Below are 121,830 nucleotides of genomic sequence, written 5' to 3'. Positions count from 1 at the left end.
GAGTTGACGATGAAGCTTACATTGATAGCAACTATGCTTTCAGTCACCACCGCTACGTCTGTATACCCTCTTACCCTCTCTAGCTCTCCATTAACATACAGGTGAACATTCCCCTAGTCTTTTCACGGTCAGAGTGCATATCTCTATTTTCCCAGTGTTGCATCCGTTCATTCAACTCAAGTCCAGGACAATTCTTTCGCGATTCTCGACATCCGCAGAACGCTAAGCGGAGTCTCTGCTGCAGGCTATACCTTTGGTCTTCCTGGGATATTTAATTTCAATGGCATCAAATATAATGTATCTACTCGTGGACGCTGACCTTGTTGGGCTCTTGATAGGCATAAGAAGAGGAGCGACGTCTTCATAAAATTGTGGATCCACAGAAGATGAACGCTGGGAGTCGCCTGTGGACGTCGCAAGCATGGGAACGCTACGGCGAGCCGAACTCTGCTCCCTCTTGACGTTTTAGAATACCTTCTTGTTCCCACCTGCGTCTTCGTCTACCTTCATTGTTCGTCTCTTCTGCGGTCTTCATGCTTCCTGAACTCGTCATGCTCTCTCCGTTTTTCCACAGAGCTCACGGGCCTCACGGGCTCAGAAGGGGTGCCTTCGCGATTGTAGTACGTCGAATCGGACAGCCGTGCGTTTGCAGCGCGCCTAGCGGCTGCCAATGTGTCTTCCTTTTTCTTGCTCCCGGTATCAATCTGTAGACGCGGTGGCTGTGTCTCGACTGATCGCATAGAATAACGTGCCTAATCTCCCCTTCGCTTTTCCTCACGCTTTCGTTCAGCATCTCTATGAACTGCGTCTTGTGCTAGCCGTCCGGAATCGTCAAGGGGGGTTGACCGGTTGATGACGACGGTCTGCCATATTCAATGTTTTACATCCTCCATCTTTCATAGCGGTCGACGATGATTGGTTTGATTTCACCAAGATCAAGAAGAATTTGTTGACCTTTCTGAAAGGAGAATTAGACAGTGGTACTGCGATGAAGAGCGTATCGTACTTTGATAAAGTACACATTTAGAAACGAGAAACGCAGCAGGCACGAGTTACTCACAAGACCAATGGCGTTGCGTGGGTGACTATAAAGTGTAGTAGTACTCCTTGTGCATCGGAAGCTTCTCAAGAATTATCATCGCAGACTTTGCATCGTTTATAGTATCTCGGCAGTATTTGATTTTCGCAAGCAACCTGACTTCGCGAGGAACCGAACTAAAAGTAGTGATCGCAAAGACATTGACGCGTATTCCGGGGAATATATCACAGCCATTGTTTCTGAATACGGGCTATGGCATGAATGTTGAAGCTCTAATACAACATGCATTTGCTGATCAGTGGTACCTAAAATCATACGAGCTTCAATTGACTGTCACAAACTTCTTCCCCACACCATCGTCCTGCAGCTGCACCTTCACGCGCTCGTTAGCGGTGATCCCAATATCATCAAAACCTTGGAGTCTCAGACTCCCGTCAGCGGGTGCCACGTTGGACGCCTTCCCCGCCTCGGCGGATGCCATAATGAGGTGAAGGGGGTTTGACGGATCGAAGGTGGTCCTAAAGCCACTATTCCTTTTCCGAGCCTGCAAGAAACTATACAAAGCGGAGGCAAACATGAGGATGGTGATGACGGTGAAGGGAAGGATAGAGATAAAATATGTCCCCGACCGCCGAGTCCAGCCTATCGTCGATATGTACATGGTCCCATTGACTAGGGAGGAAAGGTTGTTTGGGACAATATCGTCGGGGAAGCTACCCACAACCATAAACCCGGAGCGAAGGAACTGCCAAGCGATGCTAAGCTAATGAAGATTGAACCCAAGGGATCAGAATCCTCACCGTGGCAGAAAATTCGACAATGCCACGCCAATACTCCTCCTAAGAAACACATAAACTTAACGCGGGCAAAAACCTTGCGACATGAAACTCACCAGCTCTGTATAAACCTGCGTCTGATTTCCAATATTGTCATTGATAGATGTGTTAGTTGTTGAGGAATAGATGGAGTACAGAGTATCTCCGATCGTACTGCTCAGGAGCCCCTGCGAGTAGGTACACTTAAACGCGATAGCTCCGGCTAAGAATGACAGTAGCTGTTCATTCTCTGCTCGGAAAGGGGTGGATGAAATGACCTCGGAAGAAATTAGGCCATTAGAATAATCGGCGCGGACCGTGGTCAGCATTGGGACCACTTCGCATACGCTTGCCTCAAGGAACCTATACTTGTAAAATCCTTGTGTAAGAATCGCTATAGGAAAAGAATCGGTTAATGATTACAAACGTATATTTCAATGGCTCACTGAGGCTTGTATAACTTTGATTCAGATCCGAAGGCCCCGGGCACACGAGGCAAGGAAGAAACCCACTGTCTGACTGGTCTGCATATCCGCTTGCATTCACCACGGTCACATATTCCTGCATCGTGGGCATACCTAGAAGCTGACAGTAAATCAGAGGCAAGATATACACGCTCGGAACTCACTGGCACCGCAGTTTGCAGTTATATTCCACAGGCGAAGACCGGTGATGGAGTTGTACAAATTATCTGGGTTGGAATAGATGACGGAGGAGTTACTCGTGTCCCAAACATACTGCGTTTGACTCGAGCTCATGGGCTGACAGCTGACATTGGCTGTCAACCCCTGCTGCCACATAGAATAGTTCCTACTGAATCCTTGAGGAATAGACACGCTGTTATGTTTTCCCGGCAGCGATACTGTGTCAACTGTGACCTTTCCACCAGTAAACCCAAGACGAGTGCCATCGGGACCCGGAACTCCATGCGAGCCGGAATAGCTCTCGATGGTGGGGACAATCCCCTCTAGGTACACAACACGCCATCACAAAACAGCTTCAGGTGAGCTGAGAATATGAACCTACGAGTGGATACGTCATATTTCGCGCCATTGAAATTAAATATCCCCGGAAGACCAAAGGTATAGCCTGCAGCAGAGACTCCGCTTAGCGTTCCGCCGACGTCGAGAATCGCGAAAGAATTGTCCTGGACTTGGGTTGTTCGTTTTAGAAGAAACAGACGAAACACTGGGAATGTGGAGATACATACTGGCATTGACACCCTCCTTTTGAAATTCTTGATAGAGCAAGTTGGAAAACGCGGTACCAGTAATGTCAAGTTCGGATCCTTGCATCTGAATTGGCCATAGGAAGTAGGTTGGTGTCAGGAGAGTTATCCACCTAATACGCACTTAAATTAGACAATACAGCAATACTGGTACGATGGCGAGTTACCCAGCTGTCAAAAGTCTCAGCACACCAAAGATGAACAACGTCATAGTGGTGAGTCGCAAGTGTTCATGTCTCAATATGATGGAGCCCTTGGCCAAAGCGACACCGGCGCCTAGCTGAACGAGAGAGATGGGCTGCGTTATCCGATATCTCAATGCCTCCTTGATTGAGATCGTGAAAAGACTGAGGAAATATCCATTTTTATTAGTGGTAAGCTGAAGAGAGCAAAAAGGTATACACACGTAGTTGTAGTGACCGAAAGGACAGTTGCCATTAGTGTGATCACTGTCGTCAACTCCTGGGGATGATGCTCCCATAAGCTGGCCACTTGATCAAGCGGAGAGAGGTAATCGTAATAGAGAACTGCGCCAGCAAAACCGTATCCACATGCCAGGATAAGAACCTGGCTGCTGATGATAGCGGTATGTAACAGAAAGTTTGCGGACACAGACATCAGCGCGGGTGGTGCAGGATCGACCCTGGTCGAACCGCAGCTTAAGTTCAAAAAGAAGGGAAGGATTTGTTGAAACCATTATTATATGATCCAGCCTAGACCTGGGGATGCAAGTACGTACGGAACGGCATCGCAGCATGCATGTGCATTAACTCTGTGCTGGATAACCTGATTTGTGCGGATCAGATTTTGCTTCTATTTCAAGTTGTGGCGCAGTTGGCGCTGATACCTGAACAAACAAAAGGGTCTCGCTTCTTGAATATTTGGCGCTCGCAGTGCCTCTCCTGTAGCTGCCATCATTGTGTCTTTGTATTCCACAGGGAATTCCAGTCGTTGTGATTATGATCTGCCTGTGCAAAGCCAACATTTTAACCTACCTTTCTCAATGTAGCCGTCACCTGCGGTCGTGTTTATTACAAAAACAAGCGCCTGTACATGATATCCGGCGCTATCTATTTCTTCATTAATTCACCTCATTTCTCATGCCGTGTGGCAACGCAGGATATACTTGACCGTGCGCAGTTCTGAGATCCAGCTGAACCGTCTTTGACAGAGTCAATCGTTGAACGTACTTAATAGTCGTGTAAGCCTTAAAGCGAGGTGATGCGGGGTCGCGAGCGCATTGGGGACGGACAATGAATTAAGAATAATATATGGATCCTATATGTACTAAATAAAAAAATTTCAAGTCACGCCTTTTGTTCCCAACACTACTTTGGGTAATGATGCATTCAATGAAAAAGTACAACATCCAGTTGACCGCGTCAGTGCACGTTCATTAAAGTTAGCGTACGTTCAGCTGCGAACTTTCCCATGGATGCAAGTGAACTGAACGCTTTCGGTTCCAGAACTTAAAATCTGTCCGCTTAAGGCCCCTATTTCGCTTCAGGTGTAGAGCAATGTTGATCGGAACGTGCAAACCAACAGGTAAGGCAGTTGGCAGATTTTGTAACAATATCCGCAAGTACTCAGCAGCGGTGAGAGATTCAGAATTTCAGGTCCATGGAATGACATAGTTAGTGTCAAAAATAAGGTTGACGTTAGAGGCCTCGTTACCACACCCTGGATATTTTCAACATGCCTCTGTGTGATCAACAGAACGTTGGTCCAGGAACTGGTTTTTACGATATTTTCCAACCTGTTTGATTTATTGATAACACTAGTACTAAAGAAGCTTAGTAACAACTTGAAAGTGTGCACTAGCCAAATCAGTTGAGGCGTTTCTGGACGTTTGACTTTCTGATCGGTGACCGGTGATGCATATGGGCCAGCCAGTGACATGGTACCTTGTTACCATTCTGAGTTCTCGAACTTTCTCCGTTCCTTCAAACGAGTTTAAACCCTAATAATTTACAGCCTGACAGCAACACCACAACCCTCAGCAAGCGCTGGTAATCTGAATCCCTAGTTCTTGTCATCTGTCCGGACCATGTCGACTTGATCATGATACGGAATACCGATAGCCCAGTCGAGAAGGAATAATTGGCGGGGCCTTACTCAATCCGACTTTCATCAAATCGGGAGCCAGATATGGACTGCGCACCTCGACTCCCCGTCGTTCTCTATCAGCTCATATACTAGACACTTTTCATCCAGCATTCTCAAGATGCGCACTGTAACGCAAGTCGAATCTAACATGATTATAGGCAATGCGCTTGTTTGGGTTGATACATGAAAACCTGGCATACCTTGACAACTTACGCATGAAGGCTGGGTGACGAGCGATGAGTACTGAGTTGTTGAACAGGCCGGTTGTGGCAGAGATAACGGGGATCACTAAAGACGGGCATGAAGCATTTGCTTCTGAATGAGAGACTTTCAACGTCCATGTTTTGTTGAGCAGTGTGGTTGGTGAAGAAGTTGACGATGGTGTCGAGCAGAATATCGAACAGACGTGTCATGAGATCGTGCTGAGAAAGGATGTGCAGAGGCAATGGATGATGCAATGAGAAGTTAAAGGGCAAAATACCTTATGGATGTTTCTGCTTCGTGGTAGGTGCTGGTAAAATAGGATGCTGCAATAGGCAATAGTATGTCAAAATGTACTTTTGACAACGAGCAACGTTGTGGCATACCGATGGCAATCTTATGGGAAGGCGAAAGTATCAATATCGACGCATAAATGTATCCGGGCCTTCTTCCATAGTCGAGCTACGAGTATGATAGACGAATAACCAATCAATACGGCATGGATGCGCCAGATCTGCAGCGAGGTTTGGGATTTGCGGACCAAAATTGATGTACATTCGTGAACTTGGCATATGATTGTTTCGAGGGTATAGCGGAGTTGTGAAAGAGCATCTGATGGTCTGTCATCAGTGAACCGCTGACGGTATTGAAATACAAATCTGGAGGGGGGTCTACATAAAAATATTTGACCATAAACTCGAGGCGGTTGCGCCGACGGATTGGAACGAAGCAAGGACAAGCCACAGAACGAGTCGACGGGGATCTTCGGCCTCTACCGGTGGTAGGTGATTAGGAGGCCAAGGGAGGCGAACACACCAATGAGGATGATGGCTCCATCCACGTGCAGGCATCCCGAAGGGCTCGCAGACGAGTTGGACTCATTCGAGGCAAATCCATGTGTGATCTTGCTGTCTCTCGCTGTCCACAACGAGGGATTGAGATCTGGGAAGCAGGATCAGTAATCTTCCTTTCGCAGCGAAAAACATACGGCAGGAAACAGCCACAGCTGAGGGGATTGAAATTTGAGACGCAACGTTGATCTTGCTGCGGCGGTTCTGGCCCGAGCAGTAGCCTAGCCTAGTCAATTCCAAGAAAATACGTTTATTATGTAACGTTTATACACTGCGTGTTATCAAAAATTTCGGCTGTATGAAACGAGGGTAGAACCTGACCCTAGGTTAGGTTTCAGCCACGTCAGCGCCTTCGTTGGACACCGGCGTCAACATGGCGGTTTTGTCGCATTTCCTCTACGTAGCAGTCAAGGTTTCGCGCTCTCGTCGACACCGGCTGAAACCATGGCCTATCCTCGATAGGGCGACCTCGCGAGCTTTATATATTATATATACACATATATATAATATTAATATATAGGAGTGCTGTAATTATATATATATAGCACTCCTGCTGCACGCGTACGGCCGCGGTCAAATTCAGCTGGTGGCCACCCAATATATCATACAATTGCGGTAGCAGACTGCTCCTCCGTGCTAGATACAAGTATAATTAAGGATCTATACGGGTAAACCCTAAGGTGTCGGAGACCTCACTTGCACCCGCACCCTTACCCGCACCCATGTGAGCCTGTGACCTGTGGGTAATGACACACTCACTTCCTGCAAACAGTGGGCAATGACTTGACTCAGCATGGTTCGAGCTCGTAGGAGGACATACACTCACTTCCTGAGAACGGTGGGCAACGACTTGGAGAGTCAGCATGGCTGTTGCTCGAATGAGGGTCGACACACTGACTTCCTGCGAACAGTGGGCAATGACTTGACTCAGCATGGTTCAAGCTTGGAGGACAGATACACTCACTCTCTGCGAAGAGTGGGCAACGACTTAATCAGCATGGCTGTTGCTCGAACGAGGGTCAATACACTCACTCTCTGCAAAGAGTGGGCAACGACTTGATCAGCGTGGGTGTTGAGGATCGACACACTCACAAACAAACTGCGAACGGTGAGCAATGACTTGTATCAGCATGGCTGTTGTTCGAAGGAGGATCAATACACTCACTCTCTGCGAACAGTGGGTGACTTGGATCAGCATGGCTGTTGAAGATCAGTGGGCAATGTGGCTGTTGCTCGAATGAGGGTCGATACACTCACATCATCCTGCGAACAATGGGCAACGACTTGATCAGCATGGCTGTTGAGGATCGACACACTCACCAACTGTGAATGATGGGTAACGACTTGGACGACGTCAAGAGCAAAGGTAGTTTCAAACTCCGCGTATGTGGGGTCTCGATTAAGCAAGTAATACTACTAAGTCTGACTATACTTATACTGGCGCACTGCAGTCTGCAAGCGCATACATTCGACTCACAGAGCGGATCAAAGTGCAGACGTCCTTGTTGAGTTCATTATTGTATGAGTAAGGGTAAGTGTTGCCTCCAAGTCTGCATGTGTTGCATGTCGGTATGCAGCATTGACAAACACAGTCAAGTAACCATTGAGAAGAGCCGGATGTTCTGATAATGCATGTGGGAGGATATCCTCCAGCTCGCTCTGGTCTTCTTGTGCAAGGCCATCCTCGAGGACAGCATCGTTTGATAAGTATTCAGGATCCACCTCTGGGTCCCAAACGTGCTCGTCACCTCCCTCGATATCTTCACCTGTACTAACCCATTCGTGATGCTCGTCGTGTGTGATAGCAGAAGTGCCGAGATCGAGAGAAAGTATACTTTGATTGTCGAGAGACTCATCATCAGATGCTGGAAAGTGTAGAGGAGGGGAATCAGGTCGGGAAGGGTATTCTCCGTCGCTTTGATGCATGCCAAAATTCTGTCGAAGGATGGGGTCTCCGTCAACACAAACATCCTCGTCAACATAAAAGTCTCTGTCAACAGGATCCTCATCCATGCCCATGATGATATCAGCGTCTGCCTCGCGATCAAAATACTCATTGTCGCCCAGAGTAGGTGAGGCCCGTGAGGGTGGACAATCATACTTGGCAGCAGGTTGTGAGGTTTCGAATTCCTGATCGATATCTAAGTCATCTTCGAACATGAGCTTGTTCGCGATTGGACCTGGCTGACGACAAGCATATCCGTTTCTCGTGACATGGAGTCTGATTATTCAACTGGTCTGGTAGAGACCCGCTGGTGTACACACAGTGCAAGGACACAAGCGGCGCTATGAATCAGATCCAACAGGTGATCAAAGGACAGTCTTTGGAAGACAATGTATATTACAAGCCATACATGAGTCTTCATACTTGTAATTATCCTCGAGTCGACGGCCACGATAGATGTTCAAATGGCAGGCAGGCAAGGCTCGTACAATTTGAGTGATGTGGTGTCGGTTGTGTTGGTTGGAGACAAGCAGCGCTAGCAGAACCAACGACGCTAGAGTTGCCTTTGTCGTCGAATAAACCCTAGCTATGGGTTAACGTTATATGTACTAATGTGGTAGGTCTGCAGCTGGGTATGCGTTGAGGCGTGTTGAAGGGTTAAGTCGACGCCGTATATACGAAGAGGAAATCAAGGCAAGGAGGCCCGGCCGATAGCTATAGTATCTGCCATCGTTGCGCGGAGCGTCGACTTAGAGTATCAAGTTTACGACTTAGTATCGGCTGGCTGATATTTGGTGGCGGTGACGTGGCTGAAACCTTGGGGACCCCCCAGAATCTCCGCCAACTCTCAGCCGTCGGAATTTTTGGACAACACGCAGTGATAGTAACTCGGCAGTATTCGATGATTATATAAACATCACTTCAAGCAAATTTGCGAGTTCGTCGTTGACAATGATAATGCAGTGGGAGTCGCGCGCTGCACGCCAGCGGGCTAGCCGCATGAAACACGTCTTTTCCAATGCCCCGATCTATGACTCCATATTCCGCAATCTGAGTCCTCGCACCCTAGTGCGGTTGTCGCGCACATGCCACATGATACGTGAAGCAGTAACTCGTTTTTGCCAGCGCGCATACAACATCAACCGACATCTGTCGCGTTATTTCCCAGATCCCCTTTCATTCCGCTCTCTCCAAGCGCGAACTGGTCTCATCATTTCAGGATCAAGTGCACTTCAATTTTTAGACCGTTCCTTCTACCCTGAGTCAGACCTCGACATCTACTGTCACCCTGGTCACGTTTACGAGGTGCTAGAGTGGATGGAGAGCTTTGGGTATCGATTTGGACCACACAAATATCAAGATGCAGACTGGCGTAGCCAGGTTTCAGCTGATTGGGATGGCACGGTGTCAAGAATACGAGTCCTGGACCCATTGCATCATTTGCTGGACGAAGATCCTATACGCTCGACGCGGTATTCTAATATCGCTGAAGTCTACAACTTCAAGCGGTTTATAATTATAGATGAAGAGCTTGTAGAGCTCCAGGTCCAAGTGATTGAAACGATCAACAACCCTATCGATACTGTCATGAAATATCACTCAAGTGTGTTTAAACTTCCTTTCTTTTACATGAACTTTAATGCTCTCGGTCACAGCTTGCGTCATGAACATCATTACTTTCGATGCAGCATATTCATTTTACCCAATCGCAACATTTGAGGACCGAAGCGCACTCAAAATCCCTGGATCGAGGCACCGCCCGGATGTTCTTGCAAAGTATATCAAAAGAGGTTGGAGAGCTTATTCACTATTCAGGCCCGGGGATCTCGCGCGGCCCTATGAATCTCCATTCCTCCCGAACATCACGCGATGGGTCGGTGATCGTCACTGTTGGACCGTTCCACTAGATACATCAGGAGTCGAGCTCCGTAGAGCGTTGTCTGCGTCCTCGGAACAATTTTCGTGGGACCCCTCCACCCAGAGCGGTTGGACACTGTTGACCAAACCATCCTCACTCGCCAATTTCAAAGTACCAGAAATGGATGCCAACCTCGTTGCAACCACTATCTTCCGCTACAGCTATATGATTCCCAGTCAATCGCTTTCTTTGGCAATTCGTGGGTGGGCGTGCTCCCAGGCTAAACTCTACCATGGATTAGTAACGAGACGTGACTGGACTTGGTGCGTCTATCAATACACCATCCATTTCAATTGCATTTACGCGTGCACTAAGGTTCGACGCTGAAATTCCAAGGCTCCGTGAGTTGACTGACTTAGAGCAGGTGACATAGAATTCGAGGTCTGCTAGAGTCAATTGTTTGGTGGATGAAGTAGGCCGGCACCGTCGTTTCATCTGGTCCTCCGTTTGTCAAAACTCGTTGTCCCATATGCATCGCGCATAGGCTAGTATTACTGACTGCGAGAGCACAGCATATCCGGGTCCACCAGGTAATTGCAGTACTGTTGGTGTATGCATATTGTAACTACGAGAATTATAGATATACTCTTGTCTTCGTAGCCTTCAGAATGTATCCTAATCGAGCAGTCAGTGCTTTCCAGCGCTCCAATCTGACTGTCTATCCTGCATGAATATCGTTGTTTTTGGTGTCTAGCAGCTACTCCAGCTCATACGTCACTCCTTTGAACGTATGCGTATAGCTTACTGCAATATCACTTCTTCATCCTATAGACTCCCAGTATTCCCGTGTGCACAATATGCAACCAAATCTTGTGGTACAGGCTCGCAATCTCCTCACCAATGATCACGCCGCCAATGCCCGCACCTCACTTCGATGCCTCTTGATTTTCTTCAACACAATACTGTCCAAGGCCCATAACCGAAGGGTCTTGTCATATGAGCTTGTCAAGTTGTCATCATACGTCGGGAAAACCTGCGACTGCGGTCATGCCACTCTCATAATCTCCAGCAGCTCAGCAGAGTGTGGTCCTCCTGGATGCCGATGATGTGTAGCACGGTCGAGGTAGACTTTGGAGGGAGTGTGTCTGTCTTTCTTTATACTGCAGAGGTGCGTTTATTGTGCTGCTGCTTCACTTCATTGACTTGCCTGGTGTTATCGGCGAAGGTTCGCCATCTTCCCGCACTCTGTTTCGACGACTTGTATATTCTCCATGAAAGACACATCTTCAGCTGGGCTTATGGGCTTTTTATGAGATGGTCTTAGAGTGACCACTACCAAAGGATGCTTTGCCGGAGGGTACTCCACAGGTACCGCCATTGAAGGTACTTTCCTGTATGTACTTTCCCGCTGACTTGCGACCCCTCTGTCATCTCATCTCATCTCACGAAAGGACGCTTTGCAGAAGCGTGCTCGAGGTGGAAATCAATGTTAGTTAGCATTGATTTCCCCCTTCGCCTCCCTCCAGTGGACATCAACAGCTATGTCCAGGGCTCAGGTTTCTAATTCAAAGGCACGTCTTAACTGTCGATTCGTATCACACAATTTGAGTATGTTTCGCGCAGATCCTCGCTACAGAGATTAGCAAAACTCTTTTGGTTACATCTGGAAAGCTGTGGCGACGTGAGTTAGACACATGTCCAGGCTCAGGCTTATGATAACAGCCTCATGCCATCAAGCCCACCTCCGCTCCTAGCAAAATGGCGCTTTTTGTCTCAAGCTCCACGCTCGAACATTCGAAGATCAAGAGGCGGCGTACACTCGGTCGCAGTTTTCCTTATGGGAAACGCATGTTCTATGCCTCGTATCACGAGACGCTTGGCCTGTACGAATTGAAGACAGGTGTCGTATTGAAGAAGATGGAAGAGCCTCATACATCGTACATATCCATCCCACTTCTCTCTCACGTGGACACTCGATAGCACACGCCTTCCTCAGGGGCCTCTGAGTCAGATCCCAGCATATGGGAGTGGGACACATCAACTTCGAAGCTCAGCGATCCATTCTTCCTACTGGGGTCCTCGTCGCTTCCGTATCTGGTGACAACAATGAACATTCACCTCCTCCTCCTGGGGATTAATACGAATCATCGCATGTATAGTTCAAGTACCGTTACTTTACATAAGAAAAAAAATATAATGACCTAAGCTGAAAGAATTCGCATGTTCAAGGGGGACTTCTGAATTGAAGGTGGCAAGAGCGTGCAAGGAGGGAAAGCATTAGACATAGGTTGAATGGCAATGGATTAAAACCACCTTCGTTGGTTAGAAGGAATTGGCTGGTATAGTATTCAAGGGTATCGATCTCGAACACGCAGTGGACGATTACGATAAGCTGGAGAGCGAATCTTCATCAGCCCTCCTGTCGTGCTGGAAACTACGTACTAGATGTATGATGGCCTCCACATCAACGCGTTGGGTGTCGCATACACTGCGGGATGTTCTTGAAAGAACGTATACCCAAGTCGTCGCTCTCCTGGCTAGCTTGCGCTTTGGGAAAGTGAACTTGCACTGAGGGGCACATCACTTGGTAATCGCATGCGCTACTGTACATTGTCATGAACTCCCCACTAGAGCCTAGGTCTGCAGATATTCATTCCTATAAATCAAACAACTCAGATTTTTCGCAGTACATATCATAAGGTATATCTTAGTACAAATAGGAATATAATCAATCGAGTAACTGGATAGTAGAGAATGATACCCATTCAAGGTACGTACCACGATACAGATCATAGCTCTCCCACTTGCGGCAGGAGTCAGGAAATAAACTCATCACGAACTCACCGACTCCTCCGCAATTCTCACGAAGTCCCAAAAATCACGTCCTATGAGCAAATTCGCAGCCCTTCCATCAACATAATCCAGAGTTTTGTTCATCAACGCATCCAATAAATCCTGTTGCGTACCCAAATGATGCCTCAGGTACGCAACAACAACTGCAGTTGCCCATACAGTCGCATCGAGCTGTAGTTCTGTTGCTTTGGCCAATGTATCAATGCCCACAAGCGCCCCCAATTGAGCCGATGGCGTGAAAGAGCCATCGAAGTTCTGCAGCGAGATGATGGCGTACGCTTCCTTTGGCACGGGTGCTGCAATACGTGGAGGTGCTGCATGATGTACCTGTGGCGTGACATTGAGGACTGGCGATGGTACACGCTGGATTGGGTCTTCTGGGGGAGGTACAGGACTGGACGGCCGAGAGTAAGACCATCGAGAACTCGTGTAAGAGCCTTCTAAGGAGCTTAATGTAGAGAACGTGTCCGTGCTTGAGTTGTCGTGTCGATATGAATATTCACTCCGAATGGATGGCGAGCCCGAGCGGGATTGTGCAGCGGAATAATACGCGCCGGGAAGCTGCGTCTGACGTCTTCGAGGTGCGGGGGGAGGATCAGAAAAGAAGAAGTTGAACACCGAATAAACCGCCTGAGACAAGCTGTCCAAAACGGTCTGCACAGTGGACACATCTGTTCTTGGGATATCCTATCAGCAAGATCAGCAGGGGCACCAGCGTGGCTATGCTGCCGCCGAGACTTTTGCCATGACATTGACCCGCGTGACCCCCTTGTCGTCTCTTTTCCGGACTCTTCAGCAAAAAAGGATGTGTGCTTGCTAACAAGCTGGTAATCAAGCCCTAAGCGAACGATCGCTGCTTTTCGAATGTCCTCATCCGAAGCAGGTGCGATGGGTTTGGGAAGAGGAGCCCTAAGCTCCACCAAGTCCTTCACGAGTTGTCGTGCAGCTAAGGTATGCAGGAGTGGAATGAACGACCACTCGTCCTTGAATGGTTTCACCTCCATGACAGGCACGAGATCATCGAGAACCTCTCCCAAGTCTTTGATTTTCGCAATCAACCTGACTTTGCGAGGAACCGAACTAAAGGTAGTGATTGCAAAAACATTGAGTCGCATTCCAGGGAATATACTTGTGATTGTTGGCGGCCCTTGTTGCATCGAAGGAGAAGGTTCTAGCTGCACAACGCTGGGCGGAAGCGGGTGGTGGTGATTCAAGGGTGAAAAATTGACAGCTGGCGGGCTCCCCGAACCATGCCAATCAACTGTGACACTCTCGATCTCACGTGTCCGACCAGCGTTGAGAAGCATTGCACATTTCCCTGTGATATCCTCGGCTTGGACAGCTAACAGACATTTGCCTTCGCCCTCACGAGCAAGGCGCTCGCACAAATCAGATGAGACTTGTTCACCGATCCCAAGAGTGAATACCCTCAGTTGTGCATTGACCTTGCAGCCTTTCACAGCTCTAGAGACAACCGTGAATGGGTCAAGTCTTGCGGAAGCCTAGTTTATCGTCAGATTGAAAAGTTATAGCCAAGTCATCACACGCACATGTATATCGCCGTCAGTGAGAACAAACATAGCAGTCGGGCGGTCACAGTTACGTGACGCGATAGCAAAATTAAGGGCCTCCGCAATTTCTGTCCCTCCGTAATTTGCTTCCATGCCCTTCACACTCGAAATCTGTGCATGTCACTCATTAGCTAGTTGCTCTGGACAGTGACAAAAATTACTTACCGCACGACGCATTTCCGCCTCATTAAACGACGCGCTTTTCCTCCACAGACCGTCCACTTTGCTTCCAAAGCTGAAAATATTGAAAGTCGTCTGTGAATCTGGCAAAAGGTGAAGGAGCATTTCCAGCGTGCGCTTAGCTGTTTCCATCGGGGCTCCACTCATGCTTCCGCTTCGATCGATCACGAAAATGTACTCTTGCGAATTCAGCGGAGGAATTTTGAACTTTGGTACAAAGGAGAGCTGCATAGCAATGGTATTACGACCCTGTGGATCAACTTCAGCGAAACACCGGGCTTATCGAGTCCAAGAGCATGGACTGTCAATACGAAGTCTTTGTCGAGGAACGTCGTGGACGACCAAGTTACAAACATCCGTCGTTCAGACTTTTTTCCGGTGCGTGACTTGTAGTGTTTGCGAGCAATCGTCGGGTGAGTAGGACTGCGTATCTCCTGTATCTTTTCACTTGTTATGATGTCCACAGCGATTTTGATGAACGTATTTTCATTAGTTGTAGACGCATCGAGCATAGCTGCTGGGGTCTCGCCGTATCGTTCGGCAATAGTCATCGGAAGCTGTAGACGGACCTGGTCCCGTCTGCCCTCATCTAAAAGATCCATTACAAACTGTTTGCTCTTAAGAAAAAGTATTCAATAACGAGAGTGCACTCACTGTCAATCTTGCTGTGACCTTCTGTCGAGCGGGAATTGAGCCAATTGAGATTGTGAATACTAGAGTAAAGTCAAAGTCAGTGCTCATCCAGTATCATCGAAATGTGTGCCAGTCATACTGTCGTCTGTCACCCATTCTACAAGTCCTGCAGTCCTTCCAGCATCCATTGCACTCTGGAAAGCTTGTGCGGCTTCTGACTTTTCCTTGGCGACACCGACAATAACACGGCCATCGGCATGCTCGAGTTCAAAAGCACAAGCGGCAGCGCTCGCTGGAAGAGGGAATACATATTTGGCCCGGCTGGTAGGGCTATCTGATGCGTTCTCAAACACTTGCGAGAGCACAACCCTCGCAGAGACTAGTATGAGGAAAGTGGCGTGCTGATTAGTGACTTTCGCCTACACAGCGATGGAAATGCGCACTATCGACCATCCATACTCTCACATCGACCTCTTGAAGCGGCAAATGCAAAAGGCCTTGGTCTGGAGAGTGATGAATAATTCCTGCGTATCTGCTCATACTGAAGCGTCGAGATAAGGTGGAGATAAGGCCCATAGTAGATTCCTTGGTCGTTTTATATGAATTGGAGTTTGACGCCCGGGCTTCCTGTGTTGCAACCCATGGTCCTTTGGAAGCGTAAACAGGAATATCTCAGGCTGTGATATGCTGCAGCTTTGTTGTATTCATTTCCTGTACATGACGAACTGCCACTGGTTCCAATTGCAAGAACTTCTTCCAGGGAAAGTCGAGGACTGAATGAAGTATTGAATGAAATCCGATTTGATACTGCCGAATTAGATATTGCAGCGTGGCATCCGAATCCCAAATAGATCCGTCAGCAGCGGATCCGATGAGGACCGAGAGCGCTTTGGAACTTGGAACTTCGGACCACAGGCGACATGATCGCTTCCTCTTAAACCATTACCACATTCCAGGTCACGATGATGCTGGTGCGGAACAATCACAAGGGATAAAAGCTCATCGCTCTGTGCACCAGTAACTTCCTGTATCCACTTCCCCTTCACAGTTTTGGTGGCGTATCACCTCTAGCAGCACCATATTTCACAATCTTCTCTCTTCATGGTCAAGTGATAGTTCATCATTCTCGTACATGCGAAGAACCAGTCACTCTAATGTGAGACAACGACAACATATACGCAATCAGTGAGGCCGCCTTTTGGTGTCACAAGTCTACAACATTTCATTAAAATTCCTTGGCACTGTCGAACAAGTTCGAACTCCAAAACGCACGTCAAGAGAATACAGAAACACTGCAGCTTTGTACGATGATTTCGGGGCCATCTCATGGAATGTTAGTTACAATGTCGGAGTTCCCAACTCGGCGAGTTTGAAAATTGTCTGCAATAGATGATTTAGATCAGTCAAAGTGCATAGACGCTCACAACGTTCTCCCGCTGTTGTTCATCCCGTGGCAGGCCATTTGGCACGCTGCAGCCTAGTCCTCTGGATGATCGATACGTCGCGGCTTTTGTGGGTCACCACTGATCAGTCGAGTGAAAGTGCCGTTCTGAATGTCCTGCGTTTTCCAAAGTCATTTACAAACATGATTTTTGTGGCACAAAGACTTACGTCCCAATGTACATCCCGTTTCCAGTGAAGCACCGAGGAAATAAGCAACATCAGTCCCACCCGCAGTACTGCTTCTCACATGGCTACAGGGTGAATTGATTCTCGGCTAGCAGTGGTGTCTTTGAGGCTCCAGCAGCACGTCATGTTGCTCAGCATAAGACATTAGTTCAACATCCGGAACTGTAATAAAGGTTCTGTATGAGCAGCCACAGCATAACCAAAGGAAAGACACACATGGCAAGATGTGCCTCCGAAACAACTTTTCGGCACGAGGCTGGTCCCCGCAATGTTATGACCATGTTGTTCCAAGGTATCAGGGCCGTCGATCTGAATAGTCGTGAACTGTGGCCGAGTTACATCAACTCCACCCAGAGCTTAACAGTTTTGTAACTGCCAGCAAAACGGCTTGACTTCCAACCGTCACGAACCTTCGGGGGCACAATTTGTCCTAAGACAATAGGTTTGAACGTCATCTGATCAGCTGCTCCCAGAAGTGGCAATAGATCATCGCATTGCCGTAGCAGGTTGATCAGACATAATTTTCCTTGCGACCGACGAAATTCACATTGTGATACACGCCATACGGATTGCGCCTTGAAACCGGCGAGAAGAATAGTCTTGTGATCCGATTCCAGGAGGGATGCAAAAGACTGATGATAAACGCGCAAGTCCACACCACTCGAGACAACTTTAAACCACTACCAGCGCGACGCATCTGCCGCGGTGAAGTACAGGCTATACACCAGTGTATGATAACCTGTCGCTTGCCTGCCGAGCAAAGCTCTCAGCAAAGGTTCATGACTCCGAGGCACAATAGGTAGAATTCTGAAAGTAAGAGAAGGTCAATAATTCTATGGGACACTCAATGGCACTAAGGACGGGCCACATCACCGAAGATACCGCGTCAATCACAGATCAACTACTGTCCATTAGTGACACTCAATAACCTGAGGAGAACTTTCGAACCAACATCACCTGAAACGTCTTAGACCACGAGCTGTTTCTATCATAAAGATGGTGGGTTCTAAAACACTTTGGTGCTAGCCGCGGTAAACACAATGTGGATAGCTGATGTGAAAACGCACGATTTCCAGAACAGAAGAAACTGAACGAACTTCACACTGCAGTATCCTGACTCTGAGCAAAACTGCTTTAGCACAGGTGCAAATTGCGCTGGATAACTATCTCGATGAATAGCCATAACACCTTTTTGAGACTGCCAGAGTGATTGTGGGTCATAGTCGGGCATAAGCTGAATGGCTCCAGCCCGTTCCATTGAGAGCATGGACTGCGTGCACAAAAAGAAGTTGTTCTGATCCCAGAATCATGATGCACTGTGGGTAAGCCCTCAGTCAGCCGGTAGTAGTCACCACTAAAACAGTTTCGGAATAGATCGACTTAAGCCCGAAAGTATTAGATCTGTTTCAGCCTGCATATTTATTTTGCGGCGAGCAGCCTTGGCGAGAAAGACGATAATATTGGCTAGGAGGTATGATGAGACTGGCCGAGACTTGTGAAGTTTGAACAGCTTGACCCGGTTGTGGCTTGATGTGTGACTGTTATTACCCACGTGGCTGAGTGCAAGTGATGAGCAGGCGAAACCGCTTGTTTAGCTCATTCACCATTCCCTTCCGCTATTTCTCATCGTCATGCATGCTGCCCCTCCATCTCTCCCGTCACAAACTACCTTAACATTAACATGTTCACCGGAGGCTGTCTAAATTGTAATTTTTGGCAACAGTGTCTGGAGTATCGAGTGGGGATCAGGGTAACGTCTCCTTGGCTTGGGAATCATGCAATGACGAACCTGACAAGTGTCTGTAGCTATGATTGACCCACGATGTTCTGAAAGGCTCCCAAGTTAACAGAGTGCTCTGTTGAGTATATTGGTTCACTGCAATCGGCATCCGATGAGTGCGATGGGAGCAGAGTCAGCAGCGAGTATGGTGACGACCTCAATGTCAATCCCACATTGCGATAGTGGCTGCAGTGTCTCGTATTTGCTGTCGTTGCCTATATCGACCGTTTTTTTTACATTTTGCGTACGTGCAGCGTTGCCCTTGTTTGTAAGTCAGCTCCGCGCGTCCTCGTGCTCATCCGAAATGTACAGCATTCTCATATTTTGTTGGTGATCCTTGTAGGAAACATGCGTACACATCGTTCAATCGGTCTTTGCTTTTGTTCGCTGTCATCTGACGGGCGACTTCAAGCTGGGCTCTCACTATTCGCAGAACTTGCATGTTGCCGGTCGTTGGCATGTCGGTAGTCGGTCAAGGTTGTAGATGGGAGCGTTTTGGAACGCATACATCCTCGTTTTACCTGACTGTTGCATGTGCACCTTTGTTGAGACTTGGAAATAGGTGCGACCCGTATATCCTGGTTGCACATGCCATTTCAGCTGATTTTCTGATGCAGGATACTCTTTCTATGTTCGTTGCCAACGATAACTCATTGGATGAATGTCGTTTCTCATTCATCACAATTTAGAGAATCATCAATGTATTCTTTCTTGGCTGCATAATAAAGGTGCGCATCTCCAGTACTTCTCACAAAGAGTTTCGTCTGATAAGACTCTTGTTCCCCCGCCATTTCTTGTGCCCTAACTACGAATTCCAGCATATATATAATAGCTAGATGATATTCTGGCAGCTTCATACTGACGTAGCTAGTGTATTGGTCCTGACAAAGTCCTGAGGCGCTGCAGTGAGATTATTTGGTTAGGACAAACACCGGGGAAACCCTTGGTATTTGTCAGATTTTTATTGTTTTATCTCGGGCCGAGGACTTTTTCGGCAAATTTCCGACCACGCCGCCGCTGCCACCGACGACGACGAGGAGCTTAACTAGTAGAAGCCAGTCTCCCTTGAACTCATCTTCATCCTGCCACGTCTCCATGTCATGCCCCGCAACCCGAATCTGGGTACCTCGACCCTTCGAAATCGCAATCGAGTTACCAACAAGACACGCCTTAAGGTCATCCAAGGTAGCATCGATGCAGACCCTCTCGTGCTGGACGAGGACGAGGAAAAGGCCAGGATCATTAGCACTGCTGGCGTGGACGCTGAGGACGCCAATGTGAGTCATTTTCCCTCTCGTCGTCGCTTTCAATGCCCTTGTTGAACAGGCTGACGTGTCTGTTTCTCATTGGCTGGTGGTCGTGGGAAATCTCTTATCGATGGCTGACTCATATTTCCGCTTAGGAGCATCACTTGCAGGCGGTGCTGTCTGCCGCGTCCCACAGACACCAATCGGTGGGTCGCTCAACACGTGGGGAGAAGGCCGTCGCACCCGCCGCATATATTCCCACACCAGACTCCACCGGTATCGTCGACAACTATGACGAGTTATATCCTTCTCAGCGTTGGGAAGACCCAGGCGCGTACATCAGATCCTCAGAGACTGTCGATGAGGCAGTCACAAACGCGCTCATCGATTTGTTCACGTACTATATGGATGAACGCGATAAGGAGTGGCTCGACAGAAACAACGAGGAGGCGCGTGGTGAAGGCACGAGTGCCCAGGGTGCTCTTTCAGCCTCTGGCGCAACCACTCGCTCTGGTCTGTCCCAACGAAGTGCCAAGGCGAAAGGCAAGGAGCCCGAGCCGACACAACCTCTTGCTATCACGGAAGACGAGTTCGAACTTGTAATGGGCATCTTTGAGAAGGTCACCCATGACACGACGGAGTTCTTGCACCATGTAAGTTTATTTACCTAACAATCACAATGCAGCGCTGATTTATGTCACAGGGCCTCGAGTCCGGCATGGCATTTCCTCCGTTTACGGACTATCAAGAAGCATTTTCCTCTCCATTACCACCCTCTATGTTTGCCACATTTACAGTGCCGACATGGATACCCCAACCTGCTCTACTACTACGCTTGGCAAAAGTCATTTATCCTTATTGGCGTGATCGCCGCATCGAGAGAAAAGGCCACCGAATTATACCCAGTTTGAATGTGAGTATATCTATGTGTGTATGATTCGAATAAGGTTGTTTAAACTACTTATTAGTTCGATGAGTCGGACGTGCTCAATGAGTCTTACATTTGCTTCCGCCGTCGCGAGATCAAGGCTGTTCGGAAAACCCGTGCTTCGCAGGCGACGTCATCTGATAAGCTTTTGCGGTTGCAGAACGAGTTGACGCAGGGTCTAGAGCTCGCTAAAACGCTCCTTTCTCGAGAAAATCTCAAGCGTGACTACACGCAGCAAACACTACAGGTTTGGGACAAGCGCTTTGAGTTCGCCGAGCTCAAGCGCAAGTTTCCCTCGTTGGGTACTAAAGAGGACGAGGAGCTTCTACTCGACAAAGAGAGAGTAGCAAAGAAACCCAAGATCGAATCCAATCGTATCACTGGACTCAAGATACGTACGAGAGAGAGCGGGGACCCGGGATCTCCGGCTGTCGCTGTCGAGGCATCTATCCGGCCTAAGGAACGTCTCAGCCTCATTAATGCAGCCATGGAGCGTGACCTTGCGAGCCAAAAGGAACGTGACCACGGGTATGAAGATGTGGTGGAGGTAGGACTACTTGCAGTACATATTTCAAACGCTTACCCTTTCTTTCAGAATCCTTATCAACGCCCAACATTTTCCTTTCCGCGACGTCACTGGAAGGCAATTTTTTCCTCCTCGCGCCCGTCGACACCATCACCAAATGTAGCAGACGAGGAAGCTGAGCGTGTGCGTTATGTCCGCCACCGTGTGACTCGTCTAGGCAACTCTACGATCGATCGTCACGACGCTTTTATTCAACGCTACGGAATTCGTGGCGATGATTCCACATTCATACGACGACGGCAAGCGTTTGCACGGCGCATGGATGCCATCATTCCCGAGGATGATGAAGAGATGTCGTCTCGTCTACGTGAGCGCTGGAAGTTCGATCAAGATGATGAGCCCACCGTTGGACCTGAGGGTACGGACGAGCAAGATCGGATCCTCATCGATGACTATGATCCAAAGTATCTCCGTCAAATGATGACATTGTTGTCAGATCAAGACCATCAGGCGCTTACGACAGACAACACCATTGTCGTGACCGTGGACGGCCGCCAACACACTGTCTCCCCATACCGCCTTGGAGTGCAACCCCAGTACAGTATCCGCCGCGATCAACATGGCGTTCAGCGGGTATATCCTGGGGGTATGCCGCTGTCGGCCACTCGTGCGGCTCCTGCGGGCATTCCAATGCCGAATGGTGTGCCGATATCCATGCAAGCACATGTCAAAGCGATGCAACCGCCATCTGCCATTCCGCAGATGCGCATCTCATCAAATGGTCCCATGCGTCCTCCGGTTGTTGGGAATCTCGCATCCCCAAGTTCGCCTACTGTAGTGCAGCAGTCCTCTCCCCCTCGCACTACTCCCACGAACGGGGTCAATGGAAACCATGTTGGCACTCCTACGTCAGATGGCGACTCAGTCAGGCTGATCGCTGCACCCAATGGCATCGCTACTAATACCACCACGACCATCAATGGCACAGCACATCAGTCTACAGACGTGCAGATGTCTCCCCCTGCTGATCCTTCCCACTCCAATCAGGCCGGCTCACCAGCGCGTCCCAAGACCGAGTCCCAGCACGTCCCGCCTCCACTCAGTAGTTACAGCATCCCTATGAACGGTTATGCCCTGCCCAACGGGGCCGTCATGCGTCAGCCAAATGGCATCACTTTGCAGCAAATGCAATCTTTTAAGATGGCGCTTGCACAGAACCCGGAGGGACGCCCGCAAGTTCCGTACCAAGGGCATCTCGTGCCGAATGGCACCCACTTCAATGTGCAGCTGCCGGGTGGCGCCAATCTCCACAAATTTCCTCAGGGACGGCAGTGGCCAGGCTTAGCGTCACCTCATCAGCAGCCCGCGCAGCTTAACGAAGGGACGCCGAGCCCTCATATTACGCCGGGCAATCTACCAATGCGCACACCGTCTGCTAATGGTATGCGAACCGCGAATCGTGCCGGGAGCATCAATGTTCCTCCGCAGGTCGGTCAATTGCTACCAAATCAGTATGTCATGTCGCCCCATATGCAGCACAACAGCCCATCTCCACTGCCGTCGTCTATCCCACTACCTTCCCATCAGTCCCCCCCTCGTCCGCCGCCCCCACAGACCATGAAAATGGCTTCCCCGTCTCTGCAGCACCAGCAGGTAGTACAGAGTTCGCAAGGCGGATATTAGTATGCACCACTGGGCGTTATGCAATCGGGTTTTCCCGCGTATCTCTCTGTGATCCCTGACATTACCACTCCGTTTATATTCTTTCCGCTCTGTTTTGGTTACAATATCACTCCGTTTTATCTGCTTTCCAGTTATGTATTATTGTCGCAATTTGAGGCATTTTCAGTTTTGCACCTACCTGGGCCAACCGAGATGCATAGTCGTGGGACACACGATTGTTTGCGCATTGATCAGGCCAGTGCTGGCGGATATGAGCGCTCTCGGGTTTAATTTCACGGTCATTGCTAACTCGTGCACCTACCTACATCCTTCGAAGAAAACTCAAACCATCCAAATTACCATTCCGCGCTCATAATGATGAGCAGGTGGACGGCGTGGTGTTCCTCAGCCAGCGCCGGTGGCTTGCAAAATACTGTGACAGGTATGATACCCGTGCTCGAAGGTAGGTACTCGGCCCTTCGGCTTACATCGGGTTTCAACACAGTGGTACTTATCAAAATTGCATCAAATCGACTTTTTTTGGCCCGGATCAGCACTTCTATATCAAGATGTATGGATGGGCGCTCGTGGTATTGTTTCACTTGCATAACATGTGATGTACAAGTTCACTTTGCTATTGGCTGGTGTTCCAATCGTACAGACTTTGATTTTAGGTATCATCGACCATCCTCCAATCATGCAAGTATTTCCTGCGGGTCGCAAGGTCAATTCTTTCGACAGGTCATAAGCAACGAGGCACATGACCCGGAGCGTTTCATGCAGGCATGCCCCTGGTACCTATAGGCCTAATATACTGAGCTAGTGACTGGGGCTAAACAACGTTGTTTTTTCAGCCGATCATGCTAGCTTCAGTGCCCTACCAACAACGGCTAATATGTGGTTAAACCCTGCGGCAGTCACCACGTCGGTCATCACTTCTGTGCGTGAACTTGGTCTTAAACTGATGGCGCGCGAGGGCCGAGGCTGGTGACCACATGCTCTCAAGAGGTGAGATTCCCAAGCTACCGCGAGCCGCCCAAGATCCGCCGTCCTTGTGGTCGGGCAGTGCGGATGATTGAATCGTCCTAATCAACTAAGTGCTCATCGCTATATACTCGAGGCAACAGTCAGGCCATTAACTGACGGTCAGTATCACCAACGGCATCAGACGAAATGGTACAAATGATCACCCTCTAGATTGTGCCTGACTAATATCCCTGGACCGATGTCACGGTCATCAAGCCTTGCTGTGCTTACACAAGATGCAAGTTGAAACACACATCGGAGAATGTGAATTTGATGGAACGGATATTCAACAAATCCCTAGCGGTGTACAACTACCGGGCATTTCTTCAGTGTCCGTGTGCCCGGTGGGAAAATGAGGCTGGTATCATATGTAATATACTCCAGGATAAAGCGTCATATATGAACCCCACAGGCTGTTCTGTACAAACACTATCTATGGCAAGACTATGGGACAAATACAACAGCGAGAACAAAAGTCCACCACCACATCTGCTATGTACAATATACGATACGTATGATATATGCAATAGATAACAAATAGAATCTCAAAGCCAAAAGAGTGGAAGCCTGGTAGTGGGTCCGAGGCAAAGCGGAGGGAGATCGATAGCAGAGTGGATATCGCGAAATCGAGAATGATAGGTGCAGCACTACAACAATAACTCGTTTTATTTTTCACTCGTGAACTTGAAACCTGACTTCCTAGGTGTCAAAGGATTCTCTTGCGACGTCGTGTCGACTGAGATATTCGAGTGGCGTTGGCGCACCTGGAACGGGTATTCTGAGGGCGACTCCTCGATGATGCGGGTGTTACGCCTAAACAGGACGTTGAGCCAGGCGGGCACGATACCGCCGGGGGGGACGACCCAGGGCTCGGATGCGTCGTAGTTGGGTGGCATGATTGCATTGTTGGAGATCTTGGAGACAATCCACACGAAGCCGTTAATGATGACATAGGAGAACACGCCAACAATGACGCCATACGCAATGCTGTGGCTTGCTGTTAACATCTGAAACTCTTTGAAACATGTTCAGGAGACTCACTTGTATGACAGAGGAATAAATAGAATGGTGAGGAAAGCAGGAACAGCATCGCCGACATAGTCCCAGTTGATATCGCGAACATTTCGGATCATGAGCGAGCCGACGACAACGAGCGCGCCGCCGGTAGCCCAGGGTGGAATGGAGGCGAAGATGGGCGCGAAAAAGACGGAGAGGAAGAAGAGGAGTCCAGTGACGACTGCAGTAATACCAGTCTTACCCCCCTCTGCAAGCTGAGTCAGATTCAAGATGATTTATTAAGGAAATAATGTTCATACCAGCAATACCTGTGGCACTCTCAATGAATGCCGTGACGGGACTTGTACCTGCGAGTGCACCCATGGAGATAGAGAAGGCATCAACACAGTATGCGATGGTAGAGTTTTCGAAATCAAGGGTGACGGGATCACGAAGGCCAGCAAATTTAACCATAGAGTAAAGAGTACCGGTGGTATCTTAATAAAATGTTGATTCCAGATGTGATTTCGTGGCATTATTGAAACACTCACCCAAGATGTCGACATAAAGGAAGGTTATTAGTGCGTACCACACCTTTCCTTTACCATAGTTATACTTAGAAGTAAAGCATGAGCTTCGCCCTGTATATCGTTGGGATTTTGCTTACATCTAGTGCATTACCAATATGTTGTAAGGGATGCCAAGTAACGACCTGTTTGAAGAAATCGAACAGCTGATCACCAGCTTCGTTGTGTGGGAAGTATGTGACAGAAGTGTTTCGTGGCCAAGAAATTATGGAAGTGATGAAGATACCGATTAGGAGGGACCCCTTGACACGATAAAGCATCAATAGGATCGTGAGGATACTAGGTTAGGTTATGCCGTAAGTAAAGATAAAGATAAGACGCGGACCATACATACCCGCCGGTAAAGATACCAAGCCATGTGGTAGGACTCCGTAGAACTTGACTACCACAGAAGTATGGTAGACCTTCCAACCAATCTATAAATGTAAACTGTCAGACTCGATGGCGATGCAGCGATGCCATGTCAATTAAATGGGCGTACCTGACTCAAGGCAGCCGCCAAGGCCAACAAGGTTGGTGGTGTCACCTCCAATCACATTCAAGCCACCGGATGCTGTGTGAAACTGATGAATAACGATAACCCATGAGAAGAAACGTGCGTGGACGAACTCAATCCGATGAAGCTGTGGCACGATGGCAACATCAGTCGCAGGTTCATAAACGATCGGCGAAGAACCATGAACTTACGCAATGTACAGTCCGATACCAGCACCTACAGCAAGGACAAGTGATTGCGGCATAATGCGAGCAAGCCATTGACGTAAACCGAGAAGGGATAGAATGAAGAAGATCCATCTGCAAAGGGCGTCTAGTCAGGCAAGGAGTCCCACGGGAGAAATTGACCTACCCTTCCAAGAAGACAGCGGCCAGAGCTTCCCGGTAGGTGATAAAGCCGCTGCCGTGATAACCTACAACAGAGTAGGTGAACTGTCGAAATGGTGTTAATTAGCATGTCTAGTAGAATCGAGATGGTCGTCAGGTTGCTGACGGACGTACATAGGCATTGAGTCCCATCCCTGGAGCCATACCCACAGGCAAATTGGCAAGGGCGCCCATTAAGATTGATGCAAGGGCAGACATGGCTGCCGTGGAAGTGATGAGATCTTGTTTCACCTCTTGGATACATTGGAGATATGCCGCATCGGTGACACAGTTATTGGCAGCTTCACAGACACAAGTTCCCCCAGAGTCGGATACGATGGAAGCGTTGACAGAGATCTTGCAGGGAAAGATCATTTAATTGAATGGTGATTTGACGGTGACGAACAAAAACATACGATGTACGCCATGGCCGCCTGACAAGCGTGTCAACAAAAACAATTTCAACGGTGAAACATTGTTTCTCACCCAGGTCGTTATACCTGCACGAACATCTGTCTGGTGGATGCAAATCACATCAGATTATGAGGTGTGATGGGGCTTCAGAACAAGCAACGAACCATGAAACGTGAACCTTCGCGCTCGCGGGCATGACCAGAGCCCTCTAGGCGAAACCATCGTCCGATTGCAGAGTCAGCAACCTACAAAGAAGGAAGAAAACGTTGTTATGAAGAAGATGAACTGGCTGCGGTGGCCCAGGAGATGTACGGACCTGGGCGTTGAGCCTATCGGCGAAAGTGAGCATATCGACAGAGGTGAGAAAAAAATGGATTAAAGAGAGAGCTATATAACAGATTCTAATTAAGAGGGGGGAACCTAAGGAAGGTGAAGCGAAACTCTCACTTCAGACTTGATGTGGTATACACTAGGAGTTACCGAATGTGGTGACAGAACCATATACGCATCACGTTATTAGCCACATCAAACCTTCCCTTAAGCTTCCATTCCAGGAATTCCCCTCGCCAAGATTCCTCATAGCTATACAGGCCTTGCAGGCCCCAGGGGGTCCTAATACCCATTGCCATTTCTAGGCCAACATGCACTGCACTTTTCCTCGCCTTGGATACTTCAGGATAAATAAAATAATCATACCTGAATGTGGACCCGAATAGGGTTGTTATAATCATCCCAAATGTATTGCCGGTCACCAGGTCAGTGTCCTGATCGAAAAACTGATCTGAATTTCGAAACATTTGAGTTTAGCGCAGTTGAGAAGCCTCGGCCAGCTTTCCGAGTCATCGATTACATAAAACGATGACCTCGGTGTAATGGTTGATAGTAATATTGAGGTAATGAATTATTGGCTTTGGTTCTGGCATCGTCTCCACATTCGCGCCTTTGGTCATGAAATTGGTTGACCTGGGATTTAATCGTCGTAGTCCCGTAATCTCACTCGAACTTCATTCAGTCCATACCCGTTATCTCATGCATATGTTGTAGGGCCGGAGATGAACTTCTCCCCAGTCCTAGTTCTGACACCACTGACCGAAAATACACAACAGCCATGTGCAGCAGAACACAAATGGAGCACCGAATTTGTCAAAGGGCATCTCATGATTAATTACTGCAAGGCCCCACTAGTTACCCACAAGAACAACATTGTCTCGTATCGATGTCTCACGTTCATATCGATTAGAGGTCTGATGCCCTCGATTCGTGCCGAGCCTGGGTTACCGGGCCATTGGCAAGATACTTCTTATTCAAGTATCGTTGGCTGTACTTCGAAACTTCAGAAACATTGCAGAATGGTACATGAATCTCCGAAGCACTCCTCAGTGATGAAACAGAGCTAAGTTTGAAACGTTTCAAAAGGGAATGATAAGACATCACATGAGATTATCAAGGGGCGCGCGCAGCACGAGGCTTACGGTAGTAATTGCTGTCTCGCTGTTTCAGAAAAGTCAAAAACCCAGGCTGGGCTGGACTCAGAAATGTGCTCGAACCACGGAGGGACACCGGGGACACCCTGAGGTGCCAACCTATAGTGACAAAGATACTGATCAGAAGGTTAATAAGATGGGCTATTATTGGCTATTTGAGGCCCATAAACCCCCATAGGTTGTAGTATGTTGTCGATAACGTTCTATCGGAAATAGAGGACGTATGCTAGTAACCAATATCATCGCAACGCCGCAGATTCTCCGAGCTAGAACAGACAGATTTGAATCAATAAACAGTCCATCAGAATACGCAGAAACTTTCAAGCATCTCCCAGAGTGTCGTAACGTTGGCAGCCCGTCTTTGGCCATATTCATGCCACATTGATGGCATATAGGTCATGCAGGGGCAAGGGGCAAAATGGATGGCACGGACAGCTTACCTTTCTGCCAGTACTAATGCTAATAGGCTATAGCCATACGTGTCATTCGGGAGGCGATGGACTGGGGGCGGGCCCAGGCCGACCATAGCACTTGCTGTCAGCTTCCGATATCGCGTGCATAATGTGACATGCACTGTGAGCCTTGTTGAGATGCAGATAAGCCCAATCTGGCATTGCGAGGCCAAACACGATTTGGATAGCGGCATAGTTGAAAGAGTGAGAGAGTTCAGCTGCGTGCTGACTACTTCCTTGATACACAAGGCTATTCGATGAGCTTGCAATTGAATAGCCAGGTTATCCCACTTGGACTTGAGTTAAACTGAATGGTGCCAAGTCTAGTTGCTCTTGAACGGTACCGGACTCGGGTTCTCAGGTCCAACACAGTTACACTGCGGTCGCCTAGACTGTTGATAGCTTTTAAATTTCATAGGTGCCGACTCGGACATGAGACGGCGCTCACGATTCTGCAAATTTGGCAGCAAGATACAGAGGAATGACACAGCTGGAGTCTGGCGTTGAGCAGGTAGTAGCACCAGGTCCCTGGTCGAGTAGCTGCCCGCCATTGTTGGGAATTTCAAACTGAATAGTTCAAAGTCCGATCTCAGAAGTTCATGCATACTGGTACATTAGCAGTAGTAGTAAACATATGCATCATGGTCTATCAAACGGTCGTACTTGATCTCGATGAATACAGCTTCAATGGTCATTAATGTGCTTTAATACTCAGTGATATCCAAGTGCCGATGCCGCTGACCATATGGATTTCATACAGATATGATCGTACGCCTTATCTCCCTTAGACCAGACTCATTTTAAAGATGGCTTCGACTTTTTACTTCGGAGTGGGGTCCGTTGGGGTCACAGACTGGCTGGTGGCTTCGACTTGAGGCACGTAGTTCGCATTTAGGCTGTTGGCTGGTGTATAATTTAATCGCAGCTGCGTATCAAAAACCATAAACAATCATCCTCAGCAACACTTGGTGACTACAGCCTGTCACGCGAGGCACATCTAAACAATTAGCACATGGCTAGTAAGTGATGATGGATCAACGTTTACGAACATCGGGTTTAACTCACTAGTCTGAGAATTTCTTTATTACATTATGAGGACCTTAGGGGGATGTGGAAATTCAATGACAGTGGAACATCAAATACATCGCGATCACGTGACATGCATATGAGTATGAATGGAGCAAGAGTGCAGTTTAGGTTAGCCAAAGCCTTCAAAAACTTACTGCGGCGGCGCGGCCCATCCGATTAGCAGGGATTCCGAGTAGCTTCTCAGAGGTGTTACACATCGCATTGCGTTCTCCAATTCACCCGGGAACACTACTGGAAAGTTCTTGGATTAGTATTATGTTCTACTCGACGCATACGAGCCGCAGTGCTACCTTGGTGGGCCAGTCACGAAGCGCTTCAGTACCCTAGTGAGCACTGAGCAATTCCTGTTGAATACCTCAAATATTCACGAACGAAGCGATACTATGTGATCTTGCACCTCTAGTTCGAGCTTGTCTGTGACAGGCGGGACGTCCAGCAAATCTGACTCGGAGCTTGATCGGAACAACGACGAGAACATTCGAGGTCAATTTTGGACGATATATGAACGCGAGGCTGGGTATCATGTCGAGGAGTTTCTTGAAAAACACAAGGGTGACATGGATATCGTTCTTATATTTGTGAGTGCCTAGCAGTTAAAACCATCTTGATGTGTTCCTATGTGGGACTGCGATCCTGACCACAATACATAGTCAGGTCTCTTTTCCGCAGTCAGCACCACTTTCATAGTTTCTCTGCAATCCGCGCTCAGTCCGGACGAAACTAAGATGACAAACGCCCTTTTAAAACTGCTTATACACACACTCGATAACACTACGTTTGATGGTCGACAGCCCGACCTCCCACAATGGAATGGACCAGGGGAGACTGAGATTTGGATACAGTGTCTCATGTACGCCAGTCTCAGCACCAGTCTCATTGCTGCGCTGGGTGCCGTACTGGGGAAGCAATGGCTAGGGCACTTCGTCCGCTGCGGACGTGGCCCGATCGACGCCCGCGGTCGTCTGAGGCAACAGAAGATGGATGGTCTCCAGACGTGGTACTTTAGTGCTGTCTTGGAGGCGCTTCCGTTGTTGATCCAGATCTCCCTGCTCTTATTCGGAATTGCTCTAGGTGCTAGCATTTGGACGCAGCAGCCGACCATTGCAACTCCAGTAGTGTTGACGATGGCATTTGGGGCCCTGTTCTACGGCGCCATCGTTGTATCCTGCGTCGTTTCTCCGACTTGTCCATTCCAGACCACTACATCGACAATCCTCCGCCTCGCATTACAAAGAATCAGTCGTTCGATCCGGAGATTGCATATCACTCTAGCGGGCCGCGTCCCATCGCTCCTTTTTGGAATAGCTTCCACTCTCAGACTATGCGTTAATGGTGCGCGCGGGTATATTGATGACAGAGACTCTGGGCTGCCGCACAATGCGGACGCTCCTCACGACGCGTCTGCTGTTCGCTGGATAATGGAGACAACTACAGATCCAAATGTCATTACTTCAGCTGCGCTTATGGTTCCTGAGGTTGAATGGCCCAAATTAATTGACGTCTCTGCTGCAATCATCCAACTACGTGACACCTTTTTAGGTTGCTTCGAAAGCACTCAGGGCAGGCAGCCCAAGCTCGGGCTCCATTCGAAGACGCGTGCACTTGCCTGCGGGAAGGCTTTGATCCACCTATACTTCACGCGGTTGCATGGCCGGGATATGCATCAGCTGTTCTTTGACCCGTTAGAGTCAGTATCAGCGATACCGGTCGCGACACAGCCTCCCGATATATCTTGGTTCACCTTCCTTGTACTGCAAGATATGGAAATGCAATTCATCTGCGACATGATACGCAGTGCCTTCCGACTGAGCTTAGGGCACCATCCTTTCGTCCCCCGGATACCCGACTCATACTTGGCGTGGATGTCGTACTCCATCCCGCACTGTCTGTTACATTACAAGCAAGAGAGGCACCTTCGCATGTGGGCTATTGATGCCATCACTCGTTTACTCGTCTTTCCACTGCCTCCCAGGGCTGTGATTGTTAACTGCTTGACAGCTGCTGCGCTCATCATCGGCATCCCTCTTGAGGAGGATGCTTTGATTCGTCTCAACAGGGGGTGAGCCGTTGGTTTCTAGTTTATTCACCGTGTTGGTTAATGTGTTCTACAGGGACGAACTCGAATCTATGCTCTTGCAAGTCGTACAAAGCTTGCAGGATCGAGATCTACAAGCAACACTGGAACAGGGTTTATCAGCAGCATCCACGAACGACCAAGAGCACGGTCTCGAAGATGTTGATATCGCAATGCTCTTCCGCCCTATCTCGGTTCTCATCGAGGCCGTCGAGTATCGCCAGCTATTCCGCGACCATAATTTACATATCTGGGCCCTGCAACTTTGCAGACGCATGGTACAAAGAGCCAATATCAAATCTCCCTTGAACCCAATTGCCGCGGATCACCAATATCAGTGTCTCAGCAGCGCCAGAACTGCACTTCACCTTAGTATCGTTGCCGACGCGGACCTCACGTACAGTGCTGGTGATTGCCGCGCACTGTGGAAATGCACCAGGGTTGGCTTCAACCATGGAAAACGCCGCAGGGAAGACTTTACATGGTTGCTTGACTTCATTGTTCATCACCGCGATACCAAGGACCACCTTGCTGTGGGCGATGCCCTTCAAGCCATGAGCACGGTTGGCGAGGTAGAGTGGCCTGAAAATTTAATGCAGGTCTACTACTCGAGCATTTGTGCAGCCATGGGTCCGGATATGCCCGCCCGAACACGTCACTCTGGAATGGCGGCGCTTCACGCAGTCCGGAGAAAGGTGGCTTCAGATGACTTAACACCGAGCATGATGGTCAATCTTTCCCTTGCGCTGTTCTCTACCGCTGCTCTTTCCATCGATCCTCCTGTAGACAACCAGCCTTCTAATGCTTTGCCCCTCTCAGAGAGTGCGCGATCATCAGGGCGTGACCTGTGTTACATTCAAGTGATTTTTGCGCTCCAGCAGACGCGCAAATGGGACGAGTATTTAGTGAACGACGGGCACCTTGAGCGATGCGCTGGGATCGCCGCTACCCTGGAAAACGAGAATCGCAGTGGGCACACGCGGGTGCTGTCTCAGTTGGACGCAGGACATCTCGCGCTCTACCTAGCAGCCATCCTCGCGAGGGAACAGCATCACACCACTTTTAGCACGGATGCGGCTGGCATCTCCCCACCGATGGATACAAATAAGTTGTGCTGGAAACTCATTCGCAAAGCTTGGGCGTATGCATCCTCGCAGCGGCTGGACGAGGATGTGCAACGCGCCGTCCCCATCCTGGTCCAACACACCCTGCGACATGTGAAGGGAGGACAACAGAACGTGTCGCGCTCCATGGAGGCAGCGGTGTCGAAAGTACTGGCTGCACTGCGGTCAATATCAAGTGTTGATGCGGATGATGATCAAGTTAATGAATTGACAGAGCTATTGGGATTGGGGGAGAAGGTGGAGAGTACGACGAACGTTTACATCGAGAACTGATGTATATATAGGTGCATATTCTGATAAGCGCATGCATCACATCATTGCGTCATTCGCATGGAGATACAATTCTTATAGACTGAGCCTTGATAGAATCATATAGGATAACCAAACGGATAGACTTGCAGGGGAATGACGAATCCTGAATGGCCGAAATCCCACTCGAGTCGAACCACAAACACTTGATAGATATGCCATCGATAGCGAAGTTCTCGTGAGGAGCATCTGTACGCAGAATCTGGATTCAAAGCAGTGTTCGGAATCCAGCGGTTTGGAGCTCGAAGGTGGAACTAGAGGTATGCATCCCCTGAGCGTGTCAAAAATGGTGGAAGAAAGGGATAGCAACACTCAGAAATGAGTGTAGATCAAAATACAAGCCAAAAAGTCAGAACACAGTGATAGATGGGTGGATGTATTTCAGGGCTTAGTGTCTGAGAAAACCCTTGAAATCAGCAAGGATACAGAGTATGAATGCAACATCACATTAGAGGAGATGGAAGCCACCTACACATCCAAGAGGTAGCGAGAAGGCCAAGACGTACCAAACTGAGAGATCGTCAGGTAGTCGAGCGCAGTATCAGGGTGATATGTTATGGACCTGCCAGTAAATGTATGTGTGCCTAGTATTAGACGGTAAGGGCGACGGTCGAATTCATTTGGAAGTGCATAGTTAAACTAGTACAGTTTGTATAGGCTATAGCTATATCATACGGTAACCAGAGTGCTAGATATCAATGGAAGCATGAAAAATTGGACTGCAACAATCAATGGTTTAGGTGCCTCTCGTACCAACCTTAGGGCCGCCATTCGCTCAACCAAATATCTCTTGGTCCTGGAAGTAGACTCTGCTCCCTCCGGATGTACTGACCGTACTTCATCTCCCCAACTACCTCCCCATGGCTAAATACTACCTTACCCCTGATGATTGTGTACCTAGGCCAATTCTTAAACTCGATACCCTCAAACGGCGTATAGTCGACATCATGGTGCAGCATCTCGTTCGTGAGCTTGAATGGCTGGAACTTTGTTTGCGAGTACCAGATAACCAGATCAGCGTCAAAGCCGGGGGCGATACTGCCCTTTTTCTTCAATCCGTATAGCTTAGCTGGGTTTGTGGATGTGACCTCGACGAACTTCTGTGGAGAAATACGCCCGGAAAGGACGCCGCCGGAAAATAGAAGCGGAACACGGGTCTCCACACCAGGCACCCCGTTCGGGACGAGACGGAATTTGCCATATGGAAGGTTTCCGTCTTTGAGCCCACGCTGCTTTCCGTTCGGATGATTGAATTTGCTAGGAGAGTGGTCTGAAGAAACGATAGTGAATGTTCCGTTCTTGACTCCAGCCCAAATGGCATCTTGATCAGACTTGTCCTCCCGGATCGGAGGCGAGCATATGCACTTTGCGCCTGCATGTTATAGTCCATAAGACAATGAACAGAAATGCAGAGGTATCATTACCTTCGAAATCCCCCTTTCGCATCGAATCGGCGAGAAGAAACATGTACTGGGGACACGTTTCACCGTAGATCGGAAGCAGCCTCGTTTGTGCGTCGCGGATGTGCTTCGTGGCAGGCCCACCAGATATATGTACGAGCAGGATCGGCGTATCCATGAGTTCAGCCAAACAAATGACGCGGTTCTATTACAATGTGAGCATGTCATTGTCAGCTCAACAAAGCACAAAAAACTCACCGTAGCCTCAGCCTCCACGATCGGAGGTCGAGATGTACCATGGTGGTAAGGATGCGTCATGAGCTTCTGCTCCAGATGCTGCGTCATCCAGTCGATAACATCGGCATTCTCGGCGTGCACCATCGTGGTGATACCAAGTTTCCGGGCGGAATACATGACATCGAGAATTTGATAATCCAGAAGCTTTAATGGCTTGTATGTCATATACAGCTTCACACTCGTAATTCCGTACTCATCAACCATCCGCGGGAATTCGTCTTCCACGATTTGGGGCGTCGGATTGGTAATGATGACGTGGAAAGCATAGTCGCAGTAGGACTGGTCCTTGGCGAGCTTGTGATAATCCTCGATAACAGCAATGATGCTCTCATCCTTCTTCATTTGAGAAGCGAACGTAATTACTGTTGTCGTTCCTCCAGCTATCGCACTGCGTGTGCCTGTGTCGAACGTGTCACCGACAAAGTTTTCGGGATCGGGGACCTTCCCATTCGTGATGATAGAGTGATCAATGTCCACACCGACGGTAGCTTCAAAAAACTAAACAATATGATAAATATCTGAGCAAAAGATGAGGAAATGTACTAGCCTGGCTCAGATGAACATGAGCGTCGACTCCTCCAGGAGTTATAAAAGCCCCCTCAGCGTCAATCTCTTGCGCGCCCGGTGCGGCTGGAAGGCGAGGACCAACAGCGACGATGGTTCCATCCTGACATAGGCAGTGACACGTTAGTAAAAATTGAACACAATATCAGGTGATATTCGTACTTTGACTCCAATATCACAAGACTCCCAAATGTCCGAGGCAGTCACGACGGTACCATTGCGAACAACGAGGTCGAAATCCATGACAGGTATTGATGGAAGCTCCAAGCATGTCGCACGAGAAACAGCAGAGATAAATACTCTCCTGGAGATAAGAGAAAGACCACATGAACGTCATCTTACATTGTAATCTTCCAGAAGCAAGGTCTCGTGCCAGGAAGTACGCCTCGGTAACTGTAGCTGACTTTAGCAGAGTCTGGACAGTCGGGTGTCTGATAAGAGCGTGACATGCGCTCACTCATGTTGACGAGAACAAACATCTAGTATAGCAATATCTCGCGCGAGTGAGCTCGTCGAGATAGGCATCCCGTAATGTACATTTCAGCACGTTGATGATTGAACTGGCCCGAAGATACACCAATTGAGCCCATACCTTCATCACGATCCATACAAAGAGGTAACGCTCCCGCTCGAAGGACGCTATATTTCAGTCGTCGAGATACAGAACCCGCTCAACACTGAGAACAGCACAAAGTCGAATTGTTAAATTTCCGGCGGACGTTGTAAGTACTTGATCTGATCAGTATATGGCTGCGCAACTCAATGCACACCAAGTTACTCCAGAACAAGTACCACGCATCACGTTTCGTCTCTGATCGCAATGAAAGATACCGAGAGCGAGATGCAAGTTCGAACTTCGGGCAAAGTTCGGTCCAGAGTATAAGCAAATGTCACGTGACAAACTGATGAAGTGGTGCCGCACCTAGTACCATCCCAACGTTGACGTTGACGCCGTTCATTCATTCCTTCTGATCAGTGATCACAACCATTACACAACAGCTATGGTCGCAACTATTCACCTCAACGGACCCAACGATAACATTGTAGATATTTTGCAAGGAAGGGAGCGCATCGTATCTTATCCTGGCACAAGTCAGTTCAATGGTCGCGGTATATCTGCATGTGGCCTTGCAGCCATGAATTTTGCGAGAGTGCTTTCTGACCTCGTCAACATGCATAGTCAAGACAGGATGATTGATCTGCTTCGAGCTATCACTAGCAAAGAGGTCATTCAAGTCAGTGTTTGTATGATTTAGCGCCCCTCAAATCCAGTGGCCGTAGTCCCTCACTGCTTCTCACGAAACGTCATACCATAGGATATTATCTCCATTTGTTCGGAATGGTCAAGCGACTTGCACTTGGACGTGGAAGAAATCCAGCAAGTTCCCCTATTCAAGAAGTCTCTGAAGCTTGTAGCAACACGATTTGGTCCCCCAAAGGCGAAGCATTTTAGGCGTACCCTGGAGTAAGCCAGTTGTTCATTTATCGGTTTTATCATCTCCATGATCTTCTCAGATATATGCAAACCTTGAGCTCCTCTGCTACCGTCATCATCACTCGCCCTCCTGAGATCATCGCATGCACGGTGATTAAAGGACTGGAGATGGACGTTTTCGTGATTTTCGATTCTCACCCACGGCCAAGCTATCCAGCTGGTGCTGGTCTTATTCTCAATACATCGATTGACCAGGCGGTCTCACGTCTGGCTAGCATATTACCTGCTGCCGACAGCCATCTTCTTTCCCTGAGTGGTCTGCAATGGCAAGCTCAGCTACTTAATAACTTGTCAGGCCACATCTTCGTATCAAATGGACCACCTGCAGACATGCGAGGCATGCAGCGTACTGTCATCGAATCTAGCCTAGCTGTTCTGAGATTGCGAGCCGAAGTGGCTGGATTGACACAGAAAAGTGAGAGGCTGACTAAAGAAAACGAAACACTCGAAGGAGAGATTCAACGCCTGGACGATGCTTTGAGTATCGAGAAGAAGAAAGTAGTAACACTTCAGGTATCTTCCAAGATCGTGCAGAGCAGCAGGGAATAGCGCTTCGCTTCACAGCCCTCAAACGGAATAGCTGGATCATCACGGCTGGCTCCGCGCAACTTCTTGCACTCGTCCTCGTCATCCGATAAATTTATGAACAACGTTCGCGATCGCGATGCAGACACATGGTCATCGATTTATGATACTGTCAAGGAAGACCTAGGACATGAGTGGGGGCTCGACAGTCTGAGTTCAGCCGCGGCCCTCGAGTTGCAGCAATCTTTCGATGTTGAAGATTTGCAACTTCGAGACCAGATGCAAGCTCTGGCTGCCTCACTCCCACGCAACTTTTCATGCGTAATATGCATGGAAGAACAACCTGTGGACAATAGTGTGGATCTTGAATGCAATCATTCGATATGCAGAACTTGTATCCGAGGACATATTTGCTCCAAGATCGAAGAGCATCGTTTCCCAGTCATGTGTCCCGTTTGCATGACGGAAAAGAATAACCATCAACCCAAAGGTTTGTACATCCTCTATAGCACCCATTATTAACTCACCCTCCTTAGCGATCTCGGGACTTCTCGTGCAGCAAATTGGTATCGATGAGCGGCAATATGCGATTTGGGAAGAAATGGAACTAAGCCATCTTTCAGTTCTCCTCCACTGCCGCAAGTGAGTGTCTAGCCTGTGTTACCTCCAGCGCGCCAACCATGTCATTTTAGATGTCAACGATCGGTGCCCGTAGTCAGACAGGAGCATGATGAATCCCGCCTGCTTGTTTGTCCCCTACCCGATTGTAACCATATTTGGTGCAAAGCGTGCCAGCAATCTGTTGCAATTGGTGATCCTCCCCATTCTTGTGACGGCACCTCGGAACTGGACCATTTAATGAAGCAGCGCGGGTGGAAGTATTGCCCAAGTATACACTCTTCCTATTGGGCATTTGCTGCCACTTATATTCATCGGCAGACTGCAAAACACCGGTCCAGAGAGACGGGGGATGCAGCCACATGACCGTGCGTGATCTCCTTATTGACAAACACACTCTAACGTATATGCTGTCGTAGTGCATCTCCCCGGCCTGCAACACCCACTTTTGCTACATTTGTGGGAAAAATATTGTTCGCAGCGCCTTGCGAAATGAAATTCAGACCGCGGTCGCTGCTCACTACCGTGTTTGCAATTTGTTTGATTATCCCGGGGAGTAAGGCGCTCGGTGGTAGCGGACAGTAGGTTTAGGTGGGTTGTCAATCGAGCTGTAACATCTTTTTCATAAAATTACTAAATTAGGCACAGTCGTTCAGGGTGAGGTGGTGTTCAGCTATCGGAAGGTTATTGGGGAGATGGGGTATAGTTAAGTTATACAGAGAGAGAGGAGCCTACTTCTAAGATCAAGAGATGTTTGGTTGAGCGTCTGGCGTCCCTATTAATTGATCATTGTATTTTAGTTTTCCAATATGACGCTTCCATCGTCGACGTCCGGCACTATCCTCATTATTTGATGCATCGATTTCGAATGTAGATTTGAGGTCGACAATCGCTTCATAAGTACTGCCGACGCATTGGCGGGTCTATGATGGTAGTCGCCAAAAATAAGTCCCACTGTTGTGGGTGCCGCTCTGACTTATCGTACAACTGAGCCTTCTTGCTTTATCTATTGGTCTATAAAGGATGTAAATGTCGTCGAGTGGTTTGGTAGGTAAATAGATAGATAAATACATCGTCTGTACAAACTCGTGGCTACTCTGAGTTCAATCATGTAGTGCAGCATATGTTACACTTGAGGCTACTGTCCCGGGCTTTGACACCTCGTCAACAAGGCGCGCTGGCCTGCACAAGCACATTGACACCACATTGCATGAGATCTTGTTGACGCCAGCCAGTGGTTGAGCAGATCGGTCACATCTTCCGAGGGTCGAACGAAATGATACACCCGGACCCTGCTCCACGTAATAAGCTAACGATCGATAACATCCTCCGACATAGGTATTTCATATGCACAATGATAAGTATATAGTTACAATAGGAATCTCACATCTCATGTGCCATAAACTACAGAGTACAAGCCAGCAAGCAGATATTTCAAACAAGTACAACTTGATCTTCACCGTGTTCTTGAGAACTTAGTTCCTCAGTGCTCACGTGCCAAGTGGGGCGGATGCATGTCACGGAGTGCGAAAAACCGCGCCACCTTGCTCCGTACAGAAAGGGGCACACCCCAGACCTTGACATACTCCTTTACGTCATGGGGGGTTGGATCTCGTCCTCTGTGTGGCACTCATTAGTCGTCAGGAAAAGCTGTATGATATAAAACAACTTACCCAGACAAGCTTCGTGCCAAATCCATGAAATTTTCAATATCAGCTCCTATAAGGACCGTCAGCACAGTTCATCCAGTGTCAGACATGACATCACCATCGAGTTCGTACCAAGAGATTTTCTCAATCTCCCGAAGGAAGTTCAACGCCTCCGTGTCCCTCACACTAGGGACGGATGCGTGCTTGCCGCTAGAGATAGCTACCGCCAGGTCATCTCGGCCAAAGAGTTGTAGCCAACGTCGGCGACGGGCTACCAGATCGAGATCGGGGAATCTGATGGCTGCAACAGGAAAGGGTTAGTGATGCAGTCAGGTCAGGTAACTGGGGTACATACTGGCCGAGAACGGCCTGAGTAGTGCCTGCTGCTCGTCCGTCAACACCGCGGGCCACAGACAGATACATCCGGGCGATTCAAATTCTTGAACCATCAAATTGATGCGTTCCTAACAAAGGATTAGCTATACTAGTACAGCGTTGACAGTACAACAATCGAGAACATACTTCACCCCCTGCACATTCAGAATTTATGAAATACTGTACGACATTTCTTCAGAAGGGATATAACAGACAATTTGAGAGACGATACGTACATCTCCGCAGTCTACGACCACTACCGCATTCCACTCTATTGCAAGCTAAGCAACCATAACGCTGAGTCAGATATGTATCATGGCCCGCAGATGGTACATACCGATGCTAGTTTGGCGGCCCAAGGTTGCACATTGTCGCACGTCAGTGGGATGTCATTCGCCCGAATGTCAAGCATCGGGCGCTTGAGCATGTTGCAGATAGCATGCGCAACTGTCTTTTTGCCCGTTCCTAGGGCCCCTTTCAGCAGGATATTCTACAAATGATAAAGGTAAACGAGAGTCATGCAGAAATGTCGCCTGAAAACACACCGTGCCTTCCCGAACTCTCTCTGGCTGTGGACTGTCATGAGAAGATCCAATGGTATCTAATATGGATCCTATGAGATCCTGCAACAAACGCGTTAGGTTGCGAGACAACGATCCCAGAATTACTCCTGCCCATACCTTAGTCTGTTGGTCCTTGACCAACTTTCTCCATGCATCTTGATCGTAAGCAGATTCATCACAATGCAAACCCTGGAATGTAATCCATTCCTGGACACCAAGGTTGGTCTGAAGATCAGTAAAAATGTGTAATAGGCTTACGTGTTTCTCAGTGTCATGTCCTGCAAACCAGGACAGGTGGCTGACCGCGAGTTCCTCCATGTTTTCCAAAGGCAACTGTGGAAGGTCAATTGTGATGGGGGGAGGGAAGAACATGTCTGATTGAGATAGGCGGGGAAGGTTTGATTTGCAGAGACGGGAAAGGTCTGATGTCGGTATCAGGGAATCCATGAGGGCTATATATATGAGAAAGTTAAATGTGGAACTATGGAATGTAAAACTGTGGCGCAGGCCCAATGCAATAATGGGTAAAGCAAGAATGGCCCGAGTGTGAGTCGAGGAACAGTGGACAATGTATTGTGGAACATCAGAAATTACCGATGGACAATGAACGTGGGATGAGGAAGTTTCGATTGTTCCATGGCCCAGGGAGTCGCATGCGAAATGGCAAAATACTGAATGTGGTGTCGATGTGCTTGTTCGTACATCCAAATCACATTTGGCGGACTTCGTATGCTCATGGCAGATGAGTTATCTGGTGGGAATTACAATGGCGCGACAATCGACCTGTCTGTGGTGGTATACGTCAGCTGGTACATTAATATCTTTTGTGCTGATGACTGTAGATGGTCGAGCGTGAGGATAATGAAACTGGTACGAAGGTAATATACACTAACTCACATTCAAGTCACCAAACATGCTGCACCAGGTGCGGTGCAGGGAAGCGAGGAGGATCGAGGATGTGCTTAGTGGTGGGTGAAGTAGGAAAAGACGGAGGAAGGAGAAGAGGTTCATGGTCCAGGTCTTGTTACTCATGCAATTCCATGTTGTCTATTTGACATGGTAGATAGACACTTGTACGATTATACAGAGCGCTGAGATAGATTTCCGGCTATGTTGTTAGCGGGAGAGCATATGCATGCTAAAGAAATGGGTAATGTCAAAGTCAGTCATCAGCAAAGTAGCACGTCAAGGTTGAGAGGGACATGCGCATCCTACTTTTACCATCGAGTTGCACTACCCATTTAGCATAGATTAAGGCAAAGTGTAGAATCAGTGTATTTCATGATAGTAACAATACGGACAAAAAGTGGAAACACCAGCGGAGGTTTGGAATATGTAATGCAGAATTTCACCTCTGGGTATTCCTGAAGTATATGCTTCTACTTTATCAATAAGTCTTGGGTCGGACGGCCTTCACAGCCCGATTGATTCCATCTGTGAAGTATAAAATACTGCATCAGCACAAAAACAGACAGGAAAAGAGGGGGACTCACACTGTCGAAATGAAGTGGACCCTGTTGGATCGATACACGTATCCCTGACTCGCAAAGACTAGAGCACACAATGCCCAAACACTAGTAGCCCATGGTCCGTATGGCCCAAAATATGTACCATTTGAATTCCACCGCATCGACCATTGACCTGGACAAAATGATGTTGTCTTGGATGAAAATTCAAGCTAAGCCAGCCTGAGAGAGCACGACGGAGACATTAACGCCCGGCAAATTCCGACCATCCATCCGATCTTCGTGGTGCGGAGACAAAGTTGCAGAAATCTACAGACTTACCAAGTTATTTGACTGTTGCCAGAGCTAAGGAGGAGGGGATGATGGCAATCAGGGATCACTCGAAAGTTGAATACACTTCTCGGTGTACCGCCCGTCTCCCCAGACCCAGGTACGTCGCTATTGCCAACGTATTCGTAGATACACATTCTAATCCTGCTTGATCAGCTACAAAGGACAATCACACCAGGTGTTTTTGTGGGCTTCAAATTGATCGTGACATAGTTGAGCTGAGGCAGTAAATGCTGAGCTGAAACACGACGTCAAAAAGCTTGCGTACTGAAGTCCAACATCGCGGAGCTGAGGTGGGAAAATGCGGCTGGGCTGAAGCACGACATTAAAGAGCTGAGTGATAAAATGTCAGAGCTATCTTGACCATTGTCTTTGTGTGTTTTAAGTTTGTTGTCGCATTTTACACTCATCCTTGGGCGTCACAGGATAATGTTGCGATCGATAAGATCCAGGTCCTCTTTGGCATGGGTCGCCATCATCTGGTAACACCCTTGCCCATTGCAGCCAGAATTTTTCCGTCGTCCCATCTGCTCTCCCGGCTACCGCCTGCGGTCTAATACCGACTTCTCTTCGCTCTTTCGATTCCACCATTATATGATTCTCAGTTTTAAACTCGACAGTAACGGCCCCAAGTTCAAAATCGAGTAAACATTCAAATAAACCAACTTCAGTCGACTTCGGCCAAGAACAATCCTTATCTGCTATTCAAACTGTAAATCGTATGCGGGGTCCAGGAAGAAGTTTCATAGCGTTCGAATTCTGACAGTGTTCGGATCATCGGTCTAATTACCTGTAATCGATCAGTGGTCTTCCAATCGATGATGTGTATCCTCATGGAAATACTGGCGTACCTTACAAGTACTTGCAATTCTTATCTCCCGCATCCTTTAATTTGACGGAAGATGATTCTCACGGGAGATAAGTAACGCCGACGCTCAGCGCTCAACCTCTGCCGTCCTGGTTTCAAGCTTGCTGTTTAGAAACTGGACCTGCGTGATGAATAGTCACCCAAATACAATCGCGAAGGTAGGTGAGCAATTAGAGCGTGCACATGCCCTCAGAAAACGCAAATGCTGTCGAGTGCCTTGCTAGATAACTAGATACTAAAGATCAAATACATCATCTGTATGAACTCGATGCCCACTCCAAGTCTAACTAGTAGTGCAGCAGATGTTGCAGTTGAGGCTATTATCCCAGACCAGTCCCCAGCCTGCTCCGCAGCTAGCGGAAGCATCAGGATCTTGGCAATCATATATGCATACACTAGCAAGTGCTGCATTCACCCCGGCGGCGGCAGCAATGATGGTGAGGTAGTATGCGAACTGGATCTTCATGGTGTCTGGCGGCGTATAGTATATGTCAGCGATGACCATCAGTGCCGGGAAATTGCCTACCGTATACTTTGATTGTGTGGTGTACGCAAAGGTGTTGATAGTGGCACATCCAGGAAGAACTAAACTTGAAGGTAATAAAGATGATGTCCAAGTTGCCCGAGTCTTTGAGTCTCAAGAACACTCACTGAGACGGTACGATTGTCTTTCAATTTGGGATACAAGTTCAAGTTTAGAAACTGCCACATTCAAATTATATCAACCGTCTACATAGTTCTGCATAAAGGTAAGCATACGTGGCAGAACCACATCAGGAACAACGAACATACCGCTAACAGCAACTAGACGAAACGTTTATGCGGGGTATTTCAAGTTGGCCCATTTAAGTAGCCAGAATGACAGCAATGGCGTGGAGCTCGGCTACGTCGCATTCAGCTTATATGTCCTCTTGAGTCATGGTGAGCAGCTTATTCAATGTCTGTCATCCACTGACCCTGATCGCATATTTTACAACCCTGGTACCACCTCCTTGTCCGATCCCCACCAAGGACGGAGGCACATGTTTCTTCATCAACTGTCTAGATCTGATCAGAGCCAAAAGTATCGCTGTGTAAGAGCAGGTGTAGAGATCCCTCAGGCATGGCTCCTCACAGCGATTTGTGTTTGTTCGCCACGTGTGAGCTGCGTGGAGAGGAATGGACGTGAAAGATGCAGTTGTACATGACCAGATTCGAGAATGGAATGTTAATTTCAGATCATGCTGGAGGACGTTGACTATGGGTAGCACGATCTTGTCCCATACTGTCAAGAGGACTATTAGATCGTTCTGCGACACTTTAGGGCCCAGGATAGATGTGTGTCGTATTGCCTTGGCGAAGCGATCCTTGAGACTGGTTAGATCTACGAGAACGATAGACGGCAAGAACGTGTGATAAGGGCCTTCTGACGTCGGGACAATTATGGTGCTTATACCCTGTTGCTACCCCATCAGCAGCAGCACTGTCGGTGATCTCTGTGCGGCATTGAGAATGCATTTGCTCAGCTCCAAATGATTGTGCGCCAGCGTCGAATTTGCTGACTGGAGGTCTTCAACTGGAGTCCTGAGTCGAGATGCCAGTGACCACTGCTGGTCACAACCCTGCTCTGCGGGTTCGATTACCTGTCGTAGGTTGTCATGACAGATGGCACATAATGCTGCGTCTACAGGCAGCGATCTGACACTATTAAGGGCAGCAGCAGCTTATCGTGTTGCCAAATGACCGTCAAGAAGGTCGAAACATGGTGTTGTAGGCCTCCAGTGCAGATGTACGACTATGCTGCTCCGCTGCAACGGTCCAATTACATGCATGAATGATGCGTTCTGGGAGCTTGAGTGGGGTATCGCGATGCAAGTCTGAAGTTCTCTATAATGAGCGATCAATCAGCAGGGTCGTGTAGAATCCGGTAACGAGATAAATAGGCCTCCCCCAGTCGTCTGTAGCTGAAATGCTTGTCTGCATATAATGGAGACAGAGTTACCAATGATTGTTGGCAAAGAGTGATGGCCTCCTCGACATCTTCATTCTTCTGGATTTGTATGAAACGAGAGCAGAGCACCGAGATCAAATTGTAAAGATTGATATGGCACTTCCGGACGGTCAAGTCGCCTTAACCGAAGGGATTCGCAATGCAGACCAATGGCTTTGTTAAGATCCTCGCTGCATCAGGGAAAGCCTCTGCCAGGAAATTCACCGAAATATTCAAACTCGAGCTTAAAACGGTTGAATTCCAGGAAATGTAGTATTTTCACAGAAATCATTGTATTTCAGATGAATGTAGTCGATTCTAGTACTAGTCAGATAATAGTTAAATAAGCATGCCTGTCGCTGAACGAGTTTACGAAGAAGGTAGAACAAAGCTCCAGAACGGTACTACTGGTCCATTCACGAGGTGCTACAGGGCCGAATTTTGGAATAAGATGTACACTCCTGCGAATATCAGAAATGTCAATGATGCTTGCCAGACGCTCTCCATTACGAATGAGGCGGGAAATTTTATACAAACCATGGTTTGCTTCAGGCTGCCCGAATGGCGTGAACCATTCCACATATGCAAAGTGGGTAGGCAAAATTCCAGGTGTGCGAAATAAGGCAGCTGTAGCCTGGCTTGTCAGCGTGAAGATGATGCGCACTTGTGCAACACGATACCCTGATATTGATGATCAAATATTAGCATGATGTTACAAGGGATTAGTACAAAAAACACGCACCATCAACACCTGTCGTCCCACCACCATCTTCGTTAACTAAAACCGTGTCGAAGCGCGCAGGAACTATCTGCCTTCTTTTGTCCTTTCGTGGTGGCTGACAGTGCACTGAATCCACGGTAACGGTTGAATCACGATGTCCGTGAGCATTGATTGCGTGGAACTTGACCCTATGGAATGCGGCAACAGTCTGGAAGGGAAGGATGACATGGGAAGCTTCTTGTTCAAGTTGCGCTGGAGAAAGGCCAGGTTGATTTGTGCGAATGACATAACGAGCTAATGCTTCGGTGAAAAAAGTGGCGCCATAGTCGCGAACTACACTATCCAATGGAACACGTCTAAGAGCTAGTTCGGCAACTCGATATTTTCGATATTTTTCAATATTTGCTTTGGCATGTTTGCGAAAATGTTCACCGGCATCGTTCCGAGATGTCGGAGCTCGAACCTTGCTTCTCTCCTACTGTACATATTATCAATGGATGTATACCCTCATCTAACCCTAGAGCGGCGTAAGAGGCTTTTTGCTGGTGCGGTCGCGATCACTGCGATCTGTGCACAGTACACTACTCTTCTCATGGCCCAACCTGAAGTCAATGCTCCCCCTAAGTCCAAGGCGATTCGGAGCTTGAATTTGAGCTTATCAACAAGATCAGTGATAATGAGGGTAGGGTATATACCTTGATGGATCCCCAACCACTGGGGTTCGCGATGGAGCGCCAACGCCTAGCAGCGCTCATGACGAATCCTCGGCCAGAGGTCCGGGAACGACTCCTCAAATGCATGGTACTCGTAATCAGCATCGTTGTTGCTTCTACGCACGGCATCCTACAATCAATATATCCCAAAGATCCCGAGCCCTATCACACTTCAGCGCTAACTGGGCAAGACTGGGTGATCGAGTTGCTCACTGGTCACCCAGAGCGCATCAGGTGTGAGCTTGGCATGCGCGCCAATGCATTTGTGGAGCTTATCTCCGAGCTTCGCACCATGGGCCATTCAGACTCCAAGTTTGTGTCCCTCGAGGAACAACTTGCGATTTTTCTTTACACCTCTGTGACTGGCCTATCAATCAGGCATGTTGCGGAGAGATTTCAACGCTCGAACGAAACGATTTCACGGTGAGTTTATTTTATTTTATTTCAAGTGACAGTATCTAATAGTATGTAGTTATTTCCGCAAGATGCTTATCATCTTCACGTCGGACCCGTTCTATTCAAGATACGTGCGCTTTCCAGATGGTTCGGTCCCCCGCAAAATTCGGAAGAACCCCAAATGGTGGCCCTTTTTCAAGGACGCTATTGGGGCGATCGACGGCAGTCACATCCACGTCACGCCTAAGGCCATCGAACGTCCGGTGTATCGTAATCGCAAGGGCTTCGTGTCGCAGAACTGCCTTTTCGCATGCGATTTCGAGCTCAACTTCACATACGCACTTACAGGCTGGGAAGGGTCGGCCACTGATGCTCGCGTCTACGAGGACGCCTGCTCTTACGACTTTCGCACTCCCGCTGGCAAATATTTTCTTGCCGACGCAGGATATCCTCTACGTCCTGGGTTGCTGGTACCCTACCGAAGCGTGCGTTATCATCTTGCCGAATGGGGTCGCGCCAATATACGGTAAGTTCATTCTCGATTGATTTTCAATGTGCTAAGTACTAAGTTTACAGGCCTTCTAACAAGGAGGAATTATTTAATCTACGTCACGCGTCAGCACGAAACGTCATTGAGCGCATCTTTGGCGTTCTCAAGCAACGTTTTCGCATACTGCTCTTACCACCGGCCTACGCTATGGAGATTCAAGCGCAGATTCCAGCCGCGCTTTGCGCCCTACACAACTACATTCGTCTTCGTGACCCTAGCGAGGGTCATCCTCCTGCTGATGACGAAGATGAAGATGTTGAGGATGGTGGTGGTCTTGGCGCTGACGTGGCCGCGGAGGATGACGCAGCAGCTATTGAGGAGGATAACGAGGAGGAATTTCGTCAAGGAGCTGCGATGCGTGATCGCATTGCAGCAGCGATGTGGACGCAGTATCAGCGCGTCATACAGGAACGGGGTTTAGACGCACTTGATATCATGGACGATGACGAGGATGCTGCTGCTGATGCCGCTGATGATACTGATAGTGATGTGTAGGCTTACTTTGTACTTACTACTGTGCTCCATACTGAACAATGAACAATGAAGTGAGAACGCGCTTGTTATTGACACACAAGAGTTATTCTATTCAGTTCACAGGTGGTAGGTAGTACAACATATAGCAACACAACACAAGAAGTAGCGAGCGAACACACACAGCATGATGAGATTTAAAACATTGAAAACGAATATTGTCCTGCTGGCAGGCGGCTCAGCCCGTCATTTCAGCATCAACACGCGGCGCTGGACCGGCATCACCTGCATCAACTGCCTCGCCGATCAGCTTCCCCACGAATGCACGCCTCCTACTCTTCTCCTGAAGATTCACGTAGAACTTGAGGTAATGTTCATTGCCCTTTGAACCAATGAACATGATGAGAGCAGCCTGCTGGTCCGGCGGTATGTCAGAGTCCTCGCCTTCCAGGATTTTGACGGCTCGCATGACCAGGTCCTCACTACCTTGTGCACCATCAGGCCCTCCTCTGACAAACCATTCAAAGACGTCGGTGAGCCGGTTGATGGTGCCTTGCATCCCCACCACAGCAGCTGCCGGCGTGATCTTTGCAGCCTTGGCGGCACTGCTGATCTTGGTGACACGGCTGTTCTGGGACACCACCGGAGTCCGTGGTTTCTTGGATGGGGGGGCTGACACCAGCGTGGTGGAAGGAGGTCGCATGGACGATGACAAGTGCGTGGAGCCAATTGACTCCATGTCCCCCATCACATCCGAATATGGGCGCTTGCTGGCGTTAGAGCCAGCAGCGGTAGACGCAGCGGTAGACGCAGCGGTAGACGCAGCGGTAGACGCAGCGGTAGTAGAGATGGCGGTGGAACGTGCAGGAGTGGAGCTAGTGATGGACGTAGAGGTGGCGGCAGTGCTTAATGGGCCTGCAGAAGCGGGAACAGCAGCAGCGCTTGGAGCAGCAGGAACAGCAGCAGCGCTTGGAGCAGCAGGAACAGCAGCAGTGCTTGATGGGCCAGCAGCATCCGCAAGATCGTTATCAGCATTGGTGGTGGAGGGAGCAGCGCCACCTGGACGGAAGACGTGCCGCCCTCTAGCGCCGCCCAATGGGATGATGGTCTGCATTTTTTCATAATGCTCCCATCCCCTGTTGCGGAAAGGACGCATGAGGTTATTTGCCTGACAAAAGTCAGCGCTCAAATCAATATGACGAAGAGGGGACATACCTTGACATACGATGTCCATACAGCCGCAGCCGCAGTTCCTTCAATCCCAGCTCCAGTCTCATTGTCCCAGTGGACCCCTGTCTGGTTGCGGTACTTCTCGATAGCATGAAATATGTTTTTAAGCTAGATGAGACTCGTCAGCTTAGATCAGATGAGATCAAATAGGGCTTACTGATGTCCACTTGTTTCGAGTTGATTTCGCTGTCTTCAGTGGACCTGCGCGAGTGGATTGAAGCGCCTCATGATTGTTGATGAACTCTGCAGCAGAGCCAAGAACCTGCTGCTTGAAGTTGCCTGCCCCTTCAGCCTCTGAGCGATGATCATAGAGATAGTCTACAAGGGTAACAGTCTCGACATCATTCCACTGCGCTGGTGGGGCCTTGGAGTGAGGGGGAGCATTGACTTCAGGTTGGGCCATGAGAAGAGTAGTGTACTGTGCACAGATCGCAGTGATCGCGACCGCACCAGCAAAAAGCCTCTTACGCCGCTCTAGGGTTAGATGAGGGTATACATCCATTGATAATATGTACAGTAGGAGAGAAGCAAGGTTCGAGCTCCGACATCTCGGAACGATGCCGGTGAACATTTTCGCAAACATGCCAAAGCAAATATTGAAAAATATCGAAAATATCGAGTTGCCGAACTAGCTCTAATAGTTGGGTGTTTCGTCATCTTGATCGAGCGACGATAGTCCATGTCGGGCGGTAACCTGTCTTGTGGAGGAGGATCGCCAGCAAGGCGCCATTGGACGAAATTATTGTGCCATAACATCTTCTCGCGTCTTTCAAGCCAGAGTGTCATTTGCGTATATTCGTCTTTATGGTTAGTAGCTCTGTAAGCATCCTTTGCGAGATCAAATCTTCTTCATCATAGTTGCCAAAGTAGTCCCCTGTAAATTCAGTTAATGCTGGTGGTTCAAAGTCGCTGTGATCGTCATCTGTATCCATATAAAAACTAGAATGATGTTGAAATAGAGCTGCACATGGCGGATTTTTCATAGTGGCAAGATGATGAGAATGGTCAGCGAGCTCGAAGTTCTTAGCGCAGCCTGGGCAAGTGATCATTCTGGTGGTAAAAAAACAAGGGCCGTAACAAAGACAACCTACAGCCACAAACAAAGCTTCAAGCAAAGTTCAGCGGACTACGAACTTTGTCAACCCTGCCCCAGCGCAACCCTGCAACCCTGCCCATGCAAAGTTCAGCGGACTATGAACTTTTTTCTTTAACACTGCCCACCAACTTGACCACTACATTCTTTTTACCCTCAGCGTCCTGTATCATTCAATTTTGTAGCAGTACACTCTTTGAAAAGAGAAAACACTCATTCACCTTTTAAAATGCCTCCCCATCCATCTGAGATAGCTGCTCAGAAGCGGAATGCTAAAAAGAAAGAGAAAGTAGTGGCGAGACAAGTGTCTTCTGGCGCTGAGGTCGTAACCCCAGACATAGCTGATGACATCGCAGATAGCAGTGAGTACAGAGGCTTGTCATAATCAGACCCAAAAAAACTCACATTCTCGCAAAGAGCTGCAATGGTCTTCAAAGAAAAAAGCACTGGAGCGCAAAGGTGAGCGCCTAAACCCATATTGTGCAAAAAAAATTATGCTACATACCTATGTCAGTCTGGAATGATACAACCAGCAATAATCGCAAGCGTGCACCAACGGTGACTGAGCTTCTGTCTGCGCCTGCAACAAAGTCAGTAAGGAAGACACTGAAAGCAGTCGAAAAGACACAGAAAGCAGTTGAAGGTGGTGGTCGTGAGAGAAGCAGTATGTGTGGCCTCTTTAAAACCGAGTTGAAGTGATACTCAACTTAAAATAGGTGTAGCTTCCACTCTCACGAGTCACAATGGTGTGTCAGTTGACACTGACGACTCTGCGAGTGAATATGGTATCAGCGACTCTGAATCCAATAAGTCAGATGTCAATTAGTGTCATGTTTCATTGTCGATATTGATGTCACTGCCCAGGGTAAAGTCCTTGGTGATCAACCTTTCTGCGACGAGGCCATGATCGATACGCTACATCAGTCATTGTTCGACGGCGAGAACTCGATCGGAGTTCAATCACATGAAGATTTTGTGTCGGTCTTAGATGGCAATGATGAGCCGGAGCTCCCCATAGCTATGGTTGCCTTGATTGCAACTGTTGTACGTTTTTTATTTGTATTTTCTAGATGAATACTTACTAAATGTGACGGTTGTTGCAGATCTATGCCATACTGATGGACTGGAGGAGCGGCAATCCACCGTCGAGCTCTCAAGTCAAATCATTCAATGCTACTGTCTACATTAGCATTTACAAAGCCCATGAAGCAACCCTCACTCGGATCTTTGAAGGCGGTAAAAAGAAGTATCATGCGCTGATGGCACGGCTTTACAAGGCTGTCTGGTGCATTTCATCATCCTCTGATTGAATGCCTGCCATTAACATACTATGTTAGTGTGTCGGACAATGTGTTGCTGCCATCTGGTGCGCTGAGCAACTTCGACTACCTCAATCTCAGTGCAATGTCCGAGGATTGAACTAAGGTTGTTGTGCCATGTGCACCCGCGGATACCCATGTATTACTGATCTCACTTTGTACATTTTGATAGTCGTTCGTACATACTGACAGGCCATTCTGATCCAATATAATGTTGATTTTCGTGTATTTTGACAATGACCAACGAGTGAATTCGAACTAATTCATTAGTATTCAGAAGAAATCATTTGGAATTCGAACTAATTCGTTGAAACTATGACCGGACTTAAATAAAACAGTAAAACATGATTTCGCTGAAAATCAAAGGAAAACCAGGGATTTACTGGAAATTACCTCAATTTCAGGGGGAAGGCTTTCCCTGATGTGACATGCGATTTGTTTTGAACGTGAAGGCAAGGTGGTTGTTAAGCGTGGCATCACAAAGTGAATTCCCAGGTGGGCACACCGTCAGTGCCTCGCGACAGAGGCTGATAGCTGGGGTGATGTCATCAATACCCCCGGGCCCGCGTTTGTTGGAGCAGGCGACAAGGATGCCCAGGTTCACCAATGAGAAATCACGATATTCGTGTCCAACAGGGCGTAGGCACAGGACTTATTCGTGTAATGAGATGGCCTCATCGAGGTCATTATTCTGCCTTGGTGTCTGAAGCGGGACAAGAGTGATAAGGCCAAGTTGTTGAAGTAGGTATCACGGTGAGTGTGTCTCTCGGGCATAGAGATGGCCATGATGGCTGATTTCCAGCGTCTCCGGGAGTCGACATTGATATATATGTAGATGCCAGCGGGAATGCGCTAGGAAGGGACTCGCATATTGGAAGGTCGAGGGTTCAGGTCATTCTACACGTATATCTCCATATTCAAGTTGTCGAGGGGTGTTCGGCACGATGTAGGTGCTGGTATGATTGGACTAAGCACTGGGAATGGAGGTCACCGACTACGATTAGTCGAAGAATCTGTGCTAAAATGGACAATGCGGCGTCATGATCACATCACTGAAACCCACCAAGCATGATGTGGCCATATTTACCTTATAAGGTCGGGCAAATATGATTCACCAATATATGTCTATGCGGTGGCTTGTGAAACACGTATTAGATGCCTGATCTGTGATCTCTTTTGTCCTTTGCTTGCTCTTTGGTGAACCCCATATAAGCCATTATAAACTCTCTAGCTAGTGTTCGTAATTCTACACTCCACCCTCCCAACCCCAAATCGTATTACTGATCCATAGTCACTTCTTTATTTCCGCTTGCTTTCAATACACCAATAGGAACCCAGATCGGGTTCCAAGCTAATGTTCTGATGTCTACAATTTTCCATCAGAATTGCGCGATAAAGCAGCATTTTATATAGCAATCCATCGTGACCGTAGTCAGACAATAACTTTGGGTACACTGAGATCACGCACTATGAATGTTATAGCTTACCTAGATCAATAAAAATCAAACAACAAGTATATCTAACCGCCATAAGCCCATATATTTGCTGGTGTGGTGAGGGTAAGCAGTACCGGGACTTTCAAGCTTCAAGTCACGCGTGCGATGCCATTCAAGTGCGTCCCATATGGATCTGCCAGTATGAAAGGAACGATTCATCTAGGAGTCACAATGGAATACAACGTCTACACTACAATCAGCTTAAGTTGCGAGTAAGTCGACCCTAAAATTTAAAGTCTGGTCCCTCATCTTCAGATTCCCTGTTATCCTCTGAGCTACAGCCTTCGGCATCAGTGAACCCGTGAGGAAAGTAGATAGCAATAAATAACAATATATAGTACATAATCGCAAGAACTAGCATAATTTTGCTATCAACAATTACATTGTTATGTTTGGCCTTATAGAGGAAAGACGCGTTGCTGATTATCATTATCGTATAAAATTTTATGAAATGCCATAACGAAAGGGAGGTTCACAACTCTGAAGCATCAACTAATTGACCCAACAATATAAAGCTTTGCAAAGCTTTATCTAACATAAAATTTATATGGTATCTGTCAGAATGATACTACCTGGAGTAAGTTTAACAGAACTACCTAAAACACCAGATTTTTGCCACTCATTGTTTCTTAGCACTCATTTTATGAAAAAATTCAATAAAAATCAATTTTATTTATATTTAAATACGTATGTAATTACATGGTACATAATAAAAAAGAAAGATGTGGAGAGGGAATGGTGACAAGGAAGAGCCAGGATGGGACCATGAGGGAGGGCCAGCAAGGAACCACGAGGAAAGGCCAGGGAGGGACCACCACGAAGGGCCAGGGAGGAACCGCGAGGAAAGGCCAGGGAGGAACCACCACAAAGGGCCAGGGAACCACGAGGAAATCCAAAAGGCCAGGAAGGGACCACCCATGAAGGGCCAGGGAGGGATCACCACAAAGGACAAGGGAGGAATCACAAGGTGATTCACCGCGCTCGAGAGGGTGGTGGTAGTAGCAGTGAAACGAAGTTGAAAGGAACTTGCGCGAAATTTTCTGTCCTTGCACAAACAATGAACAAATAATGACAAATCAATTTCAACCACTTGCGCTGCTCACATGATTTGGGGTTAGTCACCTGCATGACCTTGTAATTCACGCAATATTTGAATCAATCTATATAGTTTTGTAAGTCAAATAAAAATAAGGTAATATGATGTTGCTCAACAAACGGTACCTAATTACACTATCATACCTCGCTGGTTGAAACTCTCATAAGAATATAAATTAGGTTACAAGTGCTAACGGTGAGTCGGTACGACGAAGCAGGGTGACTCTATGAATGATGCTTTGTAGTGGATGTGATGCTTCTGCTACAAGGCACTGGCGCTACCTCTAAGACTCTACCAGGACCTCTGACACCTCTAATGCCCCTGACACCTGCAACACCTCCTGCCTATGCACTCCTTGCTCAGCTCCTATGCAACCCCTACTGACACATATACCCCCCCAACAAATGCGACACTCCTGGGTCGCGTCTCTGAACGGCGTGTCTAACGCAACCGCTTCTAGAGGAAACGAAGGTTGGTCTTGAAGAGTGTACACCATCCTCGCATCTTCGCTCGTCTCTCCTTCCAACGTCTCGATGCTCACCCCTCCCTCCGTCGTTTCGCCACTCGTTTCTGCTGTTCTGCTGTCCTCTATTTCCTTCTGCAGCTCAGCTAATGCTGTTCCGGACCGAGGTATGAAACGGCGCAGGCGTCTGGCATGGTACCAGCCTGGCATTGGAAACCCTTCGAGGGTGGACAGCACATATGAATTGCTGCGGTGCGAGACGATGCGTCGTGGTGCAGACCACTGAGGCACGAGTTTTCATGAGGATTTGAAGGTACTATCTAACTCATTAGCATAGACTTGAACTAACTGTCCTGGAGCAAACACGACTTCACCTGTTCCAGATAATAAGACCTTTCAATTGAACTTGAGCTTGCATTTGATGGCGTGGATCGTGGTGTGGAACTGTGAGTCCAAACGTTGTTGCTCCACGTAGGCTGAGTGAACGTCGACGTCACTTTGTGACGGTGCCGAAGCTGTGACTTGCGATGGTGTGATGGTTGTGTTGATAACCAACCCCAACAACAGCTCTTTCGGCGAGTACTGGAATGCGGGAATGGTGCGTTCGTTGAGGTGTTGGATGGCTGCTTCAAAGTGATCTGGCCAGCTAGCTGGAATTTCATCCAGGGTTGCTCCTGCGCTGGACTCGTCTTCTCCCAACTCTGGTGCGCAGGCTCGACGCAATCTCCCCAACAACTTGCTATTCGTGCCTTCCACTAACCCGTTGATCCATGGAGCATAGGCTGCTGTCACATGGTGTTGAGTGCCGTGTGCTGCGCACCATCCGGCGACATCGTGGTTGTCGAAATGGCGACCTCCATCCGTCATGAACGATTCTGGGGCTCGGAAGTCATGACATATTTTAGTTAGACAATCGATAGTGGACTTAGCGGTTCCCTTTTTCTTGAACTTAAATCCCCAAGTGTACTGAGAGAATGTGTCAATAAAAAGAGCTATTTCAGAAAAACCGCCTTTGCCCGCAGGCATGCTCAAGTAATCAGCAACAATGAGTTCAAACGGGTGACGGCGTACTATTGGGTCTAACAGTGAATGCAGGTGCGTGGGTCCGAAGTTCTTGCATTTCGCGCAGTCCATGATGGCGAGGGTGATGGAACGGTTGAGGCGAGGGCTATGGATATGGTCCATGAGTTGAAGTTTGACCAGGTCTCGTCCCCAATGCCCTCTCATCGAGTGCTCCTGTCTGGCCAGTTCAGTTGCCTCTTCTTGCGACATGCATTCTAGCCGGCTGTGTGTTCTGGTGGTGGCCTTGCTGTTGATGTACCATAGTTTCCCTTCGTCTATGAAGTAGGACTGGGCATTGATGCGTGCACGTCGTTTGTCCTTTATCGATTTACCGTGGTCGAGGTTCCAGAGGGCATCTAAGGCTTCGAGGGATAACGGTTCGTTCTTGAAGCGGGTCCGTAGGTTGGCGAGGTCGGAAGAAAGAGTCTGGGGGGAGATATTGTCAGTTTTGAGGCCGAATAGGTCATGAATGATACCTCTCGAAGACTCCCAGTCTTCGTTGACGGTCCAATTGCCACCGTCGTCAGTTGTTGCATCCAATGTTACAAACTGTCTGCTTAAACCATCAGCTGCCGTGTTAGTTACTCCCGCCCTGTGTCTAACGTCGACGATATGGTATGCAAGGATGCCGTCGCGCCATCGTGCGTGTGCAATGTTGAGTTTGGAGCTGAGTAAGGCGTCCCATAAGGCCTGACAATCGGTCTCAATTTCTATTGGAGATCCCCAAATGACGTCTGAAAATCTGTCAAGGCCGAATTTCAGTGCGGCAAATTCTAGCAAGAATGGTTTGTACTTCTCTTCTGTTTTGGAGGTCCGTTTTGACGCGTACGCGATGGGGTGAGCTGCTGTTGTTGTCTTGCCTGAGGGTAGGACCGTTGTGAACCGTTGTGTGAGGACTGCGCCAAATCCGTCTTTACAGCCGTCTGTTGTTACTATGAACGGGGTACCATCAAAGCGTGGTCCTTGCAGGACTGGTTCAGACATCAGTGCTTTCTTGAGTTGCAGGAAGGTATCCATGTGGTTATGTTTCCAGTAGTCGGTTAAGAACGTTTTCCGGAGGTGTTCTCGATACTTACGTTTACCTACCTGTTGTCCTCTGGCTGGTACGCCCAATCTGCGTACGAGATCGGTGAGTGGTGCGGCTATTTTGGCGTAATTCTTGACGAGTGGCCGGAAGTAGCCTGTCAGGCCTAAGAACTGCATGAGGTTATGTAGTGTTCGGGGAGGTGTCCAATCCACTACGGCTGAGAGTTTAGTGAGGTCAGGTCGAACACCATCTTTTCCTACTCGTGCGCCCGCGAACACTACTTCCGACATGAACAGCTGGGTTTTCTGTGGAGAGAGCGAGAGTCGTTTTTCTCTGACACAATTAAAGAACTTACCCAATCTTTCCAATTTCTCATCAAAGTCGTCTCCTGCCATACCGTTGTCGTCCACGTAGGGCTCGTATAATAGACCAATTTGATCTCTTAGGGCCGTAGCTGCCATATCACTAAAGGTAGTTGGCGCTCCCGTTAGGCCAAATGGCATTCTGCAATAGCAGTCGTATCCACGTCCTTCTGTGTAAAATGCCAGATAGGGCTGAGTGTCTTCATCCACTGGTATGGCGTAGAACCCGGCTGCAAAGTCGATGATGCTGATCCATCGGTGTCCCGAAAGTCGTTGCTGTTTGGCCTGTATGTCGCCCTGGGGTACCGGTGGGATTTGGCTGGCTTTGTTGATCTCTGCGAAATTCTGATAAATACGCCACTTAGGGCCGGTCGGAACGGCGTTAACCGTGGGCGTTATGGGTGGCCGTGGTGGTAAGTCATCTCTCGTTGGGAATCCATGCTGTGCACATTGGTCGTTGACCCTGTGCCAGAGTTCTTCGATAGGGACGCTGTCTGCACTGTGAGCCTTTTGTGCTAACACAGTGGGTGCTGACACCTTGACATCTTCAGGAGGGATTCGTCGAATGATGCCTGCGGACTCCATCTCATTGAGCCTTGCATACAGGTATTCGCGTTGAGGCGGGGTTAGCGGCCGTTGGTTGACTTTTGTTGAGAACGCGGTATCTGGTGGAAACATGAGTTTGAAGGACTTGAAATCGACTGGGAATACTTCCTTAACTGTGAGTGCAAATGCGTCTGCGTTCTTCGCTATGAATTCACGAACTTTCCCTCGTTGTTCCTCCGTTAAATCCTCGCCTATCTTCACCAACTTCAATATCTCCTTCACTCGTATCAGGTTGAACGGGTCGGTGTGCCTCGTATATATCCCGCAACTATTCTCATTAGGGATTGGGAAGTCCGGTACTTCTCCAATGTTGTCGCCCGCTGTTGCTGATTCGGTGAACCGAACTGGCGTGCATGGGGACTCGGGGTAGTCGCTCGTTGTGGATGCGAATTCTAAGGCTGGCCTGTGGTCTGCCATAACGACGTGTGCTCCCGCCTGAGAGAGTTTGGTTGCAAGGTCTGTGATGGTCGTGTGACTTGAGTCGTTGGTGTAGGAGAAGATGTGGTGTTCCCTGGCATGAACTGCCGGTTGTGGGAGACTTGGGTGCTGGGCGTCTGGTGGGATGGTAACTACCATAACGTGGGTGTCAGTAGGTTGGGAGGGAAATGGGTCCTGTTCGAGTTCATTCGAAACTGTGGCTTTGTAACTAACCAGTCGTTTTGAACGAGCCGCGGGTGTTCCGAAGAGGTTCGTGATGATGGTAGGTTCATGTTTGAGAGGGTTGGTGCTAGGGATAGTGATGGTGTCATTGGAGTAGTCATGTATTGCCTGTAGTTGGCTCAATAACGGTTTGCCTATGAGAACTTTCCATGAGCCCCCACTTGGAAAAACTTCGAACATTGTTGTAGTTGCCGCATCACGCCACTTGATTTTCCCGTTCCAGACGCCTGCGGAAGGTACTAGGGAGCCGTCTGCCATGCAAAGTATACGCTTGGAAGGAGATAGGTTACCCATCCGCTTCGACGCTCTGTGATATGCTTCAGCGTCGATTGCATTGATCATGGCCCCGTCGTCAACGTGTGCGTGAAAGTTGGACGAATCACCACCTTCTCCATACAGATTTATTTGCGTTATGAACGGTTGGCCTTCTGCCTGCACCATTCTCGACTCGACCGAATACAAGTCAATGGGTTCAATTGCATCAGAAGGCATGACATGTACGACGGAATCAGAGGTGGGGTTCGTGGAGAGTGAAACTACATCATCGAGAGATTGGACTAAATCATTGGGAGCGGAGTCAGCGACATAACTAGGTGGTTCTAACAAAATGAAAGTATCAGACAGTGTGAAATCTAACGAAAGGGGAGATGGGGAAGAAGAAGGAAACTTAATAGACAATAGTTCTTGGTTCTCTCCGAAGACAGGATTGCTCGTGCTGCTGTCGCCCTCTGCAGACGGTGCAGGTGAGGATACTGTGGAGACGACTTCCGAGTCTAGTGGCGAAGAATCTACAGTTGACATGCATGAAATGAACCCTGAGGAGATATCGGGTGAATAGATTTGCTGGTGTTCTTTGAGGTGGGCTGAGGTGGGCAAGACTGGTATCATTACGTTGACGACTTCCTCGGTTGGGACTACAGTGTTGCCCTTCATTGCTGTAGTCCCATCCCATTTCCCTGGAACTCATACTGCTGCTCTGCGTATATGTTCAGGTACGTGGCATAGGGACCCATTTGGTCGTAGTAAGTAGTCGGCGCTGTGGCTACATACTGGATTGCAGCAGATGGAGTCATCATGGCGCTTTGCGACCACATGGTACGTCCCACCATGCTTGATATGATCTCTCTCCACTTCGTCCCCTGTGGTACTGTTGGAGGGTTGGTGCAGCTACTGGCTTGATGGGACGGCATGGTCACCATTCCACAGGTGAAGCACTCGCGCGATCCCAGCATCGCTGATCCTGGTTTCAACGGGTAAGGTCTTCCCATGTTGGGCATGGCGTCCGCGCCGTTCTTGTCGTGCCAGTCTTTGATCTGCTGGTTGTAGGCAGCACGACCTGCTTCTGTATCTGGGTGATGGGTGAGATTGGAAAATTGGGTTGCTAGGCGAATGCGATCTGTGGTGCTTGCACGAGAAGGGGTTTGGGGAGGCTGCTGGTAGCGGTAGAACAGGTTGGTGCTGGGCACGGTGCCTGCTCCAGCAAACGGGTTTGGTCCAGGTGTGACCGGTGGCTGCTGGTAGCTGGGTGCTGTTGGTTGCAGCTGGAACGTTGGGATCTGGTACTGTTGTACTGGAATGAAGTTTGCGTTGGACTGTCCAACGGTTTGCTGAGTTGGCTGGCCTTGTGCTTGTGCTGCTAGGGCGGGTGCCATGCTGCCTACTTGTCTTGGGTAAGGTCTGTACGTTGGGGGATTGGTTGTGTACGGTCTCGCTTGCGGATTCTGCTGCTGGGACTGCAGTTTGGCTTTCAACTGGGCGATGTCGTCTCTCATGGTGCGTTCCTCGGTTGCTTGTAGTCTCGCTCTGTTGAGGAGGTTAATAGAGACGCTGTCAACGCCTGCGAGGAACGCGGCCCAGCTCGTGTATGAGTCCGTGAGTTGGTCACGCAAGATATCGGGCACTCCGTTGAGCACCACGTCCAAGTACTGGCAATTGCTATCCCCAAAACTCTGCGCCAACCTCTGCACCTGCCTTGCCCATCTCACATGGCCCCATTCCTGTCCTTTCTCGTCATCTAGCATGGACCCAATGTCCTCTTCCTTCAAGACAATGGCCTTGAGCTGTTCTTTCTTCTGTCCCGCTGTTAATTGCAATGGTAAGTTGGGTGGCCAATGGGTGATGAATGCTGCCTCTAAATCGGCCCATGTTGCAGTCTGGGCAGTTGTCAATGTGGCGAACCAAGTCTCGGCCAAGCTTCCTGGGGCGCATTGCCGACGGAACCTGTCGACTTTTTGCACGTCGGTCCATGTTGCAGGTAGGTTGAGGTCGAGCTGTCGTAACCATTCGTTAGGCTCTTCTCCTCCTGCGTAATCGCCTCGGAGTAACGGTAAGACTGGTGGTGAGATAATCGATGACATGGTTATAACTGGATGAACTTGCGTGGGGGGTTGTGCTTTTGACGACTGTTGGTTGGCCTGATGCTTTTGTCGAATGTGATGAAGGTTGGGTGCGAATCCGGCTGGTGGTTGTGGTGGGGGAGAGGCAATATGTACCTTTACTGAGGAGTCGGAGGCTCGTCTGCGGGGGCTTAACGAGAATGCTGGCTGTTCAAACGAGATGTTGCGAAGCTTCGCAATGTCCTCGATCTTGAGGGCCGTGATGACTGCGTGCGGTGCGAATATCTAAAAGGAGTATATGAGAGAGGCTGCGAACATTAAGATCTATCAAAAGAAAAAGGAAAATGAGTAGACGAGAGAGGCTGAGAATTCTAAGGTGTGCTGAAAACGAGTAAACGAGAGAGGCTGGGCAATTTGTAGTATGGTAAAAGAAAAGTAAACTAGAAGGTTGGATAGTTTATAGTACATTGGAAAGAAGTAGACGAGAAAAGTTAGAAGGTACTTCTAGAACAGGAATGGAACTGGGATGTACGGATCACGACGAATGCAGAGAGAAGAGAAGACCAAGAAAAAAAAAAAGAACCAAGGAATCTGGGTGAGAAAACAAAGTCCGTCGGGCTGGCTTGTTCGCGCAAGGTAGGCCGTGGAGATGCTCGCTCTAGTCACCAGGTGAGTCGGTACGATGAAGCAGGGTGACTCTATGAATGATGCTTTGTAGTGGATGTGATGCTTCTGCTACAAGGCACTGGCGCTACCTCTAAGACTCTACCAGGACCTCTGACACCTCTAATGCCCCTGACACCTGCAACACCTCCTGCCTATGCACTCCTTGCTCAGCTCCTATGCAACCCCTACTGACACAACGGTTCTTTCCACAATAAAGTCTTATATCACTTGGTAGTTTAAAATATAAATGAAGGAATATGGTATGAGTCAACAAATATAACTTAACCATGCTATTGCATATTTATTGCTGCAACGGCGCGATGTTGTAATCTTGTTGCGAACTCCTCATGGTAAAATGAATTTTCAGAGATTCATGGCTATGTACCGATAACTAATATTTATTGCTGTATACATAGGTATATTCAGCCGTAGCATAATGATATCATCTTATACTTCCCACGGCTACAAAATCAAGGACTCATGCATTCACTGATGTCATCATCTCGAGCATCGGATTCAATGTCTTCTTCCTCATCAGGTTCAGCGTCATCTTCATCAGATTCAACGTCGTCTTCACCATCAGTTTCATCACCTAAAGCTTGATTCTGGCAATTGCCAACATTGGAGTCGAGTATCTGCCCACCAGCATTGCTTGTAGATGGTTCCAAATCGCCCTCAGCTAGAAGTTCATCGTCATCGTCTCCTACAAAATTCTCATCCTCAGTCGCATTTGGCAAAATATACTGAATTTGATGACCGACGCCAATGTGTGCAAAGCGAGCAAACATATCCCGATCAGCGAAACTGTTTGCGCAATCAATCATCAAGAGTCTTCAACCATGTCCACTGACTCACATGTTAACATAGAATGCGGTCCAGTCATCTACTTCTCCAAATGGCCGTGCAACTGTGGGGCCATGCCTCAGGAGATCATTCGTACGACCATCAGCAAAGGCTGGTATGAGATGGCAAGCTCGGAGGACAAGAGAAGGGTCGAGGAAACCGAATGCAGCAGGGGAATCTGGTATAAATCCGACTTTTGGGAGTCGGCCTTCCTTGAAGCCCCAGTGGTAGCGTGGAACCACACTGAACCACCGGACCCACAAGAATTCCATCGATTGAGGAGAGCGATTACGAGCATCCGCACCAACATGGAGTATCTGTATAACATAAGCACCCAAAACTTGTGCATACCAAAACGGATGAGCGCCTGCGCCTTGTTCCCTTGACAGTGTCATTACAGACTGACCATGCCCTGGTTTCAGGGTGTCTTGGTCACGGCGAATGTCGTATGTTGTGTAATTGATTTGCAAGTGCTTAGCTTGGCAGACTCAATTGAGATTGTCGATGAAGAGTAGGCTGTTGCGTTTGGTGTCACTGAAATTTCGCTCATCGCCGTCATAATCCAAGCCTAGCAGTCGTGAGAGAATATGATCTTTCAGTTTCGGAATAAAATTCTTTGGATATTGTCAGCAATGAAAACATCAGTCAGCTGTTCTGTCTTACTTTGATAGCTGGATCGTCTCTGTGTTCGCTGAGGTAAGAGGCCAAATTTATGGCATTGGATCTATCGCCAGACAAAAAATGATGGGCTTCAGGTGGTAGGTCACTGGTGCATATGTTGTGAGCGAGGATTGTTGACTTGGATGACTGTTGCCGTCGGATGCGAGTGCGCCTTCGTTCCTGCTTAGCCAGCTGCTTTGAAGTATCTTGCTTGTTCGTACTCTGATACAGCATTTTGATGAGACGATGAGCCAGTTTGCCCTGCAAAACACAGAATGTCAATATGGTCAATATAGCTGAACATGAAACACGTACAATCTGGGTGGTATATGAATCTGTTGTACCAAAAAACCTGATTGAAGCAGTATAATCACCAAGCGCGTGCAATTTGTAAGTGAGAAGATTGAAGGTTTTGAGACGAGCGCCAGACGCCTTTGCTTCTTGATTGGTGGAGTGAAAATCAGCATCCTGCCTCCTCTGATGTGCAGCTACTTCACGTGGAAGTTCCATGGTTTGAAAAGCTGAACATGTGAACTGCTGAAACCTCCGGAGCTGCTTGCCCAAGGCATTCAGTGCTTCGTCGAGTTTGTCTAATGAGTCATCAGTGTGAAGTCGGAGTTTGGCTAGGGCGTGCCATTCTGCGAGTCGAAAGAGAAGAAGCCGAATACCATTGTCATGCTCTTTAGGGAACAACCCTTCAAAGGCAGGGATTGCGCACTGTTTTGAAAGAGGAAGCAGGTCAGTGTTGGAATCCGTGAAGACTGCCTGGCTAACTTGTAAAATGTCTTCAAAGTGCCTTGCAACATTTTGCCGGACATCAGCTACGTTGGTTGGAAAGTGCCGAATAGCGCCCTTGCTAAAGGAAGGGATCAAGCGAAAGCTATGGGTTGCAGTATCCACATCAGAACCTGCAGCCCTCATAACAGTCAGATGTCTTACCGTTCGTTCAAGACACCTACCCATTCAGGGTTTATAGCGTAAAGTAGCCTGATAAGGTGTTTGAACACAGATTTGAATACACCCAGCTCGAACTCGTGTAAAAGGTCGACAACAAGCATTGAAAAGCAGTCAAAGCTGAGAGGGCCCAATCGCTCAGCAAAGGTGTTCTGTAGGTGAGGTGAAATAAAGACCAAGTAGGATAAAGACGAGATATGCTTACAAGGGTGGGCACAAGTGAGAACCCTTTTAGAAGACGTTCGACAGCAGCACCCTTGATTGGGGTGCCTAATTTGTAGATGGCATTGCGTGCAGCGACAACAGCATCTTTGATAAATCTATGCACTCTTGCAACTCTTCCCAACACATCAGAACGAAGTCCGATCCGACCAAAACATGATTTTGGAAGCAGGCACTTAGGACAGGGACACACACCCTTGTCGCGAATTGCTGCAATGAGAACTCTTCAAGGTCTTATTAGCAGAAACAGGGTGAGAAGCACACATTCTACGCACTTTTCAGGGTAATCTGCAGAGTAGGTAAATATTCTAGGAAATACTCAGCGGTATACCCCATCATGACACTTGATTACGATGCCATTTCTGTATGCATCAAGAAAGTCGTCATCTATTAAAATACGCCAGATAGCATGAAACATCTCGCGCTTGCAGTGGGTAAGAATGTCATGGTAACTCTTCCTTTTAATCGAGATAATCGTCGCAATAAATCGTTTGATGGATTCTGGAAGCTGCCAAGGACAAGTTGTCGACCATTAGCACAACGATACTAGTATGTATAGGTACACTTACGCTGGGAATGAGCGCCACAAGGTGGCATGCACCAGAAGTGGGGCAGGAACGGATGTATTTGGATTGGTTTCCGAAGTATAAGTAAACTGGCCATGCTGATGCGTTCCCAAACTGCGCTAAGTGTGTAGAATCCGACCAAAACATGAGTCCAGCAATGACTTTCTCAAGCTTGCAGCCATCGTCTCATCTTTGCTTCTGCAGGTCATCGTGAGCCTTAATCCACGCGTCTGATGTATAGAGCTCATCATGAAGACATTGCTCTTGACCAGTCACAGGAGACTTCCAAAAGCACTTGAAGGGAGTGAAATGAAACCATTTAGATGTTGCCTCTGAGAAAGCGGCATGAATGACAGCTATAAGGGGCTGGTACTGGAATCCAGGGATCGTAAAGGGCTGCCCATTTCCATCGGGATTCTTCTCCCGGGTCGGTACTAGAATCTCTGCAGCTATTTCTTTCCACCCGTCCCTTCGGTATATATCATTGTCGTTAAGTTGGGCTTCTGAAGAATCCAAATGCCACATTTCAGTTTGGGCATTGAAGCCCTTTACATCATCAATTCGGAAATCTTCAGCTGATAGGACTTCCTTGACCAGCCGAGTGGCTTGAGCATGGGATGTTTGGTTGCTTCCGGTCAGCATCCAAGTCATGAGGCGCCAGACACTCATATTTTTCCACGGCCAAGGGGGAGGCTTCGAGGAAGATGCCACCTCGGGACTACTAGACAGCTCAGCGTTTGGACTTGAACTGGGATAGACATTGGATAGCTGATCCACAGAAACGAATGCATCAGGATTGTGTGTTGGTCGATGATGATACTCTCGTCCAATGCCAAATTCGTTTATGGTTGTCCGGAAAGAATCGAATATGTGGAGAATAACTCGGGGAAGAGTAGAAGGAGGGGGCTGTGGGATTGCAGGCGGCGGCACTGGAAGCTCGTCTCTAAATCGCATAGGTAACCGGCGAGAGCGAGTAGGGCGGTTATCATGTAAATTAGGAGTAGAAATTGGTATAGATGGTTCAGGCTGCTCATGCAAAATGCTAGGCTCCGGAAGTTCTGTTGATGGCTGAAGAACCGGAGCTGTGTAATCGCAACTGCTACTGGAAGCAGACGTGGCCCCCAAAAAGCCATTAGAACTTGAAGATGCAGCTGCTGCAGCCTGAGTCGGAGCGGGCACCAGCTGCACGCCTGAGGTTGAGATATCCTAGTCTGATTGAATAAAGATTAGGTAGGGTAAGTAAAAAGACTTACTGCCGCTGTTGTAGTAGTGCTGAGCTTTACTTTCTTCATCGCATATCCTTGCATGCCACCTGAGCCACATTTGAAATGCATGGATTGTCGATCTAATTGCTGCTGCCAGTGAGAGCAACTTTTGCGGTGGCGGGTCAGGCCTCCTGGTGCTGAAAAAGTCCGTCCGCACTTCTCATGGCACTTGAAATGCTCAGCCATCAAAATAATGAGAAGTAACAGTATATTGGCCAGTAGTAAATGAACTCTCATGTGTAGTAGTGGTAGAGAAAGCAGAGCGTGATGGCTGCTGGTGACTATGCTAATGGATGATCTGGTAGAAGTCGGGCTTGGACCCTGACATAGCCACCCCAGCTTGACTGAGAAGTTTCAGAATGCATATGAACGTGTTGTTGCTGACAACCCTGGGCATGCAAAGGTTCTACAGCAATTGGGGTGGTTGTATCACCAAGATGGATCTTCTTTTCATTCACAAAAGTAAAATAACTATGGTATCTTGCCACCTGTAACTTTAATGTATCATAAAGTCACTGAAAAAGACTTGAGTACCATTTCCATGACAGAATCACAATACAAACACTATTAGTGTACTTACTACTTACTCACTATGCACACTTGCAAATGAAATTGTGGGTGGAAAATGCCGATTGTGACAACTGTTGTCTTTGTTGACCAATGACAGCCCAGGACAGCCCCCGCAATCATGGATAAGGCTCGGAGCTCTTAGGCCTCGTATTTATATATAAGCATAGGTGACCATAGTGCCACATCAAGCACTGTGCCATGCCTCCTCCCTTATCACGCCGAGTCCAGAGCAATGGCTGCCAGACAAGAAAAACCACAATGAAATGCAAAGGGACCTCTCTAGGAACAAGTCGCCCTCGGCTCGTCAAACAGGTTACTGGAACCCATGTGGCTGCGGCAGTTTTGACTTCAAAACCAGCTACATTGCACCAAAAACTCTATGGTTTTCACATTGAACCGCCCTTGGTGAAAGAGCAAGAACCTGAGATTCCCAAAAAAGATGGTCAGTTTTTCTCTTTGGCCATTGATATCTGGGTTGAGCTTTCGTGAAAGTTTTGTGCGGGCAGATTATCGCTTTTCTCAGAGGAGAAGGACAGGCTGAGAGCACCGACACTGATTACAAGGTACGAGGCCTTGAGGCATTGTCTCCCACGATAATCTCGCATGCTGACTCATTCTCAAGACCTTTTCTGACGTGTCCATCGATGATTGCGATTTGATTTTGGAGGCCATCACCGAAGATGATAATCATCAATTTAATCGATACAAGTTGTGTGTGAGAATCCGATAACCGCTAATGACTCTTTCTTTCAGGATATCATATTCCCCATCGTCTAAACAGCTGGTCGCAACCCTGCCTACTCCAATACACGAGAATCTCCTCAAGCCGTTGCGAGATGCTATCGATGGTGCTCTCGCATCGCTTGACATCGAGGGGCTCGGTAACTTTATAGTCCAGATGAACTCGACCCTCAGGGGGTTGGGAGAGGCGGGGTCCACAGAGAAATCCCTTGGTACCCCTGACGCGTTGCTTGAGTTCCATGATGAAGACGGAGGGCGTGTGCAGCTTTGGGGGACTGAGGTTACCTTCTCACAGACTCGCGATGCTGCTATCGCCAAACTCCAACGTTCCGTCACCCTCAACCCACACATGCGAGCTGTAACACTATTCGATATCCTGGAAAATCACCGCCACTCTCCACCAACAGAATCATCGGATGCCTTCAGAAAACTGTCGAAGAAGAAGAAGGTCGTCTCGTACCACAAATGGCTTCAGAAGGACGATTCGCCAGTCTTTGGCCCAGTCACAGGCTTTACCCACACTTGGGTGTCATCCCTCACTGTCGTTGTTTCGACTTGGCTCTGTCCTGATGACGGGCCATTTGATCTCTATGACCATAATCCACGATACTTCGCAACTGCCGTGAGTTTCCCTCCCTCTTCAGGTGTAGCCGTATCTGATCACAATGACAGTGATTGTGTCCTGACACAGACGTCACAGGCCTCGAAAACCTGCAGCACCTATTCCATCGCACATTTGCGAGTCTCAGGGACGCCACCATCAGCTACATGGAAGAAGTCATGGCGGAAGAGGAGTCCAGTGTTTCGTCCGACAACTTTGACGCTGAAGATGAGTCCAGCGTTGAAGATAAATCGGACATTGCAGAGGTATCCTCAGAGGAGACCGATGACAGGTTAGTTTTAAGTTTAATAATTGTGATATATACTTAATCGCATCTCCTAGCCCTGACCCCTTCGAGCTCGTTCGTGCATGGGTGCCTCCAACGTCGCCTATAGACTGGAAGGCAATCATGAAGCAGTTGCGGAACGCTGCATGGCAGACGGGCTATACGCATTACTCCACCTACCACGAGAAATTGATCAAGCGCACCGCTGAAGAGGCAGAGATCTCTCCCAGAGCCTCCAAGAGGGCTAAACGTTCATGACGTGGTAAGTACTAGTTTTATTTGACAAACTCTAGACTGACATTCACTAAACAGCGCTCTCAAGTTCTTGCATCGTGTATTCTAGTATCATGCTGTATACTGGAATGGATTTTCATTGTGTTTCTCATCAAAGCTTGTCGTCGTACGTGACTCGCACACTACTGTTGTTTTACGCCTTGTGTTTCTTTACGTACCGCAGCCGTCTTTTTTTCTGTACCATTACTACAACTTCCATGTACTATGTAAAACAGTTGGAAAGATCTATGTCTCACTAGTACTACCTTGACTTTCCATAGCATTCAGGATCAAAGAAAGCAGGTTTGTTTGCCTATCGATTGCTGCCTCGATCCCTCCTGCAACTTTCAGCAGTGCCTCAGCTACGGATAGTAGACTCGGAGCTTCAAACTCAGGTACTAACTTCCTCCGCTTCTGTGGTGCGGCTTCCGATATTGGCAGGGCTGGCACTGACGTCCCCCGCTGACCGGGACCATTCAAAATATCATGGCCAAAGTAACACTGAGGCTGTATACAGTCAGTTCAAGTTGTAACTTGTCAGTATCGGAGGACTAAGAAATATGACTTACTGTGACAGCCTGAGTGTGTCCTTCAATGACGTCAGACCCAGCATGCTTTCTCTTCCAGTGAGTCGGAGTAAGCAGCAGCTGATTTGAACACTGAGATTTCCAAATATCAATATCCTACAAATGAGTGTGATAAGACGAACTAGTATATATGTTTGATCTGATCACATACCAGTTTGAGTTTGGATGCCTTCGAGTCCTTGTCCGCAGCATCTAAGTCAGAGGCCTTGTCTAGTAGGTCTGTAGCTCCAGCCTGATAACGTGGCAATTTACGGTAGTCATAACATCCACAAGAATAGGTAGGGCAACCTTGCCCAAATCCTGCTCCCTCTTTGCAGTTCTCGGCATGGCTTGACAGAGTAATGCTGCCAGAATTCCGAGTCATCAAGAGCGCCTTGCCAACTGCATCATTAAAATCCGACTTGGAGGGGCAGGAATCAAATGTCGACATGTTCATGGCTGGAATCCTTCTTTGAAAGCAGGTGTATTTGAATCGTACTCCCTGGACCTTACAGGGGCAGTACTCCATGAGGTATGGCTTGTGCCTGGGCCGTTTCAAAACTCGGAACATTCTGTGACCTTTGTCTCATTTTCAGTACCGCCGCTTCACTCTGATGCCAACTACTAAACTCGTACTAGCCTGAGGGTCACCTGGCCTGCACTGTAGACTGTGTCACGATCGATTCCAGTTTTACTATCCTCAATGCAGTTGCCGATAATTTTGCAGATGAGTCATTACGTATACTAGATCCCATGACCACTACAACGTACTACATGTCTCGCAAGCTTTACCTTCACTGGGGATACTACTTTCGTTCTGCCATTTTCAATGTTTGTATCCCTGCACGGAGCATGATTTTGATTTCTTCTAACTAGGCTGCATTGTATCCCTGCACGGAGCATGATTTTTAAAACCTAACAAGACTCTACCAGGCCACATCGTATCCAGGTCACAAGCCATGGCTTCAAGTCTGACCAAGAATGCATCCACCAAGTCCAAGTCATTCTCTACTCGTACTCCTGCATCCATACTCCGAGAACTACACGATTCCTCCGAAGGATTCGGATTCTATGCCGCTTCACCGAGACTGATTCGGCATGTTGAATATTTCATAGGAGGACAGGATGGCAACATTCTCGTCACCAAGGGAGGACCCCAAGCTAAAGAATTCATCATTTGTGGTGTATTCGAGATCAGTCGCAATGACTTCAATTTCACCCCGGATGCCAATTTCAATCCATCAAACGTCTTTCATGGTCACTTTTCAGACATAAAATTGAGCTGTCGGCTTACTGCTGGTCGTAACGACATGTTCCGATTCTCTTCAGAAGACTTCCCGGATGTCCTTGACAATATTGCTCACTTTGAGGGATTAATTCCAAGGGAGAGGGATTACGAGAAGCTCAGCGCTGTTCATGTCTCACTCGGTCAAAGATCAATCAGACTGATACATGGTCTATTTGAGGTCAGTAGCCGTCATCTATTTCCTTTCCCTAACAGTTGAATATCACATATCAGGCCAAGAATCAGGATAAATATGATACTGCCAGTGACGAAGATGATGACTGCTCAACCAGTAAGCTACAAATATTTTTTTGGCATCCATCATTATACTAATTGTTTTACGTTCGCAACTACAGACAGCTTAAGCTCAGACTTCGACATTGCCACTTGGCCAGTGGCTGACCGATGCAAAGGACATTTGCAAGACCTCAGATCTACCCACAATGTTTGCCCCCTACCAGCATACGACACGGATCATAGCCTCATCCCACCACTTGAATACGAGTCAAAACTTAAGGGCGCACTTGTTGAAGTGCACATGGCGTTTTTTCATCATCGAGTCAAGAATGCAAAATGTGATGTTTTCAATGCTATTTTACGACAACTCACCGTCCTGTCTCCACCTGCAGCCATGCCAATCAATCCCTTCAAGCGCCACCATCTCAACACTGGTCCTCTCAATGCACGAAATAAGAAAGCAAAATAACCTGTCAGAGGCTCTTCCTCTTTGTCATATCCCGTATTCCGGACCTACATCCGATAATATTCCCACGCCTCATCCGGACCTTCGGATGTCCTATCCATGTCTCCAGTACCCATCCGGATCCCTGCACCTCTGCACATCCACATCCGCATGTCCACGTCCAGATCCCTTATTCTTCGCAGCTAGTCTGCATCATTCATCCTTGTCCCATCGCCCTAATGCCACATCCTATATATCCACGCATCTCATCCGGACCATATCCGATCCGGTCCGATCCGATGTATAGATCCGCTTCCGATCCGATATACGATAAGCTTCATAATTCATTTCCTGTGCATATAACGTTAACACAGCCTATCCGGTATTCCTTGTTACCGGTACCTCGGTTATATCTATTACCGGTATGCTTACTGATCCGTTAACCTATGTTCATTTCCGACTCGCGTTTGTCAACCTTTGCATATGCTTCATACATAGCCTCGGACTCTGCTTATTGATCCTTCCGTTATTTCTCTTAGTATATAAACTCACGTATATGTCTTGTAGTACCTCAGTCTGAATATCATATTAGTCCTCGCACTAGTCTTCACTCTAAGTCCTCATATCAGTTCTAGTCTTCCAATTTAGTTGATATCCATCTCAGGCCTAGGGAGTTTCTCCCTAGGCCAGAGCTCCGCTCCTCCGCTCCTCTGCTCCTCCGCTCATCCGAAGTTCTGGAAGTTCACCCGGAACTTTCCCGCAGTCCTCCGGACCTATTCCGCTTCGGACTTTGTCCTTGCAGCCTTTCCTCTGTTTACTTCTACTCAGGACAAGTCCCGAGTAGCCATTATACATATCTGTATCAGGACGAAACCTCATCGTAATTTCCGGAACTTTCCCGCACTCATCCGGAAGTTACTTGCACCCGTCCGGAAAGTCCTTCCGAAGTTTCCCGCGCCTTCGGATGTCCTTTGGACGTCTTCGGACTTTCCTCAGACACCAATCTGAAATTAAGGGCACATACTTGGGTAAGGGGCGCAGCGCACGAGCTGAAGCCAAGCCCCTCAGAATCAGTCCTACCCTTTGTGCATGGTCTTAACACTCTTGAATGGTATGCATTCGCTTCATTACCTTTGCATGTACATTGATCATCAGCTTCTACAGTAAATTACTGAATTGTGTAACATTGTACTTATACATATGCTCGTGACGTCTATCTGAATCATTGGAGCTTCAAAGGATCGCAGTTTCACAATTTGAAATCATACTGTACATGCATTTCTAGTATTGTATGCAATTTAAGTCTGAAAATCATATCACGCACTTAGCGCGGGCATGCTTCAAAAGATGATGAGTATGCAGAAACTGTGGTACAGGATAGGTAGGCTGCTTATGTTTTTCTGTAAATGGTAGTACGTCACGGTGAACAGGACTAGAATCTGGTATGTTTCGATCATTCAATCAAGCAGCGAAAATCAAGGCTGTAATATTTTATAGGTATTCTACAAGGTCAGATACTCATTCGTTACTACCGGATAGTGTCCCCTTCGCCTCTGCAATCATAGCCCATCGTAACCTATAGTACACTACTATGTCACCGAGCCAAGACCTCAGGATCGGGCCATAAATAAGGAATCTCAGGGACACAACACCCAAGTTGGACTGAATCGTCGAACCAATGTGGTGTAAGGATGGACATGCCGGTATATGGTGCAAAATACATTGCAGTTTGGTACTATGCCATGAGGGTTAGCGCAGTGAACAATGGTCCCATAGTCAATGAAACAAGAGAGTGAGTACCTTATTGCTCTGCTTATGCAATGCGAAGAGATGGGTCACATCTCGAGTAAGGGCTGTTCGCCACTGCCCTCCTAATGAGGTGATGCCGGCTGACAGAACTTCAAGGTCCCATTGGGAGAGCTTGTAATCAACATCAATATCATATAATGTGATCAAGGACAATTCACTCACATCAGTGGCGCATGCAACAACACCTGAAAAAATCATGATTGGATCAGGTGAATAGTACCGCTCGCTGACATATTGACCATCAATGCCTTCGTACTGAAGTGAAAGGTAGAGGAGACTCATGGTTGACGTTTTCCAAGGACTACGCACCGTTGTACCCACATGTCTGACACTACATGCAGAGATCCTTCGTATTCACCCTGAATGTGCGATCCAGCAAGCGCAATAATATGAGTGGGTGGTGGTGCGCTCATTGCACCGTGAAGATCTAGCAAGGCTGAGAGTTCCTTGTGTCGTCCCGGTTGTATTGAAGATGAAAGGGCGTAGTGTACACCATTGAAGAGGGCCATACACTAAAGCTTCAACGTGTATGTGAGAGGGAGTTTGACACAATAGGTCAATGGAACGGACTTACAGCAACTGTGTTACAGTTCGCCGGCCGAGTCACCAGCACATCTGATCCAAGTCGTTATGGTACGTCACGGTGACTCCAAGAGGAGGTATCGGACAACTTGAATAAACAAAAAAAAAGTGTCAGGGTCAGAAGGTTCGGAACTTGCAACTTCCTACATTGCATAGAACTCCAATAGAACTTAAACACCTGAGGCTCGGCACCAGTGGGCAGCGGAGATGACTTTAGCTAAAACACCATTCCTATTGGAGGTCAGGTGTTCCATCAACAGATCAATGATTCATGCCGTACCGTGACACTTCATGCCAAGAATGTAGTTTGGCACATAGTAGACAGTCCGACGAAGATCAAGAACAGGCGATTTGCCAGTATCGGCGAGTGTTCATACGAAGACTGGCATGGGTATATTACAAACTGGTTACGTCATACAATACTAATAGCCTGGCAGGGACTACAGTCGACGGTTTGCCACCATGACCTATGACATAGATCCGGGACGAGCAGCCACTTTGGGATTACCTGATCTACCGATAACTGTCAGCGCTTCAACCCCCGTTGGCCTGCCCATATGCGGTTAGTAGGTCAATTTCTGCATGATTCAGATCAAAGTGTTTGATGATCCCTGTAGTATTTCAGTCAGGCTGGTACTCTCGCACCTTCACATGTTCCGTTCCTACCCAAATTCCACTCCAGATGTCGCAAGGTAGCTCCACTGACAATGACCCACCTTCTCAAGTGGCTTCCTTGAAAAGGCAGCTGGCTGTCTTAGAGGCCCAAAACGCCGAACTTCGCAAACAGCCTGTGGCAGAGAGAAAGTGAGTGTGCAATCATCCAGTATTTCAGCACCCCTTGAAGAGCTATTTCATTGCATAGTGAACCTCATAATACCGAGGGCCGGCTAATTCGGAGACTTGTTTGCCGCACAGAACGCATCGAAGATCTCATTGCAGAGTTCGATCGACGTGTCACCTCGGGGTTGGAATCAGATACTGACGATACTAGCTCAAATAATACTGAGTAGGTCCTTTGGTGTTGCCAGTGGCTTGCATTAATTATCTTCACTAGAGACGATCGGAGGTACAGATCATATAAGAAGTTGGTGACTTGGTGTCCATCCGTTCGTAAACTTCTAACCTCAGTGGCTGAAAATGGCGAGCTCTGTCACATATACAGCAAGGTAGGTGTCGGACACTGCTTCACAACGAGGCTAATTGAGGCACTATTTAGCTGAATAAAGGTGCCAATGGAGCCAGGGCTGACGATACGACACAGCTTAAAGTCACCGTTGCATCTTGGTTGATGCAACTTACCCCATCACCAAGCCCCGTCATTCATGGGCAGGACAAACTGGGTCGCGGATTAAATAACGATGCGACTGGACGGCTCATCTGTCCAGTCGATTACGATTGGAATGACTTAGTGTAAGATTTCATCTGTTTTGCAACATCTTTGCTGACGCATGCAGTAGTGTCCGACAGCACATTAGGGACTACCACCCAGACTATCGCGTCACAGCTTACTCTTGGCCAGCTTTCTTGTACAAGGACAAACAATATGATCCACAAAACCCTACGGATGGCCTGTTTAAAGGCAAGCTGCTTTTAAAGGTACGTGTCGTGAAGATGAATATTCATCTACTGAGGTCGCTTACAGACATTCAAATATATTTTCACATCTCCTACTTCTGCGGAGACGGAAGATCAGGAGGAGCTTAGCCCGGATAATATTTCCACACAAGGCCACCCAAAGCAATGGAGGACTTCTGGCGAGCGTCACACCCGCTGCAATGTTGTGGCACTGTTGAACATGAAGTCAGTACAACCACGCTCAATCGCATATACAGCTGTACAGGTGAGTATGATGGATCGCTCTTTATCCATGCTCTAGCCTGACATTGCCGGCCAACTCAGCTCAGGTTCACCTTGTCCAGTACGGGATCGTGGCGAGTTATCGATGATGAGTTCAACAATCAAGAGTTCTACGATAACATTGTCGACTTCCTCGAGCTTCCCATGACACCAGACGCATCCAAGGAAGTCGACGACCTACTACTTTGGTGGAACCGGTGCGTTATCATGTGGCTGTAATTATTTGACCTTGGTCTCATTATACTATAACATTAGCAGGGTTTTTGGATGCAAACATGTATCTGCCTGTCATCCCCAACGAGTCCAACAGCTATCTGTTGCTCGGTGTTCAGGCAGATGTTAGCTCAGAGTTTGCAGGTCACATGCATAGATAGCTGTATGTACACTATTTTACAAATTGTAGCATCGAGATCCTTGTTGTATAATACTGCCATTGATATGTAAATAATGTAATGCAGCCGAGCAATTCATGCAAATGACAACCGAGCGCTGAGAAATATAAAATTGGCAATGCAGTGCCTAACAGTGGTTCATTCGCAATGTCTCCAAATATTGTTCTTATTGAGAGATCAAACCTGTGTTGCTTTTGTGAGGCAATTACACATCTAAGTTACAGGTGGCAAGACACCATAGTTATTTTACTTTTGTGACAAACGAGCGCCGAGAAATATAAAATTGGCAATGCAGTGCCGAACAGCGGTTCATTGGCAATGTCTCCAAATATTGTTCTTAATGAGAGATCAAACCTGCGTCGCTCTTGTGAGGAAGTTACACATCTAAGTTACAGGTGGCAAGACACTATAGTTATTTTACTTTTGTGAAACAACGCCCTGTGTGCTAGAAATGTCATACAACAGACCCTTTGTTTCATATTTTTCATTCGTGTAGGCAAAGGATCACTTTACCTACTTTTTCACACAGATAATACAGAGCCATCGATGACAATCAGGCGCTTAAGTCTCATGAGTTATCAGGTTGGGGTAGGGCGATAAATATTGAAGCACATTTTACTCACATCCCCATGCCGAACACCAAGGTTGATGTGGAAAATATGAGCAATTAGTAATCACCTCACACTTCTGTCACGCAATGATATGCATTGGTCATCAATTGAATGTTCGTGAATATGTTGCGCAACCAGCAACTGGGCTGTGATGCTGAACTTCAACATGCATGATTTTCCCTGATCATACAGGATAGCGTTAGAATTGCATAAACGACTTTATACGACGTACTGATCTCAGGCTTTTGTCTATTTATCGTATAGATCACCAATCAGATGCACTTTCAAAGACATGAGACACAAATAGCCAAAATACGCTACAGTCTACACACTGCATAGTGTAGATCTATTAACCATGCTCGTCAGTCAGATTCAGTGTATTCACAATCATATTTGTGCAACCGCGGCCAAATATAGGTCCGTGTGATGGTTGTTGGTCATGTAGGATAGCGTTCTAATGGCATAAATTACGATATAACATGCACTGTCACATGTTAGCCAATTATGATTATTATTTACATTATAATGTGTATAAAAAGGTTGATTGGGGATGTTGGGTTTCAGTGATGCAGTCTTGAGCAAAAGTGGCCAGCCAACGCTGAGAGGGATATGCGAGTCTCAGAGTGATTTGACTTGTATCATTAACACGCTACAACAGTCTGCTAACGATACAATATAATGCAATGTTAAAACCACTGAAGACGGCGCGCAAAGAAAAGCCGAATGATTCTATAGGACTCGTTTAACTTGAATTACATAATTGAGTTGACAGCACCATCCGAATCTGAAGGGCTTACTTACATAATGTTCCCTTATGTAAATGAGGTCACAGTCGTGTGAAAAGTCCAATATATGTTTGAGCTTAAATTTGTCTTACAGTGTGTTGCAAATGACTTTAGAGTCCCGTTTCCAAAAATTTGCCAATCTTTGTTTGTTCCTTTGTTTTGACATGTGACTTCTGTCACACTTGGTCAATTTTCACGCCGCTGGGAGTTGGCAATGAGTCGCAATAGCTGGTGGCAATGGCACCTCTGATCACTTCTGGAATACGCCAGAATATGGCTATCTGGCGCTATGAGCAACGGAAGACTGTGTCGGAAATATCACATAGGGAGTGCTTTTAAGTTGAAGATATGAGTGTAAGAATGATTGATACAGCCTGAGGTGGAGGAGACAACTTTCGAATTGTTGATGTGACCAAAAGTCCGCATTTGGCTATGAAGAACTATAATACAAACACCGAGCTCGCAAAAAAATTCTCGTGCACCTCTAAAGTCATTTGCAACACACTGTACAGTCGTTTGCATAAAGATTTTCAGTTGCGAAACCGCGCAACACGTGTTTGTATATATTTGTCACAGTACGAAAATGGGTTGTTTGCTTGGCCAAAGTCACGATACCAAGGTATTTTCCCACTCTACAAATACATACAAATACATGTTGCGCGGTTTCGCAACTGAAAATCTTTATGCAAACGACTGTAACACGCTTTGCGTCTAGGCTTGTGACCAGCCTGGCTTACCAATACCACGGACAAGTCAAGTGGCGTAGCCAGGCTGGTCGATCTCAGAGAAATTTGGCAGGCAGAGCGAGGAGTTTGAAATTTAGTAGGTGCCGGTCGTGCTGGTGATACTCGATCGTATGTAGTACAACTTATGCGTCTACCGTCGTTCAGACTATATGCTATGTTAAGTTTCAACCATGAGTTCCATACGACCTTTATCACTCGCTGCTCGAGATGCGATTGAAGGTCTCCCGATGGACTTTATGAGTGCCCTTTCAACAACACAACACCAGCAAGTTCTCAAGGCCTTCTCACGACTCGATCTTATTTCCCAAGGATCACAATGTCCGAAGTTGTTTCAACTCAGATGCCTCATATCGTTACTTCCAACTAGCGCTGCCGCGGTCCGGTTCCGTTCGGTTCAGAGGTGGTTGGACGAGAACCCAAAACCGGACCAAGGTTCGGTTCTAGTTATTTCAACGAACCTTAGACCGAACCTTTGCGAATGGTTCGCAGCGGTCAGGTTCGGTTTTTTCTCGGTCTGAACGCGAACCGAACGCAAAAAAATTACAGCCAGGAAAAAAAAACATAGGCAAGATATTTGTACTCGTAGTTACATCTCCAATGAAGCCACATGTCCCTCAGCCTCTACTTCTGCAGAAAGATGCCCATTCCTATATGCTCCCTTCAGTAGTTGTAGTGCAGTGAATGTGTCAGTCGCGAGTGCATTGCGTCGGATAGTCGAAGTGATTCCTCCGCTTGAGAATGCTTGTTCGGAAGGAACGGAGCTGCCTTGAATGGGTAGATAGTCTCGCGCGATGCGCGCGAGTGTAGGGTATTGCAGCGAGTGAAGCTATTAAGTAGATTTAGTAGCGAAAAAACAAGTCAAAAAGAAAACTTACCCCCCACCAGGCCACAATGTCATCAGTCTCCTCTAGTGGCGAAGACAAGTACATGTTGAGCTCTTGACGAGGATTGTGAGTAAGGTGGTCTGATGTCTTACGCATCCTAATAGCCTCGCGCATCCAATCGTCGCCATAGTGCTTGCGTACACTGGCAGCTCTTGTCGGTGGAGCGGATTGCTCATTGGTAGTAGGTGTTCGACTCAGCGGTGTATAATAGTCATTGAACTACAAAAAAAAATAAGATTAGAGCAGGAAAACAACATAGATGAGTACTCACCACGGCCTCCAGACGAGCTCTGCCATCTGCAACATCTCCAAAATCCCACCGGCCTTCAACGTATGCGAGCTTATAGTTTGGATCAAGAACTTAAATTATATTAGATAAGAAATATAATATGTCAGTCAGTTTATTGCGCTTGATTTGACGGAAAAGTCATACCTTGAGCTTGATTGAACAGGTAGGCGTTATTGGACAGCAGGGTGTGCAGGATGCGAACCTCCGGACAGGATAAGTCGAAAAAAGTCTTGAGAATGCCAAAGGTCAAAGTGACCATGGCGAATCTTGAGGATCGAGAAGTCAAAATGACCATAAGCGTGTGATTGAGCCTTGAAGGTGTTGCAAGGAAGATTCGGTTCAGGGTTCGGAACGGTTCGGGAAGGTCCGAACCTATAGATGAACCGCACAGGAGTTAGCGGACCACGAACCTCATTCCGGTTCGGTCCGTGCAAAATGCTGGACCATGGACCGAACCAAGGACGAACCTGACCAATGGTCAGGTTCGAACCACGGTTCGGAACTGGACCACGGCAGCACTACTTCCAACACACTGAGAAACTGTACAAGGGCCTTGCTTCAAAAAAAACCTTCTTTCAAAGGTAGCATGGAGGTCATGTTCGAAATAGAGTGCAACATAAGGTTTATGACCGTCATACGAAGCCCACGCGAAGGACTCTTAGGAACGCAAGGATTTTTTCATCAATGTCGAGGCTCGAAGGATTGACAATCCAAATCAAAGGCTCAACAGGTGGTTGATGTTGCGGTATGGGCAATTGAAAGGCATGAAAAGGTATCATTTTATCATCCTATTAGATGTTAAGTACTGTTGCTTGATAGACTATAAAGTTTGAGAGGCGTACAATGCTTTGCTTAAGGTGCGAACGAAGGACACTGTACAAGATACAATGTTTACCTAAACCGGCATCTGTCAAATTTCAAACTCCTCGCTTCTCCTGCCAAATTTCTCCGAGATCGACCAGTCTGACTACGTCAAACACTTAACAATATCAAAGACGTAGTCCAGACTGGTTACGAGTCTACTTTGCGTCAAGATTGTCCAAACCGCTAAGTGCGTACCAACTCCAACAGCGCAGTACGTACTACATCATACACGAATAAAAAGAACTTTGATAGTGATCGGACCATGCATGTGATGTCAGGGCTCTGCCCCGACAATAATTGAGCATTAGAAAAAATTGGACCACGACAATCTTTATCCCACAAGTCCCAGACTTCAGAGAGACGACTCAGAGATATGTTTGCGCTTCTAACCCTAGGCTAGAATGATTTTGTAAATAGTCGAAATTCAATACTGTACCCAAGACATACCTTCGGTGTCGTGAAGAGCTGAGTATCTAACAGAGCGAGTAAGTAGAGCACTCGAAAAAAGGGTACTAGATAATTACATTCAGGGGCCTAGCGACACATTCCTTATGAGACAGGATGCACAAAATACAGACAAGTTAGGACATACTTGTCTCCGGCTGGACTGGCTCGGTCGGTTTCTTGTCAAGAAGATAGTTCCAACACCAGGGTCCGAGAAGCCCATCACAAGTAACGGCCGCTTCCATCTGCGGCAGGAGAGCGACGGTGACAAGACAAAGAGCCAAAAATCCTTTCATGACTGTTAAATGTGAAGTGATTGTTGAAGTGAGGGGTGCTGAGTTGAGTATCGATTCAAGGAATGCCGCTTTTATATATCGCTGTGACAAGCTGAATAGTATTAGACTCACTGTCTAAAGCCTTCGTTGAACATGACGTGTCAGCGCAACGTGCTTTGCTCATCAAGACATGACGTGTCAGTGCAACGTGCTTTGCTCACATCAAGACGTGACGGATAGACAGCCGATGACGAGACAATGTCCAACATACTACCCCAAAGGACTCCACACTCTGAAGCAAGACATGACGTGTCAGTGCAACGTGCTTTAAGACAGATACGTCAGACGATTTATGTATACAAAGTTATGTGACGGGGCCCCACGCTACCGTTGCGTCAGTTGCAACATTGACGCGACATCTCTATTTTTGCACCGTGACATCCCTTTGGATCCAGAAATTTCAAATGTAAAAAGTCGCAGCTCGACGCGGCGTCCATAGGAAACAGGCAACAACGCGACTGATGGAATGCAATGAGATGCGACATCCTTAGGCAATAAGATTAGAATTGAGTGTATTTCGCAAGATAATGCAATGTTGGAACCACTGAATACGGTGCGCAAATAAAAGCTGAATGATTCTATAGGACCCGTCTGGTTGAGCTGACAGCGCCATTGGAGGAAGATGATCTTGCCCGGACCGAAGAATGAGAAAACAATATCAACTTGAAAAGCGAGGATCCTGGATGATTGACGAATGAAGTATCCAAGAAGTTGTGACCGCTGGCGGATTCACCCACTGCCGAAAAATACCGGGCCAGACGAATATTGCCATAGGGTATGTACATGCCAGGGTCCATCAAGCTTTGAAGCTGAGTTCGAGAGTGCCTATATTGGGAGAGGTGATGAATTCAAATAACAAAAGAAAAACTGAATTTGCCATAGTGGACCAACTTAGCCGTGATGGGCCAGGTGAAATTGACGCGGCCCTGCCGCGCCTGCCGCGGTCGTGACGCGCCTGTGACGCGGCACTGACGCGGCATATGTGACGCGGCACTGTAACAAATTCCTATGTACAGATCATGTTTACACAACTTCATATCGCATTCCAAACACTTTGAATCATCGTTAATGATCAACATATGAGTGTCTGCCTGCGTACAGGCTCTATAGTGCTGTATTCACCTCTCACCAAATTTACAGTGCTTGTCCTCTGCGTTCATACTACTAGTATGCATCTTGCGCGTCAGTCCTATATTGTTGCATTACCTCTAATTCGTTCATCTATGTTGGTTTTCAGATGCAGTGTCAAATGTTGTCTCACTGCGTCAAGCTTCGACCTCACCCTGCTAAGTTTGATCCACTCTCTATACCCTGCACCAACACGTCGAGCCCCAACCATGGCATGTCAGAAGCCTCGTTTAGGCTGCGTCAAGCACTACTCACACCACGACAAGTTCTCCCAAATATCTTCGCAGTCTCTGTACTAATATCAACATCTACACTCTATGCCGCGTCAAGGCCTACTACAGTGCCGCGTCAACCATAGCACATACCGCGTCAGTTGCCGCGTCACATGCGCGTCAGTGCCGCGTCAAACAAGTTGTGCCGCGTCAGTTGCCGCGTCAAACCTCCTCCATGCCGCGTCAAACCTCCTCCATGCCGCGTCAAACCTCCTCCATGCCGCGTCAGTGCCGCGTCACAGGCGCGTCACGCCGCGTCAAACCTCGTCACTGCCGCGTCACCCGCGCGTCACGCCGCGTCAAACTTCATTCATGCCGCGTCAGACCTCACCACTCTCCACATGCCGCGTCAAACCTCACCACCTCAACTGTCACACTGTCCGTATAACTTAGGTATATTTTACTTTACATCTGTCATAATAATTGATATTCTAACAGTGTTCCTTTTCATCCTGACAGAATTAGACGTCGTACACTGTAATTGTCCATAGGCAGTAATAAATTTATTTTACTAAGCATTCTTTCGTTGTCTCCTCTGGGCTCGAGAAACAACCCTTATTATCGCGCTTTTGTGAATCGTATCATGGCCTTTGTGAGTTCTTTAAAATACGGAGTAAACTTGTTATAACCATCTTTTAGCAATTAATCAAACATATATTCAACTTTTTCTATCCCAACGAGACAGAGAATCAAAATGATCCAGATCGGCCGGGTCCGCTGCTGAGTTTTGGGGACCTCATACCCTGCTATGACCGTTCAGGTGCGTCATCCGACATATTCTCCTTGTGAACATAGAACAGGCAATGTAATAGCTTATCTTCCGGCCTCCGTGCAGACCGCTCAGCCATCACATGACTCTGCACACTCCGTCCCGAATCCACCACCCCTCCCTCAACACATGAAACACCACTCACAGGAGTTATTCGAACTCTGCACGGACTTGACAGTCCAGACTTGAACCAATATGGTGCGGAGGCATACCCCGTGATAGACTACATCTTGCGATCGAAGAAGAAGCCAGATGGTGTGGGTGCATACAGCATACCGTTTTGTGGTGACATCTCATCTCACGAGTATGCCAAAATTGCACGTTGGTTCTCGGAGAATGTTCCTGGTGCTTCCGGTCAAGTCGAAACATGGCTTGGTGGCATGCCTTTGGTGCATGCTTTCACTCTCGTGGTTGCTCATCGAAAGGCCAGTGATTTTGAAAAACGCGTCGAAGCTCGAAACGAAGAATGGAACGATAGCATGCTGTTGAAGATGGCTTGGGCCGATCTCATGATAAGCTATCCTACCAATAGCTTCGTGGCTGATGTCGACCTCGAGTGTCTGACCGCACTAGAAGCAAGGATGTTCGAGGATTCCGAAGAAGCAGGACCTGCAGGCAACCAGCAGTGGGGTTTGGATGCTGGCCAACATCACAGGCGATGGAATGTGTATCTCTGAATTCCTGATGAATGGGTTTCTGCAAGAGATTATAGCGAAAGTGAACTTGAAGTGAGGAAGACATTACCTGCTCCGTTCGATAGATATCTAACTTATGTGATTGACAGCGCGGCCCCTTATTCAGTGATAACTCTGATGCTACATCTTTGGAGTCTGCAGACGAGCTATCCGAAGCTGTAGTTCCTTCTCTGCCGGCCGAAGAATGTCCGCCCGTTAAACGTCGATGTGCTCCACAGGCTCGAAGGGATCCAGAGAGGGAGGAAAATAAAATAGTCATTGGCTTATGTATACCTAGTTGTACATGGCTCTGAGGCAACTAAAATAACAAAAGAATGGTCGTGAACTCATCCAACTTGATCTGGAAGTTGAATGTAGAATATAGGAATGGCGCGTCAGTGGCCGCGTCAAGGATCGTTAGTGCCGCGTCAAGGCTCGTCAGTGCCGCGTCACGACCGCGGCAGGCGCGGCAGGACCGCGTCAAAATAGCTACGCCCAGCCGTGATCATGTGACGCAACTGTCACGACATCAACGACTCAGTACTGAACTTTGTCAACGAGGTCAGACACTTGTACTACTTCATGCTCCTGGACGCTCCACCTCCCAAAATTCCAGAGCGAAGGGCACTTCCCATATGTCTTCCTTTTCTGGATGTTTGAATCTTATGAAAGGGAGTAAATGCGACTGTAGTAGAGTTACACAAGCCCTTCTGAGTCCACGGTACGATGTCGCTCCATTGTCATTGTCAATGTGGTCAAGGTTCTGGACTAGATCATTTTGCAAATTGCAAACGTTCTGTTGAAGGTCAAGATGGGCTGCTAAGTCCTCCATCATCCCAAGATACCCGTACAACCCGTGATGCCAGGCGTTTTGATTTGAGGTGATCACCATCCGACCGCGATTGTCATGAGATGAGGAATTCGGGTCTCAGCACGACGTGATATAGTCCATCACAAAGTAATATGCCAGGTGACGATTCTTGTTCTTATATGGGTCATATATTTTCCAAAACCTCGAAATAAAGTCTCACTCGAAGAAATATGTCTCAAGCACGCATATTGGATTTCCCACTTTTCCTCTATCTTGGTCATCGGTCTGACGAATACGTTTTTATGGTCACTCGCAACAATATAACTGTAAGTTCGACTTTAAATATTGTTCGATTGTTCGCTTACTCGTCCAAGCATCAAGCCTCAGTGTACCAGATCCCTGCCGCCTATTCTAAGCGGCGTTCCCATCCTCAAGGACTTGAATCTCGGCTTCTCTGCTTCCAGAAGTCGATGCATGTTTCACAGAGCAAATACTTCAAAAGTCACGGGAGGGGACCCGATGATCGATAGATAACGGTAGCGTCCAGTCAAAGTTAGACCAACCGAAGGAGCGATCTGCATTGACGTATTATGTCCTCAGTGAGAGAATGAGAAATATTCTTCGCAAATTTTGAGGCTTGATTGAACCTCGGCCCCTCGCAATATGCTTCTACAAGCCTAGCCTCGATGTCATATTGCACCGTCGTAGCAAGTATTTTCTCGGATAAGTGTCGTGAGCCTGACTGACGGTATTTTACTGGCTTGCTTGGTTCTAGAGTCCTGACAGTTATTCGTCTCGCAAATGAATACAATCAATAACGTCTTGCATTGTTGTGCTTGGCACCGAGAGTTTTCGTGGTGAATCGATCCGTATTGCTGAACCTGTGGCGAAGGGAGAATCCTCTCCGAGGGTTGAACAAGACGACTAAGTCATTCGACGGCGGGATGACAGACTCCACTACTAAGCAGAAAACGCAAAAATGGTAAACACACAACTCAAATTTCTCGTGAAGTTGATCAGCTCGCGAACCAGGCTTAACCAGACTACTTCTATTTGGCTAAGCTCCGGGTTGTCTGACATCATCACTCCCGCCACGATCTACGCCAGCCACTGTGACACTGATCCCATCAGCTACCCCCGTCAGTGGCTAGCCACCCTTGCCATCTGCATCAACCACCCCGTCAGCACTTCAGCCACCCGTGTGTCACACTTCAGTAGGTGCAATCAACGATGAGTCCAATTGATGACATTCCACAGGATGGCACCTGGAATACTTGGCGGCTGTACAGCTGTATTCGATGATATGTTGTCTGTAGGCACGGCGGGCAACATGAAATGGCGGGAGAGGTTGATGGCGGGATGGCGGGGGACTGACAGTAAATCATGACATAATACAGCGGGCAGACAACCATAGACTTCCCGGCACTTTCCGGACAACTGCTGGCAGACCTGTCCCCCAGACTTTAACACGGAGTCTGTGACTTGTCTGTATAGACCTCACGCAGACTGGCCAAATGCCGCACTTTCTGCAGAATGGTAGATTCAGCAACACTGTTACAACTCCGATACGGAATAGTGAGAATTCCTTATGTCATCAGACTCCCTGGCAGACAAGCACACATGATTCACTTGCGAATCGAACCAACGCATTCTCGCTCTCGACATGCTACTCACGATGATGATCTTACTATCACTGGCCGGCAATTCGCCTTATGGAAAATTAACGTCTACATTGCCCTGGTTTTCCTTTACTCTCCAACAGGTCTGCAGTTCTGAGACCCGTAGAGGGTGGAACCTGACCGTAGCCTCATCTCAAGGCTGCAAGCCAGTAATGGCAGCAAAAGCTCACACACACCAAGTTGTACCTAACTGGCAGGTTAAAACTGTTCCAACTGATTCACAGCCACGATGTACTGGAGGTTGTACCATTGTTATAGGACCATTATTTCCTGATGCACTGAAGATCCAAGGGTGATGCCATCACATCAACATCGCTGGGTGACCACTGACTGGATGGACCAGTGAGTTTTGCTCTTGTTGTTTTCTCGGTTCCATCTGTGTCACAGGATACGTTGTCTATTTTACAAATTCAACAAAAATTGCGACCCTCGTCCTCTGAAAACTTAAACTAACGCGTCACCAACAGGAGTAGCTATGCTCTCTGGAGTTCATCAAACTCACGATAATGATCTTCAGTACATACAATACTTCCACGAGGCATGCGATGCTTACCGCGCGCGGACTGTGTCTCTCTTAATGAGGCAGGAACCATGTCGGGTGTGTGAGGAGAGTGCCAAGGGCCAGTCTGGGAGGAATGTATACTAACGCCGTGCCCGCATGTAAAGGGAATGATGAGCAGAAACAATTTCATTGGCCAGACGAATATTGCCTTAGGGTATGTACATGCCAGGGTCCATGAAGGCCGGAGTTCGACACTACTAAGCAGAAAACGCAAAAATGGTAAACGAGCAACTCAAATTTCTCGTGAAGTTGATCAGCTTGCGAATCAGGCCTAACCAGACTACTTCTATTTTGCCAAGAGTGAGAAGCAGTTTGAGAAGCTGGACTGTGAGTCAATACATTCTTACCAGGTTCAAGCGTTGATTTCTTGGCAAAGACTTTGACAGCTTTTTTATTGAGACACTGCTCTGATATTTCTGTCCATCCGGCGGTCTTGCCCAACGCATCAGCGCCGACATCGGAATTAAATTACGACTCTTCTGATCTTACAGGATGGATGCCTTCTGTTGGCACTCAGATGGCTCCCGGGATAGACCTGGGGTGACGACAAGTCATTCATGTCATGTTAGTGGGGAACAGAAATGGAAGAGCGTCCTGAAGCAGCAGTGCCTTAGGCAACTACACCTTGTGGCTTGAGCAGCCACGTCCGTTGACAAATCGATTCTGAATTTCTAGCAGTGAGTCCGTGACGAAAGCTGTATCAAATGTCCGTGTTAACGGTTTTTAGTCATTCTGTGGCATTCATCTCCCTGGCGCGGCTTCGCACGTCATCAAATACTTTTGTTAAGCCTTCCAAGCACTCCGTTCTGGTACGAGATCGCATCAAGTGAACCAAGTGCCAGAAGTGAAGTGGCCGTTCATGGTACACCACACGAGTATCGCATGAAAGTCATTGCTTGGCAAGATTCGCCATGACACTTCCTTATCGGAGGCGTCCAGGGTGTGGTATAGCGGATATCGAGGGTGCAAACACCCCCTCCAAGAATCTGGGAAGCTGATTTCGGCTCAGCAATAACCGATGCACAAGTTGGAGCATGTATATTTAAACAGCTGTGATTTACCGTTTCTCTCCCCCATACTTCTCTGCATACTACTATGGTCCAGACCGACGAAGGCCATGGCATTCCTGTCGTGCTCGCGAAGAAGCCCGATGTCGAACCTCCTTACTCTGTGTTTACGACTTGTGAAAAATGGCTCATAGTGACTCTTGCATCTATAGCAGGGTTGTTTAGGTGAGCAAATGGTCGTTCCTCGACATCGAAACTGTTTGTGAATAGTTTTGTCAGCCCGTTGACGGCGTATATATACCTTCCTGCGATTCCAATGATCGCGACTGCGTTTGGCAAGACCGTTGAACTTACGAACCTTACGGTGACGGTTTATTTGGTGTTTCAGGGTGTATGTCAGTGAAGCCTGCTGCATGCAGTTTGTGCCGGGGCTCATCGTTACCGCTTAAGCGCCCATGTTCTGGGGCACTCTCGCAGATCGCATGGGCAGGCGACCAACGTCGCTCGGATGTTTGTTTGTTCTCAGCCTTGCTTGTATCGGTCTGGCTTTCGTACCGACATCATACTTCTGGCTGTTGATGGTTCTTCGATGTCTCCAAGCGGTTGGTAGCGCTAGCACGCTCATGATCGGTACGCGCGCATGCTTTATTTTTTCGCCTTATCTCATTCCGAGATCAACCAGCCTGGCTACGCCACTCGACTCCTAGTTGGAATATGGACATCGATAAACGATAAACGATGTTAAATTGACTGACTACGTTTATTGTTTATCGGCGAGCCATTGTATCGCTTATGTAATGCTTTGTAATACGAACCATAAACCATGCATTACGGACCCCCATGACTACGCGATGTTTTTAGTACTCACAAGCTAAAACTTCGGTGCATATCGACGAGTCAGAATATCGCACAGTAAGTATTTGTAGCTTACAGTTTTCAGTCACCCATCCAATATTGGTCGCCTCCAACTTCATGCATGCATGCTCGAATTCAGCCAACACTGAGACAACTCACCGATCGACCAACTGTGATCATGATGGTTCTTAAACGAGCGACATTACTACAAAGAACTCTCAATCTAGGGCGTATGCTAATGTTGGACACAGTCATCTTTCTGTGCCACACACTGCACAGCGTGTGTTTGTTAAAAGATCTGGCTGGCAAACAGCATGGCAGATGGTACACTTCGAAACATGTAAATTAGTATATTCTGAACGCACTTAAAGTCATCGTGCACAAAATGCGGCTTTCCGTTTCATCTATACTTCAATTTTAATCGCCCTGCATCTCCTCTGGTGGGGGACCTTGCTGTTCGCGCTCTTTTCGTGTGGCTTGTACGACGTCGTCGACACGCAATAGCATACGAGCGGCCTGTAGACATGGTAAGCAGGTAGCACACGCGTGATGAACAATTGATATACCTCAACTGCGGTTTTCAGGATTTGGATCTGAACGTGCAATAGATGGATGGTCAGGGGACTCGTCGACTACAAATCCACGGAGCGCACCTTTACGCTTGCACTCTCATACAAGCCGTATTCTTTCATATCGACTATCTTTCCAGTCTCTCCATTCACGCCCCATGAATGCTCTCCGTTTGCATGCTTAGCCTATCAGAGGTCATTAATCAAGGACGATTTCTCCACAGGAATATTACCACACACCCTGAGCTCTGTCAGTATCCTGATAGCATTTCCGCCACTATTTTGCACCAGAGTTCGTGGGATCACCTCCAAAGCATCTGCAACAGCTCTGAATGGCCATCCCTCAACCCCAGTAACGCTGCGTGCCTGAGCGTGCAACCCCACGCTGATCGCCATCTCGGTCGCACCTCCTCCCGGCGCGAGGAGAGGATTGAAGTATGCATTGCGCGCAACGCTGAGAGCATCTGCAAGATTACGATCGATTTCATTGAGTATGTCCTTGGAGGGGCCGCGGAGGAGAATGGTGCACGCTTTGGGGTTTTTGCACTCGGTAAGGAATGTGAAATATCTAAGTGGATCGCGTAAATGAAGGAGCCAGGCAGAACTGAAATAACGAACTCATCCCCCATCTTCTCGATATTGAATAGCCCACATTCCGTGCCAATATCGGAGTCGCGAAGGTCTTCCACGCGGTTCACGATGGTTGCACCAACGGCCAGGGCAATACGGTTGTTGTCTGATTTGCGGACGCGTCGAATAGCCGAAATGTTCGCTCGCTCAAAAACATATTGTGCCGTATCTGAAGGAGAAAAAAATCAGTAGCCCGGGAAAACTTCGACCTCAACACATACCCGATATGCCTTTCTCGGTAATGATAAGATCGGGTTTGAATTCGAGCAAACGTCTACACTGCGCAATGACCTGCTCCTCCTCGATCTCCTGTGCACGTTGCCAGTCGCTCTCCTTGGAGAATTCCATGTTGGTCTGACTCTCACCCTTCTTGTACTCAAGGGGACAATCGAGTAGAATAATACGTGGGTTCTTGATTCGTCGGCGCATGTTTGGGTGGGTGATGTCTTTGTTGAGAAGGACACCATCGAGGACTCTCGACTCCTCAATGGACCCACCTGGAATTTTTTCGACACGTGCATAACGCTTGATGTCAACGCTCTTGTGTCCAGCGTCATCCGAGGCAACGGTGCGTACGGCTTGAAGCGCTAGATGGCACATTAAATCGCTCCAGCGTGCCACGAATTTGGTGCCGATGGAAGTTTTAATGAGAGAAAGCATCTCTTCATCAGATGACGTGTCAATGGGGATGGAGATGCGATTTACGATCGCGAGAGCTTCCCTGAGAGCTTTGTTGTAGGCGGAGATGATAACCACAGGGTGGATGTCGCGTTCAAGCTGCGAGAGGGATTGAGCAAGGATTTCTCCCGCTATGAGATGATAAGAAAATAATATGGTTTCGAAACTTAGGAACGCACCAAGGATGATAACGCTGGTTGTACCATCACCACATTCTTCGTCTTGAGTACGACTGAGTTCGATCATGTTCTTTGCTGCAGGGTGTGCGACGTCGATTTCACGGAGAATCGCGTTTCCGTCATTTGTCAGTCTATACAGTTATACATTAATCAGATATATTTATGGCAGGAGACGTGTAGAGACGCACAGTATGCCGCCCATTGGATCGAGGATCATCTTGAGCATGGCTTTTGGGCCAAGACACGTTCGAATAACATCAGCAATAGTCTGTTCAAGAAGCAAGTATAAACGAGACAAATATGAAACATAGGTTGACGATGATACTTGCCTTTGCGGCAGTGATGTTGGAGATCTGGGCTTTCCTTCCTGACTGCCTCTCCGGTGCAGTGTCTGCAAAACATCGCGTTCAGTGATGCATTTAAAAAGCACGGGCGGTACATACTCATGACGAACACTGGAGTCTGTCCTGCCTGCATGGTTGGATAATGATTGTGGATCGCACTGGACAGTGAGCGCTGAGCGATCAAGAGCAGGCCAAAATGCTGTCACACTAACCGAATCCTGTGACACATTGTGTGACATTTATGTCACTATAGTTTACTTCGAAACTTTGAATCAATGAGATCATTCACCATCTTGCATTGGCAGTAATATGGCTACTGCTGAAATTCTGAACTCACAGATCAGCAAGGTATATAGTCATTCTGATCTGGACTAAGCAATCAATTGTTTATCCCTCGCATCAATAGAACAGTCACGGTTGGAAGTAGAATATTATAAAAGTGTGCAGAAAAGATATCATCGCCTCTGCAGACTGAAGGGTCTAGAGAACAAGAAGTGTCAGTACGACGTGAGCGCTTCTAAGATAGAAAGGCACTGCTAAGGTGATTCATATCGTAATTCCGATTCTACACTACGAACTGCAAAAGTCAAAAAAATCATTCCATCTCTCTAAGCCATTATGCGCTAAGCGCTTTATCAGTTTTGAGATACAGCCTGACACACACGTCTGCCAGCGCGGCATGGAGGTCCAATACGCACTGCCAGCCAAATCAGAGGCACCGAGATGAAACATACTCCACCTAAAAGAAAAAATGTCCACCCGGCGTCAATCTTGTGAAGTAGCAATTCGATCACGGAGACTAACAATGCCCCCATGGAGCACCGTATGAGATTATTCTGCGGTTGTTGTCATAATCTTGTGTATCAGGGAAAGTAGACCCACTCACACACGCAGTCACAGCAGAGCCTTGTGACGGTACAAGGTCGATCAAAAGCGTTTGAATGGTAGTGAGTATAGCGATTTCTGAAAATCCGACTGTGCAACCAAGCAGTGAGCACTAGACTATGAGCAAGAATCGAAAAGAGGACTCACTGACGAATTGAAGCACCAGAGGTACTGCAATGGTCGTTCGTGCTTGAAAGCACCAGCCATACCCAGTGCAAGATGCACAAAATATGATCATCCAAAGTGGCAATCTCTTCAGCCTCGTTGCTTCGATGGGAAAATCATCATCGCTTATGATATGACCTGGGATACCGTTCTCTGGCGTAAAATTACGAATAAGCTGCTCCTTCGCGGTCCTGTAATCCCAGTCCATGAGCTTGCCGCTGAAAACTGCGCCCAGTGCAAGCCCGCCTCCAGAGGCCAGATAGCAAATCCCAATATCCGTCTCTGTCAAGTGAGGGTAGTTTACTTCGAACAACGAAGATATGGTCGCTAGAATGGCGGTGAACACTGCGTATTGAATTCCATTGAAAAGGAGGAGGTTCAAGACATCGACACATGCGAACAGACGGAAAGGGTTAGGAGATTTACGAGCAGGTGGACACTCCACCTCAGAATCCTTATGGCCGCGCCCCATTAAAGGTAGTAGAGGACGATACTGGATAGGTGGCAAAACACTACCATTTCCGACGATGCTACGCAAGGTCTCCGGGAGGAACCTGACACCCAGGTTACGTCAGAGAGAATAACGCCAAAGATCGCGACTTACGTGACCAGGACAATGAAACACGCTGAACTGGAGATACAGAGGAACCAAAAAATGGATCTGAGTAATGGACCGCATGAGTAAAACTTTGTCTTATTTATGCGGACAACCGATTCACCTCCATCCGAGCTTATCCGCAAGAGCGCCTCCTATAACGGGTCCTAGTGCGGGTCCAACCTTCGAAACCCAATTACTACATAGTTAGGTTATGTGTTCTTGCGCTCACCTGCGGACCCATTGTGAAGACGCCGAAGAACCCACCTCGCTCCGCGGGGGTAGCGATGTCTGCAATAATACCAGCACCTGTAGCGAATGAGATGAGGCGAAAAAAAATAAAGCATGCACGCGTACCGATCGTGAGCGTGCTAGCGCTACCAACCGCTTGGAGACATCGAAGAACCATCAACAGCCAGAAGTATGATGTCGGTACGAAAGCCAGACCGATACAAGCAAGGCTGAGAACAAATAAACATCCGAGCGACGTTGGTCGCCTGCCCATGCGATCTGCGAGAGTGCCCCAGAACATGGGCGCTTAAGCGGTAACGATGAGCCCCGGCACAAACTGCATGCAGCAGGCTTCACTGACATACACCCTGAAACACCAAATAAACCGTCACCGTAAGGTTCGTAAGTTCAACGGTCTTGCCAAACGCAGTCGCGATCATTGGAATCGCAGGAAGGTATATATACGCCGTCAACGGGCTGACAAAACTATTCACAAACAGTTTCGATGTCGAGGAACGACCATTTGCTCACCTAAACAACCCTGCTATAGATGCAAGAGTCACTATGAGCCATTTTTCACAAGTCGTAAACACAGAGTAAGGAGGTTCGACATCGGGCTTCTTCGCGAGCACGACAGGAATGCCATGGCCTTCGTCGGTCTGGACCATAGTAGTATGCAGAGAAGTATGGGGGAGAGAAACGGTAAATCACAGCTGTTTAAATATACATGCTCCAGCTTGTGCATCGGTTATTGCTGAGCCGAAATCAGCTTCCCAGATTCTTGGAGGGGGTGTTTGCACCCTCGATATCCGCTATACCACACCCTGGACGCCTCCGATAAGGAAGTGTCATGGCGAATCTTGCCAAGCAATGACTTTCATGCGATACTCGTGTGGTGTACCATGAACGGCCACTTCACTTCTGGCACTTGGTTCACTTGATGCGATCTCGTACCAGAACGGAGTGCTTGGAAGGCTTAGCAAAAGCGTTCGATGCCATCATGGCTGACGCGCGAAGCCGCGCCAAGGAGATGAATGCCACAGAATAACTAAAAACCGTTAACTCGGACATTTGATACAGCTTTCGTCACGGACTCACTACTAGAAATGCAGAATCGATTTATCAACGGACGTGGTTGCTCAAGCCACAAGGTGTAGTTGCCTGAGGCACTGCTGCTTCAGGACGCTCTTCCATTTCTGTTCCCCACCAACATGACATGAATGACTTGTCGTCACCCCAGGTCTATCCCGGGAGCCATCTGAGTGCCAACAGAAGGCATCCATCCTGTAAGATCAGAAGAGTCGTAATTTAATTCCGATGTCGACGCCGATGCGTTGGGCAAGACCGCCGGATGGACCGAAATATCAGGGCAGTGTCGGTAAAAAGGCTGTCAGAGTCTTTGACAAGAAATCAACGCTTCAACCTGGTAAAAACGTATCAACTCACAATCTAGCTTCTCAAACTGCTTCTCACTCTTAGCCAAATAGAAGTAGTCTGGTTAGGCCTGGTTCGCAAGCTGATCAACTTCACAAGAAATTTGAGTTGTTTGTTTACCATTTTTGCGTTTTCTGCTTAGTAGTGGAGTTTGTCATCCCGCCGTCGAATGACTTATAGTCGTCTTGTTTAACCCTCGGAGAGGATTCTCCCTTCGCCACAGGTTCAGCAATACGGATCGATTCACCGCGAAGACTCTCGGCGCCAAGCACAACAATGCAAGACGTTATTGATTGTATTCATTTGCGAGACGAATGACTGTCAGGACTCTAGAACCAAGCAAGCCAGTAAAATACCGTCAGTCAGGCTCACGACACTTATCCAAGAAAAGACTTGCTACGACGGTGCAATATGGCATCGAGGTTTTAACGCACTAGCCTTAGAAACAATTGCGAGGGGCCGAGGTTCAATCAAGCCTCAAAATTTGCGAAAAATATTTCTCATTCTCTCACTGAGGACATAATACGTCAATGCAGATCGCTCCTTCGGTTGGTCTAACTTCGACCGGACGCTACCGTTATCCATCGATCATCGGGTCCCCTCCCGTGACTTTTTAGATATTTTCTCTGTGAAACATGCATCGACTTCTGGGAGCAGAGAAGCTGAGATTCAAGTCCTTGAGGATGGGGACGCCGCTAAGAATAGGCAGCAGGGACATGGCACACTGAGACTTGATGCTTGGACGAGTAAGCGAACAATCGAACAATATTTGAAGTCGAACTTACAGTCATATTGTCGCGAGTGACCATAAAAACATATTCGTCAGACCGATGACCAAGATAGAAGGAAAGTGGGAGATCCAATATGCGTGCTTGAGACATATTTATTCGAGTGAGACTTTATTTTGGAAAATATATGACCCACATAAGAACAAGGATCGTCACCTGGCATATCACACACTGGAACAAAGTATCAATATTTTGGGGTGAGAAGGCAAAAACTGTAGCCAAGCACATTACTTTGTGATAGACTATAGCACGTCGTGCTGAGACCCGAATTCCTCATCTCATGACAATCGCGGTCGGATGGTGATCACCTCAAATCAAAACGCCTGGCATCACGGGTCGTACGGGTATCTTGGGATAATGGTGGACTTAGGCTACAGCCCATCTTGACCTTCAAAAGAACGTTTTCAATTTGCAAAATGATTTAGTCCAGAACTTTGACCACATTGACAATGACAATGGAGCGACATCGTACCGTGGACTCAGAATGGTTTGTGTAACTCTACTACAGTCGCATCTACTTCCTTTTATAAGATTCAGACATCCAGAAAAGGAAGACATATGGGAAGTGCCCTTTGCTCTGGAATTTTGGGAGGTGGAGCGTCCAGGAGCATGAAGTAGTACATGTGTCTGACCTCGTTGACAAAGTTCAATACTGATGTTGTGACAGTTGCGTCACATAAACAACACGGTCACGGCTAAGTCACCCTGGCATGATGTACATACCCTATGGCAATATTCGTCTGGTCAATGAAATTGTTTCTGCTCATCATCGCCTTTACATGCGGGCACGGCATTAGTATGCATTCCTCCCAGATTGGTATGTCTCTTAATCCTATCATTTCTTTTGCAAATGACTCGTCAATAGTGTTGCCGCGGCTCTGGCTTGTGGCCGGCTTTAGCCGCGAGCAGAGCTGTAGTTAGCCAAACCATGTATGTAGTTATAGCTTATGTAATTAGTAGTTTGGTCTAGTCTATGGAGCCGCAGTTTAAGGTCTTAAAGCCAGCTCAAGCCAGCTTTAATAATAATAATAATATATATATAAATAAAATTGTATTGCAATGACACAAGTCTATGCTCTCGATATGTGGTGGTTTCTTTAGTGGTGAGATAGGATGAGAATGGATGTACTACGCATGACGAGAATGTACTACAGAAAATTGGTAGCGGGTGATAATAGAAACAAATTTACCGGTACAGCCATACAGGCTTGTGTTTTGGGATACCTGGTGAAGACGAAGCTGAAATGATGCGAGCCGTGCAGTCCTCCATACCTGGGGATGTTGGAGGAGATGCTGCTGATGACAACAATGTGGGTGGTGTGGTGTAGGAAGAGTTGGGTGGGGGGAATCAGGCTTTGGCGGGTGGGTGCAAAGAATATGTAGGCGTAGGTGCCAAAGTGGCTGGAGGAGGCAGAAAGGGATTTGTGGTAGGAGGAGGAGTTGTCTGGGATGATGAGGGAAGAATGTGAGAAGGGTAAAGTTGTTGACGTACCAGGATACTTCTTGACCATGTCTTCGAACTCCCTGAACGTCACCAGATCCACATTGAGTTCCCACTCCAGATACTGACACATCTCGTGCTCCGTCTGGCTGGTTTCGTGCGGTTGGAACGTGCAGTCCAGGAGTCTGAGAGAGGGAGAGATGGGTGGGTGCAAAGAACGATAGAGGGAGATAGATGGGTGGTGTGATGTAGTGATGTACCAAATACTTCTTGACCATGTCCTCGAACTCCCTGAATGTCACTGGATCCACATTGAGTTCCCACTCCAGATACTGACACATCTCGTGCTCCGTCTGGCTGGTTTCGTGCGGTTGGAATGTGCCCTTCGTCCGGAGTCTGAGAGAGGGAGAGGCGGGTGGGTGCAAAGAATATGTAGGCGTAGGCGCCAAAGTGGCTGGAGGAGGCAGGAAGGGATTTGTGGTAGGAGGAGGAGTTGTCTGGGATGATGAGGGAAGAATGTGAGAAGGGTAAAGTTGTTGACAGTACCAAATACTTCTTGACCATGTCTTCGAACTCCCTGAACAGTCACCGGATCCACAGTGAGTTCCCACTCCAGATACTGACACATCTCATGCTCCGTCTGGCTGGTTTCGTGCGGTTGGAACGTGCCCTTCGTCTGGAGTCTGAGAGAGGGAGAGGCAGGTGCGTGCAAAGAACGATAAAGGGGGATAGATGGGTGGTGTGATGTAGGAAGAGTTGGGTGGAGGGAAAGCAGGCTGTGGCAGCGAGGAATAACGATGGCCATATGTAGGCATAGGTGTCAAAGCAGCTGAAGGAGGTGGGGAGACATTGAGAATGCATGAGAATGTAAGAAGATTAATAACACACCTTGTAGTTGAATCCATAGCTCAGCTGAGCAATTGGATATACAAACTATCTGCGAGACAACTTGTGGTGAGGTGAACATGCTGTGCGTCCGAGTAGTGCGACAGCTCATGAGTGTAGTTGCACAAGAAAATCTCAGGGTTCGGAAGAGAAACCGACATTCTATAACCAAGGGTGTCAAAGGGTAATTCGCGCACATCGAAAGTCTCCTCACCATGAATAACCTCTTCTGGCTTCTCAGTTGCATAGGCAGCACCTGCAACAGGTCGCATCTTCTCTATCAGCAGAAAGTCGACGCTTTCCTCTTCGCCATTCTTAGCCTTCTCTAACCTCTCAAGTGCAGTTGTCCAAGACCAGTGTCATCGCCTCGACTTTGTCGACACAAGTCTCGAACATGGCAGTCAGTACCCGTGCGGCACCTTGAGCGGTATCCTTGGTTGTAATATTCTCGATCAGACCGAACATAAGTCTAAGACGCCCGCCGGCAACTAAATTGAGCGCCTTCTCACAGGGCCGAGAATAACTTACTAAAAATAGAATTCGACTTCACATCTACCACCGACAAAGCTGATAGATCGATATCATAGCAATCTACTACCAGTCTACTACTGAATCTACACTCATCATCCCTCAACACATAACTATTCAAGTACATATGGGTCCCCAAGATAACATACGTGGTCCGAATCGTCTGATGAATGTTCAATCGAAAGCTAAATGTATGTTAGTTGTATGGCAGTGCTGCTCGTGCGCGACACTTACGAGAGCAGCGGATGGCTGAGCGGCAGGACAGAGCGGCAGGACAGAGAAGAGAAAGGGAGAGGAGAGAGGAGAGGAGAGGAGAAATAAGAGGGGATGGAGGAAGGGAGAGAGGAGGGGAGAGAAGGGAGAGAGGAGGGGAGAGAAGAGGGGAGAGAGGTCAGGTGCCGGGGAGATCAAGGTGGCGATCTTGGTTGTTGAGGATGTTGGGGAGGCAGGGATAGAAGCGGCTGTTGTAGGGAGAGCTGTATAGATTAGAAAGTGTCTGTACATGATTGTGTCAATGATGACCTCCATGCCAGCTAAGATGTCGTCTTCTCGTCAATGGATGAACTCTGTCCTGATAAAAGTAAACTCTTACCTAAGTATCCCGTCTACGCAACAGACTTCATCATGTCTTCGTCAGTGTTGTCGTGAGCTTGACTGAGAAAGTCAGCAACTGATGAGTGCGAAGCAGTACCATCTGCCTTCATGCAAACAGATCAGGCGTAATTTCCACCCACAAGTCCGCGTGAACGTACTATCTGCGCCTTCACTTCGTTAAAGGGCTCGTTCAAAAGTTGTTGACTTAATTCTCTACAACGTCCCATCATGGCAAATGCTCCACCAAAGCACCAAACGGCAACTTTTCGAATGCAACCTCATGCTGAATGTTCAATATCATGTCGTCGACAGAGACACTCACGGAAAGGAAAGGCTGTGAACATGGCAGCCTTCTCAGGAGAGAGAGCCTGTTTTCCGACATCGACGATTTCATGCGCACGGGAAAGAAATAAGCTTTCATCAGCGAGATGTCCATATGTCACGGTCATGATTAGGGAGCCAGCATATCTGTCACAAGGATTGATCATCAACGGGACCATACGTCACAACGATGTCACTGGATTAGGTACGAATGCTTCAGCGTGTTGCTGCAGTGAGTGACTAGTGGCACCTAGGTGATCGATGACTAGTCCATTTGCTTGGCGAGAGTATATCTCGTGGTATGAGACCGAGACCTCAGCCCTAAGGGCTTGATGGTAGATCTTGCAATGTTGTCGTAAAGTCTCCCCATACGGAAGCAGTGCAGAACTGAAAGCCAGTCCAGCTCTGTATCCTCAGTGGATGAGGAACAAATTAAATGAAAACCAGCAATACATACATTTCGGTGGTGCGAATAATGGGACGGGTAGAGTAATTCGCGGAACACTTTTCTAGTAACTCCTGGGCGATGGTTTCGGAGTTTATGATGATTGAGAAGTCCAAACTGTTTGGACAGACATCTGCAATGTTTGATGAGTGTTGGCGCACTGCAAAGTGTGAGTAGAGGTGATTAGCCAGTACTTGTGAAGACCGAGAGAGCACTTGGCCTGTCGAGATGAAGCGCAGGCTGTCAAGGAAAGGCGAATAATGAACAAGTTCACTATTGCAAACAGCCAGGCAGCTAGAACACGTAAAGATAGGGCAAACAAGAGATAAGTAGGGGAAGCAAACATCATAGCTCATAGGTAGTAGGAAAATCATCGATGTCGTCACACTCATCCTCTGTGATAGCTCTGAGAAGATTGTCGCATATATCACCTGTAATGCCACTGTTAGTTAATGTCAAAACATTGTTGGATTCCTGTCGTTCGCGCAACGTCTTGTACTCCATATCCTTCTGTGATGCCGCCCAACCTTTGGTAAAGTTGAGTCGCTCTTTTTTCAGGGGGAACTTTACCACCTGCAGAGCCTCCATCAGGACCGGGCTTGTGCGATTACGTTTCTTGGTGTCAGTTTCGCTACTAGATGAAAAGACTCGCTCGCATGGAACAGCGGAGGCCTGTATTGGGAGATGGTCCATTGCAATGCCGAAAATTGTCGGAAATGATTTCTCTGCAACCTGGTCAACACCTCATGGTCAGTGACAAAAGGTATAACATATGGAGATGCAGGACGCTCACCTCCCAGAACGCAAGTATGTCCGTTGTCTTGGGGCTAAGATTAGCCGTAGCATAGGCCTCAACTCTTGCTCGACCGTTTGGGCAATGCTGTCGTGATGCGGCAGGACATTGACGTCAGGTAGTCCATAGAGGCGCGAGCCTAGCGTGCGTGGTTGTTCTCAAAGTACTACTTCATTAGCTGAAGGGCCTACATATGCTGAGCCATTTTCAGCTCGCTTTTGATGCATCTACATGAGATGATATCAGTTTGACCTTTGAAGTTGCATGGTAGACGTACCAGATGGATTATATGCTCGTCTACATCTTTATTCATTTTTTCCCCCCAACGACTCTGAACCCACGACATTCGGATACTAGGATCGACAACTGATGAACTCAAACGTGAGCAACCATACATTATTAGAAGATATCAATGGACTCACACATAGCAACTGCATAGGCATTTGTGGCGCTCATCCTCTCGTCATACTTATCAGCCCAATCTAAACCGATCTGGACAAGAGGGTCACAGTGTGGGACATGTTGGGCCAAAAGCTTCCAGCGCTCGATAAACATTTCGAACGCTGGAAATGCACCGCTCAGCTTGGGAGTGCGTTCGCCTGACATGCATTGTTGGGCAGCATGGGGCGCCTGATATGACAGTCAGACGAAGCGTGAATTTTGAATATACTAAGACTGACCTCTAGGATTACTTCAACGTCCTGTAAGAACTGCCACTCCATTGAACTCAGTTTGAATTTGCTGATAGAGCGTTGAGTAGGAGAGTCAAAGAATAAATCTATTGCCTGGGCGACTATTAGTCATGGCAGATGTTTAGTGGGTGATGTCTTACCTGGCGAAGGGTTCGCAAACGGTTAAGCATGATATAGACTGAATCCCAGCGAGTTGACTCATCAAGCAGGAGTTCGACAACGGGGAGCCGTAGTTTCGCACCCACGTCATCTTGAAACCACTCCTTCTTGTTACCTGTGACAATAGTGTCCCTGAAAAAATCACGTCGCTGGTTAGATGCGCGAATTGTGCGCACAACGTCCCTAGCTCTGAGAATAGCTTTCCCTGACACGGCCTTGAGATACTCCGCTTTTATGATAGTGCGATTGCCAATGACCCAATAGTCGGGCACAAGCGAATAGTCGGCTGTGTGGTATTCTTCGATGATGTGCTTCACACATATGTTAATGATGTGGGGGAAACACGGGATTCTGTGGTCAATGGGAGGGAAATCAATCCCCCGGGACTCAAGTTTGTGGGACAGCTCCCGCATGGCAACCTGGTTGTTGGAGGCGTTGTCCAAGGTGAAATGACCAGTCTGAACAAAGTTAGAGCATGCTACACAGCACAACTAAACACTAACCTTCTTGGTCACACCGGCACGATCCAGAAGATGCAATATTACTTCTGCTAGCAATTCTCCAGTGTGACTTCCTGGGACGTGATGGAAGGCTATCAATGCTGCGTTCAAGACGAGGACTGAACTATGGTCTGCCCTAGCAATCCAGTGGGCGGTAACAGCCATGAATGGGTAAAGGTTAGAATCCAACCAGAGGTCCGATGTGAACGAAACCTTTCCCAGTGCAGCCTGAAGAATATAAGATGCTTTGCAGGGCTCTCGACAACTGTAGACCTACCGCAAGGTCCCTCTTCAAAGCATTGAAGTGCTCATGGAAAGCATCAATGACCAATTCATGTATTTTAGTTCGATGAAAGACATCAGTCTCATTGAGCGATGGCCGCAGAAGACGGATCAGGCGGTGAAATTCTGGGCATTCAATAACGCTGATTGCCTGAAAACAATTACTGACTATAGTATGTAGAAAGTGCGCATCAACTCACCTGATCATCGGCAACGATAAATCTCATGATCTGTTTATGCATTTCGTCCAGGGTAAAGTTAGGCAGTACGTCATCTGGAGCTAACAGGCTGGTACTGGTGAGTGAGCTAGGACTTGGGGGAGTACCGAGTGAGTCCAAGGTGTAAGCCGGATCCTTGAGCCGTTGATGCAAGGTCACGATCGTCCAGCCATCATCCAAAAATGTCTTCAAATGCGATGAAGCATGGACGTGCCAGTGGTTGCGCTCTGCTTCTTCCAAATAAATGATGGTATGCTCGTTGAATGCATGTGTCCGACGACCTGTAGTGCCTGTAGTAGCAAGGTATGATACAACAGCATGAGTATTGTCATGAGCGTGGATTTCTCTTGCAAATTATGTTAGAAAAAACGATAGACTGCAAATACAATACTCACTCGCAGGCTTTACAGATTCTAGACTGAGTGACAGGGTCCTGTCTAGTAGAAGAAATGAACGTCGGCAGAGGATTTAGGTGGTTTGGCTCAGCCACCAGTGGCCAGAGGGTCAGTTCTGGCAGTATTCATCGCAGTCTGGAGTGGACTAGGGCATGCAACAGGCATTACTGTGAGTGCAGGAGGGTTAGCCACTTCGTCTTCCTCATCATCGGAGATGTTCTCGAGGTGAAAGGATTCCCCTTCGTCTGCAGCGGGACTTGAACCATTATCTCTGAATCTAACAGGAAGCTGACGACGTCTTGGGGGATTTTGAAGCACGGACACATTCGCTGCAGCAGCAATGGGAGCAACAGCAGGAGTTGCAGTAGGAGGAGTGGCAGCCATGGGAGCGGCAGTAATGGGAGCAGGAGCGGCTTTGGGAGCAACCTGGGAAGTGTTCTTCCGTCGAGGAGGCATGGTTGTGCTGAAGGATCTAATGTCAGAATTACCTGTCTATATAGGTTTTCACCATGGGAAACCCCAGAGCACGCCAACGTGCAGTGATTGCGAGTCCCTGATGGAAAATCCATAGGTGTCGCTAGCGAAGTAGCCTTGATGTTTTAATGCTATATGCGAGTCAGATGAGTAAGAGCCTTGAGGAGCAAAAAAAACTAATGCAATTTTGAGATAGGGACTTACTAGAGGCGATTGACTCCAGCAGAGGGCCCAGAGGCTCTCTAGATTGCAACAGAATGGATGGAATAAGGTCCTTGTGCAGACAGTGGGTGACCGTGGTCCATGGGTGACCGTGTGACTGAATGATCAAGGAAATCAGAAATCAGATCCTCATTTTCAGGCTTAATGACTCTTCAGAAAGTCACCATGAGTCTCTCATTGCTGAGTTGCGCTGCTGCCTGCAGCATGTTGAAAGATAAGAGGTTGCACCGTGCGTGGGAGTTGGAGAAATGAGATACCGTCTTGATATTAGTCATAGGCTCAAAGGCTGTGCTCCTGCCTGCTGCTATGAAACCTATCATGATAGAATCATTAGCTCACATAGTATGCATATACAGTCGTATGTACAAGTAACAAATAACACTATATAACGGTGTCATGGTATATAAACTAGGCCTTTTTCCGGCGTGGAGTTGAGGCAGTTGCACGCAATGTGGAGGAGTGATTATGTGGGCGTAACCTTGCAATGATGTCAGTTCAAAAGTGAGGCCATAAAATGGACTACTGACACACGAGACGATCTACGAAGGGGCGGGCATGGACTTGAAGGCACTGCCTTGATTTCCCAGGGTTCATCATAGCATGGAAGGGGATGTGTGGTAGGCACATCAGGCTTGCCGAAATCCAGCTCTGTGCTTGCTGGAGCAGGTGATGTAGAATGAAGTACACGAAGTAAGGAACAAATGTGGTTGTAGTCAGGGTCCTCTGAGAATGCGAGAGCATGTGTGTAAATGAGAATTGTTGCGAATTGGACAGGAATTCCTTGACACAAAACTTCGATGGTAGTGTTGACTTTGCGCTCCAGTATGGAAGAGCTGGAAAGCTTCTCTTGGTCACTGGTCAACCATGGAAGAGAGCCCTGCAAACAGTATATTAACATGTAGGTGAGTGATTCAAGGTCATCACGACGACCCAGTTCAAGTCCCAAATGATCGTTGATTGACGCGAATGCAGGAGTGCCGGTAAGACGTTGACCTTGGCAAAATGGTATATGGACTCCGGTCGATGTGTTCCAGAATTCCTTTGCGGTGCCGAAATCGATGAGAAAGGCAGGTGTGCTTCAAATCGCCAAGGCCCACCACAACATTCTGTGGTTTGATATCACCGTGGATGTAATTATGCGAATGAATGTATTCAAGACGTGAAAGCTGGGAGATGGGGTTAGCGGTCTGCGCGTGCAATGGCAATACACACACTGACTGACCAGCTGGTCTCCTAGATTTACAACAGTGTCAAGGCTAAATTTTCGGTTGTGGGCAAGGAAGATATGATGCAGTGATGGCCCAAGGAGGTCAAGAACTAGAGCGTGATAGGCCGACTCCCTACCAAACCAAAGGGCACGGGGAATCCCAATACCACCTTCAAGGTTTTTCAAAATGCGGTATTCACGCTGCACGGAAGATGAGTGGTTGATAGGTTCAAGCTTGATGGCAACTGCGTTATCCTTGATGATATTCCGTGCGCGATACACAACAGCTAAATGCGATCCAAATGTTGAATCAACATGTAGTCAGTGATATGGGAATGACATACCGTACGAGCCAGACCCCAACACGTCTCCCAGCCTAAACCTTCCATCAACTCGAGTAGGGACCTTATCCATGATGTATACAATAGCCTAAGTAGAAATAACGTGAAATCAACTAACTGAGAGGAAAGCGAATAATATTCTGCCACCCAACTGCCACTTTTGCATTTCAGCCTGGACTGGCTTGAGCCAGCTTAAAGCGGTTCAAGCCAAGATTCACACATTTTTGGTTGAAACCAGTTTGCATGGCTTACAAATCGGACCGAGTCACTAATCAGTGGCTTGGCTCACAATAATTGCCAAACTTCTGGCAAACCGGCAAATGCCGAACCGGAGCCGACCATAGCCGAGCCGTGGTAATACTACTCGTCAATCACTCCGCACCTGTACATTACATACATCTCCCAACCCTTTCCCTCATCGAAGCCCACACTATCAAGTGAGGCCCTCCAGATATTTACCGCAACTGTCTGCTCCTGTAACCCCTGCCATTTTTTCAGTGTCTAGGTATACCAGCGCCAACAACCATGTCCTCGGCTACAATGCCATCGATATGTTCCCATCACCTCCAAGGCTTCCCTACATGATGGACCTGCTGGCCTGTTCATGCAGTGCCATATATAGTAGATGTCTCTCTCCCGCAGCCCTGGGCTCAGTCCGGTATTTTTCGGCAGGTGTTGCACAACTTCTTGGATACTTCATTTGTCAATCATCCAGGATCCTCGCTTTTCAAGTTGATATTATTTTTTTATTCTTCGGTCCGGGCAAGATCATCTTCCTCTCATGGTGCTGTCAGCTCAACCAGATGGGTCCTATAGAATCACTCTGCTTTTATTTGCGCGCCGTCTTCAGTGGTTCCAACATTGCATTATCTTGCGAAACACACTCAATTCTAATCTTATTGCCTAAGGATGTCGCATCTCACTGCATTCCATCAGTCGCGTTGTTGCCTGTTTCCTATGGACGCCGCATCGAGCTGCGACTTTCTACATTTGAAATTTCTGGATCCAAATGGATGTCGCGGTGCAAAAATAGAGATGTCGCGTCGATGTTGCAACTGACGCAACGGTAGCGTTGGGGCCCCGTCACATAACTTTGTATATATAAATCGTCTGACGTATCTGTCTTAAAGCACGTTGCACTGACATGTCATGTCTTGCTTCAGAGTGTGGAGTCCTTTGGGGTAGTATGTTGGACATTGTCTCGTCATCAGCCGCTGTCTATCGTATTACACGTCACGTCTTGATGTGAGCAAAGCACGTTGCACTGACACGTCATGTTCAACGAAGGCTTCAGACAGTGAGCTCTAATACTATTCAGCTTGTCACAGCGATATATAAAAGCGGCATTCCTTGAATCGATGCTAACTCAGCACCCCTCACTTCAACAATCACTTCACATTTAACAGTCATGAAAGGATTATTGACTCTTTGTCTTGTTACCGTCGCTCTCCTGCCGCAGATGGAAGCGGCCATTAATTGCTGATGGGCTTCTCGGACCCTGGTGTTGGAACTATCTTCTTGACAAGAAACCGACCGAGCCAGTCCAGCCGGAGACAAGTATGTCCTAACTTGTCTGTATTTTGTGCATCCTGTCTCATAAGGAATGTGTCGCTAGGCCCCTGAATGTAATTATCTAGTACCCTTTTTTCGAGTGCTCTACTTACTCGCTCTGTTAAATATGCAGCTCTCCACGATATCGAAGGTATGTCTTGAGTACAGTATTGATCTTCGACTATTTACAAAATCATTCTAGTCTAGGGTTAGAAGCGCCAACATGTCTCTGAGTCCAGCCTGCCATCTGAGTCGTCTCTCTGAAGTCTGGGACTTGCGGGATAAAGATTGTCGTGGTCCAATTTTTTCTAATGCTCAATTATTGTTGGGGCAGAGCCCTAACATTATATGCATGGTCCAATAGCTATCAAAGTTCTTTTTATTCGTGTATGATGTAGTACGTACTGCTCTGTTGAAGTTGTTACGCACTTAACGGTTTGGACAATCGATTTAACATTGTTTTTGCAAAGCGCGTTAAGACAAACATTATGTAAGCTCAAACATCTTTAATTTTTTGAAGTACAGCGTCCTTACTGGTTTGGACTTGAATTGGACTTTTTCACACTTTCGGGGACTCTGACCTCGAACATCAAGTAAGATGCAGTTTTCCTGATGGATCTATAGACCAGAGTAGCAGCGACTACATTGTCCCTCGAGTGCACCGGCTTCCCATGTCGCACAGTCGGCACCACCCAAATATAAGCTTGCTGTCAATGACAACGATCCTAATTAGCGATCTCGCCAAGATTATCTTTTGACAATTTGACAATTTTACCTCTTGGTACGAACTGTACTTTGTCAATTAAACGTCATCACAGACAACGAGAACAGATGCAGCACATCGTTTCGATAGATGTTACTTACTACTGGCCCGATCACGTTCTATTCCGAGTCCAGGGGAGCGCAACTGGCAGAATGCAAGGGAAGGCAGTCTGAGGCGATCGATGATCACTATCAACGTGTTGTCAAGGGTCTGACGTTTAAGATCTGGTCATGTTCAAGTTCGCTGAGGTTGGTATTTGAAGGAGATTTCAATTGGTGTCCAGTCGCTGGTTGCCGTTTAGCACGTGACAAATCGGCGGCCAACTCCAATAGTACGCAGCACTAGAAGTTCAACTTTATGCTCTCGCCATCATCGTGTTCGATAGCCTATCACTTTCTTAAGTCCTATAGCTTCTAATTCTTCTCCAACATGGCAGACAAGATATCTCTGAAGCCAGCGCTTGCAGTTCTAGAGAATGGGCAATCTGACGAGCTCCAGACTCCATCGTCAGCCACTGCGGTAACAGATCAAGATAACCTAGAGGAAGGAGAGATTTCCGAGGAAGACACATCAAGTAGTGCTTCAACTTCTCCCCGAATCGCGGGCCAGCTGTTGAATATATCAAGTGGCACAAGTCATTCCTCTGACTCTGCTCAGAGCTCCCGTTTACCTTCTCCCTCAATCACTGCCTGCGGCTTGACCGCCACATCAACAACACCACAACGTCCGGATATGGGACCTAGTATGTAAACACTTCTATTCCTCTGTACAGTGTAAATGTCGACTGAAACTTTCCTCATAGTGACTCGCCAAGACCTGGATCACACCAAGAACCTCGTACTTGATCTCCTAGGCTGGGGCGTTTCTCCTGAATATCTGGTCGAGGCTGGTGTATCGGCGGGTGTAATATACAGGGTGTTTACCGATCTCAATCTCCGTCTTCCTACAAATCTTGTTCTTCCTCCCACTCAGCCCTTGCCACCGCCTTCTGGTATACGATAAGCGTCTGTTTCCTCACTGTTGGACATTCCGCATTTTGTAATCGCTCTGTCGCCTCTGTTTTCGATACTTTTTTTTTCAGCATATCGAACCATTCGTTTTTCGAGTTTTGCGCAGGAATTGTGGAGTTGATTTCACTGTGAGCTATCGTCATAATCCCTGAGGTGTACAAATTGTGTTTGAAGATCTCCATCACTCAATTTGCACCCACAGGTGGTTTTGACCTGGTCGCATCAGTAGGGTTAATTGTTCAATGCTGCCTGCACTTATATGCATCCCACCACTCGTCTCACCACAATATCGCAAAAACTTACAAAGTACGAACCAATCTCGCCTAGCTCGCTTTACCCTTTCCATCAGGGTGCCATCGTCGACTTGTGACGTAGCTTTAAATTCCTGAAAGTCTCCATACGCATCACCCATTCTAATTATTAGGGACATAGCAAACATATAGCATCCGAAACTACATACAAGAGACATCAAAATACATACATGTGTATGGCGCAAAGGAACGGTTGCCATCGATAACAAATCCCATAATTACATGCCGATTGTTTTGTACATCATATTCTTCCGCGACTTTTCCGCGTCACATGCCCATCTAGGACTGGCTGATGAGTTTCTCGAGATCAATGAGTCCACCACTACTAGTCAAGGCAGCCTGAATGACCGCAACATCCTTCAGTGCACCAAGGGGGCTGCCAAGGCCATCATCTTTTCCATCTATAGCGGCAAAGAAGCTCGCCTGCTCCAATTCTACACCTCTCATAGGCTCATCGATAACCTCCTCCTTTTCGGGGCCAAGTACCCCATTTGCATCGCGGGTGGCCGACTTGATAGTGACGCGAAGAATGGGCTTTTCGACGTTGTGGATGAGGTCACGAACCTGGGTCTGCTGAACCTGAAGCCAGCCATCTGCACCGGTGAAGACAAGACCTCCACCTGCACTGGTACGAGATGGGCTGGGTGCAGCGAAACTGAGCTCGTAAATGCCATGTGAACCGTCCGCGTTCTTTATGATCGTGTTGATGGTATCATGGGGCGCAAGCCACTCCTTGTTGAGCGATGCAAACCCGGAGAGGTATGTCATTGCACTTGGGAGTATGACACGTAGAGCTGCGGCAGAGTGCTAGAAGCAAGTCAGTTGCGGGTTCCTGCCAGTATTTTCAACTGACCACACCGCCATCAAGCTATGATCAGCCAAGTGTCAGCTGGTTGAGGCGAGCACAACATGAATCTTACCAGGAAGCCTCCTTGATACTAATCCGATAGAGGCAAAGGCACGGGCCAGAACGTGTCAGATCATGGATCAGAACGAGGAGATTGACATTTGCTCACGTCCGGAACAGTTCGCCACGGGGTGTTATACCATTTCGAATCCTTGTCCATGAAGTTGACGGTACGAGAGCTGAAGAAGGTGACTTTCCCTATCTTGCCGGCAGCGAATAGCACGGCCAGCGGCGATGTAGCCTGGCTCTGCCTCGAAATTTTCGGCTACTCTCCATACAAGCCCCTTGGGCTTATACTGTGCTTCATACTGAGCGATCAATTTGGCACCAGACGCCACGTCCGGTGCAACAGGCTTTTCACTTAGCACGTGCTTGCCGGCAGCGAGAGCTTTCAAGATGATGGATGGCTGTTGAGTGATTGGGAGAACGACGATAACGGATGAAATGTCAGGTCTTGCGAGAAGTGTATCAAGATTGAAAGATGGGTTTCCGTCATAGTAGACATCAGGGGTAGCGTTGAGGAGGGTTGTTGCTTGGGCTGCAAATTCACGTGCAGTCTTCTCTGATCGCGAGTAAACGGCTCTAAGCTTTGGTGCGAGAGGGCCAAGCGTTTGTAGTGCAGGAAGGTGTGCTGTTGAAATGTTATCAAGTTATAAGCGTTGTGGATGTTCGGTCGATATGATCCAATTGATGTTGCACACCTTCCTTTGCGAAAATACCCGCGCCAAGTATGGCGGTTCCGGCGGTGTTTGAAGCTGACATGAATAATCGACAAGATGAATGTTAACAGCAACGGGGACGAAGACACGTACTCTGCCTTGGCTATTCAAATATTATATGATTCGCTTTATTCCCGTCCACTATCACGGAGAAATATCGGACAGCACATGATCACACATGATGCCATCAGATGCATATATGTGGCTCACATGTTCAACACCGTCTGGAACATACTCCCATGTCTACTCCAAAGCATGCGTTCTTTGTATTAAAATTATATCTAATTCTTATCAGGTGCACATATGCAACCCGTCCTGCATCCATCTATTTCACCTGTGATCACTTGAACAAGGCAGCGAACCAGATTGTGCTGTTTACTTTTCAAATTCCCAATACACTCACCCGGATAATTGTCGGTTGCTTTGCTCAGAATCCTCACAGGAAGCTCTATGTTACCAATGTGCTCTAGTAGTTTAAGAGGCTTCACATTTTCGTGATAGTGTGCCTCACCACCCGCTACAAGTTGGCTCCTGATTCAATGATGTCTGCAGAAGTTGCAAATAAGTTGCCAAAGGACTTCATATGGGGATTTGCTACTGGTAAGTTTCTTTTGTTCCGTTGATCATCATGCATTAACATGTTTTACAGCGAGTTTCCAGATCGAAGGATCCACCAATGTTGATGGACGCGGAAAGTCTATCTGGGACGACTTCTCGAAACAACCTAAAAAGACACTGGACGGCCGAGACGGAGATGTGGCAACCGATTCATACAGGCTCTGGAAGGAGGACATTGCTCTACTTGCCCACTATGGCGTCAAGTCCTATCGCTTTTCCTTGTCCTGGTCTCGCATCATCCCGCTTGGTGGCCGCAACGACCCCGTTAACCCCAAAGGTATAGCCTTCTACTCCAATCTTATTGATGCACTGCTGGAACATGGCATAATCCCATTTGTTGTATGTGAAGCATGCGCGGCTACTTCGGCGAGTTCTCACTATGCTTTCTCAGACTTTATACCACTGGGATCTCCCCCAGGCCCTGCATGACAGATATGGCGGATGGTTGAACAAGGATGAGATTGTCCAGGACTACGTCCACTATGCTAAGGCGAGTTGTTGTGTAATTTTTACGCGTATGGGTGAAATGAGCAAAAATACGGTCGTCAGGTCTGCTTCCAGGCTTTCGGAGACAGAGTCAAGCACTGGTGCGTACTCCACAGTGATGGGGTATTCCGTCATTTCATCAACCATACGTCTCTAGGCTGACAGTGAACGAGCCATGGTGCGTCTCAATTCTGGGGTATGGAAGGGGCGTCTTCGCGCCAGGACGATCAAGCGACCGAGAACGATCACCCGAAGGCGACTCCTCCACCGAACCGTGGATGTACGTCTACCACTTGCATCTGTATGTACGCAATTAGTTTGCTAATTCCACACCACCCCACAGAGTTGGCCATAGTGTCATTTTATCGCACGCACACGCAGTTAGACTTTATCGCGAGGAGTTTAAGGCCGTGCAGGGTGGCCAGATCGGAATCACGCTCAATGGTGACTGGGCCATGCCATACGATGACAGTCCACAGAGTAAGTGCAATCTCCGGTTTGCTGATATGATGAACGGATATTGATGACGCGCGTCCGTGTTTTCAGATGTGGAAGCGGCACAGCACGCCCTTGACGTAGTTATTGGTGAGTTCGGTCCGTGCCTGTAGCATCCGGTCCGTGCTGACGGACGGTTGATAGGATGGTTTGCTGTAAGCTTCAGGTCGTATGCTCTTTCGAGTCGTTAAATAACATAATACTATTTGCCAGGATCCAATCTATCTCGGTCATTACCCGGAATATATGAAACAGATGCTCCAGGAGCGTCTGCCGGAGTTTACACCGGAAGAATTGAAGGTCGTCAAAGGATCCTCTGATTTCTATGGCATGAACACCTACACCACCCACTTGTGCAGTACGTTCGTTTTATCCGCTTTGACCCTCATGCGCCTGAACTGTCGTTACAGGAGCCAGGTGGCGATGATGAATTCCAAGGATTCGTCGAGTATACCTTCATCCGTCCTGACGGCACTCAATTAGGTACCCAAGGTAAGTGTCTCCTGCCTTCTAGATTTAGAATCAGAAATTCATGAATCACGGCGATGTTGCAGCGCACTGTGCCTGGTTGCAGGACTGTAAGTTACGAGATAATATGAATATGAGACATAGTGAATATTTTACTGACATCCCTATTATACTCCAGACCCCGAAGGATTTCGCGATGTGAGTAAAATAGTTAATACGAAAGAAACATGGCTGACACCTTCGGTTCCCGGTTCCTTCGTGTCAAAATAGTTGCTTAATTACATTTGGAAGGTTTGCCCACCAGTTCATAGCGTGCACGCATTACGGTTACTGACGAGCATTTAACAGAGATACAAACTACCCATCTAGTGAGATATTCCGAGGCAGCAGTTGGGGCGATGCGCTGACCTTGACTTCAGCGTCACCGAAAATGGATTCGCTGTCAAAGATGAGAGTTCGAAGCCGATAGAGGAGGCATTGCAGGACAACGACCGTGTGAACTACTTCAAGGGTAACACCGCTTCTATCAAGGCTGCTGTGCTTGAGGATGGCGTCGATGTCAGAGCCTATTTCCCGTGGAGTATGTATTCTTATCATTCGCGATCAAATTTTCTAATCTTATTCCTTCCTTCCTAGGCTTTCTGGATAATTTTGAGTGGTGAGGCAGAAAGATTGATGATATCCCCCTTCGCTTATGTCACTCCCAGGGCGGATGGATACATCACACGATTTGGCGTAACATACGTCGACTATGAGACCCAACAGCGATATCCCAAAGAGTCTGCGAAATTCCTCGTTAAGGTTAGTTTGCCATCAAGAATAAAGGTCAAGAATGCTTACGCACCTCTGCAGTGGTTCGGAGATAACGTCGACGCGGGCGACAGATAGAAGAAATCTGTTTCTTTCGCCCGAGCATTGTTGGAGCACTGGTGTGTGACGATTGTACCTATAAGTTAGTGAGGTATCTCAGAGGAATCTAACTCGCTGCTCTTGCTTTATGTATCTATTTGCCAATTGTTTAGTATTTTACATAGCGTGACTGTGCCCAGACATGGTAGTTCCTCGTGTATTAAGCGAGAGAGGTGTTTGGGGTCCGCCGCGGCATGTTGTAGGTCCTTGTGAGCAGGCGATACGTTGCAATGTTGTACGCTTCCAAAATCGTGTGATCAGGCTCAGAAACCTAGAAACTCCACCTACGAGCCAACAACTAGAATATTATTACTTGACTTTCATTCGATCTTTCCTCGGTTGGTACATCTTGGATTTATCTATCCCACACACACCATGACAAACTATGCTGTTACCGCCCATCCATATGCCGGTCCAGCAGTGGATCCTTCTGGTCACCATGAGCCAGAATCGACTTCCCATACACCAGAGGCCGACGATCCTTCAAAGAAAAGAAAGACCACGAAACGAAGAAAGGTCAACCACGCGTGCCTCTATTGTCGACGTAGTCATATGACTTGCGACGAAGGCAGACCCTGCCAACGCTGGTGAGCACCCTCGAACATACTTGATACATACACGGTCGCATGTGCTGATGTCTGTAGTATCAAGCGCGAGATTGGTCATCTTTGCCATGACGAGCAGCGACCACCGAAGACTGGTGGGAAGCAGGGTTCTGATGCTGTTCCAACTACATCGTCAAACGGTGTTGATCCTGCAAGGTCGATGGCTCGTGCGTATATCATGATTCTATACTCCCCATACTGAGAGCGATCTACGCAGAACCTATGTATGGTTCAACAATGCCTCCTCCTCCAGCTACTACCGCGTGGCCAATGAGTGTTCCCTCTGGCGCATTTCTGTATCAGCCCGAAACCTTAGGGAACGAATTTTCAGTCCTCACGTATGTCTTTTTATGGTCACTCCACCATGCGCCCCACTTAGTTGCTCCAGTGACTTCTTAGAAACCCTAGACGAGGGATCTTTCTTCACTACATCCCCAACAGTGACCCCCTCCCTCATGCCTGCTCCCGCATTCTCTCAGAACACTCCTTACATCTCAAATTCTACCTCCGCTGCTGAAGCGACATCCAATTCTCCAGCACATCCCCCTGAGGCACTCGCTGAAGAGCCCACGCCCCCTCTTCTACCGTCTGCCACCAAGACAGAAAAGTTTTTGATGACTGCTGCAGATCAAGAGTCAGGCACTCGCGACGAACGACTGAACCGTGTTATTCGGAGCAAATACGAGGCAGGTCTACTCAAACCGTATGATTATGTCAAGGGCTATGCACGGTTGTCAAGGTGGATGGATCGCAAGTGCGTCAACGTCTTCGTGTTGAGACAATGATTTGACACCTGTTCATCTTAAGTGTCTCTCGACAATCGAAGCAGCAAATTTTGCAACCGTTGTCTGTGCTACGGCCCAAGTTCCGAGTGAGCGAGGAGGCTTTATGATATTTGCGAAAGTTGCTAATCATACTTAGGCTGTTGCGCAATCCCTACGTGATATCGTGAGTTTGAGGTCCCTGTTGATGTATTTTGCAATTGACCACGTCACAAGGACCTTGTATTCATAGAAGAGGCCTTCGAGCGATTACTTCTCGATTACGACCGTGTCTTCTCAGCTATGGGTGTCCCAGCGTGTCTCTGGCGCCGAACAGGTGAGATCTATAAAGGAAACCGTGAGTTTTCAGAACTCGTAGGCGTCGATGGATACATGATGCGAGACGTAAGCTGCCTCAACGTGACTATCAATGCTTGCAGGAGCTAATTCTTTCTGTTGTAGGGCCGCCTTTGTATCTACGAGCTTATGGCAGAAGAGTCGGCAGTCAATTACTGGGAGGTGAGCCTAGTCCGTCGTAACTCACTTCAACTTTTGATCACACATGTTAGAAATACGGCCATGTTGCTTTTGACTCTTCTCAAAAGGCCGTGCTCACTTCTTGCGTGCTACGTTATAAACCCCTCATCAATACGCAGTCACAATCGCCGAAAAAGGAGGATGTTCCCAATGAGGAGGGCTTCGTAAACTGTTGCTTCTCATTCACAATCAGGCGGGATAAGTGGGGCATACCGAGTATGATCGTTGGAAATTTCATCAAGTGCTGACAAGAATACTGGAGGTCGGAGGTTGTTGTGTAGAGAAGTAATGAGTTTATCTTGTAAGTTATGATAAAACACGAGTTTCAGTTAGAAAGGGTTCCTGGCGCGCTGACCAAAAGTCATAAGTTTCTTCCGCTCTCCAAGCAGAACTTGTCTCCTGCAGATGTGCTTTCAAATGCGCAGCAGTATATAACAAGAGGGAGTTCGGAGGGGAATTAAATTTGAGATGAATTGTCGTTGACGATGCTACATGTAAGCAACGTGTAAGTTAATGATACCTATGGTAAATTTTGTCCGCCCGTCTCGCTCTTTGGTTCCTCGTCACGGTGTCTGTTGCTCGTCTCTTCGTCCAGGTTCTGACGAAGTTGACAGCTGATATGTAGTGCATGCTCAGGAGCCAAGTGCTCTGATGGGTCTGCAGTGGTGGACATATCTCATTCCAGGGATCTATAAAGGTGAAGATTCTTCCATGACTGGGGTCAGAACTTGAATGTCGTGACCAGGGTGCATGGAGTTCATATAGTGATCTAGGACGCAAGCCGCTGGGAGGGTGGACCTGCTTACGAGTTCGTCATTCGACCGTGCCTTGACTTCATCATGACGCGCGATACGCAATGTACAAGCTCGCTGTTGTCAACGACGAGCGCAACATTTTATAATTGTTGTCAAAACTCACTTCAACTTTCAAAAGCGCTTTCAAATTTCAAATCGCACTGCTAAGGGACAACATGGCACTCTGATACATCCGACACTAAGTTGCATCACACCATGAGCGCATTTTTCGTGGTGTTACAAGGACTAATGTACTTCTTGCACAGGTATGCATATGAGTACGAGGTCGCGCACGGTGCTGATACTTTACAGATGGACTTGATCAAATCCAATTACTTCACGCCCCCCATCATCATCCTACAAACCGTTATGAAAGAAGTCCGTCATCGGTCATTACCCTTGTATAGTCGCCTCAAGGCCCTCACGACAACTGACGAGCGGAAAGTATGGGTATTTTACAATGAGTTCAGGTCGTGAGTCATCTTCATGAATTATCGAGTTTTGCCTTGTTGTGGTTAACAATATGTTGCTTCGCCTCCTGTTCTGTACCGAGCCCAGTCTTTGATCTTGAAGTCGTATTCCATACTATCCTTCAAATCTTGGCGTTCTCATGAAGTGTCCCAAATTTCCCTCATTACTGATATATGCGTCATAGAGAGACTACTATCGTGTGCGAGAAGACGACGAGACGCCGAACGACTGGAATGATCGAGGTCGGTGATGCTCAGATTTGTATATTTGGGTGTACTAATAAAAAGTACATAGGTGTCAGGAAAGCCGCAGAGTGGTACAACACGCATCTAACACTAGCACACCCTATCGGGAGGGGGCTTCGTGGTCGCACCCCTGCAAACGTCCCCGCCGCTTCCGGCGTGTTGGGGGGGTGGCTTTGCCCCTCTCAAACTGGGGGGGGTCGCTTTCAGGGTGGTCGTTTCGTCCGTCTCAGTGAGGGTCGTGCCTTTGTCATCGCTTATTAATCACTTTTTGTCCCAGTCCAAAGCCATGCTCCTTGTCAATGTCATTCCATCCATGGTCTCACGACATCATCGCATCAAGATCCCGGCGACATATGAGCAAAATACTCGAAAATCATGGACGCGTTTTCATCAGACCGCGGGAAATTTTGGCCTCATATCTTTGTCGTGCTCCTCGTCTTGCTCTGTCCATCCATGGTCTTGTGTCATCTTCTCGTCGCATTCCCAGCCGCATACAGTCATAATGCTCAGAAATATGGTGCAAAATTCAAAAAATATAAATTGGCAATGGCAGGAATCGAACTCAAGATCTCAATATGATGACCCATCTTTACCACTCGACCATAATGGATTTTACTTTCCTAGCTCGCAACGGCATGTATCGTGATGCGATCTCTAATAAATCTCTTATGGCTTGCAAATGGTAGGAATGAGTCGCATGCTTACAAGGGTAAAGGCCCCTCAAAGTGGGAAAACATGTCATGCTTGTGGCGCAAAACACCGAGTTCAGAAGCTTATAGTCGTACCACCAGTATTGCCTACTCGGCGTGGTTTGTCATAATGCAGTGTAGAGACCGACATATCTGTAGCCTCATAGCAGCCATATCCACAACTTGTGCTGAACGCCTCTCCAAGCGTACACTACTTTCCTACACCAAGCGCTGCATTCTTGTATACCACCAGTATACCATGTCCCCACACTTCATAAAGCAAAGTACTACATTTGCAGCCCCCATCGCTCTCACACATGAGCATATTCTGTTGGCAGGAACCTCTGCGTCTAGGAGTACGTTCAGATACTGGTCTGTCTTTTGTATCCATTGCTGATAGTCATGTCATGGTTTAGCTATGGCTGGACAGGCTCGGCTCTCACTGGTTTTCCAGCAGTTTGGTGGTCTCCATGAACCAAGTCACCTACGTGCAACTCGGTCCAGTCCGCAAGCCACCTGGACCAGCACAAACCAGCACAAGCCAACAATATGGGAACAACGAATTGAGCTAGCTTCAAGCCACCTCAAACTGTTACGACTTGGATAGGTTGAGCCTTCCGCGGTTGAATAGCTGATCTCGAATGTGGTCTTGCATAGGTGGAAGGATGAGTTCTAAGCTCAGGGGAATCCTAAGGTATCCTCCAACAAGCTTGGTAAGTGCAGCAGCTTATAAAGCTGTAGAGCTCATGGATGTATTGCTAAGGTAGCGTCGGCTGGCGGTCAAGACAGAGGGACTAGAGGTTACTCTAAAAGGAGTTCTGATGGATGACAAAGTACTGGAATTGTACTAGTTCTAGAAAATTACCAAGTATATCAAAGTGAGAAATACGATGATATGTGTCTGAGCTATATAGGCATATTCTATAAGGTTAGGTAGGAGCCTGTGTCCACGAATCTATCTGTGTCAAGATAAGTACATAAGGCTGTTTTATCCTATGAGTCAATGATGCATGAGGTGGCATGCGTCCTGTCAGTTTAAAGGGGAAGAAGCGCCATAAGGTAGCATGAGGCGCTTCTGGGTCTATGATCCCAAGATGGGGATCAGGAGGCTGTTCTAGGCTTAAGGTAGTACAGCTGGTCTAGACTGCTCTAGATCTATGCTGGTCCAATGTTCTATCGTCCCTGTACATCAGCCCTTTTGAATATCTCTGAAAAATATTCAAGAAATTGCTTGCAGTCTATCAAAATTTATTATAGGGGCTATTTCAGCTGTAGGACAGAGTTGCAGCAGAGTGAGAAAGGAGTGCTAAGAATAAATACTCCAAATTGATAGATAGCATGTCTAGAAGAGTGGCAGAAGTGATTAGAGCAACAGGAGGTCACATGAAGTATCATAATTATAGAGATTGTGTCGATCAAACTGAAAGTCAAAAAAGTATCTCAATGAGTCACCAAATTAAAATAGCCATATATGCACATGATGACATCAGCTTCCCATGCTATAGGGAACTTCAATGAGGCTAACAAGTACAGCTTTATGACACCCCTCTACAGTTCAGTCATATTCCCACACCCTGGCTCATAATAAAGCAATTACTTGAAAAGTTACAAACATTGAACACTTTTTGAGCCACTGTAGTTATTTATTGTTCATGTGCTGATTGAGATCTACTTATAATATACCACTTGGCCATTGTATATTCTACATGGAACATCATCAATAATGCTCAAACTTGAAACTATTGTCGACCACCCATCTTCTGTAGAGTGTAAATACTGCATTTTGAAGCAACTTGAAGGCAGAATTAGCATTTCCCACACCCTCTGGTTTGGAAGAGAGTCAGTGTATCATCCTATGGTCCTTGAATTTCTCAGGCCATCACTCCATCAACTCTTCCTTGCAAATGATCAAAAATTCAGCTTTCTCCATGTCATGAATATAGGAGAGTCGAGTTTGCAACTATTCTAATTTACAGGTGCTCTCTCACATTCACAGAAGATTCCAACTATGATCACCTTCATTTAATGCTTCAAGATCTTCATGCCTCATTACCTGCACCAGCCACATTCATGTTAGACTTTGGCTAGCTCAGTGATCCTGTCATATATTCCCCTGACCAGTGCTGTATGGCCAAAGTAATGCTACCATGACTGCCAAAGGAAATGTGCAGATTGAATCCCATATGAGTAGTGTGTTTTTTTACATCTAAGTCTTTGAACTGAAGCTTAGCTTATTTGCAAGGCTACGCCCGTGTTAATGGCTCCCCAAGGCATGCTACAACAATGTCATATCCCATATTTCCGGACCTACGTCCGATAATATTCCCACGCCTCATCCGGACCTTCAGATTTCCTATGTCTGCAGTCCTCTGCTCATCCGGATCCCTACACCTCTGTACATCCACATCTGCATATCCACATCTAGATCCCTTTACCTTTGCAGCTAGCCTGCAGTCTTCTACTCATCTGGATCCCTACACCTCTGTACATCCACATCTGCATATCCACATCTAGATCCCTTTACCTTTGCAGCTAGCCTGCATCATTCACCCTTGTCCCATCCCCCTAATGTTATATTTTGCATATCCACACATCTCATCCAGACCACATCCAATCCGGTCCAATCCAATCCTATCAGATGTATAGATACATTTCTGAGCTGATATACGATAAGCTTCTTGATACATAGCCTATCCGGTATTCCTTGTTTCCAGTACCTCAGTTATACTTACCACCAGTATGCTTACTGATCCATTAACCTATGCTTTATTTCTGACTCGCATGTGATAGTTTTGCTTATGCCTTGTACATAGCCTTAGACCTTTGTTTATTGATCTTTCCAGTAGTTACTTAGTATATAAACTCTTGTATATGTACCATAGTTCCTCAGTCTAAATATCATGTTAGTCCTCACACTAGCCTTCACACTACATCCTCATATCAAGTTCTAGTCCTTCAACTTAGTCATTATCCGTCTCAGACCTAGGGAGTAATTCCCTAGGCCAGAGTTCCAATCCTCTGATTCTCTGATCCTCCGCTCATCTGATCCTCCGAATTTTCCAGAAGTCTATCTGGATCTTTCCCACGGTCCTTCGGATTTTGTCCTTGCAGCCTTTATACCCTATGGCTATATATTATATAACATCCCACATTCTTTAGCCATTCTGACTATCTCAGATCATGAAACATATCACTGGGATGCTATTGCACCAACTCTTAAGGAAGTTGGTGGTCGGGAACATGAGTTATGATCATTTTACTGCCGGCCATGTCTTGCTACCAAATATCTATATTGGGATGCCATAACCCTATTTGGGCAGGCTAGAATCTTATCAGAATGGCTCTATATGTATCATAGTCATGTAACTACATGGTCTTGAACCAATTTTGCAATATCTTTGGCCAACATGGGTGGATGTAGGGGGAGGAGAAAACATACAGCATCACAAAAAATTATTAGCAATCCAAAACTAACCCTATCATCTTCTGTGGCCTTTAAAATGGTGGGGAGAAAGTTGTTTGGATGTTTGCTGATGTTTATGACCTCTGGTGTCTAACCACCCCTGACTACCAGGTGCACCAAGCCCACCACCTCACAAGAAATTCCTGGTGTCTCAAGACTTGGTTAATCATCTTCTGTGGCCTTTAAAAAGGTGGGAAGAAACTTGTTTGGGTGGTTGCTGATGTTTGTGACCTTGGATATCAGATCATCTTCTGACCTCTAGATGCACCAAGCCCACCACCTCATAAAAAATTCCCGTTGTCTCAAGACTTGGCCCATTATCTTCTGTGGCCTTTAAAAAGGTAGGGAGAAACTTGTTTGGATCTTTGCTGATGTTTGTGACCTCTGATGTCCGGCCACTCCAAACCTCCAGGTACATCAAGCCCACCACCTCACAAAAAATTCCTGTCCTTTTAAAACTTGGTCCATCATTTTTGGTGGCCTTGAAAATAGTGGGAATAAACTTGCTTTCATGTTTTCTTCAGTATAGGACCTCCAGAGCCAGACCACCCCCTGACCTCCAGATGTATCAAGCCCACTATACACCCTATGGCTATATTATATATAACATCCCACATTCTTTAGCCATTCTGACTATCTCAGATCATGAAACATATCACTGGGATGCTATTGCACCAACTCTTAAGGAAGTTGGTGGTCGGGAACATGAGTTATGATCATTTTACTGCCGGCCATGTCTTGCTACCAAATATCTATATTGGGATGCCATAACCCTATTTGGGCAGGCTAGAATCTTATCAGAATGGCTCTATATGTATCATAGTCATGTAACTACATGGTCTTGAACCAATTTTGCAATATCTTTGGCCAACATGGGTGGATGTAGGGGGAGGAAAAACATACAGCATCACAAAAAATTATTAGCAATCCAAAACTAACCCTATCATCTTCTGTGGCCTTTAAAATGGTGGGGAGAAAGTTGTTTGGATGTTTGCTGATGTTTATGACCTCTGGTGTCTAACCACCCCTGACTACCAGGTGCACCAAGCCCACCACCTCACAAGAAATTCCTGGTGTCTCAAGACTTGGTTAATCATCTTCTGTGGCCTTTAAAAAGGTGGGAAGAAACTTGTTTGGGTGGTTGCTGATGTTTGTGACCTTGGATATCAGATCATCTTCTGACCTCTAGATGCACCAAGCCCACCACCTCATAAAAAATTCCCGTTGTCTCAAGACTTGGCCCATTATCTTCTGTGGCCTTTAAAAAGGTAGGGAGAAACTTGTTTGGATCTTTGCTGAGTTTGTGACCT

General features: G+C 47.6%; 33 protein-coding genes across 33 annotated transcripts; 14 read left to right on the top strand and 19 right to left on the bottom strand.

Annotated features, from left to right (window-relative positions):
* Positions 1 to 1,361: 1,361 nt before the first annotated feature.
* On the bottom strand, positions 1,362 to 3,952 carry F5891DRAFT_1150438 (uncharacterized protein; the record flags this gene model as incomplete). Its single annotated transcript, XM_041365122.1, has 10 exons — positions 3,930 to 3,952; positions 3,489 to 3,868; positions 3,250 to 3,429; positions 3,065 to 3,195; positions 2,881 to 3,006; positions 2,483 to 2,821; positions 2,301 to 2,432; positions 1,945 to 2,248; positions 1,840 to 1,879; positions 1,362 to 1,784 (listed from the first exon to the last, which is right to left on the bottom strand). The coding sequence occupies exons 2-10, from the start codon at positions 3,698 to 3,700 to the stop codon at positions 1,362 to 1,364; spliced, it is 1,887 nt and encodes a 628-aa protein (XP_041222117.1). The 5' UTR covers positions 3,701 to 3,868; positions 3,930 to 3,952.
* Positions 3,953 to 6,790: 2,838 nt separating this feature from the next.
* F5891DRAFT_585994 (uncharacterized protein) lies at positions 6,791 to 7,606 on the bottom strand. The gene is made up of 7 exons (XM_041372372.1): positions 7,498 to 7,606; positions 7,406 to 7,408; positions 7,273 to 7,339; positions 7,205 to 7,207; positions 7,067 to 7,141; positions 7,000 to 7,002; positions 6,791 to 6,949 (listed from the first exon to the last, which is right to left on the bottom strand). Exons 1-7 carry the CDS (start codon positions 7,533 to 7,535, stop codon positions 6,893 to 6,895), a joined length of 246 nt encoding a protein of 81 aa, XP_041222116.1. The 5' UTR covers positions 7,536 to 7,606; the 3' UTR covers positions 6,791 to 6,892.
* Positions 7,607 to 7,725: 119 nt separating this feature from the next.
* Positions 7,726 to 8,566, bottom strand: F5891DRAFT_1246495 (uncharacterized protein; the record flags this gene model as incomplete). The annotated part of the gene is made up of 1 exon (XM_041369818.1): positions 7,726 to 8,566. The coding sequence occupies exon 1, from the start codon at positions 8,398 to 8,400 to the stop codon at positions 7,726 to 7,728; it is 675 nt and encodes a 224-aa protein (XP_041222115.1). The 5' UTR covers positions 8,401 to 8,566.
* A 576-nt stretch (positions 8,567 to 9,142) lies between these two features.
* F5891DRAFT_1192888 (uncharacterized protein) lies at positions 9,143 to 10,476 on the top strand (the record flags this gene model as incomplete). The annotated part of the gene is made up of 3 exons (XM_041367665.1): positions 9,143 to 9,788; positions 9,841 to 10,366; positions 10,419 to 10,476. The coding sequence occupies 3 exons, from the start codon at positions 9,143 to 9,145 to the stop codon at positions 10,474 to 10,476; spliced, it is 1,230 nt and encodes a 409-aa protein (XP_041222114.1).
* Positions 10,477 to 12,631: 2,155 nt separating this feature from the next.
* Positions 12,632 to 16,110, bottom strand: F5891DRAFT_1052937 (uncharacterized protein). Its single transcript, XM_041362560.1, has 8 exons — positions 15,724 to 16,110; positions 15,420 to 15,659; positions 15,302 to 15,360; positions 14,920 to 15,255; positions 14,633 to 14,896; positions 14,447 to 14,578; positions 13,609 to 14,398; positions 12,632 to 13,567 (listed from the first exon to the last, which is right to left on the bottom strand). Exons 1-8 carry the CDS (start codon positions 15,854 to 15,856, stop codon positions 12,876 to 12,878), a joined length of 2,646 nt encoding a protein of 881 aa, XP_041222113.1. The 5' UTR covers positions 15,857 to 16,110; the 3' UTR covers positions 12,632 to 12,875.
* Positions 16,111 to 19,554: 3,444 nt separating this feature from the next.
* On the top strand, positions 19,555 to 23,357 carry F5891DRAFT_585740 (enhancer of polycomb-like-domain-containing protein). The gene is made up of 5 exons (XM_041372371.1): positions 19,555 to 19,966; positions 20,092 to 20,589; positions 20,640 to 20,849; positions 20,905 to 21,411; positions 21,460 to 23,357. The coding sequence occupies exons 1-5, from the start codon at positions 19,790 to 19,792 to the stop codon at positions 23,071 to 23,073; spliced, it is 3,006 nt and encodes a 1,001-aa protein (XP_041222112.1). The 5' UTR covers positions 19,555 to 19,789; the 3' UTR covers positions 23,074 to 23,357.
* A 1,320-nt stretch (positions 23,358 to 24,677) lies between these two features.
* Positions 24,678 to 27,383, bottom strand: F5891DRAFT_585733 (permease family-domain-containing protein). Its single transcript, XM_041372370.1, has 15 exons — positions 27,253 to 27,383; positions 27,101 to 27,181; positions 27,009 to 27,038; positions 26,939 to 26,956; positions 26,658 to 26,879; positions 26,509 to 26,588; positions 26,349 to 26,456; positions 26,271 to 26,284; positions 26,143 to 26,214; positions 25,996 to 26,077; positions 25,742 to 25,940; positions 25,626 to 25,689; positions 25,395 to 25,571; positions 25,120 to 25,342; positions 24,678 to 25,065 (listed from the first exon to the last, which is right to left on the bottom strand). The coding sequence occupies exons 1-15, from the start codon at positions 27,283 to 27,285 to the stop codon at positions 24,744 to 24,746; spliced, it is 1,725 nt and encodes a 574-aa protein (XP_041222111.1). The 5' UTR covers positions 27,286 to 27,383; the 3' UTR covers positions 24,678 to 24,743.
* Positions 27,384 to 30,440: 3,057 nt separating this feature from the next.
* F5891DRAFT_932156 (uncharacterized protein) lies at positions 30,441 to 30,872 on the top strand (the record flags this gene model as incomplete). The annotated part of the gene is made up of 2 exons (XM_041373978.1): positions 30,441 to 30,539; positions 30,612 to 30,872. Coding segments are annotated over 2 exons (360 nt in total), but the record flags the coding sequence as incomplete, so codon positions are not given.
* Positions 30,873 to 34,077: 3,205 nt separating this feature from the next.
* Positions 34,078 to 36,243, bottom strand: F5891DRAFT_1052915 (uncharacterized protein). The gene is made up of 5 exons (XM_041362559.1): positions 35,892 to 36,243; positions 35,713 to 35,832; positions 35,127 to 35,663; positions 34,893 to 35,073; positions 34,078 to 34,840 (listed from the first exon to the last, which is right to left on the bottom strand). Exons 1-5 carry the CDS (start codon positions 35,970 to 35,972, stop codon positions 34,227 to 34,229), a joined length of 1,533 nt encoding a protein of 510 aa, XP_041222109.1. The 5' UTR covers positions 35,973 to 36,243; the 3' UTR covers positions 34,078 to 34,226.
* Positions 36,244 to 36,559: 316 nt separating this feature from the next.
* Positions 36,560 to 39,213, top strand: F5891DRAFT_1052901 (uncharacterized protein). Its single transcript, XM_041362558.1, is given in 11 exon segments — positions 36,560 to 36,583; positions 36,652 to 36,964; positions 37,046 to 37,194; positions 37,245 to 37,752; positions 37,774 to 38,239; positions 38,286 to 38,391; positions 38,442 to 38,638; positions 38,689 to 38,735; positions 38,787 to 38,958; positions 39,010 to 39,030; positions 39,048 to 39,213. The coding sequence occupies 8 exon segments, from the start codon at positions 36,731 to 36,733 to the stop codon at positions 38,925 to 38,927; spliced, it is 1,848 nt and encodes a 615-aa protein (XP_041222108.1). The 5' UTR covers positions 36,560 to 36,583; positions 36,652 to 36,730; the 3' UTR covers positions 38,928 to 38,958; positions 39,010 to 39,030; positions 39,048 to 39,213.
* Positions 39,214 to 39,757: 544 nt separating this feature from the next.
* On the bottom strand, positions 39,758 to 41,326 carry F5891DRAFT_983346 (uncharacterized protein; the record flags this gene model as incomplete). The annotated part of the gene is made up of 11 exons (XM_041377314.1): positions 39,758 to 39,771; positions 39,862 to 39,986; positions 40,041 to 40,086; positions 40,135 to 40,317; positions 40,372 to 40,480; positions 40,539 to 40,571; positions 40,628 to 40,672; positions 40,729 to 40,881; positions 40,937 to 41,014; positions 41,072 to 41,179; positions 41,213 to 41,326. The coding sequence occupies 11 exons, from the start codon at positions 41,324 to 41,326 to the stop codon at positions 39,758 to 39,760; spliced, it is 1,008 nt and encodes a 335-aa protein (XP_041222107.1).
* Positions 41,327 to 45,915: 4,589 nt separating this feature from the next.
* On the bottom strand, positions 45,916 to 46,384 carry F5891DRAFT_958533 (uncharacterized protein; the record flags this gene model as incomplete). The annotated part of the gene is made up of 2 exons (XM_041375572.1): positions 45,916 to 46,268; positions 46,324 to 46,384. Coding segments are annotated over 2 exons (414 nt in total), but the record flags the coding sequence as incomplete, so codon positions are not given.
* Positions 46,385 to 50,888: 4,504 nt separating this feature from the next.
* On the top strand, positions 50,889 to 52,180 carry F5891DRAFT_1175111 (uncharacterized protein; the record flags this gene model as incomplete). Its single annotated transcript, XM_041365696.1, has 7 exons — positions 50,889 to 51,123; positions 51,179 to 51,220; positions 51,276 to 51,425; positions 51,478 to 51,578; positions 51,626 to 51,805; positions 51,865 to 52,046; positions 52,099 to 52,180. The coding sequence occupies exons 1-7, from the start codon at positions 50,991 to 50,993 to the stop codon at positions 52,178 to 52,180; spliced, it is 870 nt and encodes a 289-aa protein (XP_041222105.1). The 5' UTR covers positions 50,889 to 50,990.
* A 300-nt stretch (positions 52,181 to 52,480) lies between these two features.
* F5891DRAFT_958503 (uncharacterized protein) lies at positions 52,481 to 52,720 on the bottom strand (the record flags this gene model as incomplete). Its single annotated transcript, XM_041375570.1, has 1 exon — positions 52,481 to 52,720. A coding segment is annotated over one exon (240 nt), but the record flags the coding sequence as incomplete, so codon positions are not given.
* Positions 52,721 to 67,192: 14,472 nt separating this feature from the next.
* Positions 67,193 to 68,820, top strand: F5891DRAFT_1192871 (uncharacterized protein; the record flags this gene model as incomplete). The annotated part of the gene is made up of 6 exons (XM_041367664.1): positions 67,193 to 67,376; positions 67,427 to 67,497; positions 67,557 to 67,645; positions 67,688 to 68,319; positions 68,376 to 68,568; positions 68,619 to 68,820. The coding sequence occupies 6 exons, from the start codon at positions 67,193 to 67,195 to the stop codon at positions 68,818 to 68,820; spliced, it is 1,371 nt and encodes a 456-aa protein (XP_041222103.1).
* A 261-nt stretch (positions 68,821 to 69,081) lies between these two features.
* Positions 69,082 to 69,858, bottom strand: F5891DRAFT_1192870 (uncharacterized protein; the record flags this gene model as incomplete). Its single annotated transcript, XM_041367663.1, has 3 exons — positions 69,082 to 69,342; positions 69,405 to 69,518; positions 69,574 to 69,858. 3 exons carry the CDS (start codon positions 69,856 to 69,858, stop codon positions 69,082 to 69,084), a joined length of 660 nt encoding a protein of 219 aa, XP_041222102.1.
* A 502-nt stretch (positions 69,859 to 70,360) lies between these two features.
* F5891DRAFT_983340 (uncharacterized protein) lies at positions 70,361 to 71,392 on the top strand (the record flags this gene model as incomplete). Its single annotated transcript, XM_041377313.1, has 3 exons — positions 70,361 to 70,867; positions 70,903 to 70,978; positions 71,043 to 71,392. The coding sequence occupies 3 exons, from the start codon at positions 70,361 to 70,363 to the stop codon at positions 71,390 to 71,392; spliced, it is 933 nt and encodes a 310-aa protein (XP_041222101.1).
* Positions 71,393 to 72,962: 1,570 nt separating this feature from the next.
* F5891DRAFT_1246456 (BRCT domain-containing protein) lies at positions 72,963 to 73,686 on the bottom strand (the record flags this gene model as incomplete). The annotated part of the gene is made up of 4 exons (XM_041369817.1): positions 72,963 to 73,103; positions 73,169 to 73,288; positions 73,340 to 73,432; positions 73,495 to 73,686. The coding sequence occupies 4 exons, from the start codon at positions 73,684 to 73,686 to the stop codon at positions 72,963 to 72,965; spliced, it is 546 nt and encodes a 181-aa protein (XP_041222100.1).
* Positions 73,687 to 74,637: 951 nt separating this feature from the next.
* F5891DRAFT_958426 (uncharacterized protein) lies at positions 74,638 to 75,959 on the top strand (the record flags this gene model as incomplete). The annotated part of the gene is made up of 7 exons (XM_041375566.1): positions 74,638 to 74,765; positions 74,814 to 74,925; positions 74,976 to 75,169; positions 75,217 to 75,355; positions 75,402 to 75,536; positions 75,659 to 75,813; positions 75,872 to 75,959. Coding segments are annotated over 7 exons (951 nt in total), but the record flags the coding sequence as incomplete, so codon positions are not given.
* Positions 75,960 to 82,896: 6,937 nt separating this feature from the next.
* On the top strand, positions 82,897 to 83,812 carry F5891DRAFT_1175109 (uncharacterized protein; the record flags this gene model as incomplete). Its single annotated transcript, XM_041365695.1, has 3 exons — positions 82,897 to 82,958; positions 83,006 to 83,126; positions 83,283 to 83,812. Exons 1-3 carry the CDS (start codon positions 82,950 to 82,952, stop codon positions 83,810 to 83,812), a joined length of 660 nt encoding a protein of 219 aa, XP_041222098.1. The 5' UTR covers positions 82,897 to 82,949.
* A 3,873-nt stretch (positions 83,813 to 87,685) lies between these two features.
* F5891DRAFT_1175108 (major facilitator superfamily domain-containing protein) lies at positions 87,686 to 88,603 on the top strand (the record flags this gene model as incomplete). The annotated part of the gene is made up of 4 exons (XM_041365694.1): positions 87,686 to 88,093; positions 88,139 to 88,263; positions 88,319 to 88,498; positions 88,551 to 88,603. Exons 1-4 carry the CDS (start codon positions 87,957 to 87,959, stop codon positions 88,601 to 88,603), a joined length of 495 nt encoding a protein of 164 aa, XP_041222097.1. The 5' UTR covers positions 87,686 to 87,956.
* A 291-nt stretch (positions 88,604 to 88,894) lies between these two features.
* Positions 88,895 to 91,308, bottom strand: F5891DRAFT_1052853 (chaperonin Cpn60/TCP-1 family). The gene is made up of 10 exons (XM_041362557.1): positions 91,223 to 91,308; positions 91,109 to 91,170; positions 90,968 to 91,047; positions 90,780 to 90,910; positions 90,144 to 90,731; positions 89,911 to 90,091; positions 89,533 to 89,860; positions 89,377 to 89,478; positions 89,290 to 89,316; positions 88,895 to 89,239 (listed from the first exon to the last, which is right to left on the bottom strand). Exons 1-10 carry the CDS (start codon positions 91,254 to 91,256, stop codon positions 89,141 to 89,143), a joined length of 1,632 nt encoding a protein of 543 aa, XP_041222096.1. The 5' UTR covers positions 91,257 to 91,308; the 3' UTR covers positions 88,895 to 89,140.
* A 450-nt stretch (positions 91,309 to 91,758) lies between these two features.
* On the bottom strand, positions 91,759 to 93,938 carry F5891DRAFT_1150416 (major facilitator superfamily domain-containing protein; the record flags this gene model as incomplete). The annotated part of the gene is made up of 9 exons (XM_041365121.1): positions 93,531 to 93,938; positions 93,361 to 93,476; positions 93,126 to 93,305; positions 93,001 to 93,077; positions 92,893 to 92,951; positions 92,778 to 92,834; positions 92,156 to 92,727; positions 92,010 to 92,098; positions 91,759 to 91,959 (listed from the first exon to the last, which is right to left on the bottom strand). Exons 1-9 carry the CDS (start codon positions 93,665 to 93,667, stop codon positions 91,759 to 91,761), a joined length of 1,488 nt encoding a protein of 495 aa, XP_041222095.1. The 5' UTR covers positions 93,668 to 93,938.
* Positions 93,939 to 96,569: 2,631 nt separating this feature from the next.
* On the bottom strand, positions 96,570 to 97,467 carry F5891DRAFT_1192861 (uncharacterized protein; the record flags this gene model as incomplete). The annotated part of the gene is made up of 3 exons (XM_041367662.1): positions 96,570 to 96,665; positions 96,722 to 97,159; positions 97,216 to 97,467. 3 exons carry the CDS (start codon positions 97,465 to 97,467, stop codon positions 96,570 to 96,572), a joined length of 786 nt encoding a protein of 261 aa, XP_041222094.1.
* An 89-nt stretch (positions 97,468 to 97,556) lies between these two features.
* On the bottom strand, positions 97,557 to 98,579 carry F5891DRAFT_1246449 (uncharacterized protein; the record flags this gene model as incomplete). The annotated part of the gene is made up of 3 exons (XM_041369816.1): positions 97,557 to 97,879; positions 98,225 to 98,260; positions 98,310 to 98,579. The coding sequence occupies 3 exons, from the start codon at positions 98,577 to 98,579 to the stop codon at positions 97,571 to 97,573; spliced, it is 615 nt and encodes a 204-aa protein (XP_041222093.1). The 3' UTR covers positions 97,557 to 97,570.
* Positions 98,580 to 98,680: 101 nt separating this feature from the next.
* Positions 98,681 to 99,118, bottom strand: F5891DRAFT_1192859 (uncharacterized protein; the record flags this gene model as incomplete). Its single annotated transcript, XM_041367661.1, has 3 exons — positions 98,681 to 98,773; positions 98,828 to 98,931; positions 98,992 to 99,118. 3 exons carry the CDS (start codon positions 99,116 to 99,118, stop codon positions 98,681 to 98,683), a joined length of 324 nt encoding a protein of 107 aa, XP_041222092.1.
* Positions 99,119 to 99,247: 129 nt separating this feature from the next.
* On the bottom strand, positions 99,248 to 99,539 carry F5891DRAFT_934729 (uncharacterized protein; the record flags this gene model as incomplete). The annotated part of the gene is made up of 2 exons (XM_041374026.1): positions 99,248 to 99,395; positions 99,448 to 99,539. Coding segments are annotated over 2 exons (240 nt in total), but the record flags the coding sequence as incomplete, so codon positions are not given.
* A 4,039-nt stretch (positions 99,540 to 103,578) lies between these two features.
* F5891DRAFT_1192857 (kinase-like protein) lies at positions 103,579 to 104,791 on the bottom strand (the record flags this gene model as incomplete). Its single annotated transcript, XM_041367660.1, has 5 exons — positions 103,579 to 103,648; positions 103,698 to 104,209; positions 104,268 to 104,336; positions 104,393 to 104,664; positions 104,722 to 104,791. The coding sequence occupies 5 exons, from the start codon at positions 104,789 to 104,791 to the stop codon at positions 103,579 to 103,581; spliced, it is 993 nt and encodes a 330-aa protein (XP_041222090.1).
* A 2,670-nt stretch (positions 104,792 to 107,461) lies between these two features.
* F5891DRAFT_1280556 (uncharacterized protein) lies at positions 107,462 to 108,034 on the top strand (the record flags this gene model as incomplete). The annotated part of the gene is made up of 2 exons (XM_041370423.1): positions 107,462 to 107,774; positions 107,835 to 108,034. 2 exons carry the CDS (start codon positions 107,462 to 107,464, stop codon positions 108,032 to 108,034), a joined length of 513 nt encoding a protein of 170 aa, XP_041222089.1.
* Positions 108,035 to 108,632: 598 nt separating this feature from the next.
* On the bottom strand, positions 108,633 to 110,022 carry F5891DRAFT_1130226 (uncharacterized protein; the record flags this gene model as incomplete). Its single annotated transcript, XM_041364496.1, has 6 exons — positions 108,633 to 109,160; positions 109,207 to 109,221; positions 109,274 to 109,291; positions 109,370 to 109,458; positions 109,484 to 109,891; positions 109,962 to 110,022. The coding sequence occupies 6 exons, from the start codon at positions 110,020 to 110,022 to the stop codon at positions 108,633 to 108,635; spliced, it is 1,119 nt and encodes a 372-aa protein (XP_041222088.1).
* A 198-nt stretch (positions 110,023 to 110,220) lies between these two features.
* F5891DRAFT_1052832 (glycoside hydrolase family 1 protein) lies at positions 110,221 to 113,097 on the top strand. Its single transcript, XM_041362556.1, has 16 exons — positions 110,221 to 110,579; positions 110,629 to 110,936; positions 110,989 to 111,087; positions 111,147 to 111,184; positions 111,241 to 111,363; positions 111,427 to 111,563; positions 111,630 to 111,661; positions 111,792 to 111,936; positions 111,996 to 112,070; positions 112,133 to 112,156; positions 112,225 to 112,244; positions 112,317 to 112,337; positions 112,437 to 112,626; positions 112,683 to 112,704; positions 112,754 to 112,847; positions 112,899 to 113,097. Exons 1-16 carry the CDS (start codon positions 110,519 to 110,521, stop codon positions 112,932 to 112,934), a joined length of 1,425 nt encoding a protein of 474 aa, XP_041222087.1. The 5' UTR covers positions 110,221 to 110,518; the 3' UTR covers positions 112,935 to 113,097.
* Positions 113,098 to 113,191: 94 nt separating this feature from the next.
* F5891DRAFT_1052826 (uncharacterized protein) lies at positions 113,192 to 115,200 on the top strand. Its single transcript, XM_041362555.1, has 9 exons — positions 113,192 to 113,542; positions 113,600 to 113,727; positions 113,778 to 113,898; positions 113,949 to 114,314; positions 114,368 to 114,431; positions 114,482 to 114,508; positions 114,559 to 114,726; positions 114,784 to 114,840; positions 114,891 to 115,200. Exons 1-9 carry the CDS (start codon positions 113,331 to 113,333, stop codon positions 115,104 to 115,106), a joined length of 1,359 nt encoding a protein of 452 aa, XP_041222086.1. The 5' UTR covers positions 113,192 to 113,330; the 3' UTR covers positions 115,107 to 115,200.
* A 668-nt stretch (positions 115,201 to 115,868) lies between these two features.
* F5891DRAFT_1246444 (uncharacterized protein) lies at positions 115,869 to 116,875 on the top strand (the record flags this gene model as incomplete). The annotated part of the gene is made up of 3 exons (XM_041369815.1): positions 115,869 to 116,125; positions 116,310 to 116,365; positions 116,418 to 116,875. 3 exons carry the CDS (start codon positions 115,869 to 115,871, stop codon positions 116,627 to 116,629), a joined length of 525 nt encoding a protein of 174 aa, XP_041222085.1. The 3' UTR covers positions 116,630 to 116,875.
* Positions 116,876 to 121,830: the final 4,955 nt, after the last annotated feature.

This window comes from Suillus fuscotomentosus, assembly GCF_016647785.1.
Source record: "Suillus fuscotomentosus strain FC203 chromosome Unknown F5891scaffold_54, whole genome shotgun sequence".
NCBI lineage: Eukaryota > Fungi > Basidiomycota > Agaricomycetes > Boletales > Suillaceae > Suillus > Suillus fuscotomentosus.
This window is presented reverse-complemented; position numbering and strand designations above follow the sequence as displayed.

Bases quoted from the DNA above. Each gene is read 5' to 3' on its own strand.
- F5891DRAFT_1052937 (XM_041362560.1), bottom strand. From the start codon at position 15,856: ATGGGCCTTATCTCCACCTTATCTCGACGCTTCAGTATGAGCAGATAC. The intron at 15,660-15,723 runs GTGCGCATTTCC...TCCTCATACTAG, and splicing joins GAGAGTATGGATGGTCGATA to TCTCTGCGAGGGTTGTGCTC. The intron at 14,579-14,632 runs GTAAGTAATTTT...TGACATGCACAG, and splicing joins AGGCGGAAATGCGTCGTGCG to ATTTCGAGTGTGAAGGGCAT.
- F5891DRAFT_585740 (XM_041372371.1), top strand. From the start codon at position 19,790: ATGCCCCGCAACCCGAATCTGGGTACCTCGACCCTTCGAAATCGCAAT. The intron at 19,967-20,091 runs GTGAGTCATTTT...ATTTCCGCTTAG, and splicing joins TGGACGCTGAGGACGCCAAT to GAGCATCACTTGCAGGCGGT. The intron at 20,850-20,904 runs GTGAGTATATCT...ACTACTTATTAG, and splicing joins GAATTATACCCAGTTTGAAT to TTCGATGAGTCGGACGTGCT.
- F5891DRAFT_1052832 (XM_041362556.1), top strand. From the start codon at position 110,519: ATGATGTCTGCAGAAGTTGCAAATAAGTTGCCAAAGGACTTCATATGG. The intron at 111,662-111,791 runs GTTATTGGTGAG...ACTATTTGCCAG, and splicing joins CACAGCACGCCCTTGACGTA to GATCCAATCTATCTCGGTCA. The intron at 112,245-112,316 runs GTGAGTAAAATA...GTGTCAAAATAG, and splicing joins ACCCCGAAGGATTTCGCGAT to TTGCTTAATTACATTTGGAA.
- F5891DRAFT_1052853 (XM_041362557.1), bottom strand. From the start codon at position 91,256: ATGCAGGCAGGACAGACTCCAGTGTTCGTCATGA. The intron at 91,048-91,108 runs GCAAGTATCATC...CTTCTTGAACAG, and splicing joins CCAACATCACTGCCGCAAAG to ACTATTGCTGATGTTATTCG. The intron at 89,479-89,532 runs GTGTGTGGTAAT...GACCTCTGATAG, and splicing joins GGATACTGACAGAGCTCAGG to GCTAAGCATGCAAACGGAGA.
- F5891DRAFT_585733 (XM_041372370.1), bottom strand. From the start codon at position 27,285: ATGCTCACTTTCGCCGATAGGCTCAACGCCCAG. The intron at 26,078-26,142 runs GTACGCCCATTT...TTACATTTATAG, and splicing joins TGGCGGCTGCCTTGAGTCAG to ATTGGTTGGAAGGTCTACCA. The intron at 25,066-25,119 runs GTGAGTCTCCTG...AGCAAGCCACAG, and splicing joins TTTATTCCTCTGTCATACAA to CATTGCGTATGGCGTCATTG.
- F5891DRAFT_1052915 (XM_041362559.1), bottom strand. From the start codon at position 35,972: ATGGATTTCGACCTCGTTGTTCGCAATGGTACCGTCGTGACTGCCTCG. The intron at 35,664-35,712 runs GCTAGTACATTT...CATATTGTTTAG, and splicing joins CTCATGTTCATCTGAGCCAG to TTTTTTGAAGCTACCGTCGG. The intron at 34,841-34,892 runs GTAATGATACCT...TATAACATGCAG, and splicing joins GCGAAAGGGGGATTTCGAAG to GCGCAAAGTGCATATGCTCG.
- F5891DRAFT_1052901 (XM_041362558.1), top strand. From the start codon at position 36,731: ATGGTCGCAACTATTCACCTCAACGGACCCAACGATAACATTGTAGAT. The intron at 38,240-38,285 runs GTTTGTACATCC...CACCCTCCTTAG, and splicing joins GAATAACCATCAACCCAAAG to CGATCTCGGGACTTCTCGTG. The intron at 38,639-38,688 runs GTATACACTCTT...ATTCATCGGCAG, and splicing joins CGGGTGGAAGTATTGCCCAA to ACTGCAAAACACCGGTCCAG.
- F5891DRAFT_585994 (XM_041372372.1), bottom strand. From the start codon at position 7,535: ATGCTGATCAAGTCGTTGCCCATTGTTCGCAGGATGAT.
- F5891DRAFT_1052826 (XM_041362555.1), top strand. From the start codon at position 113,331: ATGACAAACTATGCTGTTACCGCCCATCCATATGCCGGTCCAGCAGTG. The intron at 113,543-113,599 runs GTGAGCACCCTC...TGATGTCTGTAG, and splicing joins GGCAGACCCTGCCAACGCTG to TATCAAGCGCGAGATTGGTC. The intron at 114,727-114,783 runs GTAAGCTGCCTC...TTTCTGTTGTAG, and splicing joins ATGGATACATGATGCGAGAC to GGCCGCCTTTGTATCTACGA.